Genomic DNA, 124656 nt, shown 5'->3' on the forward strand with positions numbered 1-124656 from the left:
TTTTTACTGCAGTAATTAATGATTTTTTGATGCTAAAGTATTTTATACTTCACCTTGTTTACAGGGCTACTTTTGTAAAATGAAAAATATATTAACTGCCAATGTTTAGGCATTTCTTGGGGGTAATTTTACCTCTTCTTTGCTGCTATGTCAGATATAACTTTCCCAAGAAGTGTTTCTGAGAGTATTGTTTGTAATCAATGCTATCATTTATTTATAGGATTTGGGTACTTTTTGTAGGACACAAATCACAAATGTCCACAGATTCACATTAAACTTACAATGTTTAAAGATAGTGAATGGTAGAAATCTTCCCTTAAAACATTACTTGCTGAGGTGCTGTAGTTTTTGAGAAGTGAGTAACATTATTTCACACAAAAAAAAATCATCTCAGTGAGATGAAAATTGTTTTAGCACAAATAACGGATTTACACAACTCCTGAAAACATTGCTCTGTGATTTTTCAAAAACTTTATGACTAATGAAGCTGAAACTTCTACAGGTAAATTATATGACATACATCTTCATTCACATTGAGTAAGGATACATGTCATGGCAAAACCTTGATGTCCAAAAGGTATCAAAACCCTTAATCACAGAAGCTTTTCGGTGAACTAAAACAGTAACTATAACATTTCCCTTTGAAATATATTGCCAAAGACCAAACTAAAGTTTAAATGGAAAAATAAGGACGAAAATTGTTGTAATATGTCCAAATAAATTTGAACTGTCTGACAAAGGATTGTAATGTAGGGACCATTGATTTTGTAAAGCTTTATAAACGTTTAACATACATTTTTTACAAAAGATTTACACAAAGTATTTACCGTTCATAAATGAACAACTGTATCATTGATGCCCAGCTATTGGCACAGAAAAGGGCACGACTACTGGAAAAAAACAACACCGATTCTATCATCACAAAAGAATAAAATTACTTCAATTTTTGTGAAATAACATTGTTTTTGATATTGAATGAATATACACAACTTGAGAAGCCTTGGAGAATTTGAACCAAGAACCTTCCAAGTCAAAGACTTTAGCTAAAGGGTCTTTACATGTTTGGTAGTGACTCTGAAAATTGACGACAATTAAAACTTACTTGGTAAGAAGGACACCAGCTTTGGATAGTACAGTATAATGAATTTTGAGAAATGTTTCACTTCAAAGTTATGTGGTTATGGAAGAATAATATCACTTTTTATCACACACAAAATTGTAATCTGAGAAGCATTATACTGACAGTTACATTTCTCAGATTGTGAATTTTGAAAAAGGGATATTTTGAGCATGAATTTCAGTATCCTTTGCCTATACCTTGTACGGGAGAAGGAGCAAAGCATGGCGAGTGCATGCCAGTGCACACTACACAATGGAATGTTTGGGGCACATTTATATGTCAACTAACACAACCAAAAAGGACATTCAGAAACTGTGAATCGTTTATAATTGCCATCATTATTTAGTTTTGACAAGTTGGTGTGTAATGTCTTCTGGCGTCAAGTGGTTAAAATTCCTTTTTTTCTGTCCTTCCAAATTCATACCCTGATTTTGCCAGATTCTGATGTACTTTGAACTAGAGTCTGCAGGTTTGAATGTCTCAGGCATGATATTTGGTCCTTGGAAAAAGTAGGAACATTTGATTGAGTACAAGGGCCGATCTACATGTGTACTTATGGAATAAGCTCTTATAAACTTTTCAGCCCTTGTTGTCACCAATTTTTTCAGTGCAAAAAATTCAGAAATCAGACTTAAGTAGGAAGAATAGCATGCCTGATGTCTGCTGGTAATTTGCCAAACACTGAAGAATTCTGAACCTGGCCTGAATGGTTTGTTTATTGAGGAAAATGTACATTTCTACTGAAGCATTTTAAGGGCACCAAGGCAATGACCAGGGGGCATGGAGGCAATCGCCTTTGTTGCCTCTGTGAGGATCAATCCTGCTGATAAACATGGGTAGGTTCTTATTTCAAAAATTAGAGGGCTTTGTGTTAAACCCTTGATACTAAAAACACTTCAGTTTTATTTCAATTTGAAAATTCAATGATGGAAAACTGTAGTGTAGAGATCCTCTAACATTGTGCACTCTCATGGGAAACAATATGGATTCAGCGATGCGTGTACGCTTTACAGCGATGTGTGTACGCTTTACAGCGATGTGTGTACGTGTTGCCTTACGACAGTAATGGCCTACATACATCTTCCCAATCTAAATGGAATACACTATACAGTATGTTGAATAATGCACCATCTGTATCTCCACTGCCAAACATCATTTCAAGTGGTGGGTAGCCGTGTTAGTCGGGTTATTGCAAAGAAGGAAATAAAAATGTAGCACTTTAATGACAAACTAGTACATTTATTTATTACTAGTTGGACATTTAAATGCTACATTTTATTTTTTCTCTTGGCAAATACTACTTGCTAATTCAAATGTGAATGCATTTGTGTCTTTCCACCTTTTTATAGTTATAAGTTTTTACAAGAGTGTTTTTACTAATTTACTATACATATTTGTAACATTTATGAGACAATTTTACAGTCTCAAACTGTTGGAAGGGAAGTTGGGAATCCCAGGAGAGGTCGAAAGTGGATGCATTTTTTTTTATTAGAAATGTAAAATGCAAGAGAAAATAAGAACAGTGTCATGCATTAACCATTTTTGTCAAGTACAGTGGTGTTCTGATGGCATAAGTTGAACAGGATTCACTGCATTTTTGTCGCATTTAATTGGAAAAGGGCATTAGGATCCAATGAATTTGGCTTAAGTGAGGATAGGGGAGAGTGCTATGTGGAGATGATATTTATATAAATCAGGTCAAAGGTCAAGTGTAAATAAATGGATATACATAAAGGTAGTTAGTCAATTAAAGTATTACCTCGGTTGCAATCAGTATTACAACAATAATCTGTCTCCCAAAAAACAAGGAATTTTTCAAAAGAATGTAAACATGAAAGCAGATTTTTGTCAGAGGACTTCCAGAGAGTGATGTAAGATTACACTTGCTAGGCAATGATAAGAAGTTTAGAATGTTAGCAATGCTATGCTAGGGAGCTGTACATCTTGTAGACAAAAAGAAAGAAGCGGCAGAAAATAAGGCGAGTGCAGCCAGATTGTGTAAATGTATCATGTAAAGAATGTCAAGTGTCTTGTTCCATTTGCCAGGCACCACCTAGGGGGGAAAAGTGTTTAAGGAAAGGACATTTGTAGACTTCAAAAGGGTCAAGGGTTCTCAAGATTTGAAATGTCAAGACTCGTAGTAATGTCTTAACCTAGAAATCTATCCATTTTAAAGGTAGGGTCAAACTTTGGTAAGGGCATTGACAAAGTAAATTGTTAGTTCTTCCGAACGCATTTTGTTATAAATATGGTAATGGTAGTTGCATTCACAAAATTATTTGGTCTGAAGTGCCCTTGTTGATTTAAAATCAATTAACACGTTTCAAAAGATTGGAATTGAGGTCACTTTTGGAGATTTTACCCTGGTGTCTGTTTGTGAATGCAGCAAGCATATTATGTTCAGTTAGTACCCGCTGTCACCTTACTCAACCGAAAGGATTTGACATTCTTGATGAGAAGTACTGTCATTGTTTTCTGCATGGTTGACTATGTATTCAGCTGTAAAATTTATTTTGGATAATTTGGCAAAAAAAAGTCAGCATTTTGTTTTCAAAAATAGATACATGTATACAGGAAAGATATTTGGTCCTTGGAAACACTTTGGACACCAGCATTCACCTCATTTTGTAGGCTATTAAATCACAATTCTTTTGAATTTTACAAGGGAGACAAAAAAAAATCAGAAATCAGAGACATGCATTCATTCTATCCAGTTGTTTTTACAAGTAATGTATTGTATAAAACACAGCTGTGCATGTTAACGTTACTGTAATGTTATTTATTTTTAAGGACGTACTTTTGATGTTTAGCAAAATTGCAGATGTTATCAGGAATATTGTACAGTGATATGTAAATGAGACAGCAGGATATTGGAATGGTTTACACATAATTGATTAATTAATTAATTTATGTACAACTTTTGAATCGTTTATCAACAACAAAATGTTGTGATTAGTGCAATGTCGTGTATCAGCAAATCAGAATTGATTCTCACTGTTTTAATTTGGCATTAACCAAGTTTGAAAAGTTCAATACAAAAATTTTGTCTAGTACTCAAAATGTTTGTGGTGACACCAAATGCTTCACTCATAAACCACACAACCCTCAAAATCCAATGCTATGTTTTGTTTGATTCTGTTGGACTGAGGACTGTACTGATAAACTGATATGGGGCCTTTTTGAATGACACAAAACACAAATGCCACAGGTTTACGTTAAACATACACGGTTTAAAATTAATGACGGTAGAAAACTTCCCTTAAAGGCAGTGGACACTATTGGTAATTATTCAAAATAATTATTGGCATAAAACCTTTCTTGGTGACGAGTAATGGGGAGAGGTTGAGGGTATTAAACATTGTGAGAAACTGCTCCCTCTGAAGTGCCATAGTTTTCGAGAAAGAAGTAATTTTCCATGAGTTTGATTTCGAGACCTCAGATTTAGAACTTGAGGTCTCGAAATCAACCATCTAAACGCACACAACTTCGTGTGACAAAGGTTACTTTTCTTACATTATTATCTCGCAACTTCGATGACCGATGAGCTCAAGGTTGGTTATTTTATGAATAATGTTGAGATACATTAACTGTGAAGGCTAGTCTTTGAAAATTACCAATAGTGTCCACTGCCTTTAAAATATTACTGGCCGAGGTCCTGTAGTTTTTGAGAAATTAGTAAAACAGTTAAGCATGTACAACAGATTTATGCGACTCTCCTGAAAATATTGCTCTGTAATTTTCATCTCTCTCTTTCAAAAACTTGATGACTAAGAAGATGAAAGACCTACAGGTAAATTATATGACATACATCTTCATTCACAGTGAATAGGGAATCATGTAATGGCCACAAACTTAATCAACAAAATGTATTAAAAACCTTTAAATGCTTTACATGGGATCAGGCATTTAACACTAATCAGAGACCAACAGCTTGAATGTGGAGTACAATGTTTGGTGTTGATTAAGGTGTTGGATTTTCTTACGAGCGAGGAAGGATCCTAGAAGATCCCTCAAGGGAATTTGGGATAAAGAATCTTATGGAAATGAGAAAGTTCCTGTTAACAATTCCAAGAAGATTATGGAAATTGACCAAAGAAAAGTTCGCATGAAGATTAGCAAAGCTATTGTCTGCATTTTTAGTTCGGTAATGTTTCTCTTTTTATTTTAAAACAAAAAGTGTTGCAAGAGTCAATGGCAAATGCTTCAGAAAAGGTCAAAGGTGACTGTTGAAAAATAAATCTCTATTTACAGAGATTTTGTATTAAATAGATCAAGGATATAATATAATATTATTGCAAGAGAATGAGTATAAATTGTTCACACTTGTTTGAAGTGTTGCATGACATCCACAACATTTTGTACTCATAAATTATTAGTCCCTCGAAAATGTGTTTTTGTACTTCATTTGCTACTGAGATATTAAATAAATAAACATGAATCAAATGAGTTTTTTCTAATAAATGTCATTTATTTCATAGATTTTTTGTTGATACGCTTTTGTTTATATTACTTACTAAATAATATTAATAGTCAAAGAAAGTGTAACTTTTTACAAAAAACTAGATATACTGTAAAAACAAATCATTCATAAACTTACAGTAAAGGATCATTGAATTTCCTTTCAACATAAGTCTTTCCAAGACGTGCAAACTGCTTATACCTTTGTCTTAAGCCCGGTTCATACTTCCTGCGAATCAGAAGCGAGTTTTGACGTCACATGGCTGGTTTCGCAGCGCATGTTTTGCAGTTCAACTATTGCGAATAATTTGTTGCGAATTTGTGAGGTCATTCGCATTTGCAGGAAGTATGAACCAAGCTTAAGAAGGAGAGGTCCTTTATCGCACTGGCGCCACCCTGCAAGGTTTAACCGGCGGTTTAAGACCATTGCACTACTCTGTTATTCCCACTCAGAATTGCCCTTTTTGTTACAAAGTGTTGTATTGTTTAAAAAAAATAGTTAACTTTTCTGTCGATTTTCAATTCCTGTCACATCCAGAGGCTACATTTCCCCAAGGGTCAAATTGCATGCTGTACTCAACAATTGTGCGTGCACGTGTACCAAGCTTTCCACACCGACATGATATTAATCCGAGGCAATTCTTGTGAAAATCAAGCTACAAAGGAATGAGTTGATTTTGTAACTTAAAACAAGAACATTCCATGAGTTTGGTTCTCCAAAACAAATTTGGCAATGCTGCTCATAAAATTAAACACTGTTCTAGAATGACAAATCAAAAGTTTTCTAAAGCAAACAATGTTAAAGTTAATTGACCTCTCCGGGGTGAGGATATTATAAAAGAGAAAACAGGTATTTTTTAAGATTGGTTAAGTAGTGTCAATAACAAAGTTCATTGACTTGAAAGTATGAAATAATTATTATATCGGCCACAACTTAAACAGCCAAGGATTGTGGACAGCTAAACATGGATGACAGGAAAAAAGCAAGGCGCTCTGTTTAAATGCAACTATGCAAGACTCATGTGCCTGCAATTGAAGGCTTGGACCATTTTTATTAGTAGATGTAAAATTTGCATCGGGGATTAAGAATATTAATTTTGGTTTTGTACAATGATGTGTTTGAGCACTGTGTACTCAGTGCTCCCCCCCCCCCCCGAGTTCTGTGAAAAAATCACAGGCCACTCGGTTGGGATTCGAACCAACGACCTTTGCAATTCAACGGCACTGGTTTGAATCCTATATTTTAGCAGCGGGTACCACAACAGTTTTTGTTGTGTGACATTAGCCATTTGGCCATAACCTTTCAGCAGGATGCAAACATAAAAAGGGCTGAAATGAGTTTTAACTTTAAGTTTTAAATACACCCCTAACATGGGCCTGCATAATACCAAGATCAAAAGATGGAAATGTGCCCATGCGATGCACAACTCTCAACTACATGTACCGACAGATTTTCTTTGGAGCTCAGTGAGGGCGCTATTTATGCTTGTGATGCTGTAGAGTTAGTCTGGTCCCCTGTCTATATCCGCAAGGACAATGACAGGCACCGGTCTTCGCCCAATGAAATCAGTTGGATAAACTCGCAGTGACGTAAGCTTTCAATTTCCGCGTTTTGATTGGTCTGCTTTGAAGAGGAGTAGTTAGTCAGCAACATACAGAGGCAGTTAACTGTACCATCAGTCATGTACTGTGTAGTAATGTCTGCATGTAATCAAGTGTAATGTGTGTACATGTGTGAAAGGGATGCAAGGTCAAAGGTTCATCTGGCAGGATTCCGCCAGGTGCTCAAGGCTGGTATCTGGCGGTATTCACAAGCCTCCAAGTATGATGTGTGATGTTCAGGCTATTGTAGAGTAAGCCAAGTTAGATCATTCGAGTGCGCACATTTACCCAATATACATCTATGAGCAAGTTCGAGTGCGCACATTTAGTCGACTACTGACCGGCAACGTATATCCGCAGTGACACACTCGCTCGAATGACTCGATTGGAAGCCTAGTCAACCATCGGTACCACGGTAATCAACACTCCATTGCCTTCAGCCTTTTTGCGTTAGTGTCACTAGTTCCCTTCTGTGCTATCCACATGTTAGCATTGAACAGGCTATCGGTACCACAGAAGAAACTATGCTCATTAGGCTGGTTCCAAATGGTCAGCAGTAGTTACCCAATGGTCTACCAGCCTAAACCTTTGGTTACCCCTGGAGCGCAATTGAACTTGCCGTATGCTATATTGTCATACCGCCCCTCATGTGTCTAGTTTTGGTTTGGTGTAAAGTAAACTTTGTGTAAGTCGCCATCTTTGTTTTAATAGTCTCTCGCTAATGTTACATATGCAAGGGGTCCTATTCCCGCATGTTACACCCCGACCGACCACACACTCCCTCCATCTCTGTCTCTATATACAAAATACAACTAATTTACAGTTTATTTATTCCCTCCTGAGGTTGTCTAATCTGGCCTGCAGATCGTCGTCAGCCTCACCACCTTCAGCTACGGCTAGTTTTGCAGGTTGCTGGGCTTTCTGCTGAGCTAGAGCTCCTCCTGTACCAGGAATGGCTGTTGGGAAAGGCAATAATGTAGAATTATTCAAACAAAGATAATTGTTCATTAAATAATAATTATAATAACTAGTTTCTGTATAGCATATTACAATAACTGTATCAGTGCGCTTTAAAAATAATTCTTGAACAAGTTTGATCTGCTTATGGTTAAGATTTAGTCCTAGTCTCTGCAAAACAATAAATTGAATTTTTGTAATGGGTTTTGTGAAGCAAACCACTTTTCCATAGTAATGAGAAAACAAACAAACATTAAAAACAGAACCTATTCAACCACTTCTTCTTCCTCTTTTTCTTTTTAATTCAAAAACTAATATCTATTTTGAACAAGCAAACGGTTACCATGGTTGCTTCAATGCTGGCACTTTACAATAATGTAACAATATGACAGATAGGCCTACCCTTGTATAATGAAACTGAATTAGTAAGGAAGTTTAAAACAGGACAACATTTAGGTTAAGCCTGGCTATTGAACCCTAACCTATTAATAATAATAATAGTAATAGTAATAATAATCGTAATAAATAATAGCTAATTCTTATATAGCGCATTTCATAACTGAAAGAAATACCAATGCGCTTTACATAAAGCAACCAATTAACAATAAATACACTAACAATTAGCAAACAAAAGGGTTAAACTGAACAGTAGGCAAAAGAAAACAGACAAGATGCAAACAAGAGAGCCAACAAATTCTTCTAAAAACAACAACAAAACCTACAGAAATTGACATGTAGGCCTACTAAACAATGTGAACATATAAATAAGGAGCAATTATAAATACACCATAAATAATAAGTGTTCAAGTAATAACAGCATAGTCTCATATTTTGCACACATCCACCAATGGTACTCAAGGCGCTTGAGTTGAGCAAAGATATACATTTTTAAAACAGATATCTTAAATATTTGAATTATTATTTATGTAGCACCTGATATAAAGGTTTTACAAAGTGCTGCCAGAATAACAGGGTCAAACCTGTTCTCTCAGCAATTTCTTTTAGGGGGAATACACAACGCAATCAGAGGACAAAGCAATAATGGTTATAAAAGTGTGTTACTAGCACCCACATTCTGCTAATTAGAAACACAAGCACTCCAGTCCAGTGCGCTTGGCTGCTCGGCCATGACACACCATCAAGTAAATATTTGTGTGATTTACGTACAGAATACATATATAATGTATTGTAAAACAATAGCAAAGCATTCGTTCAGATTCTAAATAAACCATTTCAATCAATAAATCAAAATCAACAAGTTACAGGTAATAACAAAAGCAATCATTTTTATAAGATTCTGGTTATTTGTGGGATTTGAGGCAATGCATGATGAGGTATCAGTTTGCGATAACACCATGTTTGTATCTGCTTGGTGGGTAGATTATGTTGTTTCAAGAGCCTTCCAACCAGGTAGTAGTTAACAGGCAGGACAGTTTTTTTTAGAACTGAGAAGTCTCCCGAGTTCCAAAAAATAATCTACTCCGCGGCAGTAGAATACATAGCAAGACAAGTTCTCAAAAGAACATAATCTACCCAACATGTAGATATACTTAGGGTGTTACCGCCAACATTATTCATTCTCTGGTTAGTAGGATTTGCATGGTGGAAATACGATACAGAAAGGTTTGCGGTAACACCATGTAATGACTATCTCTATTGAGATGGGGTGGTTCTGAAAAGAACAGTTGGTTTCAACTCGACGTTTCGATCAGTATGCTCTGATCATCTTCTGGAGTTTTCTAGAAGATGATCAGAGCATACTGATCGAATCGTCGAGTTGAAACCAACTGTTCTTTTCAGAACCACCCCAACTCATTAGAGATAGTCATTACATGGTGTTACCGCAAACCTTTCTATATCATTCTCTGGTTGTTGTTTGTTGTTTTTTTTTTGGGGGGGGAGGAGGGATAAGGATAAGGGGTAGGATTACGAAGTATTTGTATGAACGGATATTTACCTGTAAGTTCATCTGTCATTACCAGGCCCAGCTCATCAAGAACTTGAGATACAATAACGTCACTAAGGTAGAAAAATACAAGAAATCATACCAATGAATAACTTGAAGTCTGTGGATACTTTTTATCTAATTAGAACTTTGATTGAGTAGGCCTATTAGTTCTTCACACTGTGAAGCTGCTTTTACCAATACATATCATACCAACAGATTTTACATGGTCAGAATTCAATCAAATGAGGTTTACAGAGACACTAAGTGAACAAACTTCTCTATCAGCTCTAGCAGAGTCTTTCTCGAGGGCTAAGTTAAAGTTTTCTACTAAGCAAAAATGAGGAGAACTAAATCAGGTTACCAGCCAAATTACATTTAGTTCACATTATTGTTACTGGTGCCCACTCAATTTTTACTTAGCAAAGAAATTTTCTTCAACAGTTTTTCCTTCGTAAGAGCTTTATGAAATTTGACCCTGGTATCAATCTTAGTTTACTAAGCAAAGTCGGTCTTCTAATCATCTCATTTCATTTCATCTTACCTTTCGTCTTCATCCTCTTCCTCACCGATGACATCATCTACTGCATCATTCATCATCTCCTCCTTCATGTCAAGAATCTCAGATTGCTTCTCAAACTCCATCATGATCTTCTGGATTTGAGGTAACTTCAACTGGGGGAGAAATGAGTAAAGATGTCAGTGGTGAATTTCTTAGAGAGTTAAGACTAGTCTTATCTCGAGTTAGGGCGAGTTACAGTTACAACTAGCCTTAATTTTTTAATAAATCCTAGGAGTAGTCCTAAGTTAGGACTATCTTTATGAAATCAACCTCATGCCTCAAACTAACCTATGTTACCCACAGCAATGCCGGTTATGCCCTGTACGTTTGCTGTGGTGCCCTTTGCAAAGTTCCCATTCAAATTTACATTTTGTTTTCATAGAAGTACCCCTTACCAGAGGGAAATTGCTGTGAGAGCAAAGTTCAAGGCTTGAGATGACAATGTACTTATTGCACTAAGAATATAATAATCAAGTAGTAAACCACAAGGGAAACTGACTAACCCAAAGGTTGGCTTGCTCTAGGGCACTGAACACGATTAAAGAAAATGACTTGTTTAAGGTTAAAAGCTTCACAGGAACAGTGTATGGAAACAATTTTTAAATGCAAAAAAAAAAGGTTAATGGCCTGACGTTTCGACCCTAGCAGAGTCTTTCTGGAAGGCTAAATGACAACACAACAAACATGAACTGGTAACTATCAGTAAAACAATTTTTAAATACAAATTGAAGATAATTCAACTATGAAAAGTAGAACAATAAAAATTTAAATTTACAGTTAAAATAAAACTAATTTACAGCAATTAAGGATAAAATTAGTCACTCTTCAAAGAGTAATAACAATTATTCTGATGCATGATAAAAAAACACAGAAAACAAAAACATCATACACAAAGAATTCAGCAGAATAAAATGGCATATTGAATATTTACATTGACATCTATTTTAAAATTAATAATAATAATTATAATAACCAATTCTTATATAGCGCATTTCCCAATAACCGTATCAATGCGCTTTACGTTAGTGCCCTGGTCATAGGGCCAATAACACCCCTTTAATCTTTCTCAGCTCCCTTGGGAGTATACAGCCCGGGCAAAAGTTTATATCGCTTCAAAGGCTTTTTCGTTCACAATATCAACCTCTACCCTCGCAGGTACCCATTTATACCCCTGGGTGAAGAGAAGCAATTATAGTAAAGTATCTTGCTCAAGGACACAAGTGTCACGACCAGGGTTCGAACCCACACTCTGGTGACTTAGCACCAGAACTTGAATTCGATGCTCATAACCACTCGGCCATGACACCTAAAATTCAACTTGAATATAAACATACACATATATATATACAGAACAACAATTAATGCTGTTAATTTTGAACCCGACTTCACAACTATACATTTGGTGGTACCCTGAACTCCATGAAACATGTGAAACTGAGGCAAGATTGTTAAGATAGCCTGGTTCTACCCACCTGTCTGTTCATGGTCGACATAGCCTTTGTTACCCCTTTCATTGCATCCGTCATAGCCTGGTTCGATTTCAAGGTCTGTATCTTCAATGCCACTGCTTGGATGTTGGCTTTCATCATAATGAACTTTTTGACGTAGCGCCTCGTTCTGACAAGATCCTTGGCCATCACTTTAACTGCATCCTGAAATGAAACATATACACTGAGACGTTTTACTTAAATGAATGAATGAGGATATATTAATAAGATGACATTTTCAGAGTCAAGCGTATGTAAAACAAAGACAGTGTACAAATAGAGAAGACAAGTGTTGAAAGAAATGCAGTCATTGTTGGACGTAAAGACAGTTTCTTACATACCATCTGCCCCTGTTTTGCCATTTTCTTGATATCTGCGATCACTTTCTTCTCCTGAGATTCTAGCCTCCCCCTCTCCCGATCGAGATCCCTCATGGCTCGATTCAACGCCCGCTGATTCTGTTTCAGCATTTCTGCTGGCGTTTTTTTCCTTCCGAAGAGGAACGACATTGTTCTGATTTTTAGGTGAACTTGTGTGTAGAGAAAAGAATGCCTGTATAAAAAGAATAAACGATACAATAATAACAATCCGTCAATACAATTCAAAAGTTACTTTGTAAAGTTAGATTTAATTACATAACATACACAAGGGGATTGCTCCATTTAAAAAAATTAAATTTAACTAAATTACACCCAAATAACATTTTACAAAGTAAAATTAAAAATGAAAACAAATATAATAAAAAAGTATACAAATTTAGATTAAAAACATAAATAAATAACAAACTTGCAAAACAAATTATATACTAAAATTAAATTAGATTGAGAATTGGGTGGAAAAGCAAATAATTTACAACAAGACTTGTTCAAAATGGGAAGCCAAAAACCACTTTGATTGAAGGATTAAGCTCGGCCTCAAAAGTGGGGCCAGCCGGCAGGGCAGTGGAACAAAATGGAGGGTATTCCAAAATGGGTTGTGTTGCGATGGTCGAGTTGACTTTAAAACACAAAAAACACAGGAACCGAAGGCGAAACTGGCGAAAGAAGTAAAAACAAAAATTTTCTTCTTTCGCTCTTATAAGCTACATTAAAAAAAATAGTCAAGTGGAACTTTCCCCTTCGCATTATCCCCGATGTATATCCGTTAACTTACCCTTTATGTTCTATGGCAGTAATTTGGGGTCTGTTTTGGGCGCATATAAAGTCAAGAACGAGTGACACACAATCACGGGTCGAGGATTTTCTTGTTTCTTGTTTTGGGATGTGACATCATTTTTGTGCACATACATAAACTTGTAGTTCATGTTAAATTTTCCAAAATTAGTTTTTGTAAAGTTTCCAGTCATTCAAATTACTTCCTTCAAATACTCAATGTTAGCATTCAGAATTTACAAAAATTGATATCAAATAATCAACTGAAATTTATATAAATAGAAAACAAGAACACACGAACTACATGCTTTTTGAAATTTCTCTTCACGTACCTTCCTTTTAATAAACCGACGGCTGTTTTGTTGAGCTGCTACGCTTAAAGGTAAAGGGCGCCCTCAACGTTGGTAGCGTAGCAACAATATACGCCGCGGTGTCACGAAAGTTATTTTTTTGTTTTTCAGGCCCAAAAGATCAAGCTAGTTTTTTTGCAGGAATGGGCGATTCCCCTCGAGGTGGTGCCGTTAGGAACAATGGATCAGACGGATCAGGTATTGATGAAAGTCATGACGCTTTTATATTGCAATCGAACGAGATTATGTGTGTTTAAATTCAAGTTAATTTTAGTTGCCCAGTTTTCGGACAGTAGACCTAGGATTGATTGATACTGATGAAACTGAAGAAAACTGAATTATGAATAGCTTTTAAAACAAAGTATGATTTGAGCTAGATGATAAATTAAAACGACTGGTGACAGATCTGGTTGGGCGATAGCTCAAATCAGTAAAATGTAGCCCTCAACTTAAAGTGACAGTCCAGCCTTGTTATTTATTGTTAGTTGAGTTAACAACCTCATATTAATATAAAAAAAAAGTAAGTTGTTAATATTAATAATTTATTTCCTTTATTCAGCAGGTTCAGGCAAGAAAGTCATGACCCTTGACCCATTGGGTGAAGAAGATGGATCTAGTAGTGAGGTAATGTCCATGGATATCCGAACACTGAAGAGGAGAAACACTGCCAGCCAAAAATTGACCTAATTACACATATTTTACAGAGCTGGCCTTTTTACAGTTATGATAATGACAGAAAACAAACATTACATTAACATTGAGCAAAGATGTAAACAAGACTTTGATCTTTTAAAGAGGCCACAGAAAATTGTCTGGCCTCACTGAAAACAAAATGTTTGCTGCTGATATTGCAGGCCTGGAATTTCATCTTTGAGAGGGTAAGGCCATTTTCGTTCTGCAAAGGGCACTTCCATTGGAGGATCTTATGGGCAGATTTCAAGGGGCATCAAGGCCAAGACAAGGATAAGAGAGGCATTGTCCTCTGTGAAATTCTAGGCATGCATCGTCATCAAACACAGCAATCTTCTGACAATATCAACTGCATTTGTTTTAACAGAGTGACGATGAAATGGCTGCTGCAAGAGAAGCTGCTCAGGCTGAGACGAACAAGTTTGAAATGCTCTGTGATGGTGTGCTCAACTCCATAGCACTGGTCCAGTCAGCATTGGCCGAGGTGAGTGTCTTTTCTTCAAATGGATGCAATACAATTTTAAAGTTTGCTTCAGTTGTTTATTTGTTTGTTTGTTTAAATGATTTTCCTATCAAGGGAGCTGGGCAACTCCCACAAATGACAAGGGGATATAAACCCCAAGCTGGCAACAGTCATTACTCATAGAACACAACGTTGGTTTAGTAGCCTCTATGATTATGAATTGCACAAGTTAAGAAATTGTGAGTAACTAGACAGCTTATTCTAGTCATTGTGAAATCAGCGGTTAGCTTTGGGGATTTGACCCTACAAACTTGTAAGTGCAAGTCCTGCAGTCTAACCACTGGACCAAGGTGGCCCTTGCTTTAGTAAATAATGTATTTTTGTTTTGACTTTCAGTTCTTGAACTTGAAGGATGAGCTTCTACTGCATGCTTTGCCTCCATCACTGATGGCCAGACTTACAATGATTGCTGGTAGACTTTTCAGAAGGTACGTCAACTCAAAAGAACTGTGTTCTCATTCATAGTTCTTGACAGTTCCTTCAAAGTCGACGCTGAAGCCCAAGTCTGTGATTTAGGCCTAAAGGCCTGTCAGCTCATCCAGACCAGCTGCTAGTAGTAGAAAATACTATAATGATAACCATGGTTACAGTGATAACAAGAAACAGTCTCCAGTGGTAACCATGGTAATGGTGATAACAGGACACATCCTACAGGCATCAACTTTCAAAATATACTGGGATGGTTAGGTTATGCCACTGGTCATTTGCTTAAAGTTGCCTGGAATAAAAGCCCCCTTTTAATCTTTGTTTGTAGCACAACTGACCTGTACACGCCCACCTCAGAGTTAGTCCGTCTCGTCCGTGTCTACTCTGTGTCATGGGAGCAGAAGAGTTTAGCCCTGAAGAAACTCCACTCTGACTACGAGAGTAAACACAAACAGCTGAATATCGCTATCCGAAGGCTTCAACTGGCTGATGCCCAGGTAGGAGATTAGTTATAGAATAATAATAATAATAATAAAGACCTGTAGTGTGCACATTATCCACCCTGCTGGGTTATTATGGCGTAGTAAACCAAAAAAATGAATGAAAACAGACGCAACTAAATAAGTCCTTGAAAACCTGTGACATAAGATAAGTTTTTGGAAGAAATTTGAATTTTGTGGTGCAAAGACAGAATCTAAGATTAAGTGGTAGAGAGTTCCAGATGCGTGGTGGAGCTGAGGAAAAAGACCTGTCACCCAAGGACCGAGGAAGTCTCGCAAAGTTTTCAAGCCTTTTCGTTAACCTTGAGTTTCTATAATACATTGCTTTTATGTGTGAAGAAAACAAAAGAAAATGCTTTTTCGTTTTAATACGCACAACTCGTCTTAAGATGAATCTTAGTGCTGTAAGAAGTTGAGCCCAGGCAAACGATTTTTTTTTACATCTAAAACTTGAAATGGAATTTGATAGTCACAGATTATTCATGCTAGTTCTTCTTATTTGATGTATTTAGGCGAGGCGTATTGCCCAGGAGAAGCGCATAATGAACTGGGAGAAACTCTTTGCGAAACTAACAAGCAGTCGTGGTCATGGACGGAGATGGCGTTTTCTCATTGATTCTTTCAAACAGAAAGCTAATATGGGGTAAGTTGGTATCAAACTGCAAACTTGCACTTGTTGGTTTCCTAATAGATTACTGCAGTCAAAGTTCAGAGATAATTGTTTCAAAGGCAGTGGACACTATTGGTAATAACTCAAAATAATTATTAGCATAAAGCCTTACTTGGTGACAAGTAATGGGGAGAGGTTGATGGTATAAAACATTGTGAGAAATGGCTCCCTCTGAAGTGCCATAGTTTTCGAGAAAGAAGTAATTTTCCACAAATTTGACGTTGAGACCTCAGATTTAGAATTTGAGGTCTCGAAATCAAGCATCTGAAAGCACACAACTTCGTGTGACCATGGTGCAACAAGGGTGTTTTTTTTTCTTTCATTAATATCTCGCAACTTCGATGACCGATTGAGCTCAAATTTTCACAGGTTTGTTATTTTATGCATATGTTGAGATACACTAACTGTGAAGACTAGTCTTTGACAATTACCAATAGTGTTCAGTGTCTTTAGGTCTTATTTCATTCACAAGTATTGCCCCCTCTAATCTGTCATTCGGTGAGGTTTATAGCATTCCAACATTATTACTATTGGTCACTAGGCCATTTGTTTTCATTCCTTAAACCATCTCAGCTCATATGCTGCCAAAAATGTAGCACACCAAGCTAAATGAATCACATTCACAAAAAACCACTGCCCTTACAGGTACCCATTTATCCCTGGCTAAGAGAAGCCAGCAAAGCGTCTTGTTCAAAAACAGAAATTCACAAAAATATAACTGTGAGTCATCGAAGTTGCAAGAAAATAACACCCTTGTCGTTCAAATTGTTGTGCTTTCAGATGCCTAATAAAAGGCTTCAGGCCTGAAGTCTTTTAATGTTTAACCGTTTCCCACAATTGTTATACTATCAACAGATCTCCATTGCATGTTACCAAGTCAGTTTTTATGCTAACAATTATTTTGAGTAACTACCAATAGTGTCTAGTGCCTTTAATGTTCTATCCACCGTAACATCCTCTGCATCTTGATCTACGACAGCATGGAGCATCTTCATGCCTACATCGATGAGCTAGATAAGGCAGAGGATTCAGACGATGAGGATGAGAACAAGAAGAAAGAAGATTCCATCAGTCACACTTCGGCAAATGAGTTTGATATCAGCTCGGTAAGGATATAACCCAAATGGGGTATAATTTTACCCCGATTGGTATCTTTGTATCCCAATGAGGCCCAATGAGGATAATAAAGGTACCTAATCATATCAGGAGACACTGGCTCAATGAGGACATCAAAGGTACCCCATCAGGAGACATAATTTCATCAAATTCAATCAGTCAATCAATCAAAAGACATTTATATAGCGCCAAAATCAACAGAAATTGTTCAAAGGCAATCAAGACACTTACCCAAAATGAATTAAAAACACTTGTTGAAAACAATAAATCTTGAACATATGAATAGTCTGAGCATTATTGATGTGATTTGGAAGAGTGTTCCATTCTTTCGGTCAATAGCAGGTGAGACTTTTTATACAAATGAAACTGTTGAGCTTTACAGCTAAGATGGTGTGTTTTTTATCTTGGCAGTCCGATGAGCTTGAATTCACAGAAGGAGACTCTGATGAGGAAGAGGATGATGATGATGGCAGCACAGCAAGAGCGACAGCTCAAACCGGTCAAACAACGCAGGATTTAGACAGTGATATTGTCACACCTGTCAGTAAGGTATGTATATGAAAATGGACCTAATACTAATCCTTGGGGGAAACCCTGTCGATGGGTTATGTGTTGATATAGAAGTAAAGCAAGAGGAAACCAGCATTATAATAATAACAACAGTGGCTTCTTATATAGCGCACATGTCCGTCTCTTAATGACGCTCCAGGAGCTGTAACATACAGTATTTCCTGCAAGGTTTTTTGGACTACGTTTGAATTCTGAGACCTTATAGATAGCGCCATGTAACATTTTACAAGGTGCTGTGGCGCAATTTGCTGCAGACTTTGTCATAATATTGTGAGTTATGATTGGTCGAACAGTTGTCCCCTGAGGAACCCTATTTATTTGTTCAATCAGTGAGCTCCGGACAGAATTGCACTATTATGGATACAAGTAAACAGCATCTATCAACCAGCATTTGCAGAAAATTCAACGCTTGAACATTTAATTTGGGTTCACAGAAAGTGAAGTTCCGTAGAAGATCCAAGCATGGCAAGAGGTCACCACCAGAGGGAGCTACAGTTGAGGAAACTGAGGATAAGGCACCACCAACGATTGTCGAGCCACAGACAGTGTATGTAGAGGTACCAGCACCTAAGCCACCATCCGAAGATAAGGTAATCAATAAATAAGTCTTAAAATAAGGATGAGAAAGAAATATTCTGAAAAATTTGAAGGTCCCTTCCAAGGTTCTCTTTTGAAATAATAATAATATTAATAAATAACTTTTGTAAAGCGCATGATACGAATTTAAGAACACAAACAATTCTTAAACTACACATTGCTATACAAAAAATGCATGACAACAATTTTACAAGATGAAGTGAAACAATTGTCATGTTTAAAACCAAGTCATATGATTAGCAGACGGGTTTAAAGTGAACTCTTGAACAGATCTAGTGAGTCCGCATTTCTAACATGTGTTGGGAGCCGGTTCTAGAGTCCAGGAGCAGTCTCTGGTCGTATGTACTAGCCGTTTCGGGTTCTCTGCTGTACACTGGTAGCAGCATTTGATCTTAAAGTATGAGAAGGTTCCTTGATGCAGATGAGATCACATAGATGAAATCACTAATGTTCTCTATCCTGAACTAGACGGTTTGGACCCATGAACCAGAGTACGACTACACACTTAACATGAGGGTCTTCAAGCCGGTTGGAATGGATCGTAAGGAGCTCAAGTGCAGCGTCAACTTCTTGAAGAAGTTCCAAAAAACGGAGATGTTTGGAGATAACAAGAACGGAGGCAATGGAAAATGTACGTCAAATTTAAATACTTTATAAGAAAAGATTTGGGGTTGAACAAAGAAAAATTTACAAGAATGAGAATCGAAACTACGGATTAAAATACGGGAAGAACTATGTAATTATAATAATAATAAAAAATTATGCTTATAAAGCGCATTACATCCATGACTGGACCCCAAGGCACTGTACAAATTAAAATAACCAAACAAGAGGAGGAAATATTCAACGAGCATAATATTATCTCTGTATTTCTTGACAGCTCCTTTGAAGTCGGCATTGAAACCGAAGTCTATGATTGGGTCCAACGGCTCAGCTCCAAGTAGAAAAGACTCCAATGGTAATGGTAAAGCCCCTCCGGACACCAACTATCAGGATGTCGGCTTTCCGATCGGGGACCAGCCGATAAAACACGACGCCCAGCATTCAAAACAGACCGAAGAGGCAGCCGAGAAGATCACAGAGAAATCGGATGCAGGGACAATCACTACGGAAACCTCTGGCCAATCACGGCCTAGCTCCTCAGCTGAGGAACCAATGAGGGTTGCTATACATCAAGGGACGCTGGAGGACATGGTTGCTATGGGAACAGTCGGCATGGAAGATCTCCATAGTATGGTAAGTTATTAACTAATCATATTTCATGAATCCTGTTAGGAAAACATCTTTACTTGGCAAAAATAGGTAACCAGTTGAAGTTCCTTGAAGTTGTCACTGCAGAGATTGCCTGATACTAGGTCCTGTGAATTGTTGTTGAGATTCATATGTCGCTTGAGTATGAAGATGCAGTTATGAAATTGCAGCAAATAAAAACACGAATTCAAACGTCTTTTGTCTTTGTTTCAACTCGCAGGATATAGAAATCGTTGACGATATGGAGAAGTTTCCAAAGTTAAACCCGTCCTCGTTCCCACTGTATCCAGTCAGTACAAGCCACAAGGAGCGAGGTAGTGCACCCATACCATGCGGCTCACTCCCAATGGCTTTCTACTACACCAGGATTCATAGACCATTCATTCATGATAAAGAAACAGGTGAGTGTTAAAATGGTGGTTTCGAATTTTGTTAATATTATTAGTATTAATTTCTTGTAATAAAACTAAGGATGTCATTAAAACTAAAATCACAAACTCGGAAGCCAGAGGAAACCTGTAGATAGACAAGGGTGCTTGCAGTGAACCAAAAACACTGAGGTAGACTATAGCCCAGTTCATACTACTTGTGTATGCTTTTGTGCGAAGTAAGTTTGCAGGAAGTATGAACTTTACTCTTCCTTGATACGTGTTCTGGATTCTTTTATGTGCACTACCTATTCTAATACACAATAACTATGGTTTCACAAGCGTCGTGACTATAGCCAGGCTGGGATTCGAACCCACACTCTGTGAATGATGGAATTTGAAAAACCATTCCACACAACAGCAAGGTTCCAGTCCTTGAATCAAACCAGGGTCCACAGAGGTGAGAGGCAGAAAAAGAAGAAACCTCATAGCCAACCTGAACGACCAAAATATTTGTATATCTGTAATGTTACTTCTTTCTTACATTTTAACATTGATTCCTGTAGAGAGCGAAACATTGACAGATATTGTCTTGGATCTTACTGGGGTGGATCTAAACACGATGAAGAAAGAGGACCTCTCTGTTAACAAGAGTTATCAAGAAAGATGCCTGTCAGCTCTCTCTATAGCCTCAAGTGTGTCATCTGAGAAACCGGTAAGAATAAGTTTAATTTCAGAACTTAACACCAGGATGGAGAAGACAAGGAAGGAAGTTTCAGTTTTTGAGATGTGGGTGGGAAAGCCCCAGAAAAATATTCCAGGGAAAACCCATCATGTTCAACTGATCATATTTGAAACCAGTATCGGTTTTCAATTTAAAAAACAAAACAATGAACACATAAATAACAATTAATTTAAAAAACGCATTCCTGGTTTTACGGAAGGGCCTAGCCATTGTGTTAATATCCTCTTGGTTTTTTAAACAAAGTGAGTTGTGTAAATTACTCACACTGTAATTGGTAATTAATCTGTAACTTTTAGGAGATGGTTCCGAGAGCTGAGATGGATGTACTCATTGAGCAACACAATCAAGAACTCACCCTAATTCAGGATGAATACGAGTAAGTCCTGGGTTTTATAACAGTTATACAACGGTATACTTAAACAAGACTGTGGAAATGATTGTCACATTGACTATGATTACCATTTTCTAAAAATAATATTGGTTACATTTGTTGTTCATGCTTGTAGAGAAATAAATAAGTGTTGCAATTTTTGTTTTGTTTCCACACACAATTCTTTCTAAGCTGACAACTTTCAATAGGAATGTCCCTGGCCTATTAATTTGTCAAAAATTTCTGATCGTGTATTGGCAAGGTTGATTAAATCTATTTTGTTACAACAGTTTACCTTAAATGACATTTTGAAACTTTGAGTTGTGACCAAAATAAAAGTTTGGAAGTGATCAGCTCTGAACTTGTGTATGCCTTGACTGCAGTCAATGTTTCTTGGGGGTTTTTATTTTAATTTATTTCTTTCCTGAATGTTTGTGTTCGTAGGCAGCGGCTGAACGAATTGGCAAAGAGCCTTGAGCAGCTACAAAATGAACAACTAACTTCCCTCCTTAATCCACAACGATCGGCAGATGGTAAGAAAGCGGTGCCTTATCACTTTATCTATTCGACCAGAAGATGAAAGTATGTTGTACTTGCAAGATTTGTCTAACTTTTAAAAAACTCATTGTTTATTGGTTATTTTTTACTTCTTTTTGTTTGCTACTCCTTGTAGGTCACAGACGTGGCACGTCACCGCTTCATGGCTGGACAACGGAAAGTAACCGACTCACCAAATCCACCTCAGCAAGAGAATTTAGGTGATGAGAGTTAATGCTTTCTTGGAACTCAGTGGTGAAATACCCATGTTTTAATATCTAGATCAAGAAGCTTTAATATATATTATTCTGGTTCAACAGGCATACTTAGTACACAGCCTCACAAATATTAGAGCCAAGGGTCTAATGCAACAAAACACTGTCTCAACCCCCACAGGTTCCCATTTATCAGTGATGCAATTATGGTTAAGCGTGCCTTCCTCAGCAACGCAAGTGTCATTATTAGGCATCAAACCCAAACGCTGATAATACGGCTTTCAGAACTTGAGTCTGATGCGCACTTAACCATTCTGTGTGATTTCATTTTAGAATTCAAGTTTTATTTTTTGTTGTTTGTTATCTTGTAGACCTCTCAAAAGCAGAAGTAGAAGACCCACCAACTTGCCAGACTGGGGGAGTGAGTTACCCAAAGATGTAAGTTTATTGTTCACTGACCTTTCCCACTTGCTATCTTTGCTTTTTCACTGTTGAGAACACAAACTTTGAGTGTACTTGATAGTTGCATCAGGGTATAAAGAGTGGTGTTTTCTAAGCGCTTTACAAAAAGAATAAGAATGAACAACAAAGAAAGAGCAATCATGCATTGAAAAGTTAAGTTTTCAATCTAGTTTGGAACGTGTTCACAGTAGGGGAATCGCGAGTGATGATGATGGGAAGAAATTGTTCCAAAATTTGGGGGCACGAACAGAGAAAGCTTGTTCACCGTAGCGAGTATGGGTACGAGGACCAAGTTGCAGGGTGTGCTGTGGATAAGTCATGGTATAGCTGTGAGTTGATGCGTATGAGTTTGATTATTTCTCTCTGTGTTTGTAGTTCTTTGAGCGTCTGAAGCTGTTTTCAGAGGAGAGTGACATCAGACGAAGACAGCTTATTGAGAGAACTAAGAGTGACATGGAGGACAGGATTGTGAAGCAGTTGGCTGGACAGTACAAACTCAGTCTGGACAATGACGGAACTATTGCTGCTGATAAAGGTAAAGCACTTCTGCTTCGCCAAATGAGACTTGTGATTCTTGCATGAAAAATAAAAAGAAGATAGAAAATGGTTCTTGATATCAAAGCTTTGGAATTGAGAAATTGGAAATGGATTCTTGCATGAAAAAGGTTGTGTGCTTTCTGATGCTTGATTTCGAGACCTCAAGTTCTAAACTTGAGGTCTCGAAATCAAATTCGTGGAAAATTACTTCTTTCTCGAAAACTATGGCACTTCAGAGGGAGCTGTTTCTCACAACGTTTTATACTATCAACCTCACCCCATTACTGGTAATAAAGAAAGGTTTTGTGATGATAATTATTTTGAGTAATTACCAATAGTGTCCACTGCCCTTAAGTGCACAGAACAAAGGAAAGTCCACAGTGTATGTCACACAGAGCTGTGTGTTTTAGGAGAAAGAAGTGAACGAAATAATCAGATATCCATTTCTTTTGTGTTTTATTTTGCTCCCAACAGAGATATCTCTTCCGGCAGTCTTCATGCCGACCAAGACGGGGCAGCTTTACAACCCTAGAGCCCACCATTACTTCCATCCAACAGGTAGGAATCGGAAGCCACATACTACTCTGTGTGTGTGTTTATTTCCCTCACTTGTAGGCAAAGTAAACCTTTGGTGTTTGGAACCGCTCAACGGTTTATCCTTTTACAAATGTAGATGTATACAACAAATCATTGCAAAAGGTAGTCCCGTTTTTGATATGTGGAAATCCGGAGCGATTATGTCCACACAGGAAGAGTAATCCGCAATTGAAACACACAATCTGAGAAATGTTACTGCAGTATAAGTTGCTTCTCAAATTCAAACTGTGGGGCATAAAAACTGATATGTTTTAACCTAACCACATTACTTCGAAGTGAAATGTGTACTATCAAAAGCTGCTGAAGGCTTCTAACCAAAATTGTTATTGCCGTTAGTTTTAAGAGTGACTACAAAACGTGTACCTTCCCTTTGAAGAATGTTCAACTTGTGCCAACATTTTATTTTTATTTTTTCAAGATTTTCTGTTAGTAATAACAATCCTATATACAGTACCTAAAAAGTCAAAACAAATAAGTTGGGAAATGTCTTGTAATTATTAAAATTATTTGATACAGTGCATGACCAACGTTGCTATGTTATGTTTTTATTTCGTCAGGATCCTTGGGCCAGCTTCGTCTTACTCAACCACCCTCGATGTTTCAGTTGCCGCCATTACCAAACAGAAATGTATCCTTTTTTCATAATTATACAAGTTTTAGTGTTTTACATCATCCAAAGATATCTTCTTTTATGGTCTAAAAGAGTAAACAAAAAAAACAAAAAAAGTTTTCTGATATTATAATAACAGTATTCAAATTTGTATAGTGCGCCTTAATGCAAAGGCCTCAAGGTGCTTCACAGATACAGCTAAGCAAAAACTTAAGATAGTTTTTCCCAATGATATACTAAAGAATTAAAACACTCCCCACCGTCTTTATATTGCACCTTTAAACACGGCCCGAGATCTCCTCTCAACCAATCAGAATGAAAAAAATATCCAGGGAAATTATTAATATAAATTCAAAAGAAGAAGTGCAATAAATCGGTTTCACTAATTTCTGCGTTGTCCAATTACTCTTGATATGTATTATTTCCTTAGCCAGGTCTTCACAGAAAATTTCAGTTCTGAACCTGTTTGACATCCAGAAGAACTTTGAACGGCATAGAGCAGGAGAAGCCGGGGATTGGCATGCAATGAATGGCAGCCCCACCCATGTCTCTCAACCAAACACCCCCATGCCGTCCAATATGGGAGAGTCCAATAATATGTTCACACCTGAGCAACCTGTCACTGAATGAAAGGCTTGGTTCAATACCACGGACCAACTTCATAGAGCTGCTTAAGCAGAAAATATTTCTGAAAGACTTAGAACAAAAACGGCAACAAATTCATTTAAATGTTTTCAGCCAATAAGGAAATTGACTTCACATGAGATTAAACAGGTTTTATTTGAGTACAAAACAAATCAGTTTTTATAACCTTCACCTGTGCTTTGCAGAAAAGTTTGCAAAAAGCCCTTTTACATCATCGCTCGTGTTAGGTCGGTAAATACTTCCAAGACAATTGATCAAACTTTTGTCCATCTATTTCATTATATTTTTGTAAGTATATGAACATAATTATTTTAGTATCACCAACTAAGATCATGACAACAGCACTCATCAGTGTCTGTTTTTAGAGTCAAAAGTAACACATGTATTCATTTAGTTTTATACAATTATAACCAGTACAGAGTCTTGTACATTAAACTCAAATTAAACGTGCGTTGTACATGTTGACATTTTGTATAGTAAAGCCCGGTTCATACTTTCTACGAATGCTTCGTGCGATGCGAAATTCATTGCGTCACAAAGGGAAATGGAGCACGTATCGATTGTTGCGTCACCAAAATTCGCTTCGCATTCGCATTCGCAGGAAGTATGAACCGGGCTTAATTAAAAGAAAACTGGAATGTAACATGACACACTTTGGTCAACTTATTAAATTTCGTTAAGCTAATTAAATTTATTATCTTGAGTGGATTTATGAAATTGCCAGGGCAAAGTTGCTTCCAAACAATTATTGTTTAACAAATAAATGCTTTAAAAATGTTTGATTACATCAGTACTTTATGCAATTAAAATCAGCAATAAGATCAAGGTTTTCCTGCAAATGAACTACACCTCCCGTTGCAGAAAGATGAAGGGAGGTTGTATCCAAGTATTAGATTTGTTTGTACATTGTGAAACTTGTAATTGCCCAGTTTTCTCACACATACATGTATACTGTATATTTTTGTAAATTTTAAGGATTTGTATATATTGTATTGTTTGAATAAACCGTCCCATTAATAGATTTATCATAACTGCTTTCATTGACTTGTTTAACGGGTTGTTTCGTTTTTTAAATTTATTTAATGAAATCAAGCAATAAGTCAATTCGAGAAGTGCAGTGAGTTTTCATTTTGCTTTACTGCCAATTTTGGGGGGTTTCATAAAGGGGTTTCTGGAAGTTGTGATTTGTGCCAACAAAATGTTGACCATAAAAACTAACTTGGTAAAGAGCACTGGAGAGCTGATGATATTAAACATTTTTAGACCCCCCCCCCCCCCCCATTTGGAGATGTGTAGTTTTAGAGAAATAGTTTTTTTTTTCATCTGAAAAAGGCTTCAGGCATCGGAAAAGCACACATGTAATTTTTTTGCAACAAGGGATTTTTCTTTAACAAAAAATTCTTCTTGCAGCTTCGATGACAGTTGTGCAAACATTTTCACATGTTCGTTGTTTTATGCATAGTTAGGGTTAGGGTCGCCAAGTGAGGATATTAAATTTGGAAAATGCAAAAGATAAACCCTGTCCATTAAATAAAACACTGAATGAAGACGAATTGAGCATCCATTACTATGCGAAACAAACTATCTTCTTCAAAGTGGTTTTATTTATTTCCAATAATAATTATGATATTTATTGTTTTCTGTAAACTTTTCTTTTTGGGGGTGTGGTCTTCTGAAAGCTGGTGAAGTATTTTGATTGGTCAATCGCAGAGGCCGGTGCTTCTGCAATCTACTTCTGTACAAAGTAGTTCGTTTTTGGGGGTGACTGGGTACCAGTCCCACACCAATGCGTCATTGCATATAAAAAAGAGTCTGGTGCACTGTCACTACGTAATCAACGTGGATTGAAGACTTCTGCTTCGATTTGTCTGTCACTATTTTATTTACGATGGCGTTTTGTAGTCGACTGAGAATGTCATTTCGAGATTTTCCAAGGAAATCGTGGATCTCAAACCGATTGCTACAACTGCATAAAACGTCACCGCGTGTACAAAAACGGTGCATCAGTATTGATCGTAAGTATATTCAAAGAAGTTACAAAATCAACACTGGCAGTGAGACTCCCCACGTCTGACGACAGTACACTCATGGAGGTAGTTAATTCTACCTCCATGGTACACTGCAGTGTGTTGTGAGTGTGCAATTCTGAATCTGAATTGAAAAATCTGGTTTAGGCCTATATTGAATTTAAAATAGTTAGCAAAAGCATCATCATAGTGAAAACAGCACAAGGAAGGGGTAGACAGCTTATTTAGAATTGTTGCTGGATGTCTGTATTTTCATTTATTTTATTTGTTTTTAGGCCTATTTTTTTTTTTTTTTTTTTTTTGCGCCACCTTACTTGGTCGGATTTGTTTCCTTACTCTATGATCATATGAACATATCTCCCTCCACCATGTTTTTATTACAAGAAACAAATGTCACTTCTTTCACTCAGTGCAGTACATTTCTAACATGTCAATTTTCTAGTTAGTATGATTAATGATTAATCTCTAAAGTTCTTTATCGCCCTTTTTGCATTCATCAACTTTCTTTTACATTAAATGAATTTAAACTATTTAATTTTTAATTTCAACAATAGCTTCAACGGGTCTAACAGAGGAACAAAAAAGCTTTCAGTCAGTAGCTTTAGACTTTGCAAAGCAAGAGATGGCACCATTCATGAGACAATGGGACGAAGAAGTAAGTTTGATGATGTCAAAGTGTATTAGTAACATATCAGCAAAAGTAGAATAATAAACTGATTGAAATCAATCAATCAATCATCAGGCATTTGTTGAGCATCATTCTAGTTGTCTTTTCAGAGGCGCTCAGCAAAGTGAAGGAAAACTTAAAGACAAAAGAGTTTACAGAATTAAGTGAGGAGAAGACAAGTGCAATGGTGGACTAAATGCAATTCAATACAATATCAACCTCTTCCATACCCATTCATACTCCTTGCTGAAGAGAAGCAATTAAAAGCATCTTGCTCAAGGACACAAGTGTCATACTCATATAACCAGGATACAAACACACACCCCGATGACTTAACCACCAAAACTTGAATCGATGCTGTACACCACTCAGCCATGAAGACATCCAGGATCGTAAAATATCGAGAGTAAATCCAAATCGTCTCAATGATATGATAGCTTTTAAATAAAAATTGTTTTCTTTGATGTTTCAGGAGATATTTCCCGTTGATGTTCTCCGTAAAGCTGGAAGTCTTGGATTTGGAGGTATTGTAGTTGGGGAAGATGTTGGAGGGTCTGGGCTGACGAGGCTTGACTCCTCTGTTATCTTTGAGGCGCTGGCTCAGGGATGTGTGAGCACCACAGCATACATCACTATTCACAAGTATGTACACAAATGGAGTAAAGAATGCCCTCATCTTTAAATCAGACCCTAGGCTCAATTTCATAGAGCTGCTTAAAGCAGAAAAAGTTGCTAAGCAGAAAAAATTATGCCTAACAGAATAAGGTTACCAAACAAACTACGGTGTGAATAAACAAATAATAATAATAATAACTGTCGTGTCACATGTACAAATTGTACATACAAAAGCGTTATTAATATTATTATAAATTTTTGTTGACAGCATGTGTTGTTGGATGATCGATGAGTACGGGAACGAGGACCAAAGGCAGTCTGTCCTGCCGTCGCTGTGCTCTATGGAGAAGTTTGCATCATATTGTCTGACGGAACCAGGAAGTGGTAGTGATGCAGTCTCACTTTCCACATCAGCACGACGAGATGGAGATCATTACATTCTTAACGGGTCAAAGGTGAGAGGTCAGAGGTCAAAAAGTTTGGTCTATTATTCAAATTTTCAGCTGAGTACCTGGTGTAGACATGATATTCTTCCTACTTTGGTCTGATTTCCAGTTATCGTGTGCCCTTGGAAAATCTGAACAACTGTGACTAAAAACCCTGAAAAGTCTATTAAAGCCTGTACAACAAGTACATTTAGTTTGGCCCTTCTTGTACTCAAAATAAAAAAAGCTAGTAAACAGAGCTTACTGGCTAAGACATTGGGCAGCAGTAACTGAAGGAATATCATTGCAAGATTATACAACCTACAATCCTCAGTCTATCTTTGTCACCAATGAAAAGTTGCCGGGTGTTTGTATGAATAATCAATGTTTGGATTTGTGCGATACTTCTCCAGGCTTTTATCAGTGGTGGAGGCGACACTGATGTATATGTCATGATGGTCAGGACAGGAGAGCCAGGACCAAAAGGCATCTCATGTGTCATGATTGAGAAAGGATCACCCGGTCTTAGCTTTGGCAAGAAAGAGAAAAAAGTAAGTATCAAGGGCTTTTTAAATTGGGGGGAAAAACTTTGGTTGGTCAGGTTAGCAGAATTGGTATCTGTCTCTGCCTTCCACTTCGGATCCAGGTGGTTAGAATCACACCGGAGGCACTATGTCGATTGGGTTTTTAGTCTCTACTTGAGTGCAGGGGTTTTGCACGAAACTTTTCTCTGATTGTGTTTTCCAATTTCCGATTGTTCTTCCTGCTTGGACAAATAATCGCTTCACCTTTTCAGCAACGTCTCAAAAACGCTCCCACCTTTTGAAACGAAACGTTCACAGGATATTTTTGTCAAAAATCTACACTTGTTCATGATTTAAACGATCTAACAAACCCAGCAAGCAAAGGTGTACTATGCCTTAAAGTTAATGTAGACAATTAAATTGATTCTTGTTTTCTGTCTTTTTTTCTTTGCCAAGATGGGTTGGAATTCCCAGCCAACTAGGATGGTGATCTGTGAAGACTGCAGGATACCAGTTACAAATCGACTAGGTATAGAAGGCCAGGGGTTTCAGATCGCCATGAAAGGTAAAAATAAATTACTGCTCAATTTGATTGTACAACAAGTGGTGTGTTGCATTATGAGGGCAATGGCTAAAACTAACACCAATTGAAGCATTTAATTATGATAATAAGATGTGGTTCTTATATAGCGCACATTCCTAGTAGCTAGATCAAGGGGATTTACAACATTATCCCGATTCATAGGGCATTTTTATCAACCATTTTTTTTATCTTGCTCAACTCCCTGGGGAGCATACAGCCCATAGCTGCTGAAATCAGTGCATAGGAATTATTCCAACACAGTACTGTCTCAGCCCTCTCTCAAGATCCCATTTATATGTCTGGGTGAAAGAATCTAAGATGGTTAAGTGCCTTGCTCAAGGATGCAAGTGTCATGACAGGGAATTGAACCCACATTCCAATGATTCAGCAATTAGAACTTGAGTCCAATGCAGTAGAGCGCTCAGCCACGACACACCTCAATTACAGTTCAGTTTGAGCCAACTACACTTAAACATTGTGAAGGGGCTTGTAGGTTTACAGTACAATATCATATGTGCATTTCTCCTTCAGACAAACATTTATTTTTGAATCCAATAGATTAAAGATTCTGTATAACTGATGAACAGAATTACTCTTTTGTTTCACAACTGTTAGGTCTGAACGGAGGACGATTAAGTGTATCATCCTGCTCGCTAGGTGCTGCCCAGGCTAGTATAGAGGCTGCTAAAGACCACCTCAAAGTCAGAAAACAATTTGGCAAGACTCTCGATCAATTCCAGGTAAACTTTTGAGTGTGAAATTTTCTGATATTTACAAGGAGTTGATTACTGAAGGAGATTGTCGAGTCTCCTTTTTTCAAACTCATATTCGAAGTGTGTTCTCCTCCGCTGTTATAGATTTACAGCACAAATTCATATTTTCTACCTTCCAGCAAGGTAGCAGTTAAAGCAGGACAGCTCTTGTCAGGACTAGGAAGTCTTTCGAATTCCGAAAAATCTAGTAGAACAAAAAGCAAGACAGTTCTCTAAAGAACAAAATCTACCTGGCAAGTAGATACACACATGGTGTTACCGCAAACCAAAAACATACTAAAATATTATGGGGACCGCTAACATAGGGCTAGGTTGCTTTAGTTGGTAGAGTGCTGGCACGGTTGTTGAGGCCCATGGCTCAAATCCCGCTCTAGACAATTTGTCTGTTCAACCTCAATTATCATGGAGGTCAGTGCTTCTTGGTATGAAGTACAGAACTAAACACATGAACTACTCCGATGACTAGGAGAAGTGACTCACATAAGATTAGAAAACTTGACTCAAAATAATTCAGCTCGACACTTTGAATAAGAGAACAAAATATAATGTTAATTCTCGTCTCTCATCTGAACAAAATAAAACAAGCAATTAAACTACTACAAATACATCACTCTGGTCTTGCCACTTGTGTTCCCAAAGACTTTAATGTTTTCTTAAAGAAGAGCCCAATTGCAAATTGCAAATGGCCTTGCCCAATCAGAGATGAAACTCGTAGCCTGAATATTTTACGGTGTGTTTTGTTTTTCTCCAGTTTTTGCAATTTCGATTGGCTGAGATGGCTACTGAGCTAGTGGCATCCCGACTCATGGTGCGTAATGCTGCGAGGGCGCTGCAAGATAATTCACCTGATGCGGTGGCGTTGTGTGCTATGGCTAAGCTTCTAGCAACGCAGAAATGCTCCTGGGTTAGTTTGGTTTTTTTGTTTCATTTTCATTTCATTTATTAATTGTTGATGTGAAGCCAATGACTCTCAGAAGAGCGAACTTCAACAATACAAATCTTCCCCATGGAAAGAAGACAGGAAGTTTCAGTTTTCGATGTGGGAGGTAAACCCTGGAAAATTATTCCAGAGAAAACCCAATTCATATGTTGTCCTCATTTGGATTTGAAATGGGGTCCTAGAGGTGAAAGTCGAGGAAAGATACCAATATGCCAACCATTGTGTTGTCTGTCTTGTCATCTATATTAAAGGGGTATTGTTGTTGTGATAAATATTCTGTTGTGATAAATATTCTGTAATAACATAATGTCATAGTGCATGTTCAAATAAAAACAGTGTACATGTACATGTTATAAACTGTTCTGGTCTTGTTTGAACAATTCTGGGCCAGATAACAGTTTGAGCAACAAGCCATTCGTTCTTATCATAGACGGTGTTAATTCTCATGATGTGTTGTTGTGTCCTTCTTTTTGTTCCAATTGTTTTTGTTCTTTTTATTTGACAGATTTGCAATGAGGCACTCCAGATGTTTGGAGGATATGGTTTTTTAAAAGACTACCCAGTCCAGCAATATGTCAGAGACATCAGGGTCCATGAGATTTTAGAAGGTAAGAGAGAGAGGCTATCAAATCTTTCTTTTAAGACCAGCTTGAACACAAACATCAACAAATGATCTTTGCTGAAATTCATTGAAAATGTCACTGTACATGCAGGTCAATTCACCAACAACAGTACAAAAAAATATATCTATAAAAAAATAAAAGCGTTTTGAATACTGATGCTTTTCAGAAAGATTTGCGAAAATCCCCTTAGAAAGATTTGGGAAAAGCCCCTTAACATCATCACTCATGTTGGATCATTTTTGGCAGCTCCGTTTTGTATAGCTGCTTTGTTGCAATAACAAAGCAACATTCCACAGACGACAAGTATTGTCATTTTAAAGCACGCCATCAATGGCAAAAGTGAAGCTAGTTTTTCAAAGCGAAGTGGTCGGGGCTAAATTTGTTCATCGATATGTACGAAAAATTCAGATGTGTACAAATTTCAAAATGACTACAACATGTAAATGATTAAGACATTACTCACACATTTAAGTAGTATTCCCACTAACTAAGAAGTAGCTGTTTGCATCATACCAATTTTCATCTAAACAAATTGAACTGTTTCCTATATCTAGTGTGTACATCAAACTATATCCTTTGAAAGATGTCCCACACTCACTGGTGACAAATAAAATGAGTAAATTTCAACTTTTTTCCCAACCATCAGGTACCAGTGAAGTTATGCGTTTGCTTATATCCAGAGATCTGTTACAAGACTGAGAGACATTTATCATCATTCTCAAAAACAAAACTTTCTGCTGTACTTGGATTACCTACAAAAGAACAATTTGGCATTTTTTAGTACTGGGATACAAGTCGAGCTGAGTTCAGATTTGGATATTCTGAATGTAGAGCCGAAGTAGAAGAGAGACGACAATGAGGAAGTTTTAGTTTTAGGTGTGGGAGGAAAAACCCCTCAACCCCTCAGCACCCCACCCCCAACTAAAGGGCCCCCGTACACTCTGCATCAACTACAATGCATGGTATACTGTTTTGGTGCATGGCTTGTTAACGGACAGTGTGATACGAGGGCAAGGAAACCAAACAAGCCAGTGAAGATGAGATGGAGGATTTTTTTTACAAGAGTATTTACGAAATATATTTTAAAACCCATAGATATGCAGCTTTAAAAAGTATTTATTATTCTGTTTCATCAGCTTGGAATCAGCATTTAACAACAAGATCATTTAACGCAATAAATTAACAAACTCGCTGTTTTATGGTTTGTTTGTGGTGCAACTGTGGTTTCTAAGAAAGTTTGAGTAACAATGCAAAACCAAATCTTCCCAGTTATTTTATGGTGATCTGTATCAAAACAAGTTTTCTTTTTCATCTATAAAGAGTTTATTTTGTTTGACCAAAAAAATGACCACCCAAGTTGTTGGTGTATAATTAGAAGATGTGAAATGCTTATTAAAACCACTGCAAATGTATTAATTACACCTCATTGAGTATAAGAGTCTTGTTTTCAATAAATGTATGGCAATTAACACTAGTTAATGGAGATTATCGAAATGTGGGTAGATCATCATAAGTTTATCTTGTGTTGTTTATCAAGTAACATACGGGCCTTGTCACACGAGACAACTTTTACAGGCAACTTTGAGGCAACCAACTGCAGTACATGCTACAGGAACACTTTGGTAGCACATGAGTAAATTTTAAAACATTGTCTTACGATCCACAAAAGAAAAAATTTAACATTCAAATGGGAATGCCTTTTCTTGTTAAAGATTGCCTGGAACTGGTTGCCCGTAAATTGTGACATGGCCCTAAGGGTCAAGCTCTGGTGGTACAAGGAAAACACTGTGGTTATGAAAACAGTTTACCATTTGCATTTTTTTGTTAACTTCGTATTGGGGGTTTTAAAAAAAAAATATTGTCAGGTGTGTAACTAGACAAATTGGTTAAAAAAGGAGGAGAATTAACTACTAAAATACTAGGCTTTTAAGTGTAACCTTTTATTCAGGTTATTTTTATCTCAATCACATTTCAAAATACACACCCACCCCTGGTTACGCCACTTAGCGATGCGCATTGCAAGAAAATTATTTTTTGGGAGTTTTCAAAACATTTCTTTATACACCCTCTTCCACTACCTTCCCGTTAATTTGGACACGCCCCTACATTTGCGTAAAGTACATAATTAGACTTAATTTAGAGTCTGAGATCACGGTTAGTAAGTTATCAGCCACGCAAAACTCTCCCATTAGCTAGCAAACCACGAGCACGGATTTGGAATCAACACCGCGCGGGGCGGCGGACGTGACGTTTCGTTACTTTTATATTCAATTTGCATAACCTCTATAGTCGGGTACCCCCATTCTGTGCACTCGTGTTTCATTTTGTGTTAAAAGAGTCTGGGTATATTTCAACCCATTTATCCAATATGGCGCTGCGGAGAATCACAGTTGTTGCCCAGGCATTAAAAAATTGTCATATTCAGAAGACATGTACGCCGAAATGTACACAGCAGTTACCTGGTATTTCAAGAGCAAATGTTTCACCATTGCTAGTAAGTTTCACGTGAAAATTGAATTATAAAGTAGGACAAAATTGTGGTTTTGGCCGCCCATTTTTGCGTTGCATATGCATGCATCGGCCAGTCCTGCAGGGTCGCCGGATATGGAGGGGGCGGGGCGACATATAAAGATTAATTCCTAATCCTAGATTTTTCGAAGTTTTTTAATTCTTTGAATTTTGCTTTTTAAGCCAGGTAAACTTGTTATTCTTGACCTTGGGTGAAATATATTTAATTATCATTTTACTACTCAAATTTATTTTTGATTATGAATTCGGTTTCTACTTTTTTTATTTTGATTTTATTTAGTTAAAGCCGTTGGACACTTTCGGTAAATAGTATTGTCTAGGGCCCACACTTCGTGTACCACAACTTATATATAAAATATCAAACCTGTGAAAATTTGGGCTCAATCGGTCATCGGAGTCGGGAGAAAATAACGGGAAAACCCACCCTTGTTTCCCCACGTTTCGCCGTGTCATGACATGTGTTTAAAATAAATCCGTAATTCTCGTTATCGAGAATTGATATTGTTTTAATGTTTTTTCAAAAAGTAAAGCATTTCATGGAATAATATTTCAAGATAAGTCTTTCACCATTACCTTCTGTAAACGACCAAATTTCTCACTTGGTGTATCTCAACATATGCATAGAATAAGGAAAAGTTTCCGTATGGCGCCACCACTTTTTCATTCGAAATAAAATAATATAGTATCTAATTTACCTGATTGATATATCCCTTTTTGTAAAAATGAGTGAAAAAGTGGTGGCGCCATACGGAAAGTTATCCAAGAATAACACCCCTGTAAAAATTTGAGCTTGATTGGTCGTCAGAGTTGCGAGATAACTATGGAAGAAAAAACACCCTGTGTCACACGAAGTTGTGTGCTTTCAGATGCTTGATTTCGAGACCTCAAATTCTAAACTTGATGTATCGAAATCAAATTCATGGAAAATTACTTCTTTCTCGAAAACTACGTCACTTCAGACAGAAGGAGCTGTTTCTCACAATGTTTTATACTATCAACCTTTCCCCATTACTCATTACCAAGTGAGGTTTTATGCTAATAATTATTTCGAGTAATTACCAACAGTGTCCACTGCCTTTAACTATTGATTGCAATAAAATACAAGTTTTTTTTTACACAGGTCTGTTTGTATTTTTACTCGAGTATTGACATAATTTTACATTATTGACGTTTATTTACTCTTTTATTTAGCATCGCTGTTTGTCAACCAATGACTTTTCAGAGGAAGATCTGGCAAGAGACGCGGCTAGACGAAGCAGCCGGGACAAACCCAATATCTTCCAGAAGATTATAGACGGAGAAATAAAAGCAGATATCATCTATGAAGATGACAAGGTTTGATTCTCAAACAATTGAATCTATAATAGTCTATTATATATATTATATATGATTTTATGGCCCTGTGATTGTATTCAAAATATGGCAGCTTCAGAATTAGTAATAGTTGCCATGGTTGTAAACCTCCATCCTCCTGACAGTCATAGAGGACGGGGCCCAATTTCATAGAGCTGCTAAGCACAAAAATTTGCTTAGCATGACATTTTTTGCCTTGATAAAAACAGGGTTACCAACCAAATTTCCACGTGATTTTCAGGATAAGCAAACAACAGCTGAATACCTGTAACAAGCAATATGCAACAAATGGAAATTTGGTTGGTAATCCTGCTTTTACCACTGGAAGAATATTCATGCTAAGCAAATTTTTGTGCTAAGCAGCTCTATGAAATTGGGCCCTGATCAGAGCTTTGGAGGGTTACAATCATTGCAACTATTTCAGAATGAGATGGTTTTGAATTCAGGTGTTATTGGTTGAAATCAATCAATCAAACAAAGAAATCAAACAAACAAACAAACTGTAAATAAAGTCAAATAATAAATGATTACTGACGTTTCATTCACAGTGTATCTCATTTCGAGATGTCAATCCAGTTGCGCCAACTCATATTATTGTCATCCCGAGAAAGCCAATCCCCTGTTTGAGTGAAGCAGCGGATGAAGATACACCAGTAAGTCAAAATAAGTCTTTGATACCGCACGTTAGAATCTACCAAACAAGGTGCTCAAGGCGCTGAGTATATACAATATTTCAGAAAGATAGGTTATATTATTGAAGTGATTAATTCTGAGAATCAATTATGTAGCACCTAATGGGGTTCAGAAGGTGCTACAACGCGTACTTTTGGGACAGCCAGGAACACTCTTTTCGATAAGTGCACTTGGTTCTTTTACATGCGTTACACAACATGCATGCGTTACACAACACATGGGAGCAACTTCTTTACGACTTACGTCCCATCCAAAGGACGGAGCAATGGTAAAGTGTCTTGCTTAAGGAGTGTCACGGCTGGGGATTCGAACCACACTCTTGTGATCAGAAACACCAGAGTTTGAGTTCAGTGCTCTTAACCGCTCGACCACGACACTTCCATGTAATTTAATTTAATTCAAGGTATTTTATTCAAATATTTGTAGCCAAAGGCTAAACTACAATTGAATTTACAAGGTAAAAAAACATCAAGATTACATACATTGAAGGGAAACATACATATTGGTAATTGCAATAGTGGCATGGTATAAATAATGCCTATCAAATAATCAAAATATGCGGAAAAGAAACACAAAGTTACAGACTTTTACAAAAATTAAATTTCCTTACAACCTTTGGGTATAACGCTTCTCTCAGTGCTTGAAGTTGGGGGGAAATCCACAAGACTGCATGACTTGTAGTAGCTCAGAATCTATACTGGACCAAGATTTGATTTACATCACCAGAATCAAAATGAAAAGAGACTAGAATCAAAATGAGAACACGGTTTTTATCGTCCAAACTGAGAGTTATCTGTCTGGGTGATACTCAACAGAATTGAAATATATGTGTGAGACTCAAACTCAACATTACTACATCATTCTTTTGAGACAAAGATGTTTTGCTTTATAAAAGCCTGTATTGAGCTTACTGGCCCAACACTGGATTCACTGGCCTCAGGCCAGGGGTCCAGTGTACAATTTGAGCCCTGTCTCTCCACAATTTGAGAGGGATGTCAGCAAAAATATAATATTCATGCAATAATTTATATTATTTTTAATTTTTGATTTGTTTTTCAGAGAATGCTATTGGTCTTGAGATCTTTTTGTTAAATTTGTATTAATGTTTTTAATTAAATCATTTTTTTTTTTTTTTTTTTTTATAGTTACTGGGTCACCTTCTCACTGTGGCACGTAAAATAGCTGCAACAGAAGAGTTGAAAGAAGGCTTCAGAATCGGTGAGTATTATTAAATACAAGCTTTATTTGTATGTTTGCCATTTCACTTATGTATTTGTTACAACCAATTTTAGTCAATATGTTTGGCTGTGAATGAGCAGGGGGGGGTGTATTGACAGTCACAAAGGGGAGGGAGTAATAGCGCAAAGTATAAAATACCACTGTGAAAAATGACAATTGATACACAGTTGACAAAAATATGTTTTGTTCTAGAGAGCTTGATAAGTTGTTCCACAGATTTTATATTAAATTTTCTCTACAAATTGATCTACAGTAGTTTCTTTTTTTCTAAAGAGGTTGCTACAGATTATAAATTCCTACATGTTTATTTTGTATCTCTACAGTTATGAATGATGGTCGCCATGGTGCTCAGTCAATTTATCATCTCCATGTCCACATCATTGGTGGAAGACAAATGCGATGGCCACCAGGCTAGGCTAGGACTAAGACCGTGATCGATGATGGGGTGTCCACCAGGCTAGGAAAACAATCACAGTGTGATATTGTCCATTATGCCCATTCATAAAACTGCAAAGCAGTTATAAAGTTTCGAGTACAAAAGTTAAACATGCTACTTGTCAATTTTCGTACAGTCAATTCAGTGGAATTTAATTTTAAAAGTCATCATTTGGAAAAAAGTACTGGCAAGGCAAACTAGTGTTTGTAAAATCTTGCCACGGTAGATATATATATAAGATAGAATTTGAAGTACAATTATCAAACAATTATTTTCAGTGCTTAAAAAGCAACTTTTGTTCCAATAATAATAAAAATAATAAACCGTATTTATATAGCGCATATCACTAAAACAAAGTCCCTATGCGCTTTAAGGAAAACAAAATAAAGGAAGAATGAACCATCAAAGAAAGTTACTGAAAAGCATTGAAAAGATGAGTTTTAAGGCGTTTTTTTTAATGTGTCAACTGTGGAAGCATCCTTGACAGACTCGGGTAAGCCATTCCACAGTTCAGCTGCAGCTACTTGGAAAGAGTGAGCACCATAAGATTTTGTAACGGGTGGAAATGACGAGAAGAGACTTTGACTTAGAGCGTAAATTTCTCGAAGGAATGTATTTGTGAACTAGGTCCTGGAGATAAATCGGGGCTGTGCCTTGCAAACATTGAAAAGTTAAAAGGAGAATTTTGAATTTAATTCTAGCTAGTCAACTAGAATTTTATTCTAGCTAGTCAACTTTTGAAAAGAGTATAGTACTGCTAGTAGTACAAACAAAGAAATGTTTGGGCCTAGCCACCACTAAGTAGTACACCATAAAACAGAACAGACAATCTGTTGTGTTTCAGTTTTTGTTTAGTTAGAGGGTCTTGTTAATTTTAGTTCATTCATACTTTTCTTGCATTTATTTTGGGTGCCCTACTTTTGTGTGGTAGTTCAGTAAAACAAAAAGGGATAAATTTTGTTGGGATAAAAAATATATGAATTTTTTGAGTAAATTTCCATTATCCATCCAGGTTGATCAATTAAAACGGTATGTAAAGTAAAAGTTTAAATTATAATACCAGTCAAAGAGCGCACATAAATTATGACCATTGCAGTAAAAGAACATGCATAATTGGTCCTTGTAATTATTGTTTGTTTTTTTCTCTTTCAATTGTGTTGCCAAAAATCAAAATATTTATTTAATTACCTAATACATCATGTAACATTAAATATTTTTCAGGAAGGTTTAAAGTCAAATCACAAATTGCTAAACAGGAAGATGGAAGTCGTCCAGTTGAGATTGATGAGTAATAAACGATCATTGTCTGTTTGTTGACCATCAAATATTTCAGTGTTTAATTTTCTCTCAGTATGAGTTTTGTTTCTCTGATATGTTTTGCTTTGGGCTGTTTTGGGGATTTTTGTTAGTTTGCAATTATTGGTTGGCTTGTAGGGTGAAGGATGCCAGACCTGTTAATCGGTGTGGGGGGGGGGGGGGGGGGGGGAGACGAACATTATTTGTAATGCAAAATGTTGTGCTGCTGAAAGAGCATTGACTTGCCTCAATCACAGATTTACACCACTGTGTTCTTGAGCTGAGTAACCAAAAAACTAATCCCCCCCCCAAAAAAAAAAAAACCAAGCTCCACATGACACACCCCTCTTGAATCCAGCTCTGCATATAAAAATAGAGGGTTGCTATATGTTGTTACTCTAAATACTGATGCAGCAGTAAGTTACTGCAAGAAAATTAATCTTTCAAAGGACTGTGCTTTAAATTTAGGAGCGCATTATATTATTTTTTAGGAAAGGGAGGGGGGACGGGGGAGGGGCGTGGTTCAAACAAAGTTTCTGACAGATCCCATTGCACTTCAACCATTATGATTTTCACTTATCATCTTTGGGTGCACTTTCCAAAACTCAGCTAATATTGGTTTACAATCTCAGTCACAATGTTACTTAAACAAAACTTTTTTGGAAATGTTTGTAAACTTCCTGTGTAATCAGTGAGTCATCAATGCAAAAGAAGTTGACTGAACTCAAATCGTAGCACACGGATCGAGGAAGGGAAATAAGGGGTGAGTAAAGAATGGTTCCGCCCAGTATCCACCAGTAATTCTGTGCTTTATTCTCTTGGGAGATTTGAACAATCAGCAGTCATTTGTTGAAAACCGGAATTGAAAAGAATTTATACTTGGGCCGAGAAACTCGAAAGCCGTGATTCAACTTAATCTTCTTCATTCAGACCATAACAAACACACAAGGCAAGCCCCATGAGATATTTTCATGTGACCCATGACGTCATTTTTGACGAAGGGAGCCGCCATTTTGGTGTCCCGTCCATACAAAAACATGTAAAACCACTCACACTGTGTTTAGTAAGTGAGTTCTATAAGTAAAGCGTCGATTACACCTCATTTGTTGGACAGTTTATGACTTTTAAGGACACCAGTGATCTCTGAAAGGTTTATTGACGAAGATTTACGCTTCAAAATGGCGACAGGGGGCGGAGGAGGCAAGAATTTTAAAGTTGTCTTGCTCGGCGAAGGATGTGTTGGGAAAACGTCACTTGTGTTACGATACGTGGAAAATAAATTCAACGATAAACATCTTTCAACGTTACAGGTAATACAATAATGCGACCATTTTCATGCGGATTTAAGGAAGTGGTGTGTTTAAGTTGTCGATTCAATTAATTATTAGAATGGAAACGAGTCCAGACAGAATACAGTGACATGACAAAATAGTTAAAATTGACTGCCGTGATCTGATGAATGACTGCTCAGCAGTGCTCTGGCAATGATGCAATGTCAGAATGTCACTGTCAGTGCTCTGGCAATGATGCAATGTCAGAATGTCTGGTGCTTGGAATGGATGCCTTCCTTGACTCGTTAAATTTGTAGAGCAGAGCCAGTGTCATTTTCAGAGACACAGTGACCGTCCGTGTCATCATCCACATGTCTTATTTTGAAAATTTGTTAACTTAATGTGTATCTGCAAGGTTTTAAACGGCCCGTTTAAACTTTAAGAACGAGTCCTACTCTTTTATTCCCATTCGTAAATGCCCTTAAAATTGTATTTTTTGACGATGTTTTTTAATTTCACTCAACAAAAAGGAAATACAAGCATTATGAATGTATATTGAGTAGGGTGTGGAAAGCTTTAGGTGTATACTACACAGGAAACTTCAGTTCTGGCTGGCTAACGGTCGTAAAACTTTCACCCATCATCAACGCTGATTTTAAAAACGTATATAAGTGTTAAAAAAGGCCCTAAATATGAGACCCCTATAAGGCTCACAGGGGAGCCTTATAGTTTCTAGAAGTACACAACTAGTATATAATTAATATAATGCATGGAGGTTTTAAAAAACAATTTGAACATTAACTCAAAAGCAATATGAATCTGGATTTGAAAATAATGGCAAAGCTTCCTAGTTGAAACATTGTCTAGCTTTTGGTTAAACATGAAGTTAGTTTGCACTGTGCACAGATTTCCGAGGGAGTAATTAACATTTTCAAAACAGGGTCAATAGTTTTTCTAAATGTAGAGTGTCTGAATCTGAAATCAATCAACCCCTCTAATCTACAGTTCTATGATGGCGGTCATTTGGGGTTAGCGTGGCTTCATCTGGCTTTGGACCTGCTGGAACCCAAGACCGAAGCCTTTGCATGTGATACATAACACCATGTCCCAGTTTGCAGCCAACCATACCAGAAAACACCAGGGCAACTCCATCTGGCCTTGGTGCTCTTTCAAAACAAAAAAGGGGATGCCCCAAAAAAATGAAATTCCTGACCCGATAATTTATTCAGAGCTCCATCAATGGAAGTTAAAACTCCTAACATGTTCTGACTTATTCCCTGTGTTTTAGGTCAAACTGGTCTTACAAAAGACAAATAAATTGTACACTAAACTCTCTCACTGATTTATTTCAGGCATCTTTCCTAAACAAGAGGTTGAACATCGGAGGCAAGAGAGTAAATCTAGCGATATGGGTGAGTAAAGTTCGGAAAGGAAAACAGTTCTGCTCTCTAGAAAACTCCGAATAAATAATGAGAGAGTTGTTATTGCTCTTTATGAACTTGAAATTGTTTTTAAATTCTATCAGTGTTTTATTTTTATGGATCTACTCCCATGCCACATTCCACTCCCTGGGCTTCCTAGCTGTGAGAATCTTGGATCTTTGTCATGTCCCTTGGTAAAAGGGTGTCCAAATTCGCTGGAAAGTTAAAAACTTGGTGTCCAAATCGTTCACTTACAATACAATGTACATATAAAACGGTGTAAAAAAGACACCCAGTCACCCCTCTGCCTAACACTTCGCATTGCAGTATGTGATTCTTGTCATCAACCATGTCAACATGTTGATCTCTCCACATTTTGAATATGTACCACTTGGGTTCATTTAAAGCCATTGGACCCTTTCGGTAAACAGTATTGTCCAAGGCCCACACTTTGTGTACCACAACTTCTATATCAAATAACAAACCTGTTAAAATTTAGGCTCAATCGGTCATCGGAGTCGTGAGAACATAACGGGAAAACCCACCCTTGTATCCACGCGTTTCGCCGTGCCATAAAATAAATCCGTAATTCCCGCTATCGAGAATTGATATTGTTTTACTGTTTTCTCAAAAAGTAAAGCATTTCATGGAATAATATTTCAAGAGAAGTCTTTCACCACTACCTTCTGTAAACCCTGTAAGTTATTTGTAAATCTGTGAACTTACTTTTTTTTCTGTACGGAAAGGGTCCAATGGCTTTAACTGTTAGAGAAAAAATTATACTATGATCCATTTTTCAACCTATTTCTTGCAGTAAACCCTGGATCAAGGGTTGTGATTATGGCAAGCCAGGTGGTCTGTGGGTCTACAGACCACCTGGCTTTCTCATTACCATGCAGTATTTATTAGTCTGTTGTTGAGATCATATTTCTGAGCTTGATTTGGGCATGGTGAAGCCTGAAGGCCATCGTGGCACTATGACCCCTGATAAAGTGGAGAGATGCTTGGTTAAATATATGCAGAATCAGTAGCGTTTGAAGTCACTTGACACATTTCTATGAAACAAATCTATGAAAATTTTGTCTCACTTGGTTATCTAAGTTGCTCGTAAAATAATCAAAGAAAAACACCCATGTCGCACAAATTTGTGTGACTTTCAGATGTATTTTGAGTAATTACCCAACATGTGACTTTTGCTTACAAAATTCATGATTAGTACACAGCTCAATGAAAGAAAACTTTCTATCTATTGACTTTTGAAATTGATACGAAGAAAGGGGGCAAATATCAAGAGCTTTTTAATTTGTTATAATTTTTATGTGGAAATTATGACATAATTTGTGCAGTATTTCGCCTGCCAGAAAGACCCTGGAATATACACAATCACTTTTATGTGTAGATGGGGTTTACATACTATAGTCATGTGTCTAATTTTTAATTTCAAATTTGGATACAGGACACAGCCGGACAGGAAAGATTTCACGCATTAGGACCCATCTATTACAGAGACAGCAATGGGGCAATATTAGTGTATGATATCACAGATGAAGACTCCTTCGCAAAGGTAACAACTCCCCCCCCCCCCAACTCAAAACTGAATGAATTTACATTTGTTTTCTTGATAAACTCTCATGCTATAAACCTTCCTTTAAAATCAACACTTGAACATAATATGTTCGACTGAAAAAACACAAGACTAATTTCTTATGAGCCCTGATTTCGTATTTGAAGACAGATCTGGTTATGCATCGTTAAGTTTTCTGAAAGTGGCAGTCAATTAGTAACTGTATTCTCAAACAATTGCAGATTAACAATATGTGTATTTTTGTGAAATTACAGGTAAAAAACTGGGTGAAAGAACTCAGGAAAATGCTCGGAAACGAAATATGTCTTTGTATAGCAGGTAGGTAACATATTGAACCCCCCCCCCCCCCCACTGCCTTAAGTGATTTACTAAGATCCTTCCTTGCTCTAACTCTAACAATGCCTAACACCAAACTGTTGGACTCTGAAAGTGGTGGCATGCCTGATCCCATGTAAAGCTTTGAAGTTTTTTTTTTTAGTGCAGTCCTTCAAAGAAACACGCAATTGGATTGTGGTCGGGGATGGTAGATCGCCATTTTTTATAAGTATGTAGGTTAATACAGTGAATGGTTGGACTGCTAGTAACTAGTTCTTACTGCTTTCGACACAGTCAATGTACAACACTATTTACTATTGTTGACCAAATGAATCTTGGAAATGAACTACAGAATATTTGTGTTTGTTGAAATTCAACTTTAGTCAAGAAGACAAAATGAAGAAATTTAAGTTTTAGGCGCGGAAGAAAAAACCCTTTAGAAAACCCACGCAGTCTGGTACGAACTGGAAAAACCCAATCCACATGCAAGACCCCTGTCTGAGGTGAGAATGGAACCAGGGTAGAGAGAGGCAGGAAAAGAAACCACTGAGAAAACAATGATGCACTATGTACATGTACTTTAAGTAGGTGCTACGCTAAAGCCATTGGACACTTTCGGAAAAAGAAAAAAAAAAAGTTCAAAGATTTAAAAAATAAATTACAGGGTTTACAGAAGGTAATGGTGAAAGATTTCTCTTGAAATATTATTCCATGAAATGCTTGACTTTTTGAGAAAAAATTGAAACAATTATCAATTCTCGATATCAAGAATTACGGATTTGTTTTAAAAACATATCATGACACGGCATAAAACATGCGGGAAATCAGGGTGGATTTTCTCTTTATTTTCTCCCAACTCCGATGACCGATTGAGCCTAAATTTTCACAGGTTTGTTGTTTTATATATAAGTGTGACAACATTGTTTATCGAAAGTGTCCAAAGTGTCATTAAATAATCTTTTTACAAAATTCCTATATTATGATAATTTAAATATTTACTTTTACATCGACAGGTAACAAGATAGACCTTGAAAAACAGAGAAATGTATCAGTTGCAGAAGCTGAATCGTAAGTAAAAAATTTGTCCTTTTTTTTCAGAATTTGAAAACTAAATCGATGCAACTTAGAAAAGCAATCTCAATGTCACAATATCATGGCTGACCATGTTAGATTTTACAGGCCCCTATTCCATCAAGTTTTTTTTCTGGTAAAGCAAAATAGCTACTTGCTAGGCTGGCCAACCATTTCCTTCCATTCACATTTAGCAACAGTGAATTTACACTAAGCACTTTGTAAGGAAAACGGCTCTATAGTTTTCCAACCTTGGTTAACAAAAGTTGCAATAGAAAGGTCTACACTGTTTGAAACGTTGTGACCACAGCAACGGCTCTTTTCAGAGCCAACACTACTCACACAAGAGATTGTACACATGGTTATACCTGCAAAGTTTACTAGTAATAGGTATTTGCTATGATTAGATGCATAATTAGAATAGTATCAGTAACTAGCTCTGACTGTGTTTTAATTGTCTTGTCTCCCAAAGGTACGCCGCTCAAGTTGGTGCAAAGCATTATCTCACATCAGCCAAACTCAATAAAGGAATTGAGGAAATGTTCTTAGACCTTAGTAAAAGTAAGTGTTTCAACTATGGTCTAATTCCTGTATTTTTTTGCACTTTTACTTCTAATTTAAAGGCCTTTTTTGCCTACATTGTCATCTCCAATGTCTCTCCACACCAAATGATTTGGACTTAAGATTGGAATGCACAGACCTTTCTAGTTCTACATCATTACTTGGCAAAGTCCAAAAGTCAGGATATAAACGCCAAGGAACAATTATAGTTCAGTGACTTGCTCAAATACAGGGACCAGATTCAAACCCACATTGTGATATCACAGCCACCACAACTTGAATCCTGTGCGCTATGTCGCTCGGCCCTGACATGCTGACGCTTAATTGTTATTTGGGTGTATTGCCCTCACTCCTTTTGAATCTTTCATTCCATTAGATGAGGGTATAGAAGGATTTGGATGGGGCATGGACAATAAGGGCAAAGGTTAAACAAAAAACGGTGCAGAGAAAGCAAAGTAATTCTTTTGTTAATGAATAACTTTTTCTCTCGTTACTCATGCAGGAATGCAAGAATTAACGCCCATGGAGGATCTAGGGAGGGGACCATCGTCAGCGCGGTCAGCTAGAAAGACAGTCACGATTGTAGATGACGAAGATGTGCCCAAGGCCAGTGGGGGGTGCTGCTCATAAAAACAGTGTCTTCTATCCCCCTAAAAAATACCCTTTCTTTATGGGCACTCTCCCTAGCGAAATGCTTTGTGTATATAATACATGCTCACTCCATAATTTGTGTATATTAATTACAGGAAAAATAAACTTAATAAAACAAACTTTCTATTGTACGTACGAAAAAGCCTAAAATCCTGAAGGGGATGGATTTAGGTTATTTTGGTGGAGATTTTGAACCCTGGGAGTAAAGAGCGGCAAGAGTGTACACTGAATCCTCTTGAGGGCGGTGTTGCATGAGTAGTCTCTGCACATATCCAGGATGAGAATGAATTTAAAGCATGATTTATTCATTATTTAAAAAAACACAATATAATTTAATAAGAGAGAAAAAGAGAAATATTATCATATTTGCTCCATCCTGTGGGAAAATTTGCCTGAAGCTGTGAGGGAATCGTCGTGTTAAATTACTGCTTCAAAACTTTTCATGGATATTCTAGAAAAGGTCGCTCAATCTCGCCCTCATTAAAAATGCATTTCTTAAAAAAAAGGTTTTTTGCTGTGGGAAAAAATAACTTATCAATCGGTTACTCATTGAAATAACGCTTATAGTGTATTTAGTATATTTTATAATTTTGGTTACATTCACTTGTGTGCTGATATAGTTCCTATATTGCAATGTCGGACAAAAAATGGGTTGTTGGACATTTTCAGCAACTCAACATTTCTGCGAATGTTTCAACTGATTCGGTGCTGAAAGTAGTAGGAATGAAACCTCTGCGTGGTTTTAATAGTTCTCTCAAGAGGTATCAGAAACTAACACTTTTGATACGAGTCAAAATCCTGTCTCCTGGTAAAATATTGAAAAGGAACAATCCTTTCTCTGTTCAGGTTTTTATTTTGTTCGTCAATCATTTTTGTTAAAGTGACTTGCGCGTTTTACCTTCCCTCGATCCGATTTAACCATTATTATTCAGTTAAAACATTGTATGCAGTCTTAATTTTAATGCGAAAAAAAAAGAAAAAAAGCCCAGAAGTATACTTTCAAACAGGTAACTTTTTCTATAACTTGTGTAATACTTTTTTTAAATGTCATTGATTGGGGTAACTTGACCTAGCAGTTGCAGTATTTAACGCACATGATATATAAAGAGCACCCTCATCAGTAGTTCCTTCTTTTTTTTCTTTTTCTTTTTTTTGTGTAACCAAGCCCAAGGCCAGAAGGGGGACATGGTGGTTGCTTACAACTTCACAGGGGAGGCCAGAAGGGGGACATGGTGGTTGCTTACAACTTCACAGGGGAGGCCAGAAGGGGGACATGGTGGTTGCTTACAACTTCACAGGGGAGGCCAGAAGGGGGACATGGTGGTTGCTTACAACTTCACTGGGAACTTGTATGCATAGAGGACAGGGCAAATTTATGGATGCGTAGTTTGTCACTAGTTTTTGACATGTCAGTTTGATTGAACGGAAATTTTATCAGACGCACCGCTTTTTACCAGTCTGTGTGCTCGTCTTCTTTCATATGCACTGTTCAAGTTTTGGCTGATTTTGTATCATGGAAAATTTAAGTTAACTGGGTCCAATTTCATAGAGCTGCTTAGCAAACAAATTGTCTTACCTTACCAATTAACTGCTTAGCAGAAATGAGAAGGATACCAGTCCCAAATTGTACATGGGACATGGTAGTTTTAGCTGATAACCTTATTCTGTTGAGCATAAGTTTGTTGTGCTTAGCTATTTTTTGTGCCTAAGCAGATGAAATTAGACCTAGAACGGTATCGGACATCCCTGTTTTTACATTTCAATGCCCCTGCTGAGTTTGTTGCAGTTGTCTGTAATATATCTGGAGTTGTTTTTGTGTTGGTATTGCTGAGCTGTGTAAAGTCAGTTTGTCATGTGATTTATAAACTTCAAGTGCACTATTAAGTTTTAACGGCCAAATCCACTTTTCACACATTTTTTTTAAACACATGCAAACCAAGTTGGGTATCGCTGGAAACTGCTATCTTTGAATGTAAAATATACCCAGACATCCTCAGAGAGAATGTATGTGTAGAGATCATTTCGGATGTATGCATGCTATGGGGGTCAAGTCAAAATGAGCTTCCTCGTTCAGGTAGGCTTGCAGCCTTTTCCACATTTTGTACTTGTGGAGGATAACTCTTAATATGTGTTTGAAATTCTTTTGAAACTGCACAGTTCTGTAGTCAGTGTATCTTTATTGTAGTGTTGTCATGCATGTGGCTACCAGACTAATACGGCTGGTTCTCATACATTACTGTGTTGAAGTAATACAGATTGCCTGGTACTTAGCCGAGGATTTGTAAAAAGTTATAAGCCATAAGCCTTGGTCATTGGTGTAGATTTCTTATTGCGTTGCTGTTCGATAAAAGCCTTTCAAAAAGAGGCAGAAAACGTACCTCAATTTTTCCTCATACATCACGTAATAGAAGGCAATTTTAAGTTTGGAGCAGCAATTGTGATACATTAGATATGTTAAAGTATATTCACAACAAAAGTCACACAAATCTGTAACAAGTTCTGCCAGCCGTGGATTTTTGTGATGAGCCTTCTGTGTATGGTTTCAAAAATTACAAACAATAAAAACTGGACTGTTCATATCAAATTCGAGACCACTAATTTAAAAAGTGGAATATATTTTATAGGTGTTAGTGCATTATTATTGCATGGAAATCTTTTTATGTTGTTATATCTCTACTTTATTTCATTAACTGGAGGGAAGAAAATGTCATATTTCAAACAGACTGGAAAGGTTTAAGGTTCAAGATAAAAATATAATACAGGGTTTTTACAGTTGTATTGTCAGAATAGAATAATAGGTGGAAATATCAGTCTGGCACCCTTACAAAGAAGGTCTGCTTGCAAAAGAATCCATACCATTTCATGTAAGGGTTAAAAAAATACAAGTAATACCCAAACAAAAATGATAAACTTACCCCCTAGGGGGGTCATTTGTCAATACATAATTGTGTCAACTGAATTCTTCTGGAACTCCGAGTAAAATTATGGGTGGATATACAAAAAAATATGATTTGGCTCCGACTGTTTGGTTGAGGTGTGACATTTTACCTTCATTATCTTAACCTTTATCAACACGTATATATGTACATACTGTGCAAAACCAATTGTTTCTTGGTGTATCAATCAGTGGTCAATAAAACAACAGATATTTGCTATAAATTAATAAGAAAGTTTATTTTGGAGTGGAAATGTTCCGTTATTTCTGTCATTGAAATTCTATTGTTATATGAGACAGAAATGTTAAAAAATTACAAAATACTACAACACTGTACCGAAAGACATAACATGCATGAGCCAACAACAGCTCTGGGGACCATTTCACAAAGCAATAACATTCATCGCAAGACAAATTGACAGCATTACCATGGTGATTTGTATTGTGTCGTCACACTTAACTTAGCAATCAAAGATTGATTTGCAGTTAAAATCAATCTAAGCTCTTTGTGTAATCGGTCCCTGGACAGGCAGGCTTGGAGAGAGTATGTTTCTTGGACAACCACGAGACGGCGAATGCTCTAATGGACTTGAGAGAGAGAGAGTCCCTAATATTACGGCAAGTCAAGAAATATATGGACAAGTGTATCATTCAAAATGAAAGAAGTAGACAAAACAGGGTTTTTTTCTTCTCCATTTTATTATGTTCTTCAGTGTATTGGAAGGATTTATTTCTATTTTTTTTTTCAACGGTGGTGTATGCTCTACCATTTTTTTATATATTTTTTGTTATTCCCAACACACACAAACTATAACAACCCACACTGATCCGGGGGCTGTGGATTTTTTATTTATTATTGAGATATGTACATTACATTTTGCAGCCAATGAGAGCACAGCTTTCAAACAGTTACAATCACCCGATGATCCAATCAGCTGCAAGCCTACAGGATAATCACTCTTTGATTGGTCACTGTGATGAACAACCAACCAATCAAAGCTTGAGTTGCTGCACAGTGACCAATCAAATTAACCTTATCATTTTTAAAATCCGAACAGGTTCGGACCTTCCAATTCTTGGCACCAATCCTGTATAAAAATAATCCAACTCTGGCTCATAACCGACTAAAATAGTATAAAACCCACATCAGTATGTGTCACTTTGGGGGAATAAAGGCCCGGTCACACAGGCCTCGATAACGAGAACAACAACGAGAATGTAAACACAAATGCACGCCCTCGATTGGTTGAATGAGCATGGGCGTATTCTGCGTGGAGCATTTCAACCAATAGAATGCGTTCTCTTTGCGTTGTGATTGTTATCATTTCCGTTATCGCTGCAGAGTGAATTGGCCTTCAGGGCTGAACACTCTAACAACTTGTACACTTATTACAACTTAATATATTCTTCATCCCATCAAATACTCATACATCAAATAAGGAGTAAGCGTATGTACGGGAATCAAGGGGAAACTTTTATACAGTGTGAAATATCAACAATTGAGGAATCTTTGTATAACATCAAGTTGGCTTGGGTTCGATGATGAATGGAAATTAGGAATGCACAAACTGACAGAAATAACTTCCTACGATACATAGATTATACTAAACAGCTGGATTTGTCTTCTTTTGTACAGGATGGTAATGCCCTCGGAATTATCATGAAACCAAAAGCAAGCTAAAAAGAACAATCAAACAAGGCTTTGACCGAGAAAAATTGCCTACGTGGTGTACATGTTGATGCAAGTGTGCAAGGGTTTGTTCCGTCAGTAACGATTGCTAGCAAGCAGAAGTTAGACGTCTGCCTACCCTACAAAGCAGTACAATAAAGGCAGATGTCCAACTTTGGTTCTGTTGGTTGAATATTCATTCTTACATCAAACCAACATGACCGACATGCAGCACTTTACAGCATTGATGAAGCCCTTTTCAATCTGTTATGCCAAGTGCAAGCAACTTGACAGAAAAACCCTTCGTGCAAATACTACCAAACAATATTTCTTGAACACTTCTGCGAAATAAAAATAAAAATTGAAGGGGGATAACAGGATATGGGATCCTAGAATGGGAAGTGTTGTGTAATTTTAGTTCATTTTGTTAAAATAAAATGCCGACAGTAGTAGCAGCCTGAGGGTAAAAAAAAAACGCAAAAAGAGTGGAGAGTAATTTGTGAATGCTTCAAGCGAAAAAGCAGCTTGATTTATATGACAGGCCAAACAGAACTCATGACAACTTCGGGATACGGGAACTTCGAAAGACAAAAAACGCAAAAAGAGTAAAAAGTAATTTGTGTATGCTTCAAGTTAAAAAGCAGCTTGATTTATGAATTATGACAGGCCAAACAGAACTCATAACAACTTCTCTTGTGTAGAAAAAGAATAAAAGACGGGATAAACAAATTCCAGTTTGAAATCAGTATTGAAAAAAAGAGAGGACACAATTCTGAAGGGGGCTTTATAATTCATGAAGTACACAATTTATGACTATCCCGTCTTATAACGGTACACTAAGTATTTATTTCACCTCTCCATTATTATGTGAATTTTGATTTTATGTTCATCCAGTTAGAACAAATCTGGTTGACCCAACATGCTGTAACCGGTCAACGTGGCTTCACTATTTATAGCATACATGTAACTGGGCATGATAGTCGATTGAATAACACCCCTCCAATACACCACTGCTAAGCTTATCTTTAAGATTTCATCAGAGCTCACCCCCCCCCCCCACCCCACAAAAAATAAAATTACTAATTATAATAAGGTCAACTTACTGTACAAAACCAACCTCTCTCTTTTACCAGAGGGCGCTATTTACAAATCTGTCCATTAAAACAAATTGCTATTTTTTATTAAATTTTTTCTTCTTTTCGTTTATACTTATTTAAATCAATTTATTTATGTGTTTGTTTTAGTTTGCACCGATAGCAAGGCGTTTTAGAATTGGGGAGAAGGGTGCATTAGTTAAGGTGGCTGTTGTGTTTAATCTTACAGCTTAATCCATAAATAACTTCAGAATGATGTCTTAGGCCGGATATTCATGCATCCGTTGCGCATAATGCATAGTGCGCAATGCGTCAAAATTTAAGTACAAGCCAAGCAGTGCAATGAATTCCAAGTATCCGTATTGGATTACTTAGTTGCATACTCTCGTTTCAAATTATTGTGCACTACACAATCCGCACAACGCATGTAAGATACATGGATTTCTAGTCTCACTATTACTCAGATGAATTGAGATCAAGTGTCCAAAGTGTATTCAATCCTAAAAACCTTGCAAATTTAAATATTGACTTATCCCCGGGTAACAACTCTGCGTATTCCACCCATGGGTCCTTTTTTTTTATATAGATAGAGTGAATTAACGAAGTTCGGAATTGCCCAAAGAAAGTTAAGGATTAGATATCGTTCGAAACGGCTGGTCCCTGAGAAGTTATCTCTTATTAACATTGTTGGTTATTGACCTATTGCAAAATAGAATCATGTGAACACGGCAAACAAACAACATCATCCACCTTCAGTACCGAAAAGTGCGATTAACTCTACGCTATCAAAGGCGCTATAGATACCTCTATAAGGGTTGGCTTTGTAAGGAGAACACTATTGTTACCACTCAAAATAATTATTAGCATAAAACCTTACTTGGTAACGAGTAATGGGGAGAGGTTGATAGTATAAAACATTGTGAGAAATGGCCCCTCTGAAGTAACATAGTTTTCCAGAAAGAAGTAAATTTCCATAAATTTGATTTTGAGACCTCAGAATTTGAAGTCTCGAAATCAACCATCTGAAAGCCCACAACTTAACAGCTTCGTGTGACAGGGGTGTTTTTTCGTTCATTATCTCGCAACTTCGACAACCAATTGAGCTCAAATTTTCACAGGATATTTTTGTTATGCATATGTTGAGAAACACCAATTAAGAAGACTGGTCTTTGACAATTACCAAAAGTGTCCAGTGTCTTTAAGAGGAATTCAGGAGTGGGGAGAGGGTTCCAAGGAAGAACTAAAACCACAACAGTTTAAAAACTGAATACTCAAAATAAAATTTCAATAAAGAAAGGCTGTTAGCTCTTCAAAAACATTAGTAAAATTATTAAGAAAGTTTATGGTGGGAGAAAGATTTTTTTTGGGGGGGAGGGGGTCGGTCAGTTGAGGGACAAGAACATACATTTAAGCTAAATAATTGGTTGGTTCATAAGTACAAAGGTTAAGAGAATGTCACTGAACCATTTGGGCAGCTTGTAATCACCATCTGCAAAATAGAATCAGTATTTCGACTGGCCTTAACTCTAAAATGGTCACCGGTTTCTGGCCCCCGTTTTAAAAAACATGAATGTACCCGAAAGGAACCAAGACAGAGTTGTGCTCATTTGACTATTATTCTTTCTTAGGTCTTTAATCTATAATGGTCACCATTCTCAACTTTGAAATTGGCTTGTAAAGCCAAATCATCTCGCAATTGAAAACGACAAAACACACCATCGTATTATAAGTGCAGCTCTCATAAACATTTCAGTTTTTGTTTTTTATCTCTCTGCATTAAGAAATTATCACTCCTGACTAAATAATAAGATAAATATAAAACATCACGACGAAATTTACAAAATAATAAGATTTTTGGAGTAAGGCAAAACAGAGTATTTCAACAAGATATGAAATACACTCAAACCCCTGTTTTTAAATTAAACCAATTCTATTTCTTTAATATTCCACATACTTGTTCAATACAGCCTTTATAACATGGGATGTTCCAATCCTAAAGTGTTCATGTCGACGTTACAAATGTGGTTACTGAAAGAAGAAATACCAACATAATAAAAAACACAGGAACATAAAAACCTGATTATAGGTCCTCTCTCTCTAAATATACGGCAGATCAAGACAGCCCGGATATTTCTAATTTTAAAAGTCTGGCAAATTAAAAAAGAAATATTCTTTGTGTTGAATCATCAGCGGCCTTCATTAATACTTGGTAAACTATTTAATTAATACAAAGCTTTAGCAGTCCACAGGAGTGGGAAACATGGGTCTCTTTCTAACAAACACTCGGACGTGTATCCGAACAGAGGATTAAGGGAAGAGAGGCGGGTGGATTAAGAATCGGGATTAAGAATCGGGACTAATAATCAGGATTAAGAATCGGGATTAAGAATCGGGATTAAGAAATCGGGATATCGCTTGAGATGTCTTGAAGAAAGGCAATGGCTGCAAAATGGCGAATTATTAAAATGTACACAATTCTGAAATGACATACGTAAATTATTTATAAACAAGAAATCAAGGATCACACAACTTTAAATTGTGTTCTGTAGCTGGACCTTACCTCAAGTTGAGACAGTATGGGTCTAAAAACAACAAATCAGTTTGTTATTCTATGACACAATCTATCATCAGAATGAATTTGGCACCTCAATAGAAAGGACTGCCACTTTGGGGTACACGGTAGAGTTTTCACCCCAACCAAATTTTTGTATTTTGGGATAAATGCTCAATATACAGATTATGTGTTTTACCTATCCTTAACTTCAAAGAATACTTTGTAAATAAAAAACAATCTTAAAAATAAACAAATTAAAGAAAAAGATTTCTTTTTCTTTTCTAAAACCGTAAATAAAGTGTTGATTGTGGTACACCTTGGCCAGTTGATTCAGCATCTATGAACTTCAGTCTCTGGTTGGAGATCAAAGCAAATTCTGATGGGGGTGCTTTTGGGAGTTTTTAATTTGTGCATGTAAGTCTGGATGTGGATCCGGTCGAGACCGGATCCAAACCGGAACAGACTGCATCAAACCGGCCCATTCTGCTTTGTAGCTGCTGCAAACTGGTTCAAAGCAGCTGTTGCTTCAGCTCTGTGCAATGAAGATAAAATAAGATTGATTGAATTATCTCATGAATCACCAATTGCACTGAAATAACCACACAAAGAGCAGAGATGAGAAAAACACATCCATGTATACTAAATGCAAAAAAAAACAGCTTCTAATACTGCTTTTAGAAATAAATTTCCGTGAAAGCTTTATTAAAATAAATATAAAAGTGTGACCAAGAATGAGATTTGGGGAATAAGAACCTTCAAGAAAAATAGCTTGCAAGCGTGGCCCCAATTTCATAAAGCTTATAAGCATAAAAATTTGCCAAGCACAGAAAAATCTTGTTCAACAGAAACTGGTTACCACCAATAAAGTTCACACTGTTGCAACTGGTGCCCAACTAATTTTGTTGCTTAGCAAAGACTCTTACCTTGCTTTCTCTATACGTTCGGTCTCGGTCGGTCCATTGGGTTTAGGTGACAAGTCAGGACCAGCCTTCATTAGACCACTGGATGCTAGGAAACTGGGACAGTAAATGGGTATCAGATTACATCAACATTCTAAACTGTCTGAAAGTCATGAAATTTACTTATATGAGACTACTGTTTTATAGCATTATATAAGAGCCAGTTTGAAATGTCTGCCCTAAAGGCTTAATTTCTAAATCTCATAAAAAAACAACGTACAAGATGTCTTTAAAAACCAACCCAAAGTTACAGTAACTGGGCAATACTAATAATTCCATAAAATTATCAAGTGGTTTATTGATTTATACTACTCAATTTGAAGCTGAAATGCATTAATATTAATTATTAACCCCTCCCACAAAAAGTTAAACAAATATAAAAATATATAGTTATCAGAAACAAACTACTGGTTTACATTAACAGTAACATAACAAAATTTAACACATTAGGGTCAATGCAAAAACATCTATTTACAAAGCATACAACATCTTAATGTGATTTTTTTTCAATGGTGTTGAAAAAGGTAAATGGTGACAGGACGGTAAAAAAGAGGGATAGAAGAATTTGGGAGGGATAAGAGTATATGGAGATGAGAAACAAATTCTAAAGTACCCGAAAAAAGACTTGTATCTATCAATCAATCAATCAATCAATCAATCAATCAATCAATCAATCAATCAATCAATCAATCAATCAATCAATCATAATCAATTTATTAATCAGAAGAAATAAATAAGACATTGATTGTACTCAAAACAATGTAAAAATAAGAAGGATAAAATAGAACAAATATGAACAAAATAAACAAAATTGTCTCTTGCTCGATCAAGTTAAGCCCACTTCATACTTTCTGAGAATGCAAATGCAAAGCAAATTTTTGTGACGCAATATTGCCAGTGTTGTTTGGGCAATTGTGACGCAAGAAAATTCACTTCGCACAAAGCATTCACAGGAAGTAGCCGAGCTTAAAGTCGGTTCATACTTCCGGTGAATGTGAATGCAATACGAACTTTGACGTCACAATGAATAATCCGCAACAGTGAAAAATTCGCTGAAAGTAGCTGGGCTTTAATCTGATTTAAAGGAAAAGGTTTCTTACTCAAAGTTATCGTCCAGGTCCTCATCTCCTTGAGATTGACTTCCGTGCCCATCGACAACTTCTATAACTGTAGATACAGGTTTCTGCTGCGTCTCAACTGCATTTGTTCTCTCCTCCCCTTTGGGTGACTCACTGCCAACTTCTTGGAGCCTTGACTCGTCCACAGAATTGTTCGGACTGCTAGGAGACGCGACCCCTAGCGGGACATTTGATTGTTTGCTACTAAGAGTGTCCGAGCTTGAGCTCATTTCATTAGAGTTCTCTTGCTGCTGCTGTTCTTCCGTTGAGGTCGTTGAGTTTGTGAGTTTGGCGTCCGGCGACGACACACTCTGCGGATCGGCGACGGTGCTGTCTGGTTGAGGGGAGGTGGGCGGGGACGAGGGAGGACAGGCAGGAAGGGAGTTATGCAATGTTGAGACTGGTGCCGCTGGACTGGAAGGGGTTGGTTTCTCGACTTGGGCGCTAATTGCCTCTACAACCATTTCTCTGAAATTCAAAAACCAAATTAATAAGTTAAATCACTAATATTCCCTCGGAATTTAAAACATAAGGTTTAAAAAACATGTGTGTCTAAAGTAGGACTTAAACCTAAACAAATGAGAAAAATACCATTTATAAAGCATTCATACGCAAAAGGTAACACAAAGTCATGCAACAAATTAAATATCAATTCATTAATACAAACAAGAACAAGAAGGAAATAAACAACCTGAGCAACAACAAAAAAGTATGGAAAAGGTGAGTTTTAAGCAATGTTTTGAACTAAGATAAGCGATATTACTCAAATACTTGAGAAAATTTTGACATCAATATCGTCGGTTTCTTATTTTTAACCATATCGAAATATTGAATGACTTAAATTATGAAATGATACCGAAAACACCGAAAGGATGCCAGATTATCAAGAATAGTTGAAGGAGGGGAGAGATTTGTTTGCCAAATAAAGTCGTTTGGTATCTTTGTTGGACCATCTAAGCCCTTTAAGCTTTTTACAAAGTCTTTCAAAGTCGAGGACCACCATTGTTGAACAATAAATGACACAGATATATCTCTAACCTTTCCTCAGCTCCATTTCCTAGTTGTGTTGTTGTTCCAATGCTACTTGTTACCACTGTATTATGACTATTCTCCGTCGAAAGCTTTTCAGGACTACTTGAAACTACTGCAAATAAATAAATAAAAATACTTTTAAAACAGATTTCTTATAATAATATTACTCAAGGTGATAATGCATCTTCTGTTCCCCACAGGTTTCTTGTCCAAAAAAGATGTAATAAATATTTTAGGAAACTTTCTAATTGACACAACAAAAGGCCACCTAGGAAGCCTAAAGCCTGGTTCATGCTTCTTGCGAATACAATCTGAATTTTGACCTCACAAATTTGCAAAGAATAATTCAGAAGAGTTGAGTCGTGCGAAACTCCTGCAAAAACATTCTCAGCGAGAACAGCGATGTGATGTAAAAATTTGCTCTGTATTCGCATATGCAGGAAGTATGAACAGGACTTTATCCAAAGCAAATATTTCCCAAAACAAAGGAATTGATTATCGAGATAAATCTTTTACTTGGCAACAGAGATAAATCTTTTACTTGGCAACAGAGATTCCTCTTTGAGGTTTGTGTTTCAGAGAGACAGCTTCTTACCGTAGGCAGCACCAGGTTGGGCGGGGTACAAGGGTGTGGCTTCACTACTTGTAGCTTCTTCTTGGCCGGTAACCTCATCCAGAGAGGACTCGCTGTCCATGGCAACAGGGGAGCTACTCCTAGGCCCCTCCGGACTGCCACATCAATGAATCGACCAAAAAAAAGAAGAATACACAAACAATTACAACATGAATGATGTGTAAAGAATTCTTAATTTATTTTACAACCCACACCATTTCCCCCATGGCTAGGGGGAGCTACTCCTAGGCCCCTCCGAACTGCCATAGTCCAAGCACAATCAAACAACCACAACAAAATATTGGTATATAATACAAACAACTACAACGTGGAGGATTGTTAATCTGACAAATACAGAAGCCTAATTTTACAACCAACACCATCTCCCACTACCTGCTGCTTCACCAGTTTATTGGCTGTAAGCATAATATCTAGACCTTCTAACTTAACTAAATCACAAAATAAATGAAAACAAAATATAAATAGTTCATACATTAATTCTCAGTTATCAAGAACAAAAATCAACAGAGCTATACTTCGGATCTTAAAAAATAGCAATAATACGGACATTTATATTGCGCAGTGACCCGTATTAATATACTTTACTGCGCATTACAAGAAATACAAAAAAATGCAGAGAATAATGAAAAAACAAATACACAAAGAGAGCAAGAATGAATTAATTGCACACTTGAATATGCAAATCATTACAAATAGAAGAGAAAAAGCATCAATAAAAATACACACAAGCAAAACAAAATAGGCACTAGTCAATTATTCACACACAAATAACACCATGGCATGATATATAACATAACAGTTGAAGCACATGTCATAACATTAATTCCTGCAGTGCCTGCCACTCAAGTAGCATTCACAGTACATAAACCATTACACTGTAAGGGCCATAAAATGTACCACCATTGCAAATGTCAAGAATTCAAAGACTCAAACAAGTATTAGCCAAGCAGTTTAAAACGCATGAAATTCTTTCTGCAGATAAAATGATAAAAATAACTAAATACATCATCAACTGCAGACAAATAAGCCATCTACCAGGGATTTGTCATTAAGATTTATATCACATAACGAAACACATTCAGCCACATCTGAAGCTGTCTGAGCGATAACTGGCTGTCATCAGGGACCGACCCATCATTTCCCGCATTCAAACAAACGAACAATAATTTCAACTGCATTATCTCTAAAGATTCAGAGATTAACTGTCAAGATGTATGATATTACCTGTTTAGATGCATGAGATTGTCTCTCGAGAAGTATGAGATATTGTATGAAAATATATATTCTGATGTATGAGATAATCTCTCAAGATGTATGAAATTTTTTCTCAAGAAATGTATGAATTTATCTCTCAAGATGTATGAGATCATGTATGAGATTATCCCCTAGATGTATGAGATTATCTCCCTAGATGTATGAGATTATCTCCCTAGATGTATGAGATTATCTCTCTAGATGTATGAGATTATCTCTCTAGATGTATGAGATTATCTCTCTAGATGTATGAGATTATCTCCTTAGATGTATGAGATTCTCTCCCCAGATGTATGAGATTATCTCTCTAGATGTATGAGATTATCTCCCTAGATGTATGAGATTATCTCTCTATATGTATGAGATTATCTCACTAGATGTATGAGATTATCTCTCTAGATGTATGAGATTATCTCCCTAGATGTATGAGATTATCTCCCTAGATGTATGAGATTATCTCTCTAGATGTATGAGATTATCTCTCTAGATGTATGAGATTATCTCTCAACATGTTTCATATTATCTCTTATGATGTACAAGATTATTTTTCTTGATTGTTAGCAAGCCCCACCTCTAACAAGAAGAATAACCCAGACGAAAATGATTTAAGACAGATGTACCTTAAAATGAGCCACTGAATTAAGAGAACTCTTTGAGAGCGTGTTAATGAAGGGGAGTGTGAATTGAGGTGTGCGTGAATGTATTAATCCCTACCTGACAGCATTAAACCCAGCATTGAAATCACTAAAGTTGGCCCACCCTGTTTCAGACTCCTCGTCTTGGGTGCTGCCCGCCTGTGGTGACGACTCCGCCCAAGCAGTTGGTGTGGTATCCATGGCTACGCTTCCGTCCATCGGTACATCGTCGAAGTTGGCTGTCCAGGCTGGATGAGAGAAGGAAAAAAATGTAAAAATTGCTTCAAACATTCACTCTTGATAATGGAATAATAATAATTATGGGGTATTATGTAGGATTTGAAAGCTTGCATGGTGGGAGTATACTCATGTGAGGTTTGCAATAGCACCATGTATATCTCTTTTGAGTAGTGTTGGCTCAACCAACAGGGCTCAATTTCATTCATAAAGCCTGTAAGCACAAAAACTTGCTTAGCACAGGAAAATAATGCTTAGCAAAAACAGATTACCAGACAACATTCCATTAAGTTTACATTGTAGTGACTAGTGCCCCCTCATTTTTAGCTTAGAAAATAAATTTGTTAAGCATTATTTCTGATAAACAGCTTTGTGAAATCGGACCCAGTTTTTTCAGACACTACTCGTCACTACTCATTTAAGAGATTTTTTTTTCCAAAGTTGGGACTTGTAAGATGCTAAGTGAAAACTCACTGTCACCAGAGTCGACATCCATCTTTGTCTCTTCACTGATTGATGGTGATGGCTGCGGAGAACGAGGGATTTCTTCTTTTGTGTGTTCTTCGTCGCTATCGCTGTCGTTATCACTGCCACCTGCGAGTGCAGCAGTTGAATCACTGCAAGAAAGACAGAACCATTGTTAAAGCATGTCCAATAAACCCCCTCTACAAACAAAACAAACCTTAAAGGACTTTAGCACCTTTTCCAGAGGTTGCAAAGCACATGGATGGGTCAAACACAGATACAAAATCAAAAATCAAAAACCAAAGGCCCCCAAAAACACTGTCATAGACTGGTAGAGTCATAGACTAATAACTACCCTAAAAATGAATAACATCAAACTTAACTTGGTCAGAAAAACTGCAGCTGTTGAGAGTATAAACTACTTTGAGAAGGGATTTCCTTCAAAGGCCTTTGTACAATTTTTCACTCATTTGTGTTTGAGATTCATGCACGATTCATGCATGAATCGTTTCTCAAATTTCTAAGGGTCGGTGTCCATTCACAAATGCTGCGGGCAGAGATGCTGTAGGTAACCACTGTCACTTTGCTATTGAAACGTTGCTAGATTCAACAGTTTTGTATGCAGCTCAAACTTCTAGATGCGACTTTCATTGTATCTATTTTATCAGCTATAAAATCAGCATTATATGTTGACAAAAAACAATCTATGACCCAACCTTTAACAGGAAATATGGACTACTGAAAAAGCCGACGGACTAGTGAAACAACAACCTAACTGGTCTCACTGCCTTGTCACAAAACAAGTTGTGCGCAAACCCTGTTACAAATTGTTTACTTTGCTTTGCATTTGGCACGGTTTGGGCAAATACTTTGGGGGATCTCTTACCAGGTTCTAGAGTCGTCCACATTTGATGAGAACGTCAGCTCTTTCTCTTCCCACATATCTTCTTCGTCACTGTTGTTATCATTAAACTTGGATATTCTTTCATTGCAGCATGCTTCAAATAACGCTGAATTGGGCTGTAGTGGAGAGACAAAGATGATTGGGAGATATTAACAAACACAATACATCTTTTGAAGGCATACAAAATTCAATGCAAATGCATGAAGATCCCACGCATTTTAAAGGGGGATAACCAGAGCTGAAAGTTCCCTGGAAAAAAAAACAATTGTACAAAATCGCCCTGATTTACTAGGATCCACCACACTCTTCGCGCCATACGGAAACTCAACAAGTTAACTGTTGGACTCTAATTACAGTGGTATGCCTGATCCCAAATAAAGCATTATCAGTGCACTAGTGCAGTCCTTAATCACACAAAATAACACAAAGCAAGCAGTTGGGTTTTGATGGGTCTGGGGTGGTTAGGGTGAACAACTGGCTGAGCGTTGAGAAACTTTGGTACTCACATTGTCTTCATTGGCTGATATTGAGAAACTGATGTCTGATATGGTATCAAAAGGATTGCTGCATGAAAAGCAAAATACAGATACAGCTCGATTAGAATGGACATTCATAACTGTGACAATGTTAAATCACTACTCATTATAGACCCTGGACACTATTGGTAGTTGTCAAAGACCAGTGTTCTCACTTGGTGTATCTCAACATATAAATAAAATAACAGACCTGTGAAAATTTGGACTCATTGGTCAACAAAATTACAAGAGAATAATGAAAGCAAAAACACCCTTGTTGCACAAATTTGTATTCTTTCAGATGCTTAAAGGCTTCTTCAGACCTGAAGTATTTTATTATTTGAGTGAGAAATTACCTCTTTCTGAAAAACTATGTTACTTCAGAGGGAGCCGTTTCTCACAATGTTTTATACTATCAACAGCTCCCCATTGCTCACTACCAAGTAAGTTCGTATGCTAAAAATTATGTTGAGTAATTACCAACAGTGTCCAGTGCCTTTAAGTTACTACTCATGAAAGGCAGAGAGAATGGCAGCAGTTCAAAGCCTCCATTATTCATCAAATTCTTACACATTTCCATACAATTTATTTGTTTTAAATGAAGGAACAAAAAAACTTACCCAAATAAATGTGTTTATTTTCAAATCATGTTGCTAAAGGTGTAGCGGTGTTGGGGGCAGCAAAAATCAACAAATTGTTTACTAACCAAACTGGTCCTTCTGTAAAAACTGTTCTCTCTTTACTTCCCAATATTTGTGGAATTCTTCAGTAAAACAGTTTTATATTGATATAAAAAAGTTTTGTTTACATTTCTTTTCTTTGGAAACAAATCGTTTCATTAAAATAATGCTGATCAAACCCAACAAACTTGCAGAAAAATGTATATCTGAAGGCTTTGATTTTGCATTTAACGGCAACAAAAATGCCAATTGAAGTTTACATAATTCTCCATACTTCCCTTGTGACATTAACTGTTCCATTTCAACCAGCCCCCACACTTAAAATGTCCAGTAATCTTTCAGACATCAATCTTTGATGAATTTTCATAATAGGTGATAATAAAACACAATGAAAATAAGAGGAACTTTATCTCCAACAGACAAAAACTGTTCTAAACAAGCAAACTCATGCATAGAAAAAAAACGAAAAATCTAAATTTCTCAGGATTTGTTAAATGGCAGGGAAGAAGGAATATTTATACAAAAAATATGATACCAAGTACTGAAAGAATTTAGTGTCTACACTACGACTAAAATGCACTGACCACTTGCACAAATACTTCAACTTCTACTACACGTAAGTTTACTAAACAGAATACTAAGACACATTCTCAAAAAACTTCTAATATAATAACAATATCAGAAACAAAATTCAAGAATTCCTCTTTTAAAGGAATGGCTTAAGGGCAAAGTTTAAAGGGTTGTCAAAAGGGGGAATCGAACCTCCGCAAAGCTTTCTACAACGCAGTTTAAAACTAGCTAGCATGTATCTGTAGCACACAAGCCCTTTACACACTGTATCTCCTATCCCCGCAGAATACAAGCCCTGGGAGGCCCCGGAATTTTTTTTACCTCACGGTTACCCCAGCGCACTTTCAAACTGGGTCCCTGTTCACAGGGATTCGGTTGCACGTTTCAAGAGTATCCCGGTTTGTAGCGCGTACCCCCTACTCCAGAGCAGAGGTGGCTATTCCCTGGGGTAATTTTGCCAGGGTAGACCAGGGCAGACCAGCCAATCAATTTCACCAAACTCTTCCTAGCTTAGGATTAAAGGCAGTGGACACTATTGGTAATTACTCAAAATAATTATTAGCATAAAACCTTACTTGGTAACGAGTTATGGGGAAAGGGGGAAGTGTTGTAGTTTTCGAGAAAGAAGTAGGCCTAATTTTCCACGAATATGATTTCGAGACCTCGAGTTTAGAATTTGAGGTCACGAAATCAAGCATATGAAAGCACACAACTTCGTGTGACAAGGGCGTTTTTCTTTCATTATTATCTCGCAACTTTGACAACCATTTGAGCTCAAATTTTCACAGGTTGGTTATTTTATGCATATGTTGAGATACACCAAGTGAGAAGACTGGTCTTTGACAATTTTTAATAGTGTCCACTGTCTTTAAATGGGTCAGGGTGTGAAAAGGTGGGCCATTATCCAGATGCAACCTCAGGAAAATGAGTAGTGTGAAAAGGGCTTATAGACATATAGAAAGACAGAAAATGGTCTCAACAAAACAGAAGGAAAATAGAGAAAAAAAAATAAAAATGCCATTCTTGGCTTCTTACTTGACATTGTCCTCTTGCTTGGTGAAGTCCTCCTCGGAGAATCCGAACTGGTCAATAAAATGGGACGTCATTTGTTGCATCTGATAATCAGAGAACGCCTGCCGTGTGGCACAGCCAAGGGGAAATGCAACAATGTATGGTGAAGGCACACACACACACACACACAAAAATTACACGCATACCGCTGTTTTTTGAGGGGTGGGTTTTGTTTTGGTTTTTTCTTCAAAGGGAGGGGGGCAGGGTGTTTCTGCACAGACTGGGACACAAACCCCCTTGCTACTTTTTTATGGTGTCAATCGTCAGCTGCATACATGAACATGTTGGTAGCCCAGTAATTTATCATTCAAGATGATCACAGAGTTTCATTCTGCAACTAAAAATTTTGAACCCAATTTTATTAAGGGCCTGTAACAACAATCGATTATTACAGGCCAGCTAAATGTACATGTGACACACACTGAAACAATTTTGAAATGATGGAGATTAGCATTTTTGCATGATATGTATGATGACAGGTTTTAGGGAAAAAGTCACGCCTCTAAAAACACTTCCAAAAGTCAGCTAAAATGTTCTTGTAGTGATCTGATCATGTATTAAGTATGCACGCCACAAATATCTATAAAGGTGTACCAAGGCTCAATTTATTTGGAAAATCCGCAAGACTGCAGGCTTGTTTTTCTTCTTTTTTTCTTTTTTGTATGGGCCAAAAATGTATAAGACCAAACTCAACATGAGAGGAAAAAACAACACAGTTTAACCAGCATTGGTTTGTATGGGTAAGTATTCTTTGATTTTCAACATAATTGGAAATTATTTATCAAACTCATTGTCAACATTTGAACATCAGTGTTGTTTGTAAAAGATATTTTGATTTAAAAAACACAACTACTGCCCTCGTGAGTTTACTGGCCGGATGCTAACACTGGTCTAAGGCCTGTGATCTATTGTTTATTTTGAGCTCTTTATGTGCAATCTTTAATTATAAAGTGTGGAACCACTTCATCATCAACAGTTTTGGATCATGTATACTCAAACGATGAACACCATCTAAATAGGCAGCATGCATTCCATTAAGTTAAAGGGACTCGATGCGATCAGGCCGGTTTGCGGTTAAGTAGACAAGTTTGCGTCAGCCAGAGTGTGCACATGCAATGTAAACCTACAAACAAATTCTAACCAAGTTCTGCCGATAACTTTCCATTTTTTTTGCAAAATGTTTTTTGTCTGCTCTTCCAGCACTCTTTCCTAGCAAACTTTAGATTTGAAAAAAAAAAAAAATCAAAAAGAGATTAATTTGCTCCCGGTTGAAGTTGTGAGAATGTTTGAACCACCATAAAAGTGAAAAATATTATTTCAAGCATTCTAAAGGCTTGAAGTAAGAGATGTTTAGAGTAAATTGCTCATTTACTGGCCCTGGGCTTTCCTTGCCACCCAAACAAAATGAATGAAACCCAAGCCTTTTCTCTAGGGTCAATGTAAATATAAAAGAGAATGTAGTTTTCACCAAAGTTGATGCAAAGGGGGAAAAAAAAAGGAGACACAAAAAACGAGAAGGAAAGTCTTGGCTGAAAGGCTAGATCTGTAGATGTTGTCCCACCCCCAAAGGATTTCCAATACACTCATGTTATTCTTTAATCAGAACGGCAGAGTAGCAAAGTGCAGCATGCAGAGTTTCTTACTATAATATAAAGCAAGCCAACCAAAACACCAGGATTATCAACGTTAAGCTGCTACCGAGCTGCAATCCTGGCGCATCAGTCTGCAAGTATGTGTGCCTTCCCACAAACAAACATTGTTTCAATTTGTTCTCTTTTTTTGTCTGTTCTCGATCCAGATTTCGGCTAAATTTGACCATCAACAGCCAATCTGACTACATCACATCCAATAAATGTGTAGCATGACGGGATGGTCAAATTTAACCCCTCCCCGGACCATCTTTATAAAAACTTAACAAATAAAAATGTTGGGTTTTGAGTTGGAACAAATGGAGATCATGCTGGGTGTAAAAGTCACATGCATTTTGATCATGCATTATTCAAGACCCTGTGAAACCAATACTAATTCTGTGGCGGACATTTTGTCCTTGTCCCTTAGCTACCATAGACAGGGAATGCCCTTATGACTTCCCAACAGCTAAAAGGATTAAAGATACCCAGACCACAACCAGAATTTTTTTGTTTTTCCCCCCCCAAAAAAAAGTTAATTTGTTTGATTTTGAAGACCAATGATCCCTAGCATGACCTCGATTTGTTTCAGCTCAAAATATGCAATCAGAATCTATTCCAAATAATACTCGAATGGGTCACATGATTCCAGCCGCCCATTCACCCCCCATTTCTCTAGCAATGCGAGTATAAACAATTGTTTAGCAATTTGTCAACAAATCAAAATTCACCATTAATGTAGGCAAACAGGAATCCAATACAATTCATTAGGGTCTAATCATTGGAATCCCAGCTACCTTACCAGAATGTATCTATCATGAAAAATAATCTTAGTCTATGACATTTTTGAATGATTTTTGTTTTTTTTGGGAGACTAGATTAGCCATCCCTTGTGGAGTAATTACCAAAAGTACACCCTGCCTTTAACATGTTATTCAGGGCAAATTGAGCCCACAACAAATTCAATGAGTCTGCAAAGGTCATAAATAAACCAAAAGACCGTAAAGCACAATGTCACTGACTGAAAAAATGTTCCAGCACATTAACAAAAAGGTGGAAAGTATTAGTAACAAAATGAAACACAAAGCAATTCCCATCACAAGAAATTGAAAATGTGTTTCCTGTCCAATGCAGTTTGTTAGATCTGAGCATACCCATTCAAAAATGCAAAACAAAACTGTATGTATTTTTTCCCAATGAGGTTACTGACAACATAATACTTGAGCAGCAATTTTTGTTTAAATATCGGAAATGGTGACTGCTAATAAAATAGTGATGTGTTAAATTTAGTTCACTGTTTGTTTCTTATTAAAAAAAACTGATGTTCAATGTATTCACCCACATTACTTAATTTCCACAAACCAAAACGCATTTTCTGCAGTGTGATAATGCTTTCAAAATCTGGCAGAGTGGCTGAAAATGTCACAAGTATTTGCAACTTTAATTCTAGGAATACTTTTAAATGCAAAACAAAGTCATTAAAAATTTGACAATTTCAACATCAAGTAACGCAAAAAAGAAATGTTTTTCTTAACAATTTGTGCACATAACGTTTTAGGTGTAAAATAAGTTTGGGAAAGTTTTAAGAGTGTTTTTTTGTGTGTTTTTTTCTTTCTTTTTTCTTTTTTGCTTGAAATTGCTTCAGCCATCACAGCAAGTTGCACGTTTTGGAGTAACTCTTTGGTAGCATTCCACCATGAAATAATAGTCACCAAGACATGAAACGAACCACCCAGCCTTCATTGTATGAACTGATAAATGAAGCATGACTACATACCTGTTGTACTGCAGTGTCTTTACCAAAGTCTATATTCCCAAAGTCACCATCGTCATCCTCACTAGAGGAATGCAATGGATGCGTACCAACCTAAAAAACAACAAACGCCAACAGAATTATTGTGAATCACTGATTCAGGCATATTTTGTCCTTAGGACAAGGGCAGGAGAACAAGGGCCGCCCAACGTTTATACATGGTGTAGGCTTTAAAGGAACACGTTGCCTTGGATCGGTCGAGTTGGTCTTTGAAAAGCGTTCTGTAACCGTTTGTTGTAAAATGTATATGGTTAGAAAGCTATTGTAAAAGTAGAATACAATGATCTACACAAATATGCCTCGAAATTGCGTGGTTTTCTTTTTACCCTGTCGACTAACACGGTCGGCCATTTATGGGAGTCAAAATTTTGACTCCCATAAATGGCCGACCGTGATAGTTCGCGACGTAAAAGGACCGCCGTGCAATTTCGAGTGATACTTGTGTGGATCATTATATTCTACTTTTACAACATCTTTCTAACCATATGCATTTCATAACAAACCGTTTCAAACGCTTTTAATAGACCAACTCGTCCGATCCAAGGCAACGTGTTCCTTTAATAGACTTTTCAGGCTGTTTTTTTTTAGTGACGACCTTCTGCTCTTCTTTTTTTTCTATCAGATTATTCTCCGTTACACTAGTTTATGAAAGGGTGTCTAGCCGTTGAAACGAGACTAGATTAAAATGGACCAAGGTGTTTTGACAGCATGAGAGCCCCCTCACCTCCAAACAATTGGGAACAAAGAAAAGTTCTTGATTCAAGTGGGCAACAAATGTGCGTTTGTGTGTAGTGTTGTCATTCAGCATATGAATGACTCCCCTAGGGTAGAAATGCGAGACCATTAGTACCATTTGTTTATATTTTTTTTACAACAAACACGCATACACAATAGTTAGGTGTCAAGGGCTTGAGAATACTACCTTTATTCTCTAGGTAGCAGGTTAAATACCATAGTATTGCTAGTATATATCACTTAAGGGAGTATAGCGTTTACAGCTGAGACAAATTCGATACCATCTCATGTAAATACTCACCAAATCTACTGTATTGCGTTTGTTAAGCTCTGACAAACTACCAACGAGGAACAAATTCCATTTTTCTCTATAATCTTCTGGAACATACTCTGCAACAGAAGAAAACATACAAAAAACAAAAGATAAATGAAACTCCATCCTAAACAAAAATCACACATAAAATAAATTAACAATTCGAGAAAACGTTCCAGAGGTCCAACAGACCAGGGCCCAATTTTATAGAGTTGCTCAAACAGAAAATGTACTTTACAAGTTTCTGCTTAGCAGAATTGAGCAGGACACCAGTCACCAATTGTACATGTGTCATAGCAGTTTGGCTGGTAACCTCATTAAGGTAATCACGACTTTTAGTGTCTTAAGCAGCTCAATTTGGGCCAAGTCCGGAGGGGGCCTGTTAGACAAATTCATGTCTTTGCTACTAGGTTTAATTCATCACTCATTGTTTTTGCTTCACTGGTTAAGTTAAAAGTTTAAATAGAAGACACAAACCCAAGATTTGTTTACCTTGAAATAAGGATTTAATCTGTTCACAATTGCAGCCTTTCTCCATCTCGTGGATGACAGTGTTGGTGATGCGGGTCAGGTGACCCATGTACCCTCTCCTAGATCCCCCCTTCTGTTGGGACTGGTCGTTCTCTTCCCATGTATCCAGTATCCTCTGAATCAGCTTGCAGTCTGTGAATAGCTACAGAGGGACGAAGGAAAGAAGCACACATAATTCATCTACATCGTCATATCAAGCAAATGAATGCCAACATTGAGTTGCATATCGTAATGTTTGAGTAGCATTCTCAGGCATGTACACTTCATTTTTGAAAGGGCAAAGGGCATTATTATTATTATTATTATTATTTTCTCCTTAGTAAAGGGCACCATACAGGCCTGGCACCATATCAGGAAGTTGTAAATTTCTACTGGAGCATTTCAAGGGCACAAAGGCATTGACCAGGTGGTATAGAGGCAATTGCCTTGTGGTTAAAGCATCGGTCAGCAACTACATTGGGAAATAGCATGGAGGTAGAACTAGAAATAGGGTCCTAAATACTTCCATGCCGTTAATCGCCGTCAACTCGTTTGATGCCGTCAACTCGCCGTCAACTCCTTCAATATATATTTAAAACGCACAGAAGAGGTATAGAACTAAAAAGTATTAGCTTAAAGAGAAGTTTCATAAGTTTTAGGTTACATTTCGGTATAAAAATTTAAGTTTTTTTCTTTGTGAAAAAATTATCTCTCAGCAGCAAAGCTGTCGGCCAACATCGACAACAGAGGGCACATTCCTGCATTTTGAATAGTCTTGGACAAGACGTTAATGATCGGTACCGCATGGTGTTTTATGTACTGCGCTTCATATAATTTGATCACTGACATCTTGGGTCAAGCCTAATCCATACCTGTAATCTGCGTAGTGGTTGAGAGTTGAAGGTGAGTTGACGACACAAGCAAGATGAAGCGGATTAGTAGGACCGGTGCGTGCATTAATCTTTACGCGCAATCTTGGCCAATACCAATTGGTGTAGCGCCCAGACAAAATTTAACCCTGTGGAAAACCCTGACATAAGTGGCTAGACTTACATGTACTAATAGTGGGTGTTGTGTCTTCCCTTCTTCTGACTCGGTCGGGTTATTTGTCAGAATGGTACTTATAGATTTCTCTACTTCCAAATGTAGAAAGTTATTCCATAGGTACTGAAATAAAAGCTCCTGCAATGAAAACAAACAGATACTTGTACAGTCAACAAAAAACAACAACATATGATAACAGTGGATTAATGCTTGTTTTACAATGGCCGATACTTCCCTATTGTGTGGGCAATGCATTTTTAGGTAAATGGAACCATATTTCATTGCTCTGCTTACCAGAAGCAAATAATCAGCACTTACGGAAACAGGGAATTCCGCGCTTAAGCGTATTTCACGGGTTAGCAGGTTATTTTGGCTTGTGCGCGTGCGTCTCCATGTTACTCAGCACTCTTTGCTTACACAGCTAGCACAGAAATTTGAAAATGCACAGTAAGCGGAGAATGGTGATTCAGGGCTCGAATTTCACGAGGCCAGTGATTTTAGCTTCGGTCCAGTAAACTTTATGCCGAACAAGTCCGGCGGTCTTGTGTTTTTTTTTATGCATACTAATATAGTTACTATTACAAATAATTATATGAAATATATTATCTTTCATTAATCAATGTATTTCAATCTCATTTAAAATAAAAGTTTTTGTTTTACTTGTCGTCAAATTAGTGTTCTGAGCATGCCTGCGGAACGTCAATCCGTCCTTTTTTCACTTGCATCAGGCTGCATACAAGTTTTCCATTCAGTTTACTCATGCCCACACCTTGTACATCTAGTCTCAAACCATTTATGTTTATGCACCCGGGGAGTGAGCGAGCGGGGACGAGGGAGTGATGTGTTGGTACCCGGCGCGGCGGCACACCTTAGTACAGCGATGTTTGTTTACCACTGACCATGTGTAAAGTCTGATACCTTACAAAGGAGTGTTGAATTTGCATTAAGAAGGTCTGGTTGCATTACCACACATCCCTGTGTTGCATGGATTAAAAGTAAGGTCTTGTTGCCAAACGTATTGCTAAGTATGGCTACCAACAGTGATGAGCTTCTGACTACTGCTGTCAAATTTTTGGTCAATCTTTTTATGACGATCTTTTTATGAATGCTGCACGTTGCAGTGTTTTGTTGGTGATTTGCCTGTCAAATCGGAATTTTTTTTTTGAGGCGGCGAGAATGACGTGAAGTAGGAATATGGAACTTTATTGATTGGGTTTCACAGCAAAAAAAAAGCCTCCTAAGGGATGAAAAAGGCCTGCTGTTCTATCGTGTTAACTTTTTTTTTTCTAACAAAATTTTGGTATTGTAAAAAATTTTCCGGTCCAGTAAAAATTCTGAGCAACAAGCCCTGCGGTCTTGTGGATTTTTTCCCCAAATTCGAGCCCTGCTGATTGTAAGGGCAGAACTTGGCAGTAAGCAGAGCCATGAAATTGGGCCCCAGTGGTTAGTTTACACACTACTGGAATATTTCAAGGGGGCACCAAAACAAGGACCAGGGTCAAGGAGGCAAAAGTCTCTGCTGCTTCTGCGAAGCATCACGCCTGATGTCTATTTAGTTTCTGACGGTTTAACAATTATGTGTGTTGCTGTTGATTGCCAAGCATTCTTTTTTTGGTCGGGGGGAGGGGGGAGGCGGGGGGCTACTCTACAGACATAATGAAGTCATGTTCACATGAAGCAGTGCAATGTTAAATCACTGGTGTCAATGACATGGGTGTATAGACTGAGCATAGAACCAACTGTGGTACAATGGTATGGTATCAGCCTCCTACGCTGCATAAACCGTTTGTGGTATCAGGCTGCAACATCAAACCACGGCACCTGCTTAATGTGTCCACCGTTAATCAGTCTTAATGAAACACATTTGTGACTCTTGTACATTGTCACAATCTTGAAGAATCTCTTGGCACTATCTTCTTCCTTCTTACCATCTTGGCTCAATCCTCAAATCCATCTGCACCAAGAAGCATCAAGGTCCAGAACTTTTTTGTGTGAGGGCGAGATGGGTTTTTTTTTTATGAGAGAAACAATGTCTTATTTACGATTTTCCAGTGGAAGTGCCCTATGCAAAATTAAATTGGCCTTGCCCTCTCCAAGATGAAATTCCAGGCCTACAATTACTTGTAAAACTGGCCGCTTTTACATCGAGCGATGTCAAGTCAGAACTATCCTTACCAGATAATTTTGACCGATTCCGTGGCGGGGACAAAAGAGAGCAAAAGGCTGAGGGTGAATTATCAATATACATACCCATAGCGATTTGATTGTTCCCAATTTGGACAGCTCTGTGTTGATAGACTGGGTATTGGTGACGAGCAACGCTGCGATGAGTTTACACACTTGAAGACGAACTGCTCCGAACGGTGGGGCTAGTTTACCAACCGTGGTCGGCATAGGTTCTTGCTGTTGTTGCAAAAGGGAGAAACAAGTCAAGTTTTTTTAATAACAGTAACAATAAGTGTGGCTTCTTTTTATAGCGTTTATATCCGTCACTCAAGGCGCTTTAACATTGAGTATTTTCCTGTATGGAATGTGGGACTAAATTTGACTTTACATAGCACCATGTAATGGTTAACAAGGTGCTACGACCCAAGTTTTGTAAACCAGTAAAATGATGGAGTTGCTAGCACGGGACATTAAAGTAGGGTCTATTTCGACAACAATAAACCATTAAATCTTTCCACTATGCAGGACTTTCCAATCTTACTTTATTATGCACTACCATAAACACACCGGTAACGACTATTATTAAAGACATGGAACATTTTTGTTTCACAAAGGATGCCCTTTGCAGAGAACACACTCTGAAGCTACCTAATGTTATTAGTATTGGTCTTCAAATCAATTCACCAAGGCCCCTTTTTTTCACTGCGTAATTAAATGTCATCACGCCTCACTTCCTCCATACAATTTTCATCAGTAAAAGAATCAAAACAGCTCCTTGGAAGGTTTGACAGGATTGAATTATTCTGTTGCCAAAAAGTTGGAGGGTTCAGATAGGTTTAGAATTATCAAATGGGAGAAAATAACACAAATTTGTATTCAAGCAGAATGGGGTACGAAAAGCATTTCCAAAACAGAACTGCCAACATTTGCATCTTGCAATCAGGGAGATTTTGTGTACAATCATGGAGTTATTTAGAGTTACGTTCAATATCGGGCTATGGGGGAACTGGGGTCTATTTCACAAAGATAGCCCTAACTTAGGACTAGTCCTTGGAGTTATTAAAAACTTAAGGCTAGTCCTAAGTTAGGACAAGTAACTCTTCGTAACTCGAGATAAGACTAGTCTTAACTCCTTGTGGAGATAAGACTAGTCTTAACTCCTGGTGAAACCTAACTCAGTCTCCTTAATCAGGGATATTTTCCTCTTCTTTTTCATCAGACTGTGGCAAGATTTGTTTGTTTTCAAGGAACCTTTTGCAAAATCGGGGAAAAGTTGGCAACTCTGCTCAAAAGGGGGTTAGGTGTGAATAATCGGTAGGTGGAACATACTTCTGGAGGGTCAGTTAGTAACTGATGAAGCTCAGTCAACTGAGGTATTACAGCCTTCAGGGTTCCGCTGACACCGTGGGCCAGCCTCTCCGCGTCCAGGGCGGTCATCTGCTCTTGTCCCTCGGGCCTAAAGAAAGACAAGACCATGCTGGTGACGGGAGAAGCAAAAGAAGTGAAGCTTGAAAAAGACGGGTGACAACACAACAGCACAGCAACATGTGCAAGCTAAACTTCCATGGGTCCCCTACTTTTTCTGTCCATGCTTTTTGTTTCGTCCAAATTTTGTTTTTGGAGGAAATGTTTACGATCCTCTGCTTTCATTCTTGACCAACACAAATTGACTGGTTTGTTTGTTTGTTAGTTGTGGTGTTTGCTTATTTGTTTATTTATTTAATTGATCTTCCCGCCAAGGGAACTCGGCAAACTCCCACAAGGGTATATGAACGCCAAGCCGGCAATGGCCAATCTCTTTCATACAAACATTGGTTTAACGTCTATGATTATGAATTGCACAAATCAAGAAATTGTGATTCAGTAACAAGAAGACAATGTTATTCTAGCATTCATTCTGAAATCAGCGGTTAGCTTGGTACATGTAGGATATGAACCTGCCACCTAGTGATTGTAAGTACTGCAGTCTAACCACTAAACCACAGTTTGATCCATCTTAATATATTTGTTTGCATTCTAATAAAATCCACATTTTAATTCTGAAAGCAATGATAAAGAAATTGTGGCTTTACAGGCCAACTGCTTGTTCTGAAAATTTGTCCCGGCCAATACTTTCTCGATTGCAATTTGTAGAAAGCTGGGATTCAAACAGCAAAAGACAGAAAAAGTAAAGAACACTTATAAGCAGGAAGAAATGGGGTATTTGTTATCTATAAATAGCAAACAGGTGGGCTTACAAGTGACACAACAATGGGAGTCCAGCGATTTGGGTGGGGTGTATAGGGTGTGGTCTATAGGGTGGGGTCTACAGGACACCTATTACAGTATCAACACAACATTTGCAAACAAGTCACTCCGAAAAACATTGACACACATTTACAGTACTCAGTTTTCTAAGTAAAGACTTCATGTATGAAAGTAAAAATTTGGTTGGGGTCCATCTTTCTCTTTTGAAACTTAAAGACTTTGACGTTATTCTGTCTACCGTATTGTGTGTCACTTGTAACCCTACCTTAAATGTGCAAAATTATATTGAAGCCAGCATGTTGCTGATGAATGCCCAGTATTTAGTGTAGTGAGATATGAGCATTTGTAATTTACGTTTAGTCTTGGCTTCTTCCTACACAAGGATACTCTTGACTATTGATTAAACAACAAAGTTTACAATAATTTGGCAACATCGACTCGATGGTTGGCGCTTCGTTTTATGGCAAAGCAAGGGCACCAAGGTATTTTCTCCTTAGATAAGGGCACCTCTATGAGGAAACTGTAAATTTATATTTAAACATTTCAAGGGGCACCAAGGCTGTGACCAGAGGCATGGAGGCAATTGCCCAAATGCTTTTCTCAGAGTGCTGATGTTTTACACCCCGCTTCACTGAGCTAGTGATTAGTAAGCCTAGGTGCTACACTTCATTCCACGAACTTTTCAACCTGAACGGTTTTTACCAAAACTAAACCATTATGAAAGGCGCAAACACACAGTTAAAGGCAGTGGACACTATTGGTAATTATTAAAAACAATTATTAGCATGAAACCCTACTTGGTAACGATTAATGGGGAGCTGTTTATAGTATAAAATGTTGAGAGAAACCGCTCCCTCTGAAGTAACGTAGTTTTTTCAAGAAAGTAATTTTCCACAAATTTGATTTTGAGACCTCAGAATTAGGTTTTGAGGGCTTGAAATCAAGCATCTGAAAGCACACAACTTCGTGAGACAAGGGTGTTTTTTCTTTCATTATTATCTCGCAACTTCGACGATAAATGGAGTTCAAATTTTCACAGGTTTGTTATTTTGTGCATATGTTGAGATACACCAAGTGAGAAGACTGGTCTTTGACAATTACCAATAGTGTCCAATGACTTTAACAGGAACACATAACCATCAAATATCCTGACAAATAACAACAGCAGAAATATTAAAGGCTGGTGAATGCATTTTGCAATAAGCATTTAAGACTGGCATTCCCCCCCCAAAAAAAAAAAAAACCCAGACAAAGTTTGCAATGAGTTGGCAACTCAAAACTCAGTCAGTCGGTCGGTGAGTTTTATGTTCAAGTAGTTGCCAAAGTCAGAGACTACCTTTGGAAGGCAGAAATCAAGGTGTGTCTTATTTAGTGCATTATTGTAGGCAGGATGTTGTCTATCACCACTGGAAAGGCACTACACATGCCACACCAAATTGGCTACTTCCCAAACCTAATTTTACATGTACAACCAAGGGATCTTGTGAAAGTAGCGAAGGGATTAAAACAGATTTGAAATTCGGGCAATCATGGTTTCCATCATCAATTTAAGCCATCATTGTTTGCTATCAAATTTGGAATAAGCGCTATATAAGTAAGGTTATTATTATTATTATTTGCTACATTTGTACGTGAAATTACCCATTCATTTTTGTTTATTTATGTAGATGATGTAACAAGCAATTTATATTGCAAGAAGCTTTATAGTGAGTAGGCATTGATGTATTTATATGGAAGGCAGTGAATCACCCACTCTGGCAAAATTGTGGACAATGAAAAGCACTTATATCAGCTTATGCCATTTATTTCTGCTTAAAATTCATGTTAATAATGATTGGCGCAGAGCTGAGCACGGTTATTATCCATAAATGTATTTGAGTCACTAGAAACTCGGCCAAAGAATGAGCAATTATTACATGGAATTTTTGTTTCTAATAAATTACTTTTTGTGACAAAAGGTAATTGTTGAAAATGCGTCATGGACTAAATTGATGTCAACTATGCATTCTCACTTCAAGCACAAGTTCCAAATATTTAACTTGGTAAATTTAGCTTCCTATAACTAGAAAAAACTTTGTAAAACAAAACACGAAAGCGAAATAGTGTTCAAGGGTTGTGGTTGGGAAATTTTTGTGAGAACAGATCTCTTTTCCTGGATGTAACCAATGGAACCACAGATGGAACTGTAGAACCAAGGTTGGACCAAAAGTATTTAGGGGGTTCCCCTAAGTGGGATATTTCAAAGTTTGTTCGTATATTTGGAGATATACTTCCTGATACTGTACATCCTTCAAGGAAGCAAGGATAATTTGGGCCCAATTTCATAGAGCTGCTTACTGCCGAATTCTTCGCTTACGATCGCGATTCCCCGTTTATGTGCAAGCAACGAATTTCTGCGCTAGCCTTGTAAGCATAGAATGCCTAGAAACATGAAGTACGCACGCGCACAAGCCAAAATTCGCTGCTAACCCGTGAAATATGCTTGCCGTAAGCACAGAATTCCCTGCTTCCGTAAGTGTCAATTCTGTGCTTATGGTAAGCAGAGCCATAAAATTGGCCCCAGGTCACAAGCATCGTCCGAAAATATACCTGAGGGGTACGTGTACAACATCAATATCTTTGCATGGGAGATACGTATACGTCACATGCTCAAAATTAATCCAAAATACTAAACGTAACACTGGCAAAATTATCAAAACAATAAAAACAAATTGAAAGAAAAACATGAATAGTAATAACTGAAGAACTTTGCTAACAGTCCCAAAACACAAAGCGAGTGACGAAAGCATCAAACAAACTAAAACACTCAAATGTAAACTTCAAAGAGAGCCCAATTTCATTGAGCTGCTTAAACACAAACAGTAGCCAAGCACAACAAAATTGTGATAACCAGAATGAGGTTACCAGCTGAAATAGTGTATTATGTCAAATGTACCACCCGGTATCCTGTCAATTTTTGCTACGCAGAAAGTTGTAAGCAATATTTTCTGCTTAAGCAGCTTCATGAAATTGGGCGTAGTTGACACGCATGGACTTTCATTGTAAGGGAGGGCAAGGCCATCTTCATTTTGCATAAGGGCGCATCCATCTCAAAGTCAATGAAGAAGCACCAAGGCAAAGACCAGGGCAACGGAGACCATGCCCTCCATGTATTCCAGGCCTGATGTGGGTTGGGTGATCTCGGTAAAAGCACCCACCAAACGAAACCAAACATGATGGGAACTTACCCTTGCTTCTTGAACTCCAACAAGGCAAGCAGAACACTTACGCCGTTCACTAGTGCTGATTTAGATTTCTTCCCATGAAACATGTGCTCTAATAACTCAGCTACAGTTTCTTGCCTAGTGAAAGAGAAAAATACAAAATAGATAATAAAATACAAGCTATTTAAGACATTCAGAATATTTTAGTATAAATTTATAAACACATAATTTTTAGAAGAGACTTTCTTTATCTCTCTCAAAGGTCAACAGATATTTTAAGCAATCGCAAACATATTTTGATGATACATTCTATTCACATTTTTGTTCGCAAAAAATCGTTTAAGGCCTGACGTTTTGACCTAGCAGAGTCTTTCTGTTGCTTTTGCTTGTTTATGACATTGCTATTTTCTGGAATGGCCATAAAACCCATCCAAGCTTGGAGATAATTTTTTTTTTTTTTTCCTGATCCTTTTGTGGTCTGATTAGTGAAAGTGCACCGTCATCATTCTCAGTTTCTTTTAGAAGTAATTTTTTTAAAAAGCAAGAAATACAAAGGTCAACTCAAGTACAGCAAACTTTTCTACCTCACATTTCCAACAAATACTGCTGTTTTGGGTCATCGTAAGGACAAGGGTAAACCGAGAGCCACTGATGAAAATAAAACGATGACAAACAGAGCTGTGGTCTCTTTCCCCTAAACAGTCTAACAACTTTCACTATTGATAACTGACATAACCACTGACATGTCTAGAAATCGCAGCAATCAAATTCATTCTTTCCTTAGGGGAGTTCTTTGGGGATTGAAGTGAACTAACGTAGGGTAGCATTTTTATCCGAAGAAATATGAAGGAATCATCTTAACGACAAGTTAGTCAAAATATCAATATGTGTCTGCTGTTTATAGAGGAATGTCCGTTTCTTAGTCATTATATTTAAGAGAAAAAAGAATCAGTTATATTTATCTCAACAGGGATGACTGCATGTATCCCTAAGGCTGAATATTTATTTTAGAAATTCAAAATTTAAGACATTTAAAAGTCTCACAAACTAATGCCACAATTTACCTTTTTAACAGTATTTCAATATCTTTTTAAACAAAATAAATTTACCAACATGTGTAACACTTTAAAAAAGAGTCCACTGTTTACTTGTGTGTAGCTTGCGTCAATCGCAGCGGTAACAAACTTGCGCATGTGCAAAGTTGGAAAACAAAGTGACTGCTAATTGAATGGGACTGGATCTTCCTTGAGCTATGGCTGTTGGCTGCAGCTATGGCCAATCACTGCAGCTACTGCTACTGGCTGTAGCTATAACTGTTGACTGCACCTATTGCCGTTAGCTGCAGATCATATTCGTATCAAGCACTTGTCAACACCTGTAACCAAGAGGTTTATCCCTTTCACAACATAACGTGAATTATCACAAGTAGCACTCTAGTAGGGAGATCAGGTTTGAGTGCTTTTGGAGGGAATGATTGTCAAGACCGGGCATGTTAACATTAGGACTGACTACCACAGCCTCCATGACTGGACAGTGTTAGGTCTCCTGACAATATCAGCAGGCTGAGGGAATGATTATCCAGCCCAGCATGTCAACATTAGGACTGACTACCACAGCCTCCATGACTGGACAGTGTTAGGTCTCCTGACAATATCACTATCAGCGTGCATCTTATGTACGAAGCAATTATCACACACAAGGGTAGAGTTGACTCTTAGACCTGACATCACAGGCTTGGAGGGGGGGGGGGGGGGGGGAGCAGAGTATCCAGAAGTCACGTCCAGATTTGTCATGGGACATGTGAGTCCGTTTGAGGAAGGGGGGTCTTTCCTGTAGGGTGGGACGAGCTGGAAGCAGTGGCCATTTAAGGGTGTACAAAACCTTAAGCAAGGTCAATGCTTTAATATAAAATGGCCATGCCAATTAGTTTAGGATGTCACAGGCTTTGACTTTCCTTGAAGGCGCTTATTCTTCTTGTCAAGGCTGATCCTATTTTAGATATCTCTGGTACTTTTTGCAATACGTCCCTCATGATGCTTTTCACGTATGGAACATATCTAAGATTATATTCACTTGTTAGCTTTAGCAATATCAAAGTTTTGATAGCACTTCTCTTCACAGTTAGAAAAAGGGGACATTTATTTTCTAATTGTCATATATTTTTTAACAGATGTTGTTCTCACCACACATTACAGTGTAAAGTTGTAAATCTCGACTGGCAATGAAAGTTTTCTCTTAAGTGCACAATTTTGCGCCATGTGTCGACACAAATTAAAACGCTTGACGGCAAAGCCCAAGTTGCCGTAAAGATGGCATTCTATCGGGATTTATCTATAGTATTTTATACTAGGGTGTAGCTATTATTAACTTAGGGTTAAGCTTTAGAAAGTCACACAATCCAATATGTCGTTTTGTTAAATGTTGCCTTCGATTGGCCCTTTTATATCTAATCTAACATGGCCTTATGCAATGTAGTAATAACATGTCACATGCGACTAGCAAACTTTTCAATCCGTTTAAAAATAACACCAGGTCTCTCAAAACAGTCCTCTCTAGAGACGAACTAACCAGGTTGCCTTCTGAAAATGTAGAGTATCAAATGGAATGTGACAATCTTACGTCTGAAAGTCATATCTGCTCTACGCACAGCGCGTAAAGTACATCTCTGAGTCATTAAGGCGCCTTTATTAATGGTAACAAATTGCGTCCACCGACCTCATTACTTAACCAAAGCAAGGTTAGTTATGTTCCGCCTGTATACAGTGAATATGTGAGTACCGGCAATACAAACGAACTCAACTTGTCTGATGTTGTAGGTAGCAAGAATGAAAAAAAAACAAAAAAACTTTTCTAACATTGCAATAAAGAGAACTTATTTCACCAAGGTTGGTGAGTAGTGACAATAAAAGGAACCACTTTCTAATCTTGTAAGAAATGACGATAAAGAGTAACTAATGTTGCGAGTAGTGATAATAAAAAGGAAATGACTACAAAAGAAAAATCACTTTTCTACGTTGTGAGTAGGGACTAAAAAAAGCACTCACTTTTCTAATGTTGCGAGTAGCGGGTCGTTCTCAGCGCACTCCTGCAGCTGAGACATGTGTTCTCTTGTGATACGAACGATGTCGCAGAGCGTCTGCGCTGCGTTGCTGTGCTTGTCGTCAGCCTCTTCGGGGTCGATAAGATCCACTAAACGTTGGATGAACTTCTGCTCGTTCAGCCACTGTGGCAATAAGATGCAAACAAAAATAAGATTAAGACATATTGGACTCAAGCCAAGATGAGGTCTGTGCTCGAGACAGAGATGTAGAAGAGATCGACCAAGAAGTCCGAGGCCAAGACAATGAAAGTTTGGTTTCCAGACCAGGACCACTCTCGACAGCTACAACACTGGTACACATTCCAAAGACAAAGACCTCCAGGGCTGTATTTGACACGCTCAAAAAGCGCCCTTACCAAGTTCAAAGGAAGACCTGTCATTGGCTAAGCAATTCATGAGCCCGATACACACATGATCATTTTCATTGTTTTTTATCTATTTCTTCAGCGATGGCATCTATGCAAGGAGTCTACACAAATCTGGGCCCAGTTTCATGAATCTGCTTAAGCACAAAAGCAGCTTAGCACTACAAAACTGTACTTACCGCAATAAGGTTACCAGCCAAACTATCATGTCACATGTATAACTTGCGACTGGTATCCTGCTTATTTCTGCTTGGCAGACAACTGTTAAGCAATATTTTCTGCTTAAGTGACTACCATGAAACTGGGCCCTGTGATATTTACCTCTAAGAATTCCTGTCGAACTTCCCTACTCTCTATACATGTGATGAGCCTTAGAAGGAGATCCATGATGGCCGATGTGCCTAAGTGGTTCAGGATGATACCTATAGAGTTGTCTTTACTCTTGAGATGGTCGATGACAACTTCGGGTCGCCTCACCAGAAGGGTGCCGATGGTTTTACTGAAGAAGCTGGCCAGTAGAGGGTTAAGAGGGGGCTGGGGGTTCAGGAAAGCCCAGAGTGCTGTCATCGCCGACTGTAAAACAAATTCATTAAAAAAAAAAAACTTGAACAATCATCAACAGTGCGCCAAATGATAATATTGGATACTGATCAGCCTCTCTACCATGGGCAGCATGCTGTATCCATACCTCGTCATTAACCCCTGTACGGATAAACAACACTGATTGGCTCCTCATAGTGACTAAATTGCCTACACACTTGTTAAAAACTTTTGAGCACTGCTATGGCGCATGAAGGGCACATATAAGAACGCTCAAAGTGCGCTTGTCAAATTGAAACATTTGATGCAATTTCTACATGGTTCTTAATAGATGTTAAATTTGCATCGGGGATAAAGAATATTAATTTTGGTTTTTACCCATACACATGGTTCTTGCAATGAATCTCAATAATTTTTAGATTTTGCTTCTTACTGTTTCATTATTTTTGTGTGTTGCATTAGGAGGGTGCACAGTGTTCTCCACAGACTTTTTTTTTTAGGAGGGCGGCATGACGTTATCAAAATGGCGCCTGTCAATATGACGTAATCAAAATGGCGCCCATTTTGATATGACGTCAGCGGACGTGAAATTAACAAATGCTTGAGAAAACCATTTTCTTAAAATAGTGTATTAACCCCTGGGCCCGACGACGCTACCTATTGATTGACATCCATTTCGGTCGGAACAACCTTATTTTAAAAACTAAATCAAAACTACAATGTTATACATTTTGCTTTGTGCGGCGCGCGGATAACCTCAAAGGGATGATCGGCATGCCGCACTTCGGAATATAGAAAGCGGGTGATCGGACGGCCTTCGTGTCCAATTTTCAAAATGAAAAAAAAAAAAAAAAAAAAAAAAACACACATTTTTGAACGATCTTATCCCCAAACTATGGCCCTAATTAGTACTTTTTCCATCCAAAACCATTTTCATGAATTAGTGATTAGTGGTTCCGTCGTTAAGAACTTGGTTTGCAATCGACATTCAACGATCGGTCACGCACCGAACAATTTATTTATCAATGAACTTTGCCCCACATCGCGCACGCCCTCAATGGGCGAAAGTCGACATGTTTGAATATGCTTCGAGGCTGTACATGTACATTGTACCATTCTGTACATGCGTGCAGCACACTACTATGTGGCAATTCTTTCTCAGTTTGTGAACGTGCGTATTGTGTGGAGTCTATCAACGGCCAATCACAGCATGCGGACTGTTTATGCACTGTGCATGCAGTGGGTATTTCCATGCTAGTGACGACGTCGACGGTGTGCGTGGTGTGTGCATGGTTGGTTGATGCACTCGGCTTACTAACCATGTGGCCGTGTGTACATCGCATTTAACGTTTGTTTACGATCGCATTTCTGATGCTGTAGTTTTGAAGTCGGTTTTGGCTTGTCAGGTACTCGTTTGATCTTATTAAATGCAGTCTAAAAATAGTCTCTTTGTCCTGCTTTGGGCAGGGCGGCCAATAATTTTAGCAGGGCGGCCAACTCTTTGGCAGGGCGGCCTAAATCTTAGGAGGGCAGCCCGCCCTCCCAGCTTACGTGTGTGGAGAACACTGACGGTGCATACAGCCGTTTTTGGGACTTTGGAAACTTACTGTTGATCATTGATCGGGGCGAGGTTTAGAGGACGAGTCCCCAAGGTAAGGGTTGAGTAACCATCGAGTAACCATTGAGTAACTATGGCATTCCTCCCACTCACCTCGGTATCAGCGAGTTTATCACTGATGGCACCAACGTCTGATGTGAGTAACTCACAAGCCATATTTGGATGTCTATATTGAAGCTGTTCCTCCATGTCACCCGATGGTTCCTTGGTGATCAGGCCAACCAACTCGTCCATGATGTCTGTTCGGACGAGGCTAAATAGCAAGGAAGAGAATGAGGAATGTTTAATATTCATAATAATAATAATAATAATAATAATAGTAGCTTCTTCTATAGCGCGTATATCCGTCACTCAATAACGCTCAATGCGCTTTAAAATGACAGTAATTTCCTGCAAGGTATGTGGGACTACATTTGAATTATGAGACCAACTCCTTTTACTGACAGTAATTTTTTTTGGGGGGCGAACAAATTCAGTTAAGCGACTCAGTGTTAGTGCTAAGCAGTTAAGAGTATATATACAGGCATGCAACTGTAGCTTAAAAAAAAAAAGAGGAAATAACAAAATTTCAGTGATTTTGTTAAGTATTTTTCCATTTTGAATGAGAGTTAAAAATAATGAGAGTTACAAAAAAAGAGAAAAAGTTGCACGCCTGTTCATAGCATTGGGGATCATGGTTCTTCTACTCACAAATCGATCAGCTTCTTGTTTTGTGCTTTACATTCTTGCAAGATGTCATCCTCATCAAGGAGCTCCAGTAGAGTAACATCCTGAGAAAAAATAACAACATAATAATATTATACTCGTATAGCACAACATATCGACCTTACCAGTAGGTGTTCAAGACGCGACAAAATGGAACAAAATACAATAATAATAATTATAATAATTGTGGCTTCTTATATAGCGCACATGTCCGTGACGCTCCTGGCGCTGCAACATACAGTATTTTCTATAAGATGTGGGACTACGTTTGAATTATGAGAACTAATACTGATAGCACCATCATCATAGCAAACCTCTAGAAAGATGTATTGGACATTAATTTAATTTAATTTCATTCTGTATGAAGGCATGGCAAAATACCTGTAACACTGGTATCTTCAACTAAACTATTAAAATTAGAATAGTCAACACAACTCAACTGAGTGTGTGATGGTGGGGGGGGGGGTCCTCTGTACATCTGTAAGGTCATGAGAATCCAGATCGGTGTTTCCCTCAGTGGTACAAGACGGTCATTTAACATTTAACAAAGTCATTATCACTATTTAAGCTCGCTTCAAAGATCTGTGACAAAGGGGGAAACAACAGTTCATTCTGTATTTCAAGATTTGTCATTGTTCCCTCTTGTCACAGCAAAGTCACCAGCGAATGGAATCACTGTTTTAACCTACACTGTTTCCAGATGATAAGCTACCCAAAACATCTTAAATCCACAAGGAATATCTTCACTTGTTAATTTTTTTTAGTTTAGAATTAGACTAGTAGGCCTATTGATCAATAGGGATTAATTATTTAAACTCTGCCCAACTCTCTCTCTCTCCAGAGGAAAAAAAGTCATCCACCTCCGACATATTGACATACTGAGAGAGGTCTCTGCACTCTGATACACTACACAACCTTTTCCCCACTGTTCACCCAAGCACACATAATAATATTGTACATTTTATCATGCGAGTCATAGAGTCTTAATTAAGCAATCTCTCAAATGGGTTAAGCTGTACTCTTTTCAAAGAACTTACTCAGTTTAAAACAGTAGGTTTTCCATAGTGACCATCAAACTGTTTATTTCTCTGTTACCAAAACAACCCCGAACCCATCAAAATCAAACTGCATGTTTTGTTTGATTATGTTGTACTGCGGACAGGCATAAGCATACAGGCCTGGTATTACACAGCCTCTGCTGCCCCTACTCTTTGTTTTTTCATACCCTCAAAAAAATTCCCACAGACTGTTAGATTTTCAAATGGAAGTGTTTTTTTGGAAAATGCATCATTTTTTATTTTATTTTTTTATTTAAATGAGAAAATAGAATTAGCTGTTGCAAACAACTTACCAACCAAATGGACTGAGGGTATAAATGCAAAAAATAGATAATGGCCTGACGTTTCGACCCTAGCAGGGTCTTTCGACCCTAGCAGAGCCTTTGAGATAGACTCTGCTAGGGTCGAAACGTCAGGCCATTAACTATTTTTTTAATTTTTTTTATTTATTGACATAATTTTGTAACTCAAACATGCAAAAGTTTGTTTTATTTCAGAAAACAAACAGCATCAAGTTATCCCAGTGCTTACATTGAGTACAATATAAAATGACTGCCCTTTAAAGGATAAGGCCACAGATGTCTACGCTTTTTATAATCCAGATTTTAAGGAGATTGAATATCAGCTAAGTGGCTTAAGACAGATTGTATCACTGTCACAGCCAAGGATTTACAAGGGGGGATGCAGGGCTGAGGTAGGCCCCTGGTCATTGCCTTGGTACCCCTTGAAATGTTCTGATAGAATCTTACAATTTACTCAGAATGGAGGTGCCCTTTACCAAGGAGAAAGATCCTTGGTGCCCTTGCCCTTTCAAGAACAAGCATCAGGTTCGGGGATAAATTTATAAATGTAATATTTACTTTATTCTAACAGATTTCTTAAAATTCCAGAAACCTCATTTGAGCGTGCCTGTATACAAAATTTGGGAATAAATTACTTGTAGTTTAATATTTTAGTGGTCCATTAAATGTATTCGTATCATATAACCAACTGTTTTTAAATCAAAACTATACGTAATTAAACTAAGCTGAAGCCCGGTTCATACTTCCTGCGAATGCAAATTCAATACAAATGTTGACGTCACAACGGATAATTTGCATCAGTTGAAATGTGCTCAACTCCTGCAAAACATTTGCAGCGGAAACAGGGCTGTGACGTCAAAATTCCTATTGCATTCGCATTGGCAGGAAGTTGAACATAACAAAAACAGAGCAATTAACAGGAAACAAACAATTCAACCTCCACACAAAAATAACAAGAATTGCAATGCTCATTAAGGACCATCACGAACTGGAAAGTGCAGTTAACTTTGCTTCTTATTACCTTACCACCATTGAAGTTGTACTTTGGACTGGTTGATGAGAAATGTACATTATATTAATACTGAACTTTGTACAGAAGGAAGAACAAAAAAGTGGAATATGATTGATAAGAAAGAAAGCAGAGTATTTACTCAACCAGTCCAGTATCTACAAACACAACTATGGTCTGATATTTCATACAGGTACAGTACATAAAGTACACGTACATGTAGCTCAGGTTCTCCATGCTTGCTGGTCAATGATCGGGCCAACTTTCAAAATGTCTTGCGTTGGTACGTGTACATGTACCTCCCCAAAAGTTTTCTCTAACACTTAAAGGTTTTCCAATGCAAGTTTAATTCAAAATTAAAATGACCTTGCCCCTAATACAGGTCTGAAACAAATCTACGACCCTAACTTTAAATTCAGTTTGGAAGTATTCTTTTGATCTTTGGACCGAGGTAAATATTGAATGTAATTTAATTTGTAATTAAGTGACTACATGGGTGTCCTCATCGAGGTCTATGAGTCCCTGCTCGCCTTTTGGTACCAAGCATGGAAGTCACAAATGATCAGGGCCCAAATGCATAAAGCTGTTATTAAGCAGAAAATACTGCCCAACAAATTCATTTGCTTAGTAAAAATTGGGCACCAGTCACAAGAATGTAAACGTAATGTTATTTTGGCTGGTAACCAGTTTCTGTAAAGCGATACTTTTCTGTGCTAAGCAAGTTTTTGTGCTGACAGTCTTTATGAAATTGGGCCCAGGTTGATGGTATGTGGTCTGCCACACTGACACATTCATGCTGAATGGTCCGTCATATTTCGAACTAGTACAGTAAAAGTACGTACATGTATGTAACTCCTAGTGTAGATGTAATATTTGTTGATAATAACACATTACCCTGAGTAGGCCTAGCCCTACTACAATAACATTTCATGTTCTATAATCTCTATGAGACATCATAAGGGAAGTTACATTTGAAGTTGTTTACACAGAATCAACCAAATGTCTGAATCAATGCAAATAGTTTTTCACTTATCAAAAAACTTTGTTATGTTAAGCAGGCGGTTTTTCTTCATTTTTAAAATAGCACAAGGCTTTTTGGAGGAAATATGATACAGCTATTAGTCACCAAGCATTCCAAAAAGGATTTACTCAATTATAATTAACATAATTAACCATTTCCTGAATGAACGCCGGGCGTGCGACTTGGCATGTTCCACAAAGTTACTGTAGAGGTTTACATCTAGTCTTGTTTTATGAATGACCCAAACATGAAATATTTTTTCTGTGAGTGTTACATGAAGTGCATCACTCATGACTGTTTTCTGTTGTTTTTTTGCAATGACAGCTCAGAAGGCCTAGAAGTTCACAAATTGATTTTCGCTGAAAACTTTTCTTGAGAATCAAAAAATTGGGGGAATGGGTTCTCGCATATTTGACGCCCTTTGCGCAAATTTCTGCCACTACGGAAAAAAAATAAAAAAATAAAAACATTAAAGTACTCTAGAATGTAGTTAGTTTAGGGCTTTAACAAAAAGCACCGAAATAGAAAACATTCTGAAGACATTGTTTCAATTTAGCGCGCAAATTTGGGTCCAGAATATACCCCCCTGTGTATTTGAAAAAAACATGGGGAGAACCCTGTGTAAGCCTAAAATAATAGGCTAGAAAACAGGAAATGAGATGAGCTTTTGAATAATTAAAGCAATTGAAACCGACAATACTCTACCTACAGAGAATAAATGCAAGTTACATGTACATGTATAACATTATCAAGGTACTGTACCCAACTAAATTTTAAAAATGGATGTGGTATACATGCAACTGTCTATTCTAGTGTTATCAATTTATAAGGCAATCATTTTTGTAGGCCTAAAACTTCAGAGGCAATTGCTTCCATGCCCCTGGTTTTTGCCTTCATGCCCAAATTTCAAATTCCTTCATCGGAATGCCATTTACCCAACAAAATTAAAAGCTTGCCCTTAAAAGAACGAAGTATCAGGCCTGATTTTGTTTAAAGGCGTCAAACACATACCTCTTTCTCCAGCAGGGTGTCTACTTGAGACGTAGTGTGTACGTCAAATTTCCAAAACATTGTAGATTTTCAAGTTTCGCCTGCAGAAATAAAAAAACAGAAAGGGGTTGGGCGATGAAAAAAATAATCAAACCTAACAGCAGGAATGAACACTTTTAAGCTGGTGGTGATTCCAAAACACCCTGTCAAGAGCAAAATACACCCCCCCCCCCCATTACCCTAATAAAATCATACAGTTACAAATGTACAATCTGCTGAAGGAACAACAGCCAAGTTGTTGTGTAATACCAGAGTAATATAAAACAATCTTTGTTAAATTAGTTTGAACCTGCGCCAGCCACACATTCCTTTTAATATGACAAGCACTTAAACCATCCAAGTTGGGTTCCCACGCTGCCATATCCATCATGTACGCAGCAAGAGGGAAAACAAATTGGACAGCTGAGAAAGAAAAAATATACTTGTACCCAACATTAGAAATTGGTACTTGTGTTTGTATAAATTTATAAAATTTGGTGGGAACCCCTCTGCCCCCCTACCCTTAACTAAAGAGTCCCCATGGGCCCATATGTCCGTGCATTGGATTAAATGGATAGGGGGGGGGGGGAGAGACGAAAATCACGTGACACAAAAACAAACAGGTCCTTGATTTTATAATACCAGCATGACTTAAATTCATGAAACTCCTCAGTGGCGAAGAAAACAAACTATTTTAGCAGTGGCATTCTTATAAGAGACAGAGCAGGGTCCAATTTCATGGCTCTGCTTACTGCTGAATAATGCGCTTATGATCACCATTCTCCGCTTTTGTGCAATCTGTTTAGGCGTTGAATGCCTTGTATATGCGGAGTACGCACGCGCATAAGCCAAAATTCCCCACTGTAACACGTGAAATATGCTTGACGTAAGCAGAATTCCCTGCTTCTGTAAGCGCCGATTCGTTGCTCGCAGTAAGCAGAGCCATGATATTGGGCCCTGGTTTACAGAGAAATCTCTGCACTTAACAGCTGAAATTGATTTGATTGCGTCAAGATATAATCAGTTGTATGACTGTACTCTAACCAAACTCGTCAGGTCAAACCACAGGTCAAAGTTTTAGATAAGATCTATAGGACTGAAGGTTGTTTAAAGCAAAACCAATGTTTGATTCTCGAAAGGTGCCAACATTTTCACTACTGTCATATAAAGCGTAGTGGGGGGGGGGGCCTTTGAAACCACATTACATACAGGTGTGTAAAATGTTGATGTTGATGTTCAAATAATAGGCAGGTACATGTAGGCATCAATTGTGAAAGAAAAATGTTGATAGCTCATATTTGGGGAAGGTGGGAAGGGTCTTCAATCATAAGTAGTACTCTTTGTACAACTGGAAAAAATAAATCAAAGCTACATTGTTATATTTTCGAGGACAGGGGTTATTTTTAGAAATGTCTACAACTTTTGCAGGTTGGTTTGCTTGAGGCTACTTAATAAGGGAAAAAGATATAAATCCAACTGCGACCTTCTCTCTTGTTATGACCAATCATAATTTTATTTTTGTCAATAAGATACAATTTTTAGTAGAAACAAGTACAAAGGTGGCAGATTGTGCAGCTTCGGCTTCAAATCTATTTGTTCATCATGTGTTGTGTGTATTGCATAGTGTGCAATACTTAAAAAGGAATATTCATGCCATGCAAAATAACCGATACAGCAACATGGAATTGTGTGTGTTACTGGCATTCCATTTACGTATTGCGCACAAGGCATGTACACATGGATTTTCGGCCTTCTCTGAATATGGATGCTTTTTATGAAGTAGTCCATAAAACAATGGTCTGATAAAATCTGTAGTTTGTTTTCATATTAACCGTTTGTCTAGGTCAAGAGCTTTAGATAGCTTTTTGAAAATGAAAGTTGTCACATTCGGTTCACTCTCATTGAACAATAACCATTTTGGTTATTTTTAATTACTCTGTAACTAAACACACTCCTTTCCAGGAAATTACAACATGGCTGAGACAAAAGTGTAACTCCTGTTAAGAAGGAAACTAGTTACTATTACTCAAGAACATTATGACACATTGACGGCAGGCGAGAGAAGCGCATGCAAGACCAAGGAACATGTGATGTATCAGGAAAAATGTTGCATTTAAGCGTCACTTTTTTACTCATTATTACCCAAAACAGTCCCTTGATCACCCAGATAAGATAATGATTTTGATTATAACACATGAAAAAGTGGTGGTCGGATCATAGCATTTACATGTAATTGATAATAACACCCAAGAAAACCAGGACTGATTTAGGGCCTAAACTGATTTTGTTAGGCCTACTTGTATGATATGATTATCACTGCCGAGTGATACCTGAGGATTGACCCCTTGCACGCACGTCACACGCAGCGACTGTGCCACGCTCACCATTTTGGTGGTCAATAGGTTTACATGTAAACGCCGCATTGCCTACAATGCGCAATTCACTGAGTATCGCACATTGACATTGCCCACCAACATGGCGCATCCATGATTATTGGATGATGACACCAGGTGAATTGGGTCAATAGCAATAGAATTCATGACAAAATAGTCATAATAGTACAACATAAGAATCAGATAACACAATGTCAATGTCATGTCATGACTCATGTACGGTAATTTAACAATAACAATAACAATAGACCCTCCACGGCACTTAATAATATGCGTCATCTTAAACATTCCCGTGTGCCATGGTGGTGCATTCATTATTTTGAATGACATTGAAACTTCATAATTAGTAGGCTAGTACAGTACTTGACGCAAAGCTTGGGAAGAAGCTAGTGTGTTACGCACGAATTGTGTAGTAAATGCCAACTTGAAATAAACAACGTACCAAAGCACAGCCTCACAGGGCAAATTCAACATGGCTCATATTTTAATTACCTTAAAAAAACCTGAATGGGTCTATTCAATGTTTTTAAATCAACCTGTTTTTTTCATACAACATCATAATATGCATACAAATACATGTCATAAAATGTGAAGTCATCGACATATTTATTTTAAGAAAGTTGCAACTGAGCAGAGGGGACAGAATTATTACTTTACTTTTCACTTAAAATCTAGTATGACTAAAACATTAATACACCAGGCTGGGCTTGAACAATATGAACATTTTTCCGAATTATAACATGTATCAATGATTGATGACTCAATGAAAACATTCACATTGCGAACGAATGGGGATTTTTTTAGTGGAAAAAACAGAGGGTGCAAAAATTGAAAACATCCTGTCATTAAATAAAAATAAAAATATACTAGGCCTAAATTAAAAAATAAACTAAACGATGATTTAATTTAAATGTACATTATATAAATACTGAGTATAGACCAACTATAATAGTATTTTCTACTTCAATGTTTTTTGTTGCTACCCATGCAAAAACCGACATCAGTCGAGCAATCGACGTCGTGCTCTACTCTAGGTTTCGCCTTCGTCATGTTCGTAAACTTGTCAAATTGTCAAACACGCAAACCAAAACAAGCATTTTAAACCAAAAATTAATTTATACTTACGATCTAAAATATAGAAAAATATTCCTTCTCCCCTCCCACTGGTATGTGGGGGCTCACTTCAAGGTAAAGGTCTTGGTCAAAGCAATGTTATTTAGTCTGAATCCCTGTTCCATCACTTGGAAGATTCCATCGTGATCGTGTGATGGCGTAGAACACTGAAAACCGAGTACACGTACAAACCAATGGGGTTGCACCAGTTTATCCGTGTAACGTTAATTTGCGGCGATTTCACCACAAATATAACCACTCATCCGTCCTACAGCAACTTCATATGGTCTTTAGAAGAATTTTCAAATGTCATAGCTTTAAGGAACCATGAATTGTTATTTAAGACCTGTCTACAGAGTTCACAGGAGAGTTTTATTTTGAGAAGTACTTTCCTCAGGCGCGAAAATTCTAACGTTCGCAATATCCAATATGGCGGCTGTGGAAAGGCCAATGAGTGAGCAACCCATAATACTTCTTCAGTCACGTGACCAAAGGGTTCTCCTGCAGAATGATGTCATTAATATACATTTTACATTTTTCGTATACATTTTTGTTGTCAATCAGCTAGATCCAAAAATGTTTTCAAAAATAATTATTTCAGAGAAAGCGAGACAATTAAAGTGCAGTCATTAATGACAAGTCACAACACTTCACACAGCCAGTCGAAATAATATTTAAAAGAAATTACAACAGAGAAGTAAATGATTGGTTGATTATTGAGTTGTGAACATCACACTCAACATACTCATTATATCCCGAACATCCACGAAAGCATAACGTAGACTTCCGTTAAATTGAATGCATTATTTGACAAACTCCATCAAAGATCATAATTGTTTCAGTCTAACTGAACATCAGTTTTGGTTGATTTGTAATAAATTATATCAATAATTAGAGTCCGCAATGATCATAGCGTGTTGTTATCCGCCGGGGGGGGGGGGGGGGGGGGGGTGTTAACATGAAATGTTGTGAGTTGTATGTTGAAGACTCGGCGGCCTAGCTAGATGACATGAGATGGTTATAGACTGGGGTAAGTTCCAATACGAATCACAGATCGGCATGTGGTTCATGGTTCTGTGGTTCTTAATTACTTATCAATTGTATAATAATTATTTATTCAATTATTTATTGTAAAGTTGTGTATTTGTCTATTTAGTCATTTTAATTTTTGTCTTTAATTAATAATTTAAGTTATTTATTTACTTACTTATTATTGTTATCATTAAATTTTGGTCTTTTTAACCTTAAGTGAGATGGAACACCAGCTGATGAATTCTCCAATCACTAATTGAGCCATTCTCGAAAGTGTAATGACTTTGGGAGTCATATTCATTGATCCCAAACTGGCCCATTCCTATCAAAGAGGTCAGTGCTCAGAGATTTATTTTTTGAGGAGCAGAAAACTATATGCACTCATGTACTTATTTATACACACAAACATCTCATGTCACATACAAACCTACCAAGAGGGCCCCCACCTGTTTTTGTTGTTAAAGTATAGTTAGGCCTGTATAGGTAAAACACTTACTTGTTTATCTCTCCTTTTCTTACTGTATTATGTATTATTTCATTTCTTATACACTGCTGGAATTTGATTTTAATTCGTAGTCTGAAAATTACGAGTAGTGAAATCGCCCCTAACAAAAACTGAATCAAATCCCACTTGTATTTATCCCCCTGCGGCCGATTTCACGAAACTTTACGCAACTGCGTAAGTCCACTTGCGCAACGTTGATGGCGCAACTTACGCCACAAACGTTGCTCAATTAGTGGACTTACGGCAATTGCGTAAAGTTTCGTGAAATCGGCCCGGCCTTCTGGACTCTAGAATTATTAATAACGTGATATTAGAAAACTGAGGGCGCTATACAACAAACACACGTTTACCAGCTAGCGCAGAAAGCAATGATGTACAACAGGACAATGAATTTCGGGTTGTGAGGAGGCACCGCTGTACACACCACGCGCGACATCGCTTTACCACGCACGCGAAGCTTTGTCTGCTAACCCGCCGTAGTAGTGCCGTTCACAGCGCCGTAGCGAGGACCCATCTCTACACCCGTCGGTAAGTGCACAATATTTATATTACAATTTTCCCCATTTTCACGTCATTTTTTCACCAGCCAAAATTGACAGTTCCTATAATGGTATTTACTTCTCTCGCATTGTGCCAAAAGATTCGGCATTCATTATTTGCGTTGGTTTTTCTGAGAGGAAAACAATAAAAAGTGATTTCTTCTTGTCCATAAAACCAACCACCCTTTGTTACGCATTGATAACACACAATACCATACACCCGTGCCATTCTGTAAGCGGGATACCCACTTCCGCTTCGTCTATGGCAAATAATTTTAACCACGTGTACAAGTTCCCAATGATGATAATTTTTCCTGTAATTTTCTCCTCTCTGCATGTCTACATTCTGTTTTTCCATAACTATGACCCTATTTGGTATACCATTTTGGTGCTGAACCGTAGGGAGCCCAGGGTCAGTGTTGTTGTCTCACGAAATCGTTACGACCCGACCTCAGGCGGTACTCACAGGGTCGCATGGGGTGGGTGTCGCGTGCCGGTCGCGTGCCACACTCTGTGGCTAAGCATTGCGGATCACACAAAGCTGATCATCTACACTAGCCCTCTTTGTGTACCGCAATAACTCGATCAGTTGGGCCCAATAACAAAGATGTCAGTTGGTTTGGTTTGGGGTTCTTTTTTTCGAATGATTTATTGAAATAGATTATTTTGGAGGGGTGGGATATTGGTGACATTCTCAAAATAGTAGCATTGAGCGACTTATGCCCCTAATCATTGAACAATGAAGATGCAATGTTGAACCACATTTTTACCAACATGGGTATGTCTCGATGTGACAATGCTGGCTGGGTTCCGATGTGTATACTTCCTAATGATATTTTTTTATGCTATGTTATGTTATGTTATGTTCACAAAGCAATGGCATGTATTGTATGGGTGTCTTCCATTACTCATTTTTGTTCTGCGATCACTGTCATGCAAGTAAGCCTTGTTACTAAAAATATTATCTTCGTCTAAGCATCTGTCAACTTGAGTCAATTTTTACATTGAGTCTACACAGCTGTCATATAAACAGCATATAATATAAATAGCATCATCATAAAAAGAAACGGCTGTAAACATACGACCTTCAAAATTATGACCTTTGACTGGTTTACACATTTTGGCTTGACTTTATAATATGCAGTAACATTTTGCGAGTTACTGTATTCTGCGCGACCGGATATCGGTGAAGGCCTTTTAATCTTTGCGAGTTAGCCCTTTTAAAAGTTATAAAATATGGAAGGAAATGGTTCATTACATACTTTGCCAGATATGTAACAAAACAGACACAAATCGAACGAGGAAACAAATAATACTCAGTAAACAATATTTGGGACCAAATATAATCAGACGAAATCGGCTCTGAATCGGCTCTATTCAGAGCCAACGCTCCCTCAAAAGAGAATGTGATTGGTTGTACCAGGGAAGAATACCAGCAAGTTTACTATAATTTATAGTTTATTCACAAACATGGGTGAAATCAGAATAACCCATAGTACTAAAAAAAAACGAGTCTACCCACTTAAGTGCGGACTGAATGCTTTGTCACCTTTGTGTCCTCCACAAAGAACTGACCCTTACCTTAAAACCCATTCGTTGGAATAAAAACAACCCAAGCAATTTTCAGCACAAAGCTATATCAAGTTCTTCGGCCGTTTGTTGTTCCCTGCTCATTGCAGTCACACTTTTCACCACCTGTCCAGATGCACGCATGGATGACCGTTGACAAAGACACGGCACGCGCCGTGGTATAATTGGATTTTGGGGGAGTTTACTGAGTGGTGTCAAACAAAAACGAAGTCATTGATTATTGGAAGATGAACTTAATGTCCAATAAAGATCAACTTAAGAGTTTTATCTTTGTTAAGTCATCTTGTCTGTCTTTCATTCATTGCGTGTTTACCCAAAAAACAAAAATGGCCGCCACGCCGGTTGTGCATGGTATATCCGTTAGTTGGAGCATGGTTGGAATTTGTTTGTACGTTAGTCATGCACGTGGTCTAACCTTGGAGCTGTGTCAAAATGGCGGATTGAGTACATCTATATCATGGTTTGAATAAAAGTCAAACTGAAAATGGAGACCAATATGGTGTGGGGTCTTGGTCCTTTGTTACAATAGCCCTTAACTGGTCCTTTGTTATGATGTCCCTAAACTATATAGGTATATGGTTGGGAAAAGAGGACACAATACATCTGCGACTTTATATAGGCAAGTAAGGCCCATATCATTTTTTCAAACTACCCTTCCCAGATTTGTAAATTTGTGTTGCTTATAAAGAATTCGTTATGGATGTTCTTCTCACCTAAACTTGTATTTGTAGATAAAACCAGGAAGCTGTTGCATGGTCTTGTATCTTAACTGTTCATCTTGATTTGTCTTCTGAAGGTGCGAATAAACACAAAGGAAGTATTCCACGAGGAGGAAGTCTGGTTGTATACAGCCCGACGAGATACCAGCTGTCTAATGTTCCGACCATCTCGTCCTTCAAGAACTTAATCATGTTTGCTTTCCACCGTCCCAAGATTTACAGAAGTATTAATGGCTGTTGTATATGCCGAGCAAAATCGTCAAGTTCAAGATTCACAGGTAAGACATGAATTATGTGAAGATGTCAGAGTATCGCAAATTAATTGTTCTAACTTTTTGCTGTATAATGATTGCTTGTCTTGTACTTCACGGAGGCATGCAACGAAGGCGATTGCCTTCAAGCCCCCTGGTCATTGCCTTGGTGCCCTTTAAAAGACATTTACAATTTCCTCATACGGTGCATGCCCTTTACCAAAGAGAAAATTTCTTTTTCCCCTTGCCCTTTCAAAAACGAAGCATACCATAGTTGTTAATTTATAGAATTAAAACAGTTTCGAGTTACAGAAGCTTAGAAACTAAAGGAATTATTTTTCCAAACTTTTGTCGAGCAGACAGCAAAAAGTACGAGAATGAGTTCAAGTTGTGCTTCGACCTCGGCGAGGAGCAGAAGAGAGCTGGGGAGATTTGCAACGCGTGTGTGCTGCTCATTAAAAGGTGGAAGAAACTTCCAAAGGGAACGGAAAGGAACTGGAATCATGTAAGTTATTGACACGTCTATCAGGCCTGATACTTCACGGAGGCAACGAAGGCGATTGCCTCCATGCAATACTCCAGTAGAAATTTACAATTTCCTCATAGGATGCCCTTTACCAAGGAGAACATGTATTGGTGTCCTTGCCCTTTCAAAAACAAAGCAAACAGACCTGCGTCGTCATATCTGAAGTTATTGCTGATATCATCCCCAAAACTGTTTAAAAAGGGAAGTTTGAAAGAAAGCTCCAAACGACTCTGAAAATTAATTAGGACGTCATCGCTTTCGATCGCCATGTATGATTTTCAGTAATCAAAAGAAAGAACCTCCACACTCCTTTTTAAAATCTTTTCGAGTCTGCCTAGATGTTGAGGATGATTATTGTTTCATTAGTCCTATAATAATTCACATTTTCCCCTCACCCTATGTAGGTGGTTGACGCCAGAGCAGGACCCGGAGGCAAAAGCCTCATTCGGAGTAAACTGAAGCACACATCCATGCTGGGAAAATCGTCGCCATCGTCGGGGCTTCGTGGTTGCAACATCCGCAAACGTAAACACAGGAGCGTGGAGAGCATAAGGAAGATGAGGCTCATGGATAGACTGACACGACCTTCGGGTGAAGGTATATATCTTAGGAATATACTCCAACTTTAAAATACACATATACCAAAGTTGACCCCAAACCATTTTAAAACACTTGTGCTTGAAGGGTTTAGGTACTTTTTGTATGACACAAAACACCATGTCCACAGATTTACTTAAGCTTATTACAACGTATAAAGATCATGATGGTATAAAGCTTCCCATTGCTGAGGTGCCGTAGTTTTTTTTAATGAGTAAAAGCAATGTCCGAAAAACACTGTTCGTTTCGGGAGACAAAAATTGTTTTAGCATGTGCAACGTCATTATGCGATTCTCCTGAAAACATTGCTCTGTGGTTTTCATTTTTCATTTCCTCACAAACTTGACGACAAATGAAGCTGAAATTGTCCACATATCCCGTATTACATACATCTTCATTCAAAGTGAGTTAGGGATTCATGCCATTGTCAAAAACTTGATCTACAAAAGGTATCAAAAACCTTTGGAAGGCTGCAAGAACCTTAGCAGTTACTATAATTCAAAAGCGTCGTTTCTTTTCCAACTATCGGGTTCGACTCGTTTCGATTCCAGCACTGTAAAAGGTTCTCGACAAACCCTTGACATTATTTCTTGAGATGATTATTAGAGTTAATATTTGGTGGAAGTACAATATGAGACAATTTATTTTTATTTTATCAGATCCCGATAAGCCTCCTCTTAGTCCAACTGCGAGCGAGAGTTCCAATGACGAACTAGACGAGGTGCGGAGTCGAGAAGGACTGGAGTTGATGACACCACAGGAACGATTCGATCTACCACCATCATTAAGAGCAATTCTCGACACAACGTACTGGAAAATGTAAGCCTGCTAGCAATTATTAATGGTGCCTATTTTTTGAAAAGCAAACTTATAATCGTGTAACTGTAGGAAGGGCGAAACATAACTCCTTTATTAAAGAAGCAAATGTTCAACTGTCGGACGCCCAGGCAAAAATGATGTCTTTTCAAGAATCACCTCTTCAAATAGATTGGTCGAAAAAAGAAAAAGAAATTAAGTTTTCAAGAAAATTTGTTGACGCCCCTCTCAAAATAGGATTATTTTAAAGTGGTCATCTCGAAACAAAGGTGTCAAAATTAACATTGATGTATGACTTGTTTTTATCCAGGGAACAGATCTGCTGTGGTACCATCTTCAAGGGAGGCCGAGGCGAGGTGCTGATTGAGCCAACTCTCTTCAAGCCTTGCACCGCGTGCTCGGGCTCCTCCAGCCCGCCATCGCCGGCCCGACGCTCGGGATACAAGACGGCGGACACGAAGCGCGACGCACGACCGGACAGCCTCGGAAGCGACGATTCTCTGGAGATATCAGACAGGGAGGAGATAGACGAATGCATTGCTGACGATGAGACCACAAGTACTGAAGGAGACGTGTTGGAAACTCTAATGGGGTTTGCAGATGTGGCAACACCCGAAAAGGGCGTGGTCACCACAGTTGGAAACTTGGTCACAGTTGGAAACTAAGAATGAAATTGGTTAACCTGTCTTTGGTTATACAACTTCAAAATACTGATGCCAAATTTCTTTCTGAACACTCACGTGAATGGTCCGAAATCCAACATGTTCCAACAAATATAGAAGATTCAATTTGGCATTCCTATGAGGAGCCTAAACCTGAAATGGGTCGTTTGGGACGGACACAAAAATTATAAGCCCAAATGGGTCTTGAGCTGAGAAACCATTCCGTTCTTGAAAAAAGTCAGTGTAAAAACGCACGCAATATTCTAAACTGTTTTTTTTTAACTGTTCAAAGATCAGGTGACATGTTAAATACTGAACGGTATACGTTTCCATGTCTATATCTGAGTTTGTATATTTAAGATAACCGAACCCACACCTACCAAAGGTATCAAAAGTGTCGCCCAAATACCCTACAATTTAAAGTTGTAAACTTTTTCCAGTAGACAACAGATGATGCTTATTAAATTAATCCATAATAGATAATGCTCCAAAACGAGTGGATTGCAAATCATAACACTCATTTTTTGTCAGATATTATTTACTCGCTCAATGTGAAAGATGATTTATATCTGAGATATCAACACTTCAAAAAAAGTTCATAACATCTGACGTCATCATTTGATACACGTGGTATGAGTAGTCATAATTTTCCTCTCACACTAATGAAAACAAAAATTACCTGAAAAGAATCGGTGTTTGCATCTTAAAACCTTTACAATATTTCCAATTTGTACTGACCAATCATGTTATAACAAATCGACAATCATTCCATAACTTATACGATTATCCCTTATCAGTGGTGCTTCCATTTTTTATATTAAAATTATTATGTATCTTGTTTTTTACTACCTCCAAGACAAAGATGCAATCCGTTTTCAATTTTGAACTTTTTTGACGACTTTTTTTACCTGACGTAATTTATATGACAAGTTTATATAGTTATGCTGCAAAACGAATTCCATTGCATTTCGCAAGGTGTTGGTTTAGAAAATGTTAAACTCATATTTGTTTGTTTTGAACAAATCGTACGATTTTTCAAGCAAATCCATCAGTGTTCTTTGGGGAAACAAAGAGGTATAAAATAAAAAGATTTTGTTCAATGTATATCCACAGCAGGAAAACCTATCTGGGTATACCTTTTAAAAAATAGCACCACTATGTTTTGACCAGCGACACTGAAGATGATGTTTACCTGTTAAGTTTAAGAACAGTTGTGAACTAATTAAAAATATCCAATCAACGAAAATCCCAAGAAAGTATTGGGGAAATAAAATTTGAAAATCAGGTACTTACGAAACACAATATGTAAAGACTATAAGACAGTTTTAGCGTATGACGCAATACCGTCGACTTTGGAAACTTAATTTTTTGCCTTCAAAAGGTTTACACTATGCAACAAGTCTGTATTGTTTGTGTTTTCATTTATAACCGTCGAATTTAATTCAATCTTCAAGAATTTGGCTCATTTTTAAAACCTTTTTTAGGGGAATAATAATAAAGTATCTGTGTCCGATTTGCAATAGACAGCTGCTAACAAGATTTTTGCCCAAATAATGGTCGAAATGTGACCATAAAAAAAGTGCTGTAAATACATATTTATTTTAGAAACATTTTAACCATTTCCTGAGAAAATGGGATGTAAAAACCAATGCCATTATTATTTTATGCCCCACTAAACTCTACATATCAACTGAAAAGTGCCTCCGAGTTGATATTTTTTTTAGTTTAAAAGTATTCAGTCTTTTTAGATGTTTACTATGTTTGTATAAATCATTGTGGTGCTGTATATTGGCTATGTAAAGTGTTCAATAATGGACTACCATGAGATGGGAAACTGCACGATAGTCCTTCACCATGCATCCGCCATCTTTGTCATACAGAAATACCATTAGGCCTTTTCGAAAATCTCGGCATGTGATCCAGTTTCGTTATTAAAAATGGAGTAGATACAGTATTTCCAACATCAAACGGAGCTGGGAGCCGGAGCCCAGGTTTGGAAAATACATTTTAGATTGAGGTGTCCAGCTTTTTTATTCTCCTCCTGAATCCGATGACAAAGACAAGATAAAAACAAAATGGCCGACTAATGGTGGAGGTCTACTCGTGCAGGGTTTTGGTTTGAAACCAAGATAGCAGGAGACAATGTGTAAAAAACTTGCAGAGAGAATGCCATATTTTTGTTTTAAAATTCGCCATGTTTTGAACTTCATGTTTGTTCAAAATGTGGACTGGCTGAAAAGGTGAAAATATAAAGAAAAGGTGAAAATATAAAGATGTATTATAGTGAGGGAGATACCGGAACGGACGACTGGTTGGTCACTTGTGGCCATTTTGTATAAAAAGTGGTCATGGAGTTGCTAGGGAGAGCTAGCAAAGTATGGTGCCGCATTGTGTGCATATAAATAAATTGTAGTTGTAAGAATGTATGTATTCATTGTTAAATTGTCATGTCAAGATGTGCTGATTGTGTATAGGAATGCTGAGTATGGTGTTTGTTGTAATGCGATGTGTATGAGATTTGTAATAATAAAAATAATAAAAAAACAGATCGCGACTTCTGTGTATTTTTTAAACATTTAGTTGGATCATTTGGTGAGAGAAAAATTACAGAAAGTTAAAACACATTTTCAAAAGGTCTCAAAGCAAACGCGAGACACACACAAGTAATTCCATGTCAGAATAAAAAATCAATAATTTATTAGGCTAACATTTGAAATTATTTATAAACATTGTATTGATTTCAAGTCGGTTATATATGAATAAGTAACAAACGTAATTTCCTATCAAAAACATTGCTTTAAACTGTATGCTTACCACAAAAGGCAGGGAACCAGTCTCATGTAATTGAAATAACATGACATTTTGGCTGGTATACATGTAATGGTAAGCACGTCTCTTTGGCATTTCTCACTTAATCAATCTCTACTGAAACATGAAAGATTAAAACAGAAACAAACATTGAAACAACTTTATATAATTTGTATTAATTATCCACATCAATTAATATATATATATTTTATGTAGTTTTCATGAAAAATGTGCATAGTACAGAAAATTCTCTATAACCATTAACCTTTCAACCCTGTTTGGAAATTTGTGTTGTGCTTTCGAGACCTAGATATGTATCTTGAAGGAGAAACAGAGTTTTATGAGGTGATATATTGCTTCAACAATTGACTCTCACCTGAAAAGATAGAGTTCTACTCTAAAAAGTAACAGAAGTAGAAAGTGCCAGCTTGCACTTTGATAAAATCTTCTTGTACATTGAAATTTTTAGAAAATTTTGGATTGTGTTTGCAGGCCTTTCGATTTATGGAGGCAATTGCATCCCTGCGCCTTGGTGCTCATTGAAAACTCCAATAGAAGTTTATAATTTCCCTATAGATTTGCACTTCAAAGCAGAAAGCGCCTAGGTGCCCTTGGCTACTGAAGAGCGAAGCATCAGGCCTGAAATTGCTTTTGCTATTCTAAATCCCACTGGCTCTACATGTGACCATCACCAACTGTAACGTCAGCCCAGGCCTGTATGCTTCGTTTTTGAAAGGGCAAGGGCATCGAGGCATTTTCTCCTTCGTAAAGGGCACCCTATGAGAAAATTGTAAAATTCTACTGAAGCATTTCATGGGCAACGAGGGGGCATGGAGGCAATCGCCTCCATTGCATCCAAGAATTATCAGGCCTGTCAGCCAATGATGATACTTTGACCGTTCCTTTAGACCATGTTACCTTATTTACAACAAGTGCAACCGAAAAAATTGGCTGCTGCAAACTGCTGACCAACCAGAAGGACCTTTGGTGTAAATGCAAAAAAAAAAAGTCAATGGCCTGAACATTTTGACTCCAGCAGAGCAGTGCAACATAACATGTCAGAGCATTTCCTGGTAGTCAAGTTACTACTCTGTACTTATAGAATTTTCCCACAAACATTATTACCACATACAATCAAAATTTGTCAAATTCAAAGTCTGAACAAGTTTTGCAACAGGACCCCTTTAATACATCAGATGATGTAAGCTTCGCAAAAATCTTATCTTTAAACATTTTTTTTCATTTGAGCTGTGTTGAAATCATGCCTTCAGGAAGACCAGGTTCTGTGACTTTTTGTAAACATGTGATGTCACAGGTCACATGGTCCATATTTATTAAAACTATTGTATCTGATTGATTCTAGATTCGAGTTGATCCCACCCACAAAGAAAGGCCTTACTGTTGGTATGAAATAACGGAATGTCAACGGAGCACAACTCTAAGCGTCTTTGTCTTTATTCTTGAACCAGACGCCAATAGTTAGACTAGACGCTAAGCTGATCCATCCGAGCAGTGGGAAGAGAAGCTTACTAGCAGTCTGACTGATCGGCCAGAACATGTACGCAGTGGCTCCTGTTGCTCCTAGGTACATCAGGATCTCAATGACGGCCTGTCAAGAATGAACAGAATAAACCGATATTAAGAATCATTGAATAATTGCATCAGGGATGCAACGTGCAACATTGAACATTTCAATTGAACTCATGATAATTTGTTGTGCTCCAAATTGATGATTTTTATTCAATAGATTTTTAGTCTGTTTCATTGTCACACATATATATACACATACTGTATGCAGTGAAATTCACTTTGGTTTCAAGTATAAAAATGTCATTAGAATTACAAAAAACACAATACCCACTAAAACTACACATAGGCTACTTAATAACAAATAAACAATATACGCACATAATGCAAAGATAACAATAGTAACAAGTTGAAGAGCCATATAAAACATTATTAAAAAAAGTATAAATTATTCAATAACCTAGTTGAATAGAGAACATAAGTTCTTTAAATATTTTCACAGATAATAATAATAATATAAATAAAGGGAAGGTATACATTTGGAAATCACTCTTGAAATGAATGGCAATACAAACTTAGTTGATATAATAAGTATACAGCAGATTTAGATAGTTTAAAGGATTTGGATACTTTTTCAAAATGTCCATAGATTTACATTAAACTTCAAGGTTTGGAGCTAATGATAGTGGAAAGCTTCCCTTCAAATCTTACTTACTGAGGTGCTGTAGTTTTTGAGAAATGAGTAAAATCAATGTCATGAAAATCCGTTTGTAAATGATTAAAATAATTTTCGTCTCATGAGACGAAAATTATTTTCATGACATTGTTTTACTCATTTCCCAAAAACTACAGCACCTCAGCACGTAGTATTTTCAGGGAAGCTTTCTACTATCATTATCTTCAAACTGTGTAAGTTTAGTGTAAATCTGTGGACATTGTGTTTTTTGTCCTACAAAAGTTACATAGACCCTTTAATGCATTTTGAGAATCATTTCACTTCGAAGTGATGTGGTTATATGGAAAAATGAAAAAATAAATGAAAATATGAAAAATAAATCAGTTTTTATCCCCAGATGTCAGATACAATTGTGTATTCCAATTACAGGTTATTCTCACTGCATGGACAAAACAAGTGCCCACTCAGGATTGTCATCGATGTCTCAAAAATGCTACCATCTTTTGAAATGAGATTTTCACAGGTTATCTACACTTTTTGTTTTGGAGTATAAAAACAAAAGGTATACCCTTTATATAAAAAAGAATCTACATTTCTTAAATGTTTATAAAATCTGTGTTTCCTCTTACCAGTCCCTTGAGATGAAACTTAAAGAAGATTGGTGTCCACAGCCAGTTCAGGGCAAGGGATGTACCATACATACCAAGGGGTACCATTGCTCCATCAAACCCACCTGCAGTAAAAACACACACAAACTGAGTTAGAAAAAGGTTCTCTTTTAAAGGTAGGGATACGTACTCCAAAAATTAACATGACACACACAAAAAGCATTGCAAACTGGCAGGTTAAACAAGTTTAAAAACATGATTTAAAAATTGGGAGACAATGCCATAACTAATCTTGGGTTTATTTGTAAGACTTAATCAAGAGAAATTAAGCATGTAGACGAAATACTCACCGCCATCTCTCCACACAAGGTAGGATGCATATCCCATCGTTCCATACAAGTAGGTCCACACAGGTCCGAATACCCACTCTGGTGGGTTCCAAGCTACCCTCTTCAGTCCCCTGTACCATTTCATGTTGTCAGAGTTTTTGTCACCGGTTATCCTGGCTCCTAAAAGTCCACCAGTGAACGGTAACGCCACAGCGCCGAAAATACGAACCCACTCAGATGTCATTATGAATCAGGTTTTACTTGAGATAGTACTGATGAATAAGTTTTGTCCGAGTAACCTTAGTAAAAATGAAAAATAGGAGTGACTTTAGAATGCAGAAGATTCGTCCATGCCTTATGGATAGAGTAGTTTTATCTATTCTAGGCCTACAGTGACTGGTGTAAAAAAAAATTCCTTCATATTGACTTTTTTTTTTGGAGAAACAATCTTCATCAGCCATTCAATACCATAACCCTAACATCAAGCTCAGACCAGACAACCCTAACATTTCTTTTGAGTTGAAACATCTTCTTTACATCTTTACGGTATTTACCGGATTTTTCTTCAGCTTCGCACAATTTCTTGTGCTGATTGCACTGTAGAATGCTCCGTTTTCAACACAGTTCAGATTTTAGCTAAAAATCAGGTGAGTTTATAAAGTTTATAGAATCATTAAAACATGGCGGCGCCCAAGAACATGTGACGCTAAATGTAATTTTTGTACACGTTTTTTTGGACCAATTTTCAAATCATCACAGCTGGACGAAGTCATCATTTAGTAAGCCCTGTTATATGTCATAGTAATTCCACAAATGTAAGGAATAAAATGAGGCATGTTGGAGTAGTATTGGACTTTTTTAAATGGGAGAAATTTGCAATCAAACTACCACGCATTTTGTGACCTTTGAAAACTTAGCGTTTATGACATGTATCGAAGGTGGGCTGTAATGGTGACAGTCGTCATGAGACCAATGTTAAAAATAAAAGCGGAGCCATTAACAGCTCAACAAGGTGGGCTACCTGGTCCCCCAGCCTTTTAATTTTAAAGCTTCCTTGATGATGACTGCAGTCTACATGCACAACACAATATAACACTAACTAGCGAATGAGATAAACATCAGATAATCTTATTTGGGCATTATGTAATATCATGAGGTGAGCATAAATGTTGTTGGGTCCAGTTCAGTTCAGCCGGCCCCACTTGCCTTGACTTGTATATAATGGCCAACTCAACTTAAGTCAAGGGTTCAGAGTTTGCCAAGGTTCAGTTGAGTAAACTCGGACCATTTTTAAGGAGAGAAAGGCTTAGACTAGATAAAGTTTATATTCTTGTACCACTTTAGAGAGAGTTTGTATTTGCATATCTACAACTTCATTTTAGAAATTAAAAAACATAACAAAACCCTTCGAAATGTTCATTTTTGCTCACCCGTCCGCGATGAACGTGTTGCACTTTCGTCCAAGTTCGCTTTTCGTCCATTCAACGCTGGCGGCGCTGTTCGTGGCATATATAACACATGGCTCCTAGAGTTCTTTATCCTTAAATCAGCGTATTTTTTTAAGCATTGGGTAGATCACCATACTATTTCTATAAACAAGATGGCAGCCCCCATCGAGAAGTCGAGTTCCACGCTGTTTGTGAGAAATTTACCTTATTCGGCCACTAAAGAACATCTCGAAGAAGTATTCAGTGATATCGGACCAGTAAAAAAATGTTTTGTGATTACAGATACAGGTATAACCCTCGAAATGATACATTTATATTCTGAACCGTGTGAAAAAATGTAACTTTTGTAGAGCGTGCTTACTGTTTAATAATTAAATTACTAACTTGGTCAACTCATTGGTCAACTCGACCACTTTTTTCTCTATCTTTAATTATTTAAAGTTTTAAAGAACAATAAATGTAAATTAATTGATTGATTTTACATATTTCGTAGTTAATGTTTTAATATATATAGTTTATACTGCCCATAGATGGCATGGAATGGGTGGATTATGGATGATGAAATTAAATTTGAATGATAGATACATTTTAAATTTTATTGACTGAAGTGAAATGAATGATGAATGAATGAAGGTCGAAAAGGGGAAAAAATGCGAATGATGAAAATATTATTTTAAAAAAATGGAACACGATATTGTAAGGAATGGGACAGGCATTTTATTTCAGAAAGCACCCCTGATAACCTGATGGATTCAAAAATAAAAAATACACTTTTTAAGTTATATTTTGGTCTGACGATTGAACTTATTACTTTTCTTGCAGGTGTCAAAGATAAATGCAGAGGATTTGGATATGTGACATTCGCACTCAGGTAATATTAATAAGATGGAGAAAAGTATAGATTGATGTCTTTTATTTTGACAATGACACTGACACTTTGATGTTATTTCTGGGTTTTTTTTGTATTTAAATTTCTGAGTCTTGTTAACTTCTTGTCATCATTCTACAGTGTTTGATGAAGCTGGTATCAAGTGATATCAGCTGGCCTCAAAATCATCCATTTGATTGCCGTGGTGCCCTTTACAAAGTTCCAATACAATTTTAATTTTTCCTCATAGAGGTGCCCTTTCCCAGCGGAAAAACTATCGAGTTCCTTCAAGAGTGAAGTTGCCTGGGATATATTTTTTGAAGCAAGGTTAAAAATGTCCCCCATCAAGCCGACAATATTTTCTTTCTTTCTTTTGATTTAACAGAGAGGATGCTGACAAAGCAGTTACAGCCCATCTAAGTCTCGCCCAAAGAAAACTCTTTATTTCGTACTCCAGAAGGAAAGACCCTCGCAAGAAAGAGAAGCCTAAGAAAGATGAAGATGAAGAAAATGGCTTTGAAATAGTAAAGTCAACAGAGACAGAGACTAAAGACACTAAAGATGAGACAACTGGGGAGGATGTGGTTAAACAACTCGACCAGTCCAAGGCCGGAGAGGGAAAACATGAGGAGAGAAAAGGACGGAGAAATCCAAGAGGAAAGGGCAGGGAAGGAGAGCCAGGTGGCGAGGGGAAGGTTGGAAGATTGATCATCAGAAACCTAGCTTTCCAGGTGAGGTTAAAGGTCAACAAAGAAAGGTCAGATCGTCTGCTCAGAACTACAAGTTTATTCATGCAATTTGTATATGGGTTTTGATAAAGTTGCTTTTGGATATTTTGGAGCTCTTGGTAAATGGGGTTTATTGGTAAAGAGTGGTCTTTGAAGTGTTTGTTTGGCAAAAAGAAACATTAATTATTCAAGTAAAACATTTGTTGATTTTGATTTACTTTCTAAATTTTCTGCACATTGTTCAGTTAAGTACCTTTTGAACATTATGAATATGAAATTGACATCTTATAGTTCTGAGCAGACGCGATAGTCTTTGACAGATAATGTATACATTTCGTAAACAAGTTAAACCCACCACCTCAACACATAAAAGAAAGAAAAGAACAGAAACGGAAAACCCCTGTCTCCATTATGCAAAGTATGAAATGATTTCTCATATTAAAGGCAACTATCGAGTAAGTACCTTATGGCAACCAAAGAAGTTTGTTACAGTTTGGTCATTTCATTTATTGTGGTTATGATTGCCAAGGACTCTCAGAAAAGTGATCTTAATCACTGTACTAGTCAAGAACCCAATGGCGAGAAAACTAGGAAGGAAGTTTTAGATTTAGAAGTGGGAGGAAAACCCCAGAGAACTATTCCAGAGAAAACCCACGCAATCAGGTAGAGACTGAAAACCCAATTCACATAGTGCACCAGCAGGATTCGAACCGGGGGTCCTAGAGGTAAAGTATTTCATCAAAAGTTACCCTGATAATTAAACGAATGTTATGATTGTATTATAAAAGACTCCTTGGTTTGAAACTTTGCAGTGCTCTGAAGAAAAGTTGAAGAAGTCCTTTACACGTTTTGGCGAGATCGTTGAGGTGCACATACCGAGTGACCCGAAGGATTCAACTAAAGTACGTGGTTATGGATTTGTTCAGTTCAGTGACGCAACAAGTGCAGCAGAAGCAATCAAGGAGATGAATGCCAAGAAACTTATGGGTAAGACAGACCTGGGCCCAACTTCGTAGAGCTGCTAAGCACAAAAATTTGCTTAGCATGAAATTTCTTCCTTGATAAAAACAGGATTACCAACCAAATTTCCATTTGTTGCATATTTCTTGTTACTGGTATTCAGCTGTTGTTTGCTTATCCTGAAAATCATGTGGAAATTTGGTTGGAAATCCTGTTTTTATCAAGGAAGAAATTGCAAGCTAAGCAATTTTTTGTGCTCAGCAGCTCTATGAAATTGAGCCCTGTATGCTTCGTTTTAGAAGGGGCAGGGGCACCCAGGCATTTTCACCATGGTATGAGGAAACTGTTAATTTCTACTATAGCATTTCAAGGGCACCAGGGTGCATGGAGGCAATCACCTTTATTGCCTCCGTGAAGTATTAGGCCTGGTAAGATATTGAGACTAAAGAATGAGGATTTGACAACATATAAGTTTTATAGATGTTATAATTACATTAAAGGGAAGGTATACTTTTGGTAATCACTCTTAAAATTATTGCCTATAAAAACTTTTGGTTAGAAGCCTACAGCAGCCTTTGATAGTATTTTGAGAGACATTTCATTTCAACGTAATGTGGTTGACTCAAAAACATGACCAACTTTTGAAATATAGGATTCTACATTCATATAGGATTCATACAGGATTCAAACAATCGAACGATTAAAAAAAATCAAAGGTTTGACTCCATAGTCTCACTGACTGAGTGTACAAACTTTATTATTCGGTGAAATTTGTGTCTGTTTTGCAGGGAGACCAATTGCCGTTGATTGGGCAGTTTCTAAAGAAATCTACCTAAAAGCTTCAAAGAAAAAACAGCCTGACTTAAAAAAGCAACAGAAACCAGGTAGGTACAGAATTGTGCAATGCTGTCGTCATCTTTGATATTGGTAATGCATGTAGAAGAACCCAGTTCACTTGTCGTTAAGAGAGGGGGTTCAACCTGGTGTTCCTGGTCTAGGTAACACTGACTATATTTAGGTGTTTTATAATAAACCAATCAGGCATGACTGGTTGCTTGGCATCACCCTGCGCCCTGGCTATAATAATTATAATAAGGAATATTTATATTGTGCAATATCCACCTAATAAGGTGCTCAAAGCGCATGAAAAGAAAAAGAAGAAAAAACAATCAACAGAAGGAAAAGGCTATGGGTCAGTCCATAGTCCACCCACCGCCGAGGAAACAACTTTTTCATAGCTCCATTGCTTTAGAGGCCCAACAGGACTGTTGTACTTATTATAGGTAAGGCCAGGGCTTACAACAATCATAATATTATTTCAATTATGTTGTAGCAGAAGACAGCGAAGAGGAGGAAGAAGACGAAAGTGACGGAGAATCTGGAGTAGAATCGTCGTCAGAGGTTGAGGAAATGGAAGAAGGGATTGAAGATGACAATGAAGAAGAACAAGATGAAGAAGAAGATGAAGAGGTAGAAGAAGAAGATGACGAAGATGCAGATGAAGATAGTGATGAGGAAGACGAAGACAGCGATGAGATGGATAGCGAAGATGAAGGTGTCGAATCTAAGAAGAGCGGAAAGAAAACAAAGAAATACCAGGAGGTCGGTCAGAAAAAGCCGAGGAATATCTCCAATGATGTTGGTCAAGGAAGAACTGTTTTTTTAAGGTAATGGATTTAGCTGTCTCCAACTATTTATTGGCTTACTATGTATAGACCTCTTGTGTGTGATGTCACAAGCCCAAAACTGAGCCTGTACTGAGGTAAAAAAAAGACTAGCCTTACATTCATCTTGGATGGAGATTCGCTGTCAATTCACATACATAACGGTTTTGCCTGGCATGTACTTGCATGCTCCTTTTTATTGTTTGACCTCAGTTTAAATAACATTTAAATACCATACAATTTTCAATGAAGTACTTGGTAATTTGACTGTTTGCAGCTCGTTGAGAGGTGCATTTTAAAGTGAAAACTTATTTATTAACATTTATTTCCCTTTTTTGTGTGTGAAGGAATCTTCTTTTTGAGACGTCAGAAGCGGAGATCAAAGAAATGTTCTCACAGTTTGGGGAGATTACATACAGTAAGATTGTCGTTGATCCAGCTACGGAACATCCCAAAGGTAAATAATAATATAATAATTTTAACCAGTTTGATATAGCGCTTTTCACACCCGAAGGGCATCTCAAAGCGCTTCCAACATTATAACCCCTGGTCACTGGGCCATTTATTTTATTCCTAAATCCATCTCAGCTCCCTGGGGAGTATACAGCCTGTGCAACAAATAAACGCTACTAAGCTAAGTCGATCACAAGAACCATCTCTGCCCTCACAGGTACCAATTTACCCTTGGGTGGGGTGAAGCAATTATAGTCAAGTGTCTTGCTCAGGGACATTAGTGTCACGACCGGGACTCGAACCCACCCTCTGCTGAACAGAAACACCAGAGCTTGAGTTCGGTGCTCTTATCCCCTCGGCCATGACACCCTATGTAGGATTTAAGGTTTGAGTATAAGACGGTAAAAGTTGTTTGTTTCTTGTTCTCTGTAGGCACAGCATTTGTACAGTTTGGCACCAAAGAGAGTGCAGAGAAATGTCTACAGATGGCTAATAGCTCAGAGGAGGTACGTTGTTAATAAGAAAATTAATCTGTGATGATTATCATTAAAGACAGTGGACACTATTGGTGATTGTCAAAGACCAGTCTTCTAACTTGGTGTATCTAAACAAATGCATAAAATAACCAACCTGTGAAAATTTGAGCTCAGTTGGTCGTCAAAGTTGCGAGATATGAATAAAATAAAAAACACCCTTGTCAAATGAAGTTGTGTGCTTTCAGATCCTTGATTTCGAGACCTCAAATTCTAAACTTGAGAATCAAATTCGTGGAAAATTACTTCTTTCTCGAAAACTAAGTCACTTCAGAGGGAGCCGATTCTCACAATGTTTTATACTACCAACCTCTCTCCATTACTCGTTACCAAGTGAGGTTTTATTCTAATAATTATTTTGAGTAATTACCAATAGTGTCCACTGCCTTTAAATGATATGAGGATATTATCATCAACTGCCGATGATGAGAACAATATAAGATGGTGTTGATCAGTCATCGGAGTCGGGAGAAAATAACGGGAAAACCCGTTCTTGTTTCCGCGCGTTTCGCCGTGTCATGACATGTATTAAAAATAAATCCGTAATTCTCGCTAACGAGAATTTATAATGTTTTCTCAAAAAGTAAAGCATTTCATGGAACAATATTTCAAGAGAAGTCTTTCACCAGTACCTTCTGCAAACCCTGTAAATTGTTTGTAAATCTGTGAACTGTTTTTTTTTCTGTACTGAAAGGGTATAATGGCTTTAAGTCTTTAACCGATCAAACAATGTCTTGCAAATTATCCTTCAAGGGGGTTTTTGCCCCACACTGGGCCACCATCTAGCAAAAAGAGACCGCCAATATAGCGTTAGATAGCTCAGTTGGTAGGGCACCAACAGATCAATCCAAAGGTTACAGGTCCAATCCCTCGCTCACCAAGTTTTCCTTGTTTAACCCAATAATTCTGTTGTATGTATACAGCTTCGAAAGATCTTGGATAAAATGTTGATTTGATTATTTTTCAGGGAGAAGATGGTTTGGAACTCGGTGGTCGTAAGTTGCTCGTTTCTCTAGCTGTGCCGAGAGCTGAGGCATCCAAGCTTAGAGAAGTAAAGAAAGATCAACAGAAAGTCTTAAAGAAGGACAAGAGGAATACGTACCTGCTTCAAGAAGGCTGTAAGTTATCGGGAAAATGTTTGGGATGAATTTGATAATATAATAAATAACCAAACCTTTTGAGTGGAAGTTTTAAGAAGTCAGTAAGCCAACTTTAAAGGTCTTTTTAATCAAGAAAAAAAAAGGTTATAACCAAATGAGTCTAGTTGGTAAGACACTGCTCTAGAATTACAAAGGTCGTGGGTTCGAATCCCACCCAAGTAAATTGACTGTTCTTTTCTTTCTTCCCAGTAAACAGTGCTAACACACCTCTGTGTAAGGTTAAAACCAAAATGAATATAACCATTTGGTTATGATGTGATGTATTCTCTTGTAAGCTTTGATTCCTTTAGTAGAAGTAAACTGCATTTTTAATTTGATTGTTTACTCTGACTCTGTTGACAGTCATCAGACCAGGGACCCAGGCTGCGCAGGGCATGACAGACGCAGACATAGCTAAGAGAACCAAGTTAGAACAAATCAAACGACTCAAACTCCAGAACATCAATGTCTTCGTCTCACCGACTCGTCTTGCAATTCAGAATCTGCCAAAGTATGTTGATGACAAGATGCTACGGGAGGCGGTCCTGAAAGCCGTAGATGACAAGAAGGCCAGAATCATTGAGGTTAGTATGAGGTCATTGGGGGTCGTTAAGGTCATTGGGGTCGTTAAGGTCATTGGGGGTCAGTGGGCCAATATCATTCCTTCAATCTCTCTCAGCCCCCTTGGGAGTATATACTTTTTCATACACAATATCAACCTCTACCCCTCGCAGGTACTCATTTATACCCCTGGGTGAAGAGAAGCAATTTTAGTAAAGCATCATACTCAAAGGACACAACTGGGATTCAAACCCAAACTGTGATGATTTACCACCAGAAATTGAATTCTATGCTCTATACCACTCGTCCATGACACCCTACAATCAAAATTACATAATGATACAAAAATAGCTCATTGCCGCTTGATGTTATATCTTGTATTTAATTTTTTTTCTTCAGTCGAGAGTCATGCGTGATATGAAGACACCGAATGCGCAGGGTCTTTGCAAGTCATTCGGTTTTGCATTTTGCGAGTTCACAAAACATGAACACGCTCTGGAGGCACTTCGAAAAATCAACAACAGCACAGAGTTCTTTGGAGGAATAAAGGTTAGGAAAGTATTGGTTACAGCTTATAACATTGTTTTTATAAACTAAGGTTATTTTACTTGCTGCTACTTTTGTGCTTACTTGTCTTCGGGAGTTAAAATCTGCTATTAATTGTTCTCCTAAATATTTACTTGTTTGAGTTTTTATATTTGTATTTTACCCTACAAAAATGTGTGTTAAGCACTGCATAATAAAAACTGTTCCCGGGTTTTGAGGGGGAAAAATCCACAGGCTTATTACTTGAATGGGATTGAACCCACAAGCTATGATATTCTAGTGCAGACGTCACACCACTAGACCACAGAGCTAGCCCGTTACCTAGAGGCAGTTTAAATCCTATATCTTAGCACCGGGGACCGCACTGAGTTGTTTAAATTCCATTTACACTACTAGCTGCTTTTAAAGACAGTGGACACTATTGGTAATTGTCAAAGACCAGTCTTCTCACTTGGTGTATCTAAACAAATGCATAAAATAACAAACCTGTGAAAATTTCAGCTCAATTGGTCGTCGAAGTTGCGAGATATGAATGAAATAAAAAACACCCTTGTCACACAAAGTTGTGTGCTTTCAGATGCTTGATTTCGAGACCTCAAGTTCTAAACTTGAGGTCTCGAAATCAAATTGGTGGAAGATTACTTCTTTTTCGAAAACTATGTCACTTCAGAGGAAGCCGTTTCTGACAATGTTTTATACTATCGACAGCTCCCCATTACTCGTTACCAAGTGAGGTTTTATTCTGATAATTATTTTGAGTAATACCAATAGTGTCCACTGCCTTTAAGCAAAATTCTTTTTGGTGAAATGTGTGAACTTACTTTGTGGTTTCTTTTTGTTTGCAGAGACCCATAGTTGGATTCTCATTGGAAAATCGCTTGGCACTGGAAACTAAAAAAAGAAGGAGAGATAGGTCTTTACTAAAGGTACGGTATAGATTGTCCAGTAATTAGTAGCCTTTGATATTTTTTTTTAGTAGGCCCTCGAATGTTTTTGTAGGCTATAGGCACAATGCTCCGATAATAAGATTGTTTCTAAATTATGTTTAATTCAATTTTTGTAAAATCCAGACAATTATATATGTCGTTTGTAGTTGACAATTAAGTATTTTTGTGAGAACCCATTCTTGACTGCCCTGATTTCAGACCACCAAAAAGTGAGCAGGGACTCTAACACCTGGACAAGGACACCATCAATAATGGCTTCAAGCCAATAAATAACCAATCTACATACAACGTCTTATTGGTCCAGAGATCATTCAAAAGAAGAAGAAGAAAAAGATAAATAAGATATCGCAATAACTTCTCCTGAAGATGATCAGAGCAAACTGATCGAAACGTTGCGTCTTTAACCACCGGTTCTTTTCAGAACCAACACTACTCAAAAGAGATATCCACATGGTTTTACCGCAAACCAGCTCTCTTAGTTAAAAAATTTATTATCATTTATTTGTCTTTCATTCCTCAGGCTCAGCAAATTCAAAACATGCAGAAGGGTAAAGACGGTAAAACCGCGGTCGACGGAAAACAAACCATCCTGAAATCAAAAGCTCTCCTCTCCAAGAAAGGCGTTCTACCTCCACCTCCTTCATCTAAACTGGAGAAGAGAATCTCCAATAAGACGATACCGAAGCACGTCGGCGCTAAGAACAGATGGAGGGATAAAGGCAAGGCTGAAGAAACCAAGAGGCAGGCAAAGAAGAAGAGACAGAAGGAGTTGTTGAGCATGTCGGGGAGGAAGGTTAGGGAGCCAGCGAAACCCAAGAGGTTAACGGCAGAGGTCAGTACTTTCTCTTTTTTTTTTTTTTTTTCTCTTTTTTGTTATTTCTTTTTTTTTTCAACCTGCCCCCCTCCCCCCTTTGTCGTCTCTCTGTTACGTGGCGAAAGAATGATAATAAATAATAATAATACTACTGAAGTGTCTTTCACAAAAGTTTCAAAGCACTGTACAAGAACATCAACCAATAAATAATAATAACAAAGTCTTATAAAGCGCACAAATCCACCAAAGGTTCTCAAGGCGCTCTAAAGCAAAGGAAGACAAAAACAAAAGGGACAGGGACCAAAATACAATTCAGTTAAGAGGAACTAAACAGCTCTTTAATGTGTTTTGAGAAACTTTTTTAATTGGGGGAATATTATTAACAAACAAAACAAAGAAAAGAAACAAAAATTAAAGTAGCTTGACATAAAAGCAAATGAGCTTTTAACATGACTTTGAAAGATTTAAGAGATGATGCCTGACAAATGCGAAGGGGTAGATTGTTCCATAATGTAGGTGCGCTGACTGTGAATGTTCGTTGGCCGTACCACAGGCGACAAGCACAAAAGGGGAAGTAGAAGAAGAGATAATTGAACATTTTAGTTTACTTGGTATGGATATTTAATGAGGTCAATTTACAAGGACATTACGCCTCTCTTCAAGGCAGTGGACACTATTGGTAATTACTCAAAATAGTTATTAGCATAAAAACTTACTTGGTAACGAGTAATAGGGAGCTGTTGATAGTATAAAACATTGTGAGAAACGGCTCCATCTGAAGTAACGTTGTGTTCGAGAAAGAAGTAATTTTCCACAAATTTGATTTCGAGACCTCAAATTTAGAATTTGAGGTCACGAAATCGAGCATCTGAAAGCACACAACTTCGTGTGACAAGGATGTTTTTCTTTAATTATTATCTCGCAACTTTGACAACCAATTGAGCTCAAATTTTCACGGTTAGTTATTTTATGCATATGTTGAGATACACCAAGTGAGAAGACTGGTCTTTGACAATTACCAATAGTGTCCAGAGTCTTTAATATTCATGCATGAGATCAACGTTCTAACCCAAAACGAGGCCATCGGCGCCTGTCACGCCACCACCAGTACCAGCCACTCGATCCTAGTTGCAGTGGCTGCGCCGATGGCCTCGTTTTGGGTTAGAATGGTGACGTCATGCGTGAATATTAAGAGAGGCATATTGAAACTAATTCCTGATTCTTCCTTTAAATCTGTTCATTTTAATTTGTTATTTCTTCAGGGCAAACCACAGAAATCAAGAAGAAACCAAACAGGCCGAGCAGAGGAGGCCAAGTTCAGTAAACTGGTGGAGAATTACAAGCATAAACTCTTCAATAAAGAAGGATCTGGCCAAGCTCTGAAAAAATCCAAATGGTTTGAAGAGGGATGAACAATATGGGTGACATTTCATTCAACATTAATAGTACATGAACTTGTCTGTCTGTCTGTCTATCCATCTTAATGATCTTCCCGTCAAGGGAACTCGTCAAACTCCCACAAGGGGATGTAAACACCAAGATGGCAACAGCCAATCTCTCCCGTACAAACATTGGTTTATCATCTATGATTATGAGTTGCAGAAATCAACAAATTGTGATTTAGTAACTAGACTACAATATTTATTCTATTCATTGTGAAATCAGTGGTAGGCTTGGTAGGGTTCAAACCGAAAACCTTGAAATTGCAAGACCTGTTGTCTAACCACTGGACATCGTCGACCCCGAGGATGTTTCATATTCCAGACTGAAATTTGTCTGGCCCCTGCCTCTGTCTTTTATGATTATTTGCAAGCTCCAGGTGAACCATGTTGTGGTTCTTATTAATTTCACTGCCTCTCTCACTCATAAAAGTATCAGTTGATAGGTACCCACAATCCCACATCTTCACCTATATCATTAGTAAATTACTACAGTACGTCAAGGTCTAAGTTGAAAGTGTTGGAAACGGGGATGCAGGTACCTGACATCATTAAAGTGTGCCGGAAGCTAGGGTTCAACTATTTCGTTATCAATTAATTTGTTGACATCAACTACAGATCAGTTATATCTCACTGTTTCGCAAATAAAAGTAAAACAATCAAACTATTTTGATATTGGTGAATTGCTTATTTGAAAATGACAATGTTGTCGTACGAAGAGGAAAACATGTAGGTAAAGAGGAAGTTCCAACTGCTCAAGTACATCTTATTTACGTTTGAAGTTTCAACTGTCAACATTGTCGAAGGCGAACAATTTGTTAAAACTTGAATATGAAATGATCATTAAAAGAAAATAGGATCTATTTTGTGTTCTGTTGTGTAAGCTTTGTAAAAAAAATTGTACGACCATAACCAGAAACATCGTTGAGGGCATTGGTTCAGCATTTTTGTGTATTCAGAATATGCAGCATTATCAACTTGTTGGCTTGGTTAGGATTGGTTTCAAGATGGCAGCCTCTAAAACTATCAGAAAAGCACAACAATTAAATAATGTCGATAGAAGTTCCATTACCTGAAAATAAGACAAAGGTTGTATATTTTAAAGGACATAAAGTTTTAAAAGATGTACTTACATCATGAACACGCTCTAGTGATAAGGCTTTACAACACGAGCAATGATGATAAATAAATGATGGCGCTGTCCAATTCAGTGACATTTTAAGACTGTTGACTTGATACCATAGGTTTGCATAAATGAATTTTTTTGCAAGTTTTATGGGTGGGGCCCATGTCAGTTTAATATATCCGCCATGTTGGTTATTGTAACCATGGGGTGTGTGGATATATTTGGGGTGACCGAGCGTGTAAGTCTAGTAGTTTATGATTCAACATTTAAGGTCAAAATCAACCATAACAACATCGTTTCCAACCTCAGCCCCAACCACAGCCTAACCTCAACCCCACTAATAAGAAACAGCCGACAAAGCTTTAACTTTAAAAATCAAAATATTTATTGATAATATTTTGATCATGCTGGTACAATTACAAAGTGTTATAATTTGTTTAACTGTTAATAAATCAAAGGAAATTAATATTCATGAGTTATTCAAATGAATACAACCATGCATGAATTAAATCAACAAAATAATACTAAACACAGTTAATAATAATATTGATATACACAAATAAATAGGTAAAACGATGGTTAATATTAAGCTTATTAAAAAATAATGTATGTTACAAATTAATCAATTACATTGGCAAACGGTGTGTTGACATTGGCAAAACACAAAATGACGGCAAACAAAATGTATTTTAAAAAAGGAGATTTTATACTTGAAATGTTGCTACACTAAAGTTGGGCAAGTAGTAAACAGTCCCTAGTTCATTTTTATAATTCACAATGGGTCTCATACAGGCTGCTCTAAAAAGTTAACCTGTCCCATGAAATACGTAAAAAATCGCATTGTGCCTGAGCACAAACGCTATACTGGGCCCAATTTCATAGAGCTGCTAAAGCAAGAAATATAGCTTAACAGTTTTATGCTAAGCAAAAATGAGCAGGATACCAGTTACAAAATGTACATGGGCATGGTGTTTTTAGGTGGTAACCTTTATCTGCTAAGAATATTTTTGTTGCACTTAGCTACTTAATGTGCTTAAGCAGCTCTATGAAGTCCGGCAACAAACGCTACTGGGGCCAATTTCATAGAGCTGCTTAAGCAAAAAAATTGCTTAAGCACGAAAATAGCTTGATTATTTTATACATGTTACTGGCCAAAATTTCATGTCGTATACATTGCTTGTGACTGGCAGTTAGCTGTTGTTTACTTCGCATAACAATTGAGTCGAGTCTTGGCCGGTAATCTGATTTTACAAAGCAAGGATGTTTTTGCTTAAGCAAAATTTAGTGCTTAAGCAGCTCTATGAAATTGGGCCCAGGTTGGCAAAATAAGGTGGCATGGCGCCTTTTTGTATAAGCTGACGCTGGTGTAACAAGGATGTGTTTATGCGAATGCGAGCCAGTAATGTCTGTATGCATGCACAAATTTAATTTGCATATCTCACAGGAAAGGCCAACTAATCAACACTTGCAAAGAATTGTCTACTTCATAAAATCTATTTATCTTTACCCAACAATACGTTGGGAAAGTTATCCGGACAGAACTATTTAATTTTCCACAAAACAGGTTATCCCATGTTAACCAGTTATTATAAATAGGGGGGGGGGGGTGGTATTATTTAGCTAACAACCAGCGTTACATCATGGTTTAAAACTAAACTACATTTAGATCAACAGTAGATTATAAAACAAAACATCGGTGAAACACCAATGCATTATGCGTAGATAAACTACACCAGCGTACCGCACGATAACACTAATGAGTTGAAGATTTCTTGAGAATTTTGCTTAATTTTGCAGCTGCAGCAAATTACTTTTTTTTTAAAGAAAAAAAGAACATATAACAGCAGCAGGGTATTTTTATTTGCATTGACGATGGAGTGTGTTCCATGGTTTAGGGGTACATGTATATTGGATGAGTAGCGACACTTCACGATTTAGAAGCCATTTTGTGTCCCCAAAAATGCATGGGCAAACACCGGGTGCCAGACTAGTCTGTCTATTGGGTTGTGCTGCAATTGGACAGAAAGTGGTGTCCATGCAAGTATGTGACCAAAGAAAATTGGTCCTTCTATGTCACAACTCTCCCAATCTACGGCTGTTTCATGAGACAGGTCTGCTGCCTCTACACTGAAGTTGCATTGGGAATTGTTGCTATCATGAGAGACGCTATTAAACGTCAAAAGGTTTACTTCCAATGTTTCTTTTCCCTGACAACAATTTGTTAAAGTGAATAAGTTCATTTTAGCGGCTGCAGTCAACTGCTGTGGCTAGATCACATTACTGACATGCATTGAAGCATAGGCTGCCCTTAGCAACACCCTTAGGAACAGCCGCAGCCGACGAACATGGCTAAATGGTTGTTCATCATCCTATTAGTAGTACGAGAAGGAAGCCCTCGGAATGAGTATTCCAATGCGGAATGAGTATTCCAATGGTATAGAACTTGTTCAAATTGAGCATTAGGCCCTGTCCAAAACGGTGACTTCGGCTACAGCTACGGCTTTTCTTGACTGACGCCTGTTCTTGACTAGACTGACAAATGCGCTGATCTAGCCGTAGCTGTAGCCAAAGTCACCATTTTGGACACAGCCTTCGTCTGGGGGTGATTTGACTCTGCTTACTATGAAGAAATAAATTTTAAAGATGCAAGGAATTGATTCACATAAACCGACAATCAAACATGTCAAATATTCCTTAAAATCAATTGGCAAGATTATAGGTACAGTCACAATCCATTGGCTGTACGAGTTTCAAACACTAAGAAATTCATTTAAACAGATTAAAAATCTGCTTACATAATAATGTTTTAAAACATAAAACAATACTTAATACTGTTTGTACTCAGATAGGTTTACTTCTGGCTTTGAAAAATATACATTATTTCTAAAACAAAAACGACGGTAAAACTTTTTTTAGACTAGAAGTCGCGTATTGGAGTTGGAGAGGTAAAATTAGACGGTTCACATTTCAATAATTACTTCATCAAATAATAAACCACAAGGGTTAACTGATGATTTGGGGTTGAACAAAGAAACATTTACGAGAGCATGATATGAACCAACAACCTCTGGATTAATGTGTCCGTGCTCTACCAACTGAGCTATCTAGCCCTATGGGTAGGTTCAGATCAGGAGTAAAACTAGCCCTTAAAGGCAGTGGACACTATTGGTAATTACTCGAAATAATTATTAGCATAAAACCTTAATTGGTAACTAGTAATAGGGAGAGGTTGATAGTATAAAACCTTGTGAGAAACGGCTCCCTCTGAGGTGATGTAATTTTCAAGAAAGAAGTAATTTTCCACGAATTTAATTTCGAGACCTCAAGTTTAGAACTTGAGGTCTCGAAATCAAGCATCTGAAAGTACACAACTTCGTTTGACAAGGGTGTTTTTTTCTTTTATAGTTATCTCGCAACTCCGACGACCAATCGAGCTAAAATTTTCACAGGTTGGTTATTTTATGTACATGTCGAGATACACCAACTGTGAAGGCTAGTCCTTAAAAATTACCAATAGTGTCCACTGCCTTTAATCCAAAAGTGCTAAAACAACGCTTCCTTAGAACGCAACAATCCGGTCCGCTGAACTAAACCTAAAAAAATGTTAGATTAGTCTCCCTATTTTGTGCATAATCTTTGTTTTTGGGTGCCATTCAGAAGCCTTACAACCGTTAACTTCCGTTGTTCAACCCCAAATAAATAAACGTTTGTACATCTGGCAAAGCAGGTTTTTTTTTTGGTCCAACCCCTAAAAAAAAGTCAAGATCCAATGGCGATCCATGGGAAAAACTATAAAAACAAATAAATATTGTTTTCTGACTTATTTGTGTAGCATTTTGGTATTAATCTTTGATGATAATCAAAGATTTTTGAGCTATCAGTATAATTAAAAAGAGTTATAAGGAAAAGATGTAAACAGAAAGTAAATAACCTTTATAATAGGAAATATTCTGATTAAAGGCATTATACAGAATTGTAAGGAGACAAAAATATAAATTTTGTTTTTTACCCATATACCCCAATGTGTGTTAGCACTGTATACTCCAAAACTTCCATTGAAACAAAAACAAATTCTGAAATTTTAGTATGAAAGCTTACTGATTATTAAGTTCATACACAAATCATTTTTTTCTGTGAAATACTTCCATCTAAAATGAAGTCATCTTCAAGAGAAAGGTATCTTAAAATACTCAACTGCTGATTTCAGTTGTTACAACCAAAACTAAGGACAATGAAAATTTAGTTGTGCGTGGTTTCCACCATTTTTTTTTTTTTTTCATAAATATTAGTTGATCACACAAAACATGCGACTATTTTGACAGCTTTACCTAACCTGTATAATGCCCTTAACATTTAACAAAAATGTGCAAAATGAGTTTCAATGTACCTTTAAATAATAATAATAAGTTACTACATAACTTTTTGTTTAAGACCCATCTTGCTCAGATGGTAAAAAAAACGGTAGATATTATAAAATAAAAATATAAAAAAATTCTGGAACCAAAATGTGGGCCTGGCGTTTCTGTGAGAGAACCATCCATTTTTTGTGTTCACCATCAAGTCTCCGTCCACTATCTTAAGTAATTAAAGCACACTGATTAGCTATAAACGTAGCGGTCATTTTAATTGATTACTTTAAAAGTATTTATCATTTACAAACTAATCCCACCAACTCTTCTTCCATTCCACAAATTTATTAGCCAAGTCCTGTGCAGGAATTGAATAAAATAATATGCGCAGTACAAAGTTCGGAAACTAACTTTATGATTGTCTTGGCCTGTCGTTGCCGTACTGGACTCAAGCTCTGGTGTTTCTGATCGTCAGAGTGTGGGTTCGAGTCATTGTCTTGACACTTGTGTCCTTCAGCAAGACACTTAACCTTTATTGCTTCAGCCTTCGGATGGGACGTAAAGCTGTTGGCCCGCGTGTTGTGTAACGCCTGTAAAGAACCTAGTTACACCAATCGCAAGTTCATAAAGCAGCGCCACGAAATTGGGCAACATTTTTACCACCGAACAAAACTTGCAACCATTCCCTAAAAAACAGTTTGTATTGGTTGTTTGTTTGTTTGTTCACCATAAAACATTGGTCTCTCAAAATAAATCCTATGTACACTATGGCATTTTCTATAAAATCAAAATATCTCAATTTTATGGTATGGTAATAAGAGATAAAATAGTTAATATACAAAAAAATACATGGTTTGTTTTTTATGTATTTTTAAAAATGTTTCCCCCTTTACAAAAAAACTCAAGTATTGCTCGTACACATTGCACAATGTTACACTGGTGAAGACTGTTTCTTTAAAAAATCTTTAAAATCCGATACTTGAGGTACGTCTTGGGATA

The 124656-nt window shown here is 37.4% G+C and overlaps 9 protein-coding genes across 13 annotated transcripts; 6 read left to right on the top strand and 3 right to left on the bottom strand.

Annotated features, from left to right (window-relative positions):
• Nucleotides 1-6765: 6765 nt before the first annotated feature.
• On the bottom strand, nucleotides 6766-13378 carry LOC117291836 (charged multivesicular body protein 2a-like). The gene is made up of 6 exons (XM_033773769.1): nucleotides 13284-13378; nucleotides 12473-12683; nucleotides 12117-12296; nucleotides 10627-10757; nucleotides 10095-10156; nucleotides 6766-8136 (listed from the first exon to the last, which is right to left on the bottom strand). Exons 2-6 carry the CDS (start codon nucleotides 12638-12640, stop codon nucleotides 8009-8011), a joined length of 669 nt encoding a protein of 222 aa, XP_033629660.1. The 5' UTR covers nucleotides 12641-12683; nucleotides 13284-13378; the 3' UTR covers nucleotides 6766-8008.
• A 324-nt stretch (nucleotides 13379-13702) lies between these two features.
• Nucleotides 13703-26068, top strand: LOC117291961. Its single transcript, XM_033773984.1, has 21 exons — nucleotides 13703-13830; nucleotides 14192-14256; nucleotides 14690-14806; nucleotides 15182-15273; nucleotides 15600-15768; nucleotides 16284-16414; nucleotides 17421-17547; nucleotides 17969-18106; nucleotides 18562-18717; nucleotides 19193-19355; nucleotides 19605-19960; nucleotides 20196-20376; nucleotides 20910-21058; nucleotides 21385-21464; nucleotides 21903-21991; nucleotides 22132-22216; nucleotides 22582-22648; nucleotides 23048-23207; nucleotides 23684-23767; nucleotides 24364-24434; nucleotides 24861-26068. Exons 1-21 carry the CDS (start codon nucleotides 13776-13778, stop codon nucleotides 25044-25046), a joined length of 2721 nt encoding a protein of 906 aa, XP_033629875.1. The 5' UTR covers nucleotides 13703-13775; the 3' UTR covers nucleotides 25047-26068.
• An 837-nt stretch (nucleotides 26069-26905) lies between these two features.
• On the top strand, nucleotides 26906-33696 carry LOC117291567 (isobutyryl-CoA dehydrogenase, mitochondrial-like). The gene is made up of 10 exons (XM_033773371.1): nucleotides 26906-27076; nucleotides 27643-27743; nucleotides 28228-28397; nucleotides 28639-28825; nucleotides 29209-29346; nucleotides 29776-29884; nucleotides 30518-30642; nucleotides 31427-31579; nucleotides 32121-32223; nucleotides 32885-33696. The coding sequence occupies exons 1-10, from the start codon at nucleotides 26950-26952 to the stop codon at nucleotides 32935-32937; spliced, it is 1266 nt and encodes a 421-aa protein (XP_033629262.1). The 5' UTR covers nucleotides 26906-26949; the 3' UTR covers nucleotides 32938-33696.
• An 887-nt stretch (nucleotides 33697-34583) lies between these two features.
• LOC117291963 (uncharacterized HIT-like protein Synpcc7942_1390) lies at nucleotides 34584-39807 on the top strand. Its single transcript, XM_033773989.1, has 5 exons — nucleotides 34584-34732; nucleotides 35959-36102; nucleotides 36669-36773; nucleotides 37959-38031; nucleotides 38376-39807. Exons 1-5 carry the CDS (start codon nucleotides 34607-34609, stop codon nucleotides 38465-38467), a joined length of 540 nt encoding a protein of 179 aa, XP_033629880.1. The 5' UTR covers nucleotides 34584-34606; the 3' UTR covers nucleotides 38468-39807.
• A 967-nt stretch (nucleotides 39808-40774) lies between these two features.
• LOC117291234 (ras-related protein Rab-21-like) lies at nucleotides 40775-49834 on the top strand. The gene is made up of 7 exons (XM_033772845.1): nucleotides 40775-41094; nucleotides 42408-42467; nucleotides 43933-44040; nucleotides 44316-44379; nucleotides 45390-45444; nucleotides 45920-46008; nucleotides 46511-49834. Exons 1-7 carry the CDS (start codon nucleotides 40963-40965, stop codon nucleotides 46636-46638), a joined length of 636 nt encoding a protein of 211 aa, XP_033628736.1. The 5' UTR covers nucleotides 40775-40962; the 3' UTR covers nucleotides 46639-49834.
• A 3889-nt stretch (nucleotides 49835-53723) lies between these two features.
• On the bottom strand, nucleotides 53724-93322 carry LOC117291163 (serine/threonine-protein phosphatase 6 regulatory subunit 3-like). Of its 4 annotated transcripts, none has more exons than XM_033772718.1 (23): nucleotides 92910-93322; nucleotides 89374-89453; nucleotides 84958-85037; nucleotides 84361-84520; nucleotides 82431-82682; nucleotides 81689-81867; nucleotides 78669-78782; nucleotides 74524-74650; nucleotides 73279-73431; nucleotides 71038-71166; nucleotides 69967-70147; nucleotides 69463-69551; nucleotides 68391-68480; nucleotides 64950-65047; nucleotides 62656-62713; nucleotides 62132-62265; nucleotides 61255-61397; nucleotides 60623-60791; nucleotides 58616-58749; nucleotides 58027-58132; nucleotides 56971-57456; nucleotides 55835-55927; nucleotides 53724-55443 (listed from the first exon to the last, which is right to left on the bottom strand). In XM_033772718.1, the coding sequence occupies exons 2-23, from the start codon at nucleotides 89431-89433 to the stop codon at nucleotides 55380-55382; spliced, it is 3099 nt and encodes a 1032-aa protein (XP_033628609.1). In that variant the 5' UTR covers nucleotides 89434-89453; nucleotides 92910-93322; the 3' UTR covers nucleotides 53724-55379. The 4 variants fall into 4 exon arrangements, with proteins under 4 accessions (XP_033628609.1, XP_033628611.1, XP_033628610.1 ...); XM_033772720.1 differs by having other exon boundaries at nucleotides 64950-64996; nucleotides 74524-74671; XM_033772719.1 differs by having other exon boundaries at nucleotides 60668-60791; nucleotides 74524-74671.
• Nucleotides 93323-94860: 1538 nt separating this feature from the next.
• On the top strand, nucleotides 94861-102680 carry LOC117291565 (SIN3-HDAC complex-associated factor-like). The gene is made up of 6 exons (XM_033773369.1): nucleotides 94861-94962; nucleotides 97360-97560; nucleotides 97893-98038; nucleotides 98464-98656; nucleotides 99316-99475; nucleotides 99783-102680. Exons 2-6 carry the CDS (start codon nucleotides 97473-97475, stop codon nucleotides 100135-100137), a joined length of 942 nt encoding a protein of 313 aa, XP_033629260.1. The 5' UTR covers nucleotides 94861-94962; nucleotides 97360-97472; the 3' UTR covers nucleotides 100138-102680.
• Nucleotides 102681-103717: 1037 nt separating this feature from the next.
• Nucleotides 103718-107573, bottom strand: LOC117291566 (translocator protein-like). The gene is made up of 4 exons (XM_033773370.1): nucleotides 107513-107573; nucleotides 106104-106381; nucleotides 105775-105878; nucleotides 103718-104551 (listed from the first exon to the last, which is right to left on the bottom strand). The coding sequence occupies exons 2-4, from the start codon at nucleotides 106324-106326 to the stop codon at nucleotides 104381-104383; spliced, it is 498 nt and encodes a 165-aa protein (XP_033629261.1). The 5' UTR covers nucleotides 106327-106381; nucleotides 107513-107573; the 3' UTR covers nucleotides 103718-104380.
• An 88-nt stretch (nucleotides 107574-107661) lies between these two features.
• On the top strand, nucleotides 107662-118272 carry LOC117291959 (RNA-binding protein 28-like). Of its 2 annotated transcripts, none has more exons than XM_033773981.1 (14): nucleotides 107662-107818; nucleotides 108353-108401; nucleotides 108784-109129; nucleotides 109939-110113; nucleotides 110875-110970; nucleotides 111420-111753; nucleotides 112098-112207; nucleotides 112636-112709; nucleotides 113704-113854; nucleotides 114239-114459; nucleotides 114836-114985; nucleotides 115828-115908; nucleotides 116450-116761; nucleotides 118006-118272. In XM_033773981.1, the coding sequence occupies exons 1-14, from the start codon at nucleotides 107683-107685 to the stop codon at nucleotides 118153-118155; spliced, it is 2385 nt and encodes a 794-aa protein (XP_033629872.1). In that variant the 5' UTR covers nucleotides 107662-107682; the 3' UTR covers nucleotides 118156-118272. The 2 variants fall into 2 exon arrangements, with proteins under 2 accessions (XP_033629872.1, XP_033629873.1); XM_033773982.1 differs by having other exon boundaries at nucleotides 111423-111753.
• Nucleotides 118273-124656: the final 6384 nt, after the last annotated feature.

The sequence above is a fragment of the Asterias rubens genome, chromosome 6 (genome assembly GCF_902459465.1).
Source record: "Asterias rubens chromosome 6, eAstRub1.3, whole genome shotgun sequence".
Taxonomy (NCBI): Eukaryota; Metazoa; Echinodermata; class Asteroidea; order Forcipulatida; family Asteriidae; genus Asterias; species Asterias rubens.

What these genes read in the sequence shown, in the direction of transcription:
- LOC117291566 (XM_033773370.1), bottom strand. Translation starts at nt 106,326, where the DNA reads ATGACATCTGAGTGGGTTCGTATTTTCGGCGCTGTGGCGTTACCGTTC. An exon ending in CCTTGTGTGGAGAGATGGCG is followed by an intron (nt 105,879 to 106,103) that starts GTGAGTATTTCG and finishes TTTTTACTGCAG; the next exon opens with GTGGGTTTGATGGAGCAATG. An exon ending in AGTTTCATCTCAAGGGACTG is followed by an intron (nt 104,552 to 105,774) that starts GTAAGAGGAAAC and finishes CATTCTTGACAG; the next exon opens with GCCGTCATTGAGATCCTGAT.
- LOC117291961 (XM_033773984.1), top strand. Translation starts at nt 13,776, where the DNA reads ATGGGCGATTCCCCTCGAGGTGGTGCCGTTAGGAACAATGGATCAGAC. An exon ending in TCCAGTCAGCATTGGCCGAG is followed by an intron (nt 14,807 to 15,181) that starts GTGAGTGTCTTT and finishes TTTGACTTTCAG; the next exon opens with TTCTTGAACTTGAAGGATGA. An exon ending in TCCACAACGATCGGCAGATG is followed by an intron (nt 21,992 to 22,131) that starts GTAAGAAAGCGG and finishes TACTCCTTGTAG; the next exon opens with GTCACAGACGTGGCACGTCA.
- LOC117291567 (XM_033773371.1), top strand. Translation starts at nt 26,950, where the DNA reads ATGGCGTTTTGTAGTCGACTGAGAATGTCATTTCGAGATTTTCCAAGG. An exon ending in GCATACATCACTATTCACAA is followed by an intron (nt 28,398 to 28,638) that starts GTATGTACACAA and finishes TTTTGTTGACAG; the next exon opens with CATGTGTTGTTGGATGATCG. An exon ending in AGACTCTCGATCAATTCCAG is followed by an intron (nt 30,643 to 31,426) that starts GTAAACTTTTGA and finishes GTTTTTCTCCAG; the next exon opens with TTTTTGCAATTTCGATTGGC.
- LOC117291234 (XM_033772845.1), top strand. Translation starts at nt 40,963, where the DNA reads ATGGCGACAGGGGGCGGAGGAGGCAAGAATTTTAAAGTTGTCTTGCTC. An exon ending in AATATGTCTTTGTATAGCAG is followed by an intron (nt 44,380 to 45,389) that starts GTAGGTAACATA and finishes TTACATCGACAG; the next exon opens with GTAACAAGATAGACCTTGAA. An exon ending in TCAGTTGCAGAAGCTGAATC is followed by an intron (nt 45,445 to 45,919) that starts GTAAGTAAAAAA and finishes TGTCTCCCAAAG; the next exon opens with GTACGCCGCTCAAGTTGGTG.
- LOC117291836 (XM_033773769.1), bottom strand. Translation starts at nt 12,640, where the DNA reads ATGTCGTTCCTCTTCGGAAGGAAAAAAACGCCAGCAGAAATGCTGAAA. An exon ending in TGGCAAAACAGGGGCAGATG is followed by an intron (nt 12,297 to 12,472) that starts GTATGTAAGAAA and finishes GTTTCATTTCAG; the next exon opens with GATGCAGTTAAAGTGATGGC. An exon ending in GAAGAGGATGAAGACGAAAG is followed by an intron (nt 10,157 to 10,626) that starts GTAAGATGAAAT and finishes TTTCTACCTTAG; the next exon opens with TGACGTTATTGTATCTCAAG.
- LOC117291959 (XM_033773981.1), top strand. Translation starts at nt 107,683, where the DNA reads ATGGCAGCCCCCATCGAGAAGTCGAGTTCCACGCTGTTTGTGAGAAAT. An exon ending in AAAAAAGCAACAGAAACCAG is followed by an intron (nt 110,971 to 111,419) that starts GTAGGTACAGAA and finishes ATTATGTTGTAG; the next exon opens with CAGAAGACAGCGAAGAGGAG. An exon ending in AGTTCTTTGGAGGAATAAAG is followed by an intron (nt 114,986 to 115,827) that starts GTTAGGAAAGTA and finishes TTTTGTTTGCAG; the next exon opens with AGACCCATAGTTGGATTCTC.
- LOC117291565 (XM_033773369.1), top strand. Translation starts at nt 97,473, where the DNA reads ATGTTTGCTTTCCACCGTCCCAAGATTTACAGAAGTATTAATGGCTGT. An exon ending in GTCAAGTTCAAGATTCACAG is followed by an intron (nt 97,561 to 97,892) that starts GTAAGACATGAA and finishes TTTGTCGAGCAG; the next exon opens with ACAGCAAAAAGTACGAGAAT. An exon ending in GACACAACGTACTGGAAAAT is followed by an intron (nt 99,476 to 99,782) that starts GTAAGCCTGCTA and finishes GTTTTTATCCAG; the next exon opens with GGAACAGATCTGCTGTGGTA.
- LOC117291163 (XM_033772717.1), bottom strand. Translation starts at nt 89,433, where the DNA reads ATGTTTTGGAAATTTGACGTACACACTACGTCTCAAGTAGACACCCTG. An exon ending in AACAAGAAGCTGATCGATTT is followed by an intron (nt 84,521 to 84,957) that starts GTGAGTAGAAGA and finishes CTTGCTATTTAG; the next exon opens with CCTCGTCCGAACAGACATCA. An exon ending in GAACAATCAAATCGCTATGG is followed by an intron (nt 71,167 to 73,278) that starts GTATGTATATTG and finishes TTTTCATTGCAG; the next exon opens with GAGCTTTTATTTCAGTACCT.
- LOC117291963 (XM_033773989.1), top strand. Translation starts at nt 34,607, where the DNA reads ATGGCGCTGCGGAGAATCACAGTTGTTGCCCAGGCATTAAAAAATTGT. An exon ending in CAAATGTTTCACCATTGCTA is followed by an intron (nt 34,733 to 35,958) that starts GTAAGTTTCACG and finishes TCTTTTATTTAG; the next exon opens with CATCGCTGTTTGTCAACCAA. An exon ending in CAGCGGATGAAGATACACCA is followed by an intron (nt 36,774 to 37,958) that starts GTAAGTCAAAAT and finishes TTTTTTTTATAG; the next exon opens with TTACTGGGTCACCTTCTCAC.